The sequence below is a fragment of the Amblyomma americanum genome, chromosome 5, assembly GCF_052857255.1.
Source record: "Amblyomma americanum isolate KBUSLIRL-KWMA chromosome 5, ASM5285725v1, whole genome shotgun sequence".
NCBI lineage: Eukaryota > Metazoa > Arthropoda > Arachnida > Ixodida > Ixodidae > Amblyomma > Amblyomma americanum.
The window spans coordinates 133,551,730-133,695,908 of NC_135501.1; the positions used below are offsets into that span (position 1 = coordinate 133,551,730).

Here is a 144,179-nt window from a genome sequence, read left to right on the forward strand (position 1 = left end):
TCTGGCTATGGTCTCAAAATTTTGATGTTAATGTTTCTATTGTGACAACAATGTTTCGCTCATCGCTGGTAGTACACACTACTGATGGACTCTCAGGTTAAAGGGAGGGCTGAAGGAGAATGCTTGTACACTGCCACAGACGAGACAATACTGCACTGTGAGCACAACTAAGGCGCCGTTCTCTATTCCAAACTGATGCTAGACTTGCAGAATGAACGCTTCTGGTATGAATCCTCAATCAACCTTACAGACACAGATCAGGAACAACCCCTTCAGCGTGCAAGCCACACTGAGATTGCCCCTGCGGAATTACGTCGTAAGCTGTAGCGCCAATAAAACTCCCAGGAATAGGCCCGCTAATTGCTTTCTGAGCTCGTTCAACTCCAACCTGCGCGACTGCGGGGTAAGGAAAGCGTTTAGGTCGAGCTCAAGTACCCTAAAAAGCAGGAGTTGAGCGAACTTGCAGCTAATATATGCTAATTTAAATCTCTTCGTGAAATGCCGGACTTCATCAGACAAAAACAATGTAACGAACAGAGGCAAAACGCGTAGTGTGCATGATACGCAGGCAAATCCTTGAGCGAGTGCAAAGCTGCCATGGAGCAGCAGCAAGCAGACGTAATGACTGGGCTCATCAGCACACTTGCAGAAGCATGGAAAGGAAGCGTCCGGGAGCACCCGAGCGCGCCAGCGAGGCGAGGACACTTTATCATGGCGTAAGCGCATTCTACCAAGGGCCAAATCACTGGGCCACATTAAGACCCAAACCGATCGATAGTGGTTCCAAAGCCCTAAGCAGGGCGCGATCTGTCGCATTCTTCGCCAAGCTCAAGCAGTATTCACTCCTCTGGAGAGCTAAGTCGGCGATCCTGTTTATAGGGAATCTGTAAGCCTGTGACCAAGGGGTTGGTTGGTTGGTTGGTTTTTGGGGAAAGGAAATGGCGCAGTATCTGTCTCAAATATCGTTGAACACATGAACCTCGCCGTAAGGGAAGGGATAAAGGAGAGAGTGAAAGAAGAAAGGAAGAAAGAGGTGCCGTAGAGGAGAGCTCCGGAATAATTTCGACCACCTGAGGATCTTTAACATGCAGTGACATCGCACAGCACACTGGCGCCTTAGCGTTTTGCTTCCATAAAAACGCAGCCCCCGCGGTCGGGTTCGAACCCGGGATGTGACCAAGGGGCGATCACAAATCGGACAGCCTGCACCATCTTGTTTTGAATTTAGTAATCAGAACGTAGCATGCAGCCAACGGAGGATAGATACCGAGCCATCGTTGGAACGTGGCTACCGTAGTCGATAGCTCGTCCGCTCTCTGTTGCTTTTTTAGCCTTTCCGTCTCATCGTAGCTGCTTCTAAGTGCAAGAGTTTTTTTTTTTTAGGTAAGTGTAAGCAACACGACATGTTCGCCGCACTTGTCGGCCGACGTCGGCACCAGCCTCGCTTTCCGAATACTGCCGGAACCATGCCAGCAATGATGGTCCACTACTGGTTTCGAAGTACAAGTCCCGTTTTTTTTTTTCCTCCGATTTGCCTGACAACAGTGCAAGCATTGCACAGGAGATTATGTGTGCACCAATAAAAAAAAGAATTCAAGGAAACATGGTTCATGCCAATGCTTAGTGCAAACATAGAACTTTATTTCTTCCACGGGCCCACACCACGCAAACCAAACGTGTTCATGATTTTTTTGTACTTTCGATGAGCAGCATTACTATCCTAACGAAGTTACCATCAGTAAACTTTGGCTGCAGTTCGGGCGTTGTAATTCGTCATGCATGCAGCATCTGGGTGAGTTAACAAATGGGAAAATATCTAAATCCGAAACAAATGCAAATTATTGCACCCAAATATATGCGTACACTTATTTATGCATAGATAATACATAGACAGATAATACACACATAATGCATTTGTACATAGATAAATTTAATGAAACGAAGGCAAAGAGGTCGGCCAGAAAGATTGATATCTGGAATGATACTCTGCACTGAGGAAATGAAAGAGGGGAAGAAAGGGTGTAGTGATGGGTGAAGATCTGGAGAAAAGAGACGTGACAGTATGTGCACGCACATTTCATGGCATCACAACCAGGAATCGATGTTCGTGTCACTCAAAAAACGTGAAAACTCCCGCGTTGTCTAGCCTACTTGCCAACTCTGCGGCCAAGCGCCTTGCATCGCTGGCTGCCACGGTTTGCGATCTGCCTGCACAGTGACTAAACATGTTATCTTACAGGCGCAACGAATGGTGAATCCGCATTGCGTTATGGAAATTTAAGCTCCGTTGCAAGGCAACGAACCATTGAGCCGCAAGCGGATTTTCGGTACTCGCCCAATCGCCTGAATGTATTCTTCTAGCCGTATTTTCTATACGGCCATTATGGAAACAAGTAGAAAACATTCTTGTTGTAGCCCTCCTCAGTGGGCCAGTCACGAACGCTGCAAATGTTGCTACTTGCAACTTGTAGACCAAGATTTTCGCCGTTTTTGTTTTTGTTTTTTGGTCGGCGCTCCGCAGTGCTAGTCATGGTAGCTGCGTAAGCCCTGCACAGTAAGTATGGTGTAGGCCGCTATGCGGCGCTAGGGGTCAGGCCGGGAAGCTCCAGTGCGGTATGCTAGCAATACTAAACTTGTTTGCTTTAACAAAGTGATTTTATAGTCATATGACGCATTCCGTTCATAAGGACCACGCACAAAGATTAAGCTCTGTTTGACTATCACTCCGTGCAATATCTGCGCATGAATAGTTTCTTTAACTACCAATAACGTCTACGTCATCTTTCGCGCGACCCTCTGGAACGTTCCTTTATATTCCAAAGTTACCACACAAGCAGACCACAAAGAACGGGGTTTTACAGCAACAGAGGGGTCACTGCCAACTCCTAATTTTAGTTATTGAGCATGCCGACGAAGATTTACACAACTGCTCATCACTATCGTGCAGTAAAAACAGTTAACGGCGCCATTTTTCCCAGAAACGCGGGTGATACCTAATATTGCTACGGGTACGTTGACCTGTGAACATTTGCTACGAATGATACATAAAATTTTTGCTCTAAGCATCAACGACAACTGAAACATAAATACAGAGCCTCGTCCTCTGAAGGCCGTTCTCAAGCTATGTAATACTGTTCCCAGTTTGTACGCATGAAGTCTGCGTAGAGTAATTCGCATCTGAAGTTACTACGCCCGTGAACTTTGCTCTTCCTGTGAGGCCCATTTCGCTCGATTCGCTTTGCTATCCTGCTCGGTAGTAATATATTATAGTTGTCGGCTATAAAATATTTAGACTGGAGCCCATCCACTCGTGATGTACGCGCACAAGATGCAAGAACACCAGGCCGTAAACCCCCAGAAGCACATCGACCTGGTATGGGCGCCGTAAAGTTTATTCTAAAGCACTAACTCCACCATTGCTGTCGGTAAGCCCATCATATTTTCATGACACCATCCGAAATGCCACGCCTTGTTTTCTTTACAATTCTTTTAGATGCGAAGTAAAACTCGCTCTCGTGGGCTTACTCACGTAATATTGTAATTGTTTTATACTATCGTAAAAACTATGCGATGACACAGCGTGGTTAAGTGACACGGTTTTATTAGGACATCTCAAAAGCGGGAATGCTCGGCTGAAAGGATTAAAACATAGGTGGCCTTCATCCTGTTACTATGCATACATATTCAATGCATTGGTAGTCGAAAGCCAGTCATTGGGAAGCTACTGCAATGCGACATACTCAGAGGTCAGTGAAATAAGGAATTTAAAGACCATCTGAAATGGCGCAATCAAAATAAACAGGTTGATATTCTTCTGCAGGCAATAAATCCACGACATATCCAGTAAATGGTCAAAATATAACTCATATTAGACAGACAGAATTGTTAGCGAAGCATGATTATGCTTACCCGCTTGTAGCTCAGCTGCTTGCAGGCTGCATCCGCTGCTTCGTTAGCCCTCGTTTGTTGTTTTCGAGCTCATGTATAGCAACCAAGGTAAACTAGAAAATCAGGCGTAAGTCTCCAACGTTACACAAAAATTGCCTGCGATTTGCGTCACATTTAAAAACCCAAGTGACTGGTATCGATACGTTCAATCAGAGATTTTCCCACTTTTGGAAAGGAAAGAATGAGAAGTAAACAAAAGCCGCTTGTGCGCTACATACCCGGCAAATTCTGGACAAAAGTATTTTTGAGCGGGAATCCATTTATAGACGCGATTTTTTGTGTAATGTAAGATTTCACTGCAAAAATTAATATATCCGCAGATCACCGGATGGCAGTCTTGTATTTTCCTGTTATTCACGTGTTTGCAATCGTCAAAAGCGTTCCCCATTGGTTTGCTATGGCAGTCCTAACGTTTATATGCGATCGATGCGAACACTCTAAAAAGCAAAATTTTGCTACATATCAAAATAATGGACCATTCATTACCGTCAATATTTTCATAAAAGTGTATGACAATTTTTCCTTCTTCAAAACTTTTTCCTGAGGAAGCTGGACGTGAATATCATGCGAACAGGCACAAATAAAGTGAGAAGATAATGTTCACCTTCATGTTTAAATTTCCTCAATTCAATTTTAAAATATTTTGTAATTTTACCTTGTAGACTTAGGCTCGTTGGTTCGTATTCACGAGTTGTAGCGTATTGAAGCAAAAAGGACGGTGAACGAGAATTGACGCCGACAGCGCTGTGCATGTCACTTTCTGTTGACCCTCCTTTGTTCTTTGATATCCTCTAACTCGAAAATCTGTCCAATTTAGGCAGAGTGGGCTCATATTTTGAACATAAAGGCAGACCTATGTTCAGACCAGTTCACTTTGGCGCAATGCACTTAGCATACAAATGTTGCTAACCTAACCTAATGACTATTAGCATGAAATTAGGCTATAGAGATTTTAACGACTTGCGCTGGAATGAAAAGATTGTCCTCAAAAATAAAATTAACTGTAGCGATAATATTTTGATACATTACGAGAAATTATTTGAATTAGCTTGTTCTACTTAACCGGTAAATTTACTTATACAACTTCTACAAGCGGGCTTGCAAATAAAACGATAGGATCAACAATTAACCGAGCAGAGGTATGTCTCGAAACGTTAATGATTCCAAATAGAGACGCCGAGTTACTGAACTGTCATTTGTCAGTCTGGAATTAGTATTGTAAGACGCTCTGCGTGTGCTTATCTGGAGTAAGACGTTAGCGAGGTTTATTTTTGTTTCCTTCCTTTAAGGAATGCTGAGCTCTATATATGATGATCACCTTGATCGATAACAGTGAACAAACTTTCGCTGGCAAAAAATACGCGACGACAGGCGCAGTAACGACTGGATACGATAAGCCAAATTGACAAAGCATACGAGTGACTCGAATGTAGTCTTATATTGCCTTTCGAGAGACCAAAACAATGCGCTTGGCATGCTTGGGTTTTCGTTAGGCAGTCCCTGTTTCAGCGAAGAGGAAAGGCTTTGTCTTTCCGAATGCGCCGAGTAATACGGTGGGAAAAGAGCGCGCAGCAACCCGTGACAGATATGAACGAGCAGATGTTTCCTGGTAGCACAAGCTTCCATTATAACGCCGCACCCCGAGGAAGCTTAGAGAGAGAACGCTTGCCAACGTAAAGACTACAATATAGCCCTACCTGGGAATAGCAAGATTGTTCCAAGAAGCGGTTGTTACCATATAAGAAGAGGATAGTAGCTCTCTGGTCGGTTACGTGAGAAGGCTGTACGCAAAAAAAAGTACGTGAAGAGCCCTCCAAGGCGTTGCTATGATGGGATTGCAAGATATCGCCCTATGTGCAGTCTGTCATAGGGAGCAATATACCGATCTGGGATTGCCTTTGGGAGAGCGTGTGCACAATGCAGCTACCAGTAAACAGAGGGGATCTTTTCTTCTCCCGCCAAGCTTGGAACGTTCGTGCAATACCCATTATCATCGTGATTGCGTGCTACGTACTTGCGCGACCATTTCCATTGTTGCGCTTCCTTAAACCCGTCTATTGATCAAGTTTTAATGGCGTGGTATGCCGCTTCATTCCTGATTCATGCTGTCTTATTGTGTGCGTTGATTAGAAAGAAAACAAAACCACTTCAAAGGGCCTGAATTTTGAGCGGGCCCTCTTTGTACCATCGAGGACAAATGAAATGTTTAGTGCGAACACGAAAAAAGGGGGAACAACGAAATTAGAATAATTTAGACACGGGAGAACCAGCGTTGACTTCGTTGATTTCCCCTTTGATCTGTGGCGACTTCTCGTCGTAACTGGTATTGAACCGAATTTCTGCTTCCTATAATCCATTTGTTATTATTTTTTTTGCGGCCGCGGTTAAATTACTGTGATCGCGTTTCGATTGATGCCCGTTCAAACTTAGCACGTGATACATAATTAGGCAGCTATGCGTGCAAGACAGGTTGTTCGTTTGTCAATAATCACAGCTGCAGCGTATTGCGGAACTAATGGCTCAGCAGCTGGTTTCATCGGCCGTGGTAAGAATTGTCTTATTCTGTGATCACTATTGGCCCAAGGTCCTCAACACCATAGTGCACCGCAGCTGGTCCTCTTAATTTATATTGCATCAAAATGTGCGCCAAGGAAAACATTTCAATTAAAGAAGCTGTTAAGCCACTTCCAGTTTCCATTTTATGTCATTTATTTTATATCTCATTCTCAATTTTCCGGATTCCAATAGACGGAAAAATTTTTCCGAGTGATAACATCCCTGATATTCAATTTTTAACTACAGCATTTCGCTTACTAGACATGTCAAGCAAGTTACCTCCCCTTATAATCGCTGACTTCGATTTATTCGCAAGTTAAAGCCAAGCGCCTCATAAATTTAATAAAAGGTAATGCATTTCTTTTTACAACGAAAACATTGAATATACCTGTCGTATGGGAATGCTGCTTGTTAAATAAAAAATTGAGATTACCTCTGTGTGCCTTCGCTATCTTGGCTGACTAACACAGAAGGCCTCTTTTTCATGTCTAACCCAGTTACGCACACATTCAGTACGCAGGTGGTTAAGCTTGTTCTCGCTTTCTAGAGGGCAGCGGACAGAATTCGGTACTTCAATACTGGGGTGGCTCAGACCACGGTCGTTACAAGCCAAATTAAATTATAGCTTTTTGTGTGTATCACTCATCACATACACAACTTCCATGCATACTCGATCGCTAAACATAGCTTTCCTGAGAGGCGAAATGAATTAAATTCATTCTGTCTCTGATTTCCTTAGACTCCTTTTGTGAAACTCCTCATCTAAAAACTTTACAATGTTCGAATAAATGAAATTTAAGTTCACAATGGTGCCGCCAATCACTGCTCTCGATTATAGACCCATGCACCGATTCTGCCAATGGACGTTAAGACGTTGCTCTTGCCATTTCAAGCGTGGCTTTCTTTTTTCTAAATTCGAGCTTGTTGCTACCAGGCAACGGATCCGCCTCACGCGCTGTGATGAACACTTTCCTCGTGTTCGACGCTCCAGGCGATGAAAGCCAAGTTTCGAGACGCATGAACTTTTCCGTTGAGAAGGATGGCAGAGCCGGTACAGAGCATCTATGCACTGACTTTCGCAACAAACCGTTTAGCTCCTTGTTTGCGACGCAGTCCCCCTGGGGCCTGCGTTAAAGTTCACGACTCTCGCCGAGTCTCGAGAGAAAGTCGAGGACAGATAGAGCGCTTTCGGAAGAACAATCGATATTCCCGTCTACCCTGACGGGATTGCGAGAGCGCAGCTTTTCGATGCGCAGCTTCTCGAAAACAAAAAAAGAAAACGCTTCATGTCCATTTCACGTCTAGTACTAACACTCTCGAAGACTTGAACTTGCAAGCGATCGAAAATTTATCGTATTCGAATTTGCCTTCATTCGAATTATGCAGAAGTAAATATAAGGGGTGGCTTTTAGATACAAAGGTACTTTGAGAAAGTAAATGCATCAACTCGAATGAAGAAAAAATTGTAGTCATTCGTCTTGATTAAACAAAAGATCACTTTAACAGTGGTAACAACAATTACTCCTCCCGTGCTCATACTTTTGAAGCGGTAAAGATTATAGTGAGTTATATAGCGTTTCTCATAAACGCATTAAGAATGACCAATGCCCGAACGGAAGTATTGGCAGTAGTACTGCGTTCCACACAACATTATACATCGTGCGAGCGGCGCCTTGTAGAATACGATGGCTTCACTTACGAGTCGCCTATAGCCTTAAAGGTCGTCATCCAAAACAAAATAAATACTCACATTCGCCTGCTTTCCCAATAATCATAGTCTCTATTTCATGCCTACAACAGCCGTATTGAGACGGGAGGCAGTGGTAAATGCATTCAACGCACATCAAATCGAAAAGCCTAGGCAAGTGTTTTGACAGCACCGCATATCTTTTTGAACGCAGTGAATCAATAAATGTAGTCGGCGTCAACCCCTTGGATACAAAATGCGCTCAGTCGGGCTGGTGCAATCGAAGTCCATTAGAGTGCTGCCATGCCGAAAGTAGGAGGTTCGCCAAAATAATGCATGTCTAACGTTCTATGACAAAATACATCTTTCTATGTCGAACGGGCAGAGCCTCCACTTGAAACTCCATGTGACTTCAAATATGTGATGGTGAGAGAACACTTCATTCGACATTATCTAGCCATTCCGTTTCACCGTGGGCGGCTTCTCCATTTGGGCCTGCCAGGGGGCATGATGGATAGGATGGCTTCGCGTTCCGGCTATCTTAAAGCATGAAGTATAGTGGAAAAAATGTTTTGCGGAGGAAGCGTTGTGAAACCAGAGGGAAGTTCCGGAGGCCGGCCAACCATCGAGGCCTGTTATTTGAAAGCTAGAGGGTGGCTTTGTGGCTGACAGGAGCGGTCGGCGTGTTCGGTCTAAGCTGAAGGATTGCCTCAAGAACAGTAGGCTCTGGCATTTTGCGGGACAACATGTCCGACGTTGGTTGCTAGCTTCTGTTATAGGCAGCTTCTCGAAGCAGATGAGAGAACTCCACGGCAAGCGCATTTGTCAGGAGCGACTACCCCTATATTTGACGACTGCTTACGGGTATTGTTATTTGTGTCGCGACGCGATTGTTCATGAAACCAGTGTATAATTGTTTACGTTACAAGCCCTAAACAGCCGCGTATGTTTCTGTTTCTTCACAGAGCTCATCACGCATAGATTTTTTTTTTAGCAGCAGCTTTTACCGCACTCTACGAGCTATTAATGATCGTAGCAGTTATTACAAGTTCTGAGACAGAATAAAGTCTTGTAAATTCTATAGAAAGAAGGTTCCACTTGCTGATTCTACTTTCGGAACATGCAATCAATATAACGCCTAAAGAACGGCATTATACAAAAGGAGCGGACAAGGCGATCTCTAAATTCATGCGATAAAAGATTAAAAAAAATTAGAGCAGGAAGAGAGGCCGCAAAGTACTAGCAAAGACTTCTAAAAATTATAGATGGGCATAGGAAGGCAACTAGGAGACAATTGCTGAACTCAAATAACAAAACATTTTGCGCATCAACATTGCTGGAACACAGGACCCAGTCGCTGAGACAACTAATAATAAGGATAAAGGGTTCTATTTGCCCTCAGGGATGAATGCGTTTACCATATTACGTTTCCTTTCCGAGCGCCCGACTACGGTATTGAAATTTTTTCCTCAGAGATAATGGGGCAGTCATTCGGATACGCTCCTTGTATGATAGAAAAACTACAGAGAATCGAAATATCGAGCGCACATCACAGGGAAGTGCCTGCTCTACATTGGACCTCGAAATGCCAAGAGCATTTCGACGTACTCATGCTCTGTTGCCTTTTCACTAAAAGGTTAAAAGCCGTCTTCAGAAAAATTGCGTTCAGTTTTTCGTCCGCCAGCGCTCGTATGCCATCTCTATGCGTGTTCAAGCCAACCAAACAATCGACCGGTATGCACAAAATGATCGTCCTGTCTCACAATGTTCAAGGGTAGTTTAGCATTATTTGTCGCATTTAGAACTAAACACCGCTGTCCTTTAAACAACTTCATCGATCAGTGCTGTCACGGCCCACTTTTTATAGTAGGTTTCCAGAACAATTTTTATGGTATATTTTCGTAATATCAACCACAATACCTAGAACAGCGCTTAATGTAACATGCGCAGAACGCTGGGGCGTGCACATAAAGGCTAGTGACTGTGTGGATAAAAGTGATTTTTGTATTCGCTTAAAAGATAAAAACATTGACAACAGGAAACGCATAACAGTCATGTGTCGCATTTTTCAAGCCCATGTAGTTTGTAGCACTTTAGATTTTCAGGATCGTGTCAGACAAAGTCGGCCAGACTCTCAGCCTGCTGTGGTTCGGCATTCATGAAACAAGATGCGCTAAAGTGCTAAAATTTGAATTTCTTCTTAAGAACTAAGATGAGAAATATGGACAATGAAAATTGGTGGAGTCATTGAAACACGTACTTTAATTAAAGCCGCCTTGAGCACATTGCTCGAGGCATCTGGGCGACCATGTGGCCCCACCGTTGTCACGGCGGCCGAGGTAGGTGTTGAATCGGTGTCCGCCGACTGCCGTAAAGCTTGGTTCTGGGGCCATCTGCCATGAATCCCCCGAGCTTTGCCCAGAGCAGACCGACGGCCGTGCTGTCATGGGTTACTGGAAGAACCCGGTCTCTGCGCGTAGCCGGGCGGATAGCAAGGGGATGTTCTGCCAGCTTCCTTCTACGAACCTCTGAATATTCATGGCATTCCTACTCGTCGTGGGGAGTGGTCGTCGGGCTTCGGCAGCGGCTGCAGATCCCTTCGTCGGGGTGTTTGTGGAAAAACTTGTCTGAATGTCGAAGCTAGCGCTTTGCTGGTGGCGGCAAAAGATGAAGGAAATGCTCTAGTAGCATCAAAAAAGTTCTTGAATATGTTACCGTTGAAAGGGCAGTAGATACAGAACGAGGGTCACAGATTCTTGTGATTTCAAGCAACAATGTGAAGCCTCGACAATATCTTGGAATTGTAAGCAGCGCCGAAAAATAGCTTTTTGTTTAAAAGGTGAGGTCAACAGCCCAAATCAATATAATATGAGCATGAGGGCCCCCGGACAACGGTGACGAAATGAGTGATGTCATTGAAATTTTCGAAGACGTTACTGTGAAGACAAGTATACCTCCAGAGCCACATGGTCGTCAAAGTTTGTTTTAACGTGTCCAGGATTCTTGGACATCAGTTTTTAGTGTGATGCTACTGTGGGATATTGTACGGTACTGCTATGAAAATATTGAAAGCATTAGTTCATTTTTCCGATGCGCTTCGAATCTTTCTTTTAAACTTTGAACTGTGTCTATTGCTCGCATCGTGTAGCTGAGACTGCCTTAGAAAAACAATGGAGAACGTTTTTGAAGGTAGCCAGAACGTTAATACACAAAATGCAGGCCTGCTGTGTGGAGATCTGCGGATAAATTGAATGGTATAGTGGAAGCTTACGGTATCTGAAAGAATTGCGTTAATAAACAATTTCTCGTCGAAAAATTCACTTGTCCACAATTGCTGGATATATGCTTGGTGACCTTCGCACAAAATTTTAAATGCTCGCGCTGGGAAGAGATTTAAGCGCGAACACTGTACACTGTAAGAAAACAATGCGTACGCTTCAACTGCACTATTCAATCCCGGCGTGTTTTTCCACTTAAAGACAATTCGTTCCTTTAAATAGGAGGTACTCACAAGGAGGAATTACACTCATTCTTTTAAGCAGAGCCCCCCATACGTTTTACATGGTAAAGTTGCGCAAAAAGGACGCACACACGAGACAGGGTACAGAACGAGCACTCGTCCTGTACCTTGTCTCGTGTGTGTGCTCTTTTCGCGCAACTTCACCATATCAGAAGTAACTCAGCAACTAGTCCGGCAACATGTTATACTTGACCACCCGTACTTGAATTGCTGCTCTGCTAGTATTCTACTAAAGCACTACGATACTAGGGCTGATATCTGCTCCCTGTTAGTCTGGGATGGAGTAAGGGGGTAATGGGTAATTTCTTTTTATGTTGTAAAGGCTGTTATGACGCCGATACTTGAAAGAATTTGCCTGAGTTGAGGTATAAGTCCTTTCTGGAAAATGCTGTAGTTGTTGTCTTAGACCCCTTAGACCGGTTCATTATTTCACAACATTACAAAGAGTAGGAACTAAAGACGGTGCAGTATTCTTTCTATATTTCTGTATCTTTGACGTGTAAAGGTTAACGTCCTAATATTTATTACGCGTTGCTTAAAGGTCCGTGTCAGTTCAGAGCACTTGCGTATAAAGGCATAAAATAAGGAACACCCGCCTCCAAAGGTGTCCTCGGAACGGGAAAAAATAAAACGGCGCCCGGGTTCAATCAATCCATGTGCTGGTAGCTCTACTTCCGCTCGACGCTGTGTGCACAAAAGGAACACTTCCTTTGTCAAAGGACAGAAAGCATCGCAAACTCGCGATAGAGCACGAAATAGCGCAGCAAGGAACTATCCGCGTGATATCGTCTGTAGCACATCCGGCCGCAAGAAATTGCTTCTGCCCCGAGCTTCGATCGGCCCCGCGTCTCCCCTTTTCCCCACTCTTCTCCTTTCTTTCCGGCCCTTTAGTACCCCTAGCGCCACCTGGAGTCTTCACGCCGTACTCCGCCTTTTGGGTCCACGGCTCCGACTCTGCGCAGGCAGTTCAGTTTTGCGGCAGCAAAGGAGAGCGACCGGGAATTTGCGCGGCCCAAGAGAGCGGCAGTACAGACTGGCACGGCACAGCGGAGCGGCGGCGATTGCGAAGGGGCGTGTCTTGAGTTTGAGAGGGAGTCCCCAGCGCTGGCTAGGCGCGCCGGGAAAGTTGTACCTTAGTTGTCTCTCCTTTCATCGGAAGTTATTGGGACGTTGCTGAAGCAAGTACGTTGCGCGTTTCGAGTGGAATTTCCGCGGGATTCCTTGTGCTTTGGAATGGAACAGTTTCCGTGGGATGCCGAAAATGCCGCATCAGTGAGATAAACAGCGAAAAGATTTATCTTCGTCTGGATTGAATTTTCTTTTGTGCCAGACTTGGTGTGAAACCGGTGTGTGTTACGCTCTGGGACTTGAAAACCTGGTCGCAGGAATTCATAGTTTCGCACTGTGTCTGCATTATTTCTCATCTCCACTGAGGAGGCGAGTCGCATTTGTTTGCTGTCGACGCTGGGCAGTGAAAAATGCGCGTAGCGGCCGTCCTCTGCTAGGCCGTGACTTGTCAAGCAGAAAGGGTAAGTACTGTCATATTCTCTTGGGCGACGAAAACACAATTTTCTTCTTTCTGACCTGAATCCATGTCACAATGCTCCTGTTTTATGAGGAAAAAACCACCAAGATCTCAGAGGTCATGAAATATTTATGCCCATAGGCCGTCCTTTCTTAATCAGCGACGCACTGGCTTACATGAGAGAGAGCTGTATACGCTCTGGTGTAAGTTCGCGCGCTCGGAAATAGAAAAAAGTAAAGATGTACGTACGGGCCAATAAAGACAATCATTCCTCGGCGCTCTCTCCAGGGTTAAGGCAAATGAATGCAGAGCTCAGCATTCATAAAAATTCTAGCATTGCGAACATCGAACCAGTCTCCCTCCATCGAAAGTAGCATACCGCGCTGTGAGCTTTCAGTGCTTTGGTATGTCCATTAAGTGTGTCTCTCCAAATTTCGTTTCGATGAAATCAGCAGAGAACTTGTCTAGCTTAAAAAATGTGTTTTGAGCCTTCTGTCGACCACCCAGCAACGCTTGTGCCTTGGCTCTCCTGTATTTTATTTATTCATTTATTTCTTCAAATACCTCACAGGCTCAACAATTCGAACGTTGCGGTAGGGAAGGAGTTACAGTAACTTGCAGACAAGAGGTGGTGCAAACTGTAAAAGTACAAAAGAAAACAATATTGCACACTTTGGACTGCAAGAAGTTATTAAAAGATGAAACAAAGACTTCACACATTGATGTAAAAAGAAACAGTAAACAATTGTTAGCCGCACTGCTCGGACTCAACTTGCGCATCGTGAAAGCATTACACATACTATATCATGACTGCACAAAGGTGGTCAATTTGTTTTGAACATTACTGTGTCACCTAATGTAGGAATATTCTCAGGAGGTCAATTGCAGCGATTAATAGCACATGGAAAAGCAGAACTAAACGCGTGTGTTCGGCCCAGTAGACACTGGAAGCTTAGATTATTCTGTAGGCGACGAGAAGGGCGCATTGGGCGTATAAGGGGCAGTGTTGACCACTGATGACTGTATATTTTGACTAGAGTAAGCATAGAAGCGTGATATCCCAATGTGTCTGTAACCTTGTTAGCGATAAATATATCCTGATGATCCTTACGATCGAACGACGGTTGTATTCTTGAGAAGTAACACGGGCTGCACGGTTATGAATTGGTTCGAGGAATATGATAAGTCTGATGTGGTGACCGGATAGTAGAAGCATATTCTAGTTGAGGACGGACAAAAGTTTACCAATGTCTCATGCAGTGTGGTAATGGAACTGAATTTTACTACTCCCGACGCTACCATAGCGACGAATAAGTCAAGGGCTGCAGTATGTCGAAGCAAGCACTAACTTTTATATAACTGATCTCCACGTTACGATCTGGATGGCTTGGATTGAGGTCCTGAATCCAGTGAACATCAGGTGCATTTCGATCCAAGCTAAATGCAAAGGAGCCGGTGTACAGTGCTATGTTATGCACGCTAAAGTATAATCGAAGCAGTTGAAATTAATCCGTAGGCCTTCACACTGGCGTACTGCATAGCCCACTCACTGACTGCTTCAGGAAGTTAAAGACCGCAGGCGTGGTAATTGACCAGTGATGTTCAAGTTGAACATTTTCGATGGCGAAAATACAGACAAGAGTACTCATACCTGTGAATAATTGTTTTTTTTTCGCACCGTATCAAGACGTGACTCAACATATTAGCAATGTACGCAACGGAGATGTTGACGGCGCCTGCTGCATTCAAAGCGGGAATTTCAAACTAACGGCCGCATTCAGTTACTTCGTGCCTTGCACATCAGGTAGATGAGCATTTGGCATAGCCTAATCCTAATGGCTACAAACAAGGGCTAATGTGTTCGTCACAAAAAATCCCCTGAACTATCAGCAGACACTGCTCATTGCTTGTCAACGGCCGCATCATTGGATTTGGTGCGCAGTTCCGCACACACTGAGGTGAATAGCACCAGATAATATGCTCACCTCGTTTTTACGATTCTTGAATACTTATTGAAGCCAGTTACGACGACGCCACTTTACCGTCCTCATTGAGTGCCCCTAGTTGCATTAGAAATTACCTATAAACATGATAAGGTGATTCACAGTCTGTCTATAAGACATACAGCTTTGAGCAAAGTATTCCAGTAAAATTATTTACTTTCGGCCGCGTCAGGAGACGTTTGAGGCAACCTTGAAGATCTAAATCGCTTCCTAGCTTAGAAAAACTGTCCGCAACTGTCGTAACCTGTTGGCGTTATGTGGTATTTCAATGGTTCCAATACAAGCCTGAAATGAAATCTATATGGCCCGAACACTTCTGACTAAAGCTGTACGTATTGCTTGCGGTATGCAAAGTACGCAGGCAGTGCTGGGCTTCTGACGCGACATTCGAGAAGCGTATGGTCAGAGTACGCATCACGAGGAGATGCTGCGTCCTAGCATGGAGCTGTTTCAGCACACTGTTGCGTTTAGAAGATGTAGACCCTCACCTAAAGGTGCCCGTGAGAAAAGAACAGACAGCTTTAGTGTGGTGGAAATTAAGAAGGGTAGGAACAAATTCATGCCTCTTGCCGCCACAGCAGTGGCGCAGCGATTACAATGCGCCGATGCTGACTATTACCAGCATGAGCTCTATCTCGGCCATGGCGGTTGCATTTCAATGGAGGCGAATTGCGTGCATGTGCGATGTTAGTTAACGTTATAGCACCTCAGGTGATAGAAATTTGTTCGTATCCCTCCAATACTACCTCCCTCATAACCTGAGTTGATTCGCGACGTTAAACCCCACAAAGCCATAAATCTTACCTCTTTCCTGGTATTTCATACCCTGGAAAGAAAAGGATGAATGTAATAAGATGTAAAGCGATAACTTCATGTACATCGAACTGCATTCGCGTTGCCCAAGGCATTATATAAGCTAGCGTCAGGATACTGCACACAAGAATTCACAGCTCATATGGCCTTCGTGAATGCTTGAAACGACGCAGCGGACGCCGTTCCCAAGCTGGTATTGTAGGCTTAACAGACACATCCATGCTGACGTACGAAACAGTCAGTATAGCGGAGGCCGTATTCAGCTTTAGGTCCTTCAACAGCGCATATGGCGATTATGTTTCTTTTTAGTGAAGTGTATTCGAAATGCCTAGCTTTTCTTCTATTTTTTAACACTGAAAGCATCATTCGTGTTGATCTCTTTCTTTTGGAATTGCTTTTCTGTTACTTCTATCAGAAATGACTCGCTAGTTCCACGCGCTCTGTATCCTTTACGTCGTCAAATTAAGGCCTTAAGCGAAGCCTGATCTCTTGAACAGTTAAAGGAAAATAAATATGCGAAATCAGCAAAAGCGCGAACAAAAAAGCTTCTTGTATAACGAATAAATACCAATGAATGCATTGGAAGTACGACAAACGTTAACCAAAACTCGTGCGTCATACAGGTGCTTGTGCACAAGGAGCAATTTTAAGAAATTTTGCTTCCGTTCGGTATAACAGCCTTCAGGAGCTGCATGCACATTTCTGAATGCAACCAGAACGCTATCGTAATGTACTGTCTATAATTTTGGCAGGCGACAAAAAATGCACAAAAATGTGGAACATTTCTTAATAGAGCCATCTCCAGCCATGATACAAAATATTGAATGTCGAAGATTGTTTTAACACTGGAGAGCTCAGCGTTAATCCGTTGCTCTGGAGCAGCTTCTACATATATCTTTTTATGCCAACAGTCCTTTAAGACGGTTATATTACACCGCTTTCATTACACGCAGCTTTTCGCGCAGCAAATAAAAAAAGGCAATCAAAGAAGAACACTGAAAGACTGTGAAAGCCCTGTCACTACCTGAACTTATAGAGGGCCATCAAAATTTGTATAGTGAGCTCAGTACGAAGCTGGGCAGTTTTTCTCTGGAACTTGGCATGCCCCTTCGAAATTATGAAAATTTATCACTTTATCTCCACTCCATAGCAGTAACTACTAGTGAGGGTTGAATTAGAAAAGCTTTTTTATTCTCAATAGCAGCCGTCACCTTCGAGCTTGATATAAGTCTTTTAAAAAACCGATCGGCGAATCACTTGATATTATCTTACGAAAAATAACTGTGTATGAAGAAATTTTTCACGGCATGCAATAAAGTGTAAGTTTTACTCGTTCGCAACCTTTTTTGGTTGATGTCCCGAGTCAGTGCTTCGATATTGACCCTGAAACAAAGGACGCCGCAACGGGTTTATTAACAACGTGCTTGTATTAGGATCTTCCGGCAGCGCTAAAAAAAGAAAATTTTGAGCCTCGCGAAATGCGGTACTTAAAAAATGAATGGTACAGTAAGAGCTAAACATTGAAGGTTTATGTTAATGGACCAAAGGAGAAGTTTGAGAGACCTTTAATAAAGACGACGGGGAAACCAATTTAGCGTTAGCCTCGCTCTAGCAGCGTGAAGGAGTATGCAGTGCAAACTTAGCAAGTTGGGCTTAACTTTCTGTATGGCGGGGCTTCCCAGCGTTGCCCAACGCCCTGAAAGTGTTTTTTTTTCTTTTCTTTTATGTCCGCGCTATTGAGAGAAAAAATCCTCTAAAGCGGTCAGCTTCGCTTTCCTTGTGTTTCCGCTACCGCCACTTTCGCAAGTAGCTCGTGTCGTGTAGACAAATGAAAATAAATGGCGAGCAATTCTGTTCTTTCGGAGAAAGGCTTCTTTGTTCGGTGCGGTTCACACGTGTCGCGAGTCGCGAAGTAGTTTGAAATATCGCTCCTCGCTTTTGTTGCCAGCTGTGGCGCAGAGTAAAATTGGATTTCCCACTGATACCTAGCGCTTCCATAACTCCGGACTACATTTTACTGTTCGCACGAAGATTCAGGCCCATGTGAGCTTGCTTCCATCTTTTACTGCTCCTTTATCTATCTGTTTTTATCCATATGTTACTATGACTGTTTTTTTTCAATGCCACCTGTCAGGGTTAACGCTTTATTTAATGAAAATGTAAATTATTCCCAGCCATTATTTTCCTTTATTCTAATCCGCCCCGTGCCTGACTGTATAATTTCTGTTTTCAGACCTTTTTTGGAGTAAAATGTGCTTTTTCTCATTACTTTCCTAAATATTTTCCGTGAATTATTACTTCCAGTCGCAGTGGTCCTCTTTAAGGGCTTTTTCTTTCCGCAAATATAGTATGCCTTTAGGACAAATGATATAAGAAATGCGATAATTATTTGAATATTTGCAAAGCGCGCCCTTAGAAGTGTCATGGTAGACAGTTATTGAGCAATTTCGAGATGATGGTGGTTGTTTTAGGTGCTCACCTTCCGCTATTCTTCCTTATTTGAAATTTGGCTACCACCGCCGGAATGCTGAAGACGCCACAACGAGCTGAAGAACATAATGTACAACGCTGCGGTCGCGGTCGCAACAGGGGCGCTGAAGTGTCTATCAGGGCACGCTGAACAACGGAGTGCTTTTATTCCTCATATTTAAGTTATACACCAATCATAAGGAATGTCTTGTTCCTAGTAAATGCCACCGTTATGTCTAACCTTGGAGAAAGCTGTCCACACCGAATTATTTTCTTTCAATCCGCGCAGAAAAGCGCTTAGAGCACCACTGAAGGTCAACAATATTGCAGAGCCAGGACAAGCGTTCTCAGCACTTTATACACATTTGGAATAAGAAGATGCCATAGGCACTCCGCTACACGGCTGTGAAGGAAACAGCGTGACCTGAAAAGTTCTCATAGATGTTGTGAATTCATTCACCCCGCCTTACTTATGTTTGAGTTAGGTCTGACAAGTACGGCGTCTTCACTTGCAGCTAGACGTGCCCGCAGGTTTCTCTACAAGTGTCGGACAAGGCTCTGAGTTGTTATCCCGCCACAGAAACCACCGTAATGTACAGAAATAAATTAGGAATGCACGAAAAACGCGATTTGTAACCGTCGCAACTTTTGTTACACGAATAGCGAATCAGAGTTGAACGGGTGATTTCATAATCTCGTTCAATTAGCTCCTCGAGTGAATAGGACTTACTGTTATCAAGAAGTATCAAGGCAGTATATACCGTCATGTATGGCGCATCCAAGTGCGCCGCCAGTCTATTCCATCATGTATGGCACATCCAACAAGTGCGCCCCGACTGCAATTTTAAAATAGCCCAGTTAATTTTTTTCAGTAAGATTAACACGAGATATTAAGACCGAGATACCCAAACTTGAACCATACGAAGCTGTGCGTTTTCCGTCTCTGTTGAGGAATGTTTGCAAGCGAGTGCTTTCTGTGAAAAATACAATGCATCTGCCGTAATTGCAAGTCTTTTAAAAAAGCACGCTAGAAGCACTCAGAAGAGCAGAAAGACAGCGAAAATGGCGCGTAAAAAAACCCTTTATTTGGGCTGACTTGCACCCTGTAGTAGACTGAATCACTCGGCGGCGGCGTCCCAACAAGCGGACTATACAGCCGTCGTCGAACAAAATGCTCGCCGCTCTCGGCCGTGCTCAGTTTAAAGCTGATAGCGAGCTTTATAGATAAAGCGTGCAAAGTTACTACAACATACTGGAACCACATAGAATCGGCTCCGCCCGGATGCGATCAAGCCAGATACATCTGGAGGCGCTGTACATCGCAAACAAAGCGATAAAGCGGCGTACCGGCAGCTCGGAGGCAATGAACAAAATACTGCCAGCAATATATATATATATATATATATATATATATATATATATATATATATATATATATATATATATATATATATATATATATATATATATATATATATATATATATATATATATATATATATATATATATATATATATATATATATAGCGGAGTATACCCTTTATTACAGGAAACAATTCTATCCGATTCGATGTTTCGATCGGGGAACCGATGTTTTTCAAGTTTTCAGCACAGTAACTCCACTCTTGCCAAGGATCGGTCCGCCGATCGGCAAGTGGATTCAAATAGAATACTTCCTTTAACGAAGCGTATACTTCGATATACACTTTTTTAGCATTCAAGTGCGTCATGCTCTCGCAATATTTATATATATATATATATATATGAAGGGAGCCAACAGTCACCGAAACCAAGGTGCATAGGGGAACGTTAATTTTTTTTTTTAATGTGTTATGCTTATCAGTAGGATAATAATTCTTAGATTAATAAATTGCTTAAAGTAAATTACTTATAAAGCTGCTTTATAAGTATTTTCTTTAAGCAATTTATTAATCTAAGAATTATTATCCTACTGATAAGCATAACACATTAAAAAAAAAAATTAACGTTCCCCTATGCACCTTGGTTTCGGTGACTGTTGGCTCCCTTCATCAATTTGTCAAACGGGCCCCTCATTTCCTTTAACTTGGCTGCTGATATATATATATATATATATATATATATATATATATATATATATATATATATATATATATATATATATATATATATATATATATATATATATATATACAACCACCTGTCATCCCCTCTATCTTCGCCAGTCTAAAAGATGCAGCGGCCATCATGCTTCAGCAAATTTTGTAGATCAGAACTGCGGCGACACTGAGAAATGCAAACTGAAACTCGTGAATGAGAGTATGTGTGATATCGTACGATTATTTCAAAACCCAAATGCGATGTGTAAAATGTGGCGGTAGTACATTCCGCTGCACAAGTCATGTTCTTTGTCTATCAAAAGTGTGAAGTTGATCTAGAATAATAGATAATGACGACAATGAAGTGTTAGGCGCAAGTACGCCTTTGGCCAAAGAGCACCTGGCCCAAGGTAGATTTCATTACTCAAAGTGGGAGTGAAAGACCCATTTCCCAAGATATTCACCCCCATATAAGCTGAAACAATTCGAAAGGAAAGCTTGTAGCCGTGTTATCAAAAATGGGTACCAGGCGGCACTGGGTTCGAACTCCGCACCTCCTGCATACATAGGGTTTCTAAATACTACACAGAAGAAAAGTTGGCGCCACTGTCTATGCGAGTTTCTTAAAGGGCCACATTGGGAATCCCGGGAAGACAGCTGTATCGTACTTGGCTTAGCTAGTGTTAGCCCTAAGACATAACTACGACTCCAGGAATATAAGCTTTCTCAAAATATACTATATTGGAAGGAAGCGTTCTTTTACAGTTAGTATGTTCGGTGATAAAATATGCTTTATATACATTGCAATAAATTAACAGTAAAGCAGATAGGCGTGAACGAGCACCGAATTTGCTGGTGTCAGAAAGGGCTTTCTCGTCATGCCGCCAAGTATAGCTAACCATGGTATAAATTTTTTTTGTGTTTAATAGACACACTTTTCAGAGAAAGTATTATTTCAAAAATTGTTAACACCTAAAATAGTACAATATAGAACGATCATTTTTGATATTGTGAAAAAGCAGAAACGTTTCATCGGTGTTATCTGCAATGGCGCGTTCTCGCCCCATGTTCGTGCACAGGCTATATCTCGTGCCGTGAGAAACTTCCCGTACCCTCTGTTTTCTATGAAAAACTAGGCTCTCATGATGTCCTGGTGCTGCGCTTAGAGAGTTTTCCAAGAAAAACATTAGGTAGTAAGTGCACACCTGTCGTGCCTGTAAGTTGCGGTAGTGTTAATCACGTTGATAAGTTAAGCATGCAGCTATTTGCGTGAAGAATTAAAAAAAATTGGAAGTTATTCCTGCATGCAATGCGCCGCCACCGCCATATTTTGAAATAAAGTAAAAATACAATCCTCGGCGAGTTCGGCAGACGTAAGTTGCACTTGTCGAAGTACTTTGCGCTTTTAAAAGAATAGTGTTTTCGAGACTCCTACAAGAAATATGCTGAGTGGCCACAGCAGCACAGTGTAGAGGTCTCAGTTCGAAAAAAAAATGCTTATTCAGCCTGTGAATGCAGAGTGCAGAGACAGCCTGTGAGTGCATAAATTCCCGCTGAGCAAACGCAGCTTGCTGCGTAAATGGCTCCAAGAGGTGTGTAAAATGGACTTCAGGGCTAGCAGAAACCAGGCACGGCGCTCTGCTCAATTCCAGCGCCTTCGGATGCTTCGGATCTTAAATTTATTGCGTGCGTAGCTGGATAACTGCCAAACCACAAAGAGCACAAAGCATCAGTGAAAATGAAACTGATCAATCAATCAAGAAAGCCAATCCGTAGTACAGTCAGCAAGGCGTCAATGTCAATCCGAAGCAGCTATCTTCTCGGCATGCTTCGGGCGTCCATGGTGGATGAAGTGCAGGGCCACAAGATTTTTCCTGTAGTTAATAGTAAGAAACCCAAGGCCAGCATGCGAGGCGGGTGCTCAAACTAATGAGACACCGCTGCGGCCCAAAGAATAACAAAGCACGCGATGTTTCTCTTTACAGCATCCACAAAAACCACATTTCGCACACTCATGGGTAGTTATTCTCGAAAGCAATAACGAAATGCGGTAGTGTCTCAGCTGGCGTCCGTGATGTTTCATTTTGGTAGGAATCAGCCGCGCCTGCCGGAGGATTTTTTATGTTTGCACGGAGTTTTATTTCACATATGTGCACCTTATTGCCTTAGAGACAAGAAGAAAGAGACCGTGTAGTTGATTGTATGGTAACTTGGGCATCATTTAACACCACTTTCCGAAAGGCGGATGCCTTGCAAAATAGCCAAGTCGTGGTGCTGGCATAGCCAGAAATTTGGGACAGCACCCAGCCAGTGCCAATCAGGATAGCGGCCTTTTACTTTTTGTTCTGCACCCGCTTGCTCATTCCCTTTCTTTTTTCACGGGTATCAGCACGCTATTCATTAAAGCCAATGGGACTAGAAATGCTTGCCTCGAATACTTGGCTGTCCCTGACGAAATGATACAGCGCTAGCTTAATTTGCGTTTTCTGACCTGTAAATTGTTCCTTTTCATGAATACGCACGTCTTGGCAATGTTGTGCGTGTGTATGCTTCTCAGCTTACCAATAATTCAGCGAATGCAATGTTTATAATAGTAAAGTGGCTTGTTGGGCAACTTGGTCAGTGTTTAATGAGAGCATGCCTTTTTGCACGTAAATGCTGACGAGATGTACGGCACCGGCATGTCTCGGCTTCTTGCCCGCACAAAAAAAAGAAAAACATCTGAGAGCCGTTATGTCTCGTCACAACGTATCTAGAAAAGCATAGCCTTAGAAAAGTGAGGTATAGTAGAGAACAAGCTAACAAAAACAAACGCAATCAGTACTTTCGACTGTAGCAGCTTCGCCAAACGTAACTAGGCAATTGGGTTTCGCCCTCAGCAATAAAATGGAGTCTTATTGGCACCTCTGAATGCCAAACGGTGTGGAAACATGGTAACACCATTCATTCCTACTTTACACAGGTTTAAAGCTTATTGGAGGCCATAAGTGCTCAGATAAATAGCTAAGAAACAAACCCTGTTGTTTGGTTACTTTTGGCAGAGACGGCACGTGATGCTGTTGTAGCTGGGGGAGCAGTTACGGCGCGCAATAGCCGCCCTATAAGACTGCTGGGAAGTGAAGCACTGCTCTCTTTCTTTTGTCGTTTTGCCGGAAGGAAGGTAGAAGTAAAATTTCAATGAACAGCCTGTTACCTTCGGAGCTGAGAAAGCCTATCAGATGGCGAAAACTTAGATGTTTTCGGTAAACCCTCGTGGTATTTGTAATAAACTATATTCAATTCGTACTGCACTTATGGCGCGCAAATGTCTGAATATGATTACGCATTCCAAAGCATTGCCTTGGCAAGAAATTGTATCAAACACGAATAAGTAATCGTTCATGCTTCCCTGCTGCTCCTAGGTGGCAAGTGGAGCAGGTAATACCCAAAGCCGTGAGATACGCGTTAGCCGGTTTAATTAGAATATAGAAGCCTAAAACCCTCATTTGCACGCCGCTATAATGTAAGTCGCAGGTCCGGGTATTCATCAACTCAGAGAGCGATAGCAAATGTTGCAAAGCAGCTTTCTGCAGTGCGTCACAGTGGACCATTCTTTAACGTCTCCAACACTGTATCTCCCTATATTAGGTGCGCAGCTTTGGTGTTTGCACAATAATCAAATAATAGATCACAAAATGCACAACGAGAGAAAGATTGCGAGTCAAGAAAATGATATCGACAGGTCACAGCTAGAATTACAGAGTTCCTTTTCTCATGTACCCCGAATTATTCATGTATTCATGTGATGAAAAGATCTTGGTGTCTGGGAGGTTATTTTTTGTACCGAGGTTGTCCAATACACTAAATCGCGAATTTAGGCTTCTGTTCCAAGTTTTTAGAACAAACATTTTTTTTAGCCCCATGCCTCGAAGGACTGCGATGAACAACGTCCAGAAAGCGAGGGAAGTTAGACGTCTTAACAGGAGCCGATAATGATGGCGAAACCTTTCACTCGATTCTATTGTTTACAGTCTCAATGTGTCCAGTAGATAGCAGCTTTTGTCATCCCGGCCTCCCTAGCAGAGTTCGAGCCAAAGCAGGCGCAAATGAAGTACTTTATCTGCCGACGCCTCGAACCCCTTCGCGCACGGCACTCCATATTGCGCTCTTGTGGCAAATCACCTGGTGCTCTGTGAGGCATTGTTTTTTTTGCACACTGCCCAGTTGTCCTAAACGCTTGGAGTCAGTTTTAATTTTTTCATTACATTTGGTGTCATGATCATAGCCAGAACTTCAACCGTAATCGATAACTTCATGTGCAAGTTCACTAAATGAGGCCAGCCTAAGTGGCATTTTTTGTTCGTCCATCGAACAGAATGCAATAACATACATACTTTGTGTATATCGTTTCAACCTTTAAAACGAGGTCATAAAAATCCCTGTTTAGAAACCAAATAACGCGTAAATAAGAGCTTAGTACTAGGCAGAAATTGTCAAGAAAACGAAACTAACGCGAAATGATTTTCGAAAATACAACAACCTTAGAGAATGATTGCAGTCAAATCGCGCACTTTGTACATGCGAAAAGGGTCTAACATACTTCCTTCAATTATTCCGCAATGCATGCGCAGATTCTTAAAAACGAACATGCGTAATCTCAGATGCATTCACCGATTTGCACCAGTTTTGTTTGGTATGTATCATCGTTACCGAAATGTAACCAACCAACAGAGTTTGTTTCTTAGCCCCGTAGTGCAGCACACATTTCCGCTGCCTGTTTAGAGGAGGTGTTTGGAGGCCTTGATTGGGAAGAGTCGGGAATAATAGTGAATTTCGACAACCTAGGTAATATGCGATTCGCTGATGACATTGCCTTACTACGTTATTCAGGAGATGAGCGGCAAAGCATGATCAATTAGTTAGACAGGCAGAGCAGAACGGTAGGTATTAAGATTAACATGCAGTGAACCAAAGCAATGTTCAACCGTCTCGCAAGGAAACAGCAGCTCACAAATGGCACCGAGGTGCTCGAAGTGGTAAGGGCACGTCGTGACCGCTGATCCGGAACATGAGAGGGAAATAACCAGGATAAGAATGGGGTGGAGCGCATATGGCAGGTTCTCTCAGATCAAGAATGGTAGTTTACCAATAGCCTTCAAGAGAAAAGTGCACAACAGCTGTATCTTACCAGTACTCAACTACGGGGCAGAAACGTGGAGGCTAACGAAAAGAGTTTAGCTTAAGTTAAGAACAACGCAGCGAGCCATGGAAAAAAAAATGATAGGTGTAACTTTAAGAGACCGGAAGCGTGAAGAGTCGGTGAGGGAACAAACGTGGGTTAATGACCTCCTAGTCGAAATAAAAAGGAAGAAATGGGCTTAGGCTGGGCATGTAATGCGAAGGCAAGATAACCGCTGGTTCTTAAGGGTAACGGAGTGGATTCCAAGAGAAATTAAGCGTAGTAGGAGGTGGCAGAAAGTTAGGTGGACGAATGAGATTGAGAAATTTTCGGAGATACGGTGGCCGCAGCTGGCAAGGGACGGAGTTAATTGGAGAGACACGGAAGAGGGCTTTGCCCTGCAGTGGGCGTAGTCAGGCTGATGATGATGATGATGACGATGATTCAGCACATATTCCACTCATCAAGCTATAAGTCAGTGAAAGACAAGGAGAACCCGAGAAGGCCAAGCGCCCAGATGACTCGCTTTTATCTTTTTTTACTAGCCGTGTGAATAAAACTGATTTCATTGATCGATTGAACCTATGTCCTCCCTTTTCGAGATCTTTTAGTCTTTAGGTATACTGCAAGTGGTCAGGTAATTCAATAAAACTTCTTTTGGGCTAGTTGGTGCACTTTAGACTTTAGAACCTCCTTTGAACCTAAGAATCTTGAACCTCTTTGATTCTGTGGTTGCATGCTTTGGCGCTGCTCCTTTTCTTGGGTTCAAGTGGTCAGAGTAGGGCTGAGAAGCAAACTTCGTTGTGTGGTTATTTTTGGCAAAGATGTGAAGCCGTTTACTTTGCATGGTAGAGATGCTTGAAGGATGCTGCCCCGAGCTTTTACAAAATAAAATAACTGCCAGAAGCGGTCATTCTGTGCTCATGGCTATTACAAGTCATCTGTGTTACGTTATGAGACACTACGCTGCTTAGTCCTTTGGAGAAAGGTATTGCAAATGGCAAATATCCTTTACATTCATTAGAATTTATTTAGCTGAAAATTAGTTACCTCTTGAAAACCCTAAAGTATTGCAACACCTAGCACTAGGCAGTGGTCATCCACTCTCAATTTTGAAGCGAAAAGCTTCACTAGGCCACCTTTTCGAGCAGTCAACGGGGCTGCAAGTTTAACCTTGAATATACCTAGACGTCAAACAAGGAAATGACGCCTCTCTCACATATCTCGGTGGACACCCGAGACGCGCCGGTAAAGGAAGGAAAGTGAAATGAAAGTCGGCTTTCAGGAAATGAAATGACGCCTGTCTCACATATCTCGTTGGACACCCGAATCCCGCCGTAAGGGAAGGAAAGTGAAATGAAAGTCGGCTTTAAGGAAATGAAATTCCGCCTGTGTCATATATCTCGGTAGACACCCGAACCGCGCCGTCAGCGAAGGAAAATGAAAGTTGGTTTTAAGAAAAGGAAATGACGCCTGTCTCGTATTGCGCCATTTCCTTCGTTTCGTATTGTGCAATACGAGACAGGCGTCAATTTCTTTCCCCAAAAAACCATATCTGCAGGGCTTGCGCGTCGTTTGGAACCTGATTTCGTTCCATATCTCTGCATACAACAAGCTATAATACAGTTGTAAATATCACCTAAGCTGCATTAAGTATTTACTCTCTTGTGATGATGCTGATGATTTTAGATTTTTATCGCGCAAGGGCATCCACGGCAAAAGAGCGCCATGGCACAAGGTATTTTCGATTACTCAAGGTGGGATCAAAGACCCGTTTTCCAAGCATTTAAGAAGAAGAAGAAAGGGAATTTTAAGGAAAGAAAGGCGGAGAGGTCGGCCGGTGGTAACAGGGCCCTGGCCTGCTACTCCACACAGGGGAAAGGGAAGAGCATTTCAACCCTACTAAGCCGAGCACCAGGCAAGGGAAAGCTTGCACCCATTGTATAACGGGTGGGTACACGGCGGCACTGGGGATCGAGCCCCGCGCCTCCCGCCTGCGAGGCGGATGCTCACCCACTTGGCCAGCGCTGCGGTATACTGCCTTGTTTGGGCATCTTTAATTTCGTTTCGAAGAAAGCAAGATGTTTACAAAAAAAATGTCTGCTACTGTGTGTGTGTCAGTATGGCTATCTATGGAAATCGCCAGTCGCTCGACCACGAACGTAGCCAGGGAGATGCAGCTTTTCGCTTTCGACGAGAGTTAACCATAGCTAGGAAAGCCATCACTATATTTTAAATGCATCCTCCATTTTGCGGGAACTGTTGAAGCTTACCTCCTGGAAAAGTAACCTTCGAATGGAAAAAGGCAAAAAATAACTCGAAGAAAATTTTATGAATTTTGGCAAGATAGTTTTTTTTGGGAAAAACCTTGCAGTTATTTTGACAGATATCATTCTATGTGCAATTCTTCTATCACTTCTCTATGCCAATCTCTTCATAGGTATTTTTGTCCACTTATTTCATCTCTTGTCCATATAAGAAAAGGTAATGAGAAATTAATGCTTATCCAGTCTATTGTTGGCGGTTATTTACGTGCGACATAAACAAATTGCGAGCTATAATTATCAGAAGGCTCTCCTCGACAGTCGTCGCCACTGGTATTTTAAGCACTTTTCTTTACATGTGTGAAATCATCCAACAAAACTGTGCTCGCTTTTAGTCACGCCAATAGACTTTAGATTGCTTTGGAACAAATGCGATTTATAAAACTAGTATTTGAACACGCTGTTACAAAGACCTGTGCCTTGCATAACGGTTGTAAACGATTTTGTATAGAAAACTTTTGAAGACGTGTTGCTAAATTGCTTAATACAAAAGTGTAACAGAGGAGTGAAGCCTTAGTTTGACGTGTTTTCTTTCCCCTTTAACAAGGTACTCTCGACAGCTGGTGACGAGGAGCTGGCAGTAAGCAATATTTGATAGCACTCCCCCCTTCCCCCCCCCCCCCAAAAAAAAAAACAGGATATAGCCACCAATTGCAAAAGAGTCGAAATAATGAATAAATGTGACAGTACCTGCAAATCACGATTCATGAAAAAGGACCAATATATTTTTTTATTTTTTTTTTCAAAAACCCTAAGGGCCCTCGTGCGAGGGTATTACACAGGGGAGGAGGGGGTGATACAAGCATGAAAATAAAAATACGGCAGAGGCATTCGAAATAAAACAATTATTGCATGTAACTACGAAGTATGAAATCAAGTTAGTGTTTTACACTAAAACAGTAAATAGCGCAAAATATAATACTCAATATTACTATAATGAACATTATATAACAACGTGCGAAATCTGTTAGTCCATTTTTGCCCTTAAAAAAATGCTGAAAGGATTTTAAGTTAATCTCAGTAGCTATGTGTTGCGGCAGGTTGTTGCAGTCTATTATGGTGTGAGGAATTAATGATTTCGCGTAAAGCGATGAACGGCACGTTATGAGTTTTATTTTGTTATCCTGGTCACGACGAGGAAAGACTGCTAGGTGTGGCAAAAAGATGCCATCTTGAAGGGTGGGATGATGGTACAATTTTTTAAGTAAGGTTAGGTGAGCGAAATGGCGCCGACATGATGGTGGCTCCAACTCGGCAGGTTATTTGAATGCTGTGACACTGGTGAAGTGCGAATAATCTGAAAAGATGAAGCGAATAGCACAGTTTTGCCGGGATTCAATGTTTTTTATGACGCATGCTTGTTGAGGATCCCATATGGCAGAAGCGTATTCAAATTTCGGGCGGATTAGCGTGATGTAAGCAAGTTTTTGGAAATGCAAAGGTGCGTGTTCGAGTTGGCGCCTAAGAAGTAGGAGTGCGCGGTTTGCTGATGCTAAGATTGTGTTAATATGATAATGCCAAGTTAGGTCAGACTGAAAGTGAACTCCTAGGTACTTGCAAGTTGTTGTAAGTCTTACGTAATCTTTCTTGAGGAAGTAGGCTGTAGGAATTCGAGTGGTGCGGATACTACACGAGATTAGCTTTGTTTTAGATGCATTTAGAGATATTAGCCAGGAGGAACACCAAGTCGTTAAAGCGTCAAGATCAGTTTGAAGGAAATGGCGCTCGGGTTCATTAGCAATATTACGATATAGAACAAAATCATCCGCGATTAACCTAATTTGAGACGATACACACTTGCGTAGATCCCTAATAAAAATTTAAAAAAGCAGAGGACCAAGTACACTGCCCTGGGGGACTCCAGATGTTACGGAGAAAGAAGATGAGTTATAGCGATTGACAGAGGTGTAATGTTTTTCTATTGCACAGGAACTGTTTTATTTATGAAATAGCTTTGAATGAAGATTTAAGTGCCTCAATTTGGTTAGGAGCCTGTGGTGCCGAACGCGATCAAAAGCTTTAGAAAAGTTTTTAAAAAATGCGTCAGGCTGCAATCCTACGTCTACTGCCGAAAATACCTCGTTAGCAAATACAACGAGTCGAATGTCGCATGAATAATCCCTGCGAAAACCGTGTTGGCATTGCAAAATTATATCGTGCTCCTCTAGATAATTATTGACTTGAGTGTGTATTACGTGCTCGAGGAGTTTACAGATATTTCTGGTTAATGAGGTGGGCGATAGCTAAATGGAATGGTGCGATCTTTGCATTCGAAATGGGTATTACTTTCGCAGTACGCCAGTCGCGAGGAATTCTACCAGATTATAATGATTGTTAAAAAAGCGATAACAATTATTGATAGAGGTTTAGACAGGCATTTTTTAGTATTGTTATCAAATCCAAGGTTATCAGAGCTAGTATTAATTTTGAGGTTATTCAAAAGGGCAACAATGCCTGATTAACTAATGATAATTTCTGGAATTGAAGTGGCGGAAGATGGCTGTAACGTGGGCGAGGAAGTGGTGTCTTCATGGGTGAACACGGATAAAAGGCGTCATTAAGAAGCTGTGCATACTTATTTTTAGTGACTGGTTCACTGCTAGTATTAATTAGTAATATTTGGGGGTGGAAACCCGCATTGATGACGAGCCTAAACGTATTAGAGTTATTGGTTAATACGGTGGTGGACAAGTCGTGAGTGAATAAATGATGACGAGTTGTTTTAAGCAGGGACTGATATTTGTGATCGCATTGCATGTACTTTGTCCATGACGATGAACGAACTGTTTTGACTGCTTGGCGGTAAACACGCTTTTTCTTATTATTAAGACCATGGAGGCGATTTGTGACCCACGACGCATTTTTATAATGTCTGATGGTGCTGAATGGCTCAAACTTGTCAACAGGATAAGTAAATGTGTCTTTAAGCGATTGCCAATTTATTGCGACTGAGAGATATGAATAGTGACGTAGGAAGTCCTCCGAAAATTATTTCAGTCCACAGTTCATTATCACAATCATCATCAGCCTTACTACGCTCACTGCAGGGCAAAGGCCTCTCCCATGTCTCTCGAACTAACCCTGTCCTTTTCCAGCTGCGCCCACCCTATGCCTGCAAACTTCCTAATTTCATCCGCCTGCCTAACCTTCTGCCGCCCCCTGCTACGCTTGCCTTCTCTTGGAATCCACTCCGTTACCCTTAAAGACCAGCGTTTATCTTCCCTTCGCAGTATATGCCCTGCCCAAGACCATTTCTTCCTCTTGATTTCGACTACGATGTCATTAACACGAGTTTTTTCCCTCACCCACTCTGCCCGCTTCCCGTCTCTTAACGTTACACCTAACATTCTTCTTTCCATGGCTCGCTGCGTTGTCCTTAACTTAAGCGGAACCCTTTTCGTTAGCCTCCACGTTTCTGCCCCGTAGGTGAGTACCAGCAAGATACGGCTATTGAACACAGCTGTTGTACACAGACCACAGTTAATGCTATTAAAGTTAGCGCGGTTGTAGCAACGAATTCATCTAATTGAAATTTTCTTTCAACTTAATAGCCGAATGACGTACGCGGTGATGATGTCGTGATCGAATAAACCTTGTAAATGCAAGATACCAAAACAAACCTAAGGGTTTTTTCATAGGATGAGATCAAGAATATTTGCCGTTCTTGTGGAGCGCCGGTTAGAATGAGGGATAGGTTAACAAGCGAAAAATCTAAGCAGGTATGAAGGAACGTCTGGGCTTCGACATCACTGGGGTTAACCGTAAGATTAGGCGAATCAATGTTTGGGATGTTAAGATCACCAAATACAAGGAAAATGGAGTTAGGAAGCCGCACATATAAGTTACTCAGTAATCTATGAAATTCCCCAGAAAATGGGCGGTCATATTAGCCTGTACGTACAAGAGAGGAAAAACGACCTCAGCAACACCGATTTTGCAACGTATCCGAACACATTCAAGAAAAGCACTGAAAATAATGGGAACTGCAGATGTTTGTTTCTTTATAGCAATAGGAAGACACTCCCTTTTTTTCATTTTTCCTATGACAACCAAAAAACTAAAATTCGGATTCACTGAAAAGAATGTGACCATCCGGAATACAATCATCCAATCAAGTTTCAGTTAATACCAGAAGTGAAGCGCGCGTTCAATCGACGAGTGAAGAAAGGCAAGAGATTTTGAAAGAACGCTTTGGGATATTTGTGAAAAGGAAATTATTATTTTTATCTGAAAGCTTTGGAAAGCTTTATATTGGAAAGCTGAAGCAGCTGGAGGCGTATATCACCGACAGCAAGCGAATAGTCACGTCCAATACTACAATACGTATCTTTATCCTGCGGCCATTACTTAAAAATGGTTTCGATTTCTTTATCAATGGAGCACTTCGTATAAGTGATAGTGTCTTCTCGGTCGAGGAACGGCCCACATGCTGTGTTCTAGCAACGGAAGTCAAATGACGCCAAGCTCATCGCGGCCAAAGTCGTTGACAAGTTGCTCTGAGGTCTCTCAACTTTCGTACCAGTCACTATCGGCTATACCAAAGAACAGAGCATTTGAACGTCGCGACCGGTTTTCTAGGCCATCAATTTTTTTAACGATTTTAGATAGCCCAGTTTCGCGCCGCCGCCGTGGCTCAGTGGTTATGGCGCTCGGCTGCTGGCCCGAAAGACGCGGTTTCAGTCCCGGCCGCGGAGGTTGAATTTCGATGGAGGTGAAATTCCAGAGGCCCGCGTACAGTGTGATGTCAGTGCACGTTAAAGAACCCCAGGTGGTCGTAATTTCTGGAGCCCTTCACTACGGCGTCCTTAACAGCCCGAGTCGTTTTGTGACGTTAAACCCCCATAAACCAAACCAAACCAACCAGATAATCCAGCTTCGGAATTCTCCAATCATCAACAGATAAGGCAAAATCAGTTTCAAGTTCTTGAACACGATTGGTTAGACTTTCAAGGTCTTTTTCGAGTGCGGAGTGAATATTTAGCACCTTAATTACTGATTCAATAAGAATGGCGTTTCTTGCTTCAAGTCGCCTTACGGTTTCTTCCACGGCGTCTAATTTCTGTTCCCGCGCCTTAGTCATGGGCCTTGGGTTTACTTATACGTCCCCACTGAGAAACAACGAGCGCAAAACATAAACAAGAGCAGCGCAAGCACGTTTGAAAGAGCTGGGCGGCCACGACACTGCCGAAAGGAAACATCGTTGATTCGGTAACACCTAGTTTGAAGATAACTAACCTGTAGAAATAGATATGATGAACGATGGGACATTGTAGCAGCGTCGTGGCCCAGAGCGTCGTCCAAACATGCGGGCTTTTGAAGCGTCGGAGTAGTTAGTAGCATCGTTCTAAGGGGCCCGACGAGCAAACTGAACGTGTCCAAAAACGGAGATGGATGAAGCAGCAGAGTTGAAGATAAGTCGCAGCAGACTGACGGTTCGTACACGCCAGGGAATTTGCTCAGTCACAGTTCATCGTCCAGGGTATCAGCTAGCTGTACAGCGGGCAGCGACGACAGATGTCCCAGGAGTGGCAACAGCAAAACCTGTAGAAATACACATGATGAGCGACGAGACTTTGTGGCAGTGTCGTGGCTCCTCGGCGTGAGTTGAGAAACGGGTAGCGAATATGACATGAACGCCCAGCTTTTCTGGGCATCACCAGCCTGGGCCATCTGTCAAGCGGCGGTGGTGAACACTGAGCCTCTGAACGTTGCAATGTTCACTCGTAATTGCGAGAAAGCAGATAGAGCGGTGAGAAGCATTGCAAACATGTTGATCCTCAAGGGCTTCTTTTCCTACTCGCGATGTATTCAGACTTAAAAAGGGCTTTTTTGCGCTAACACCATTACTCGCTACAGCCTTAGAAAATCAGTGCGGTTTACTGAATACTCGTAATTCCAGCTGTAAATTGTAATCTTCAGCGCCCCACTTCCCAATCTGGAAGCTGCGCAAAACAAACTAAAAGCATCTGTGCAGATTTTTTGGGCTTGGGTTATTTCGGCTTTCTACATGCACAAGATTTATTAACTGCTGTTTTCCATACAGGGAGTCATATCGTGACACTGAACCGCATCGTCACAGAGGGACCAGATTACGACCACCAAATGCTCTTGAAATATACTCACTGGGCCGTCGTGTTTCTTGGCATTTGTGGTTAACCTACATGGTAACAACCGTAGTTTAGGAAAACAGAACAACAACACATGTTTAGAAAAAGAGCACTAGGCTTCAACCCCCTATGTACGTCAGTGTGTAAAAATGAATGAATAATTGTAATCTTTCCCGAAAGTTCTCGTTTATTACTCTAAAAGAAGCAGCCTACATATTCGGGATGATTTCATTTCACTGTATAGAGTTCATTTAAACGAGCACTCCGAAAGAGAAAACTTCTAAAATAGCTTAAGCTTTGGTCCTCTTCAAACCTTGAAGGAATTGAAAGAGTTTCATAATAAAGCTATTGTAGAGTTTATTTCCTGCTAACCTCTAGCTTCAGCATAAAACGTGCACACAAATAACAACTCGAGCAGAAATAAAGAATAGCATAAACATTACCCAAGGAGCAATTTACCGAGCTTTCATAAGAGGCGCTACCTGAATGCGGTGTCTTCTCCGGTGTTGTTTGAAAGATTAATACGGAAAAATATTCCCCAATTCGCCTGTCTTACAAGCAGTTTCATGTGGAGAGCAACTTGAGACGTCAATTTTTTTCCTTTCCTTTTTTGTATTACATGATCAGGTCTGAAAACGTATATTAAGATGTATTCCTAGCAAGCGGAAATCGAAGGAATATGAAACAACGCATAACATCGTTTTTAATACTCAAGAATTCCCATCAACTTACGCAACAGGGACCCCAGCGAAATTTTGCTTCCTCGCAGAGGGTGATTCCATCTTAAAGACAAACAAGAAATGAACAGGAGCCAGCAGCAGAAATTCGGCCGCAGTGAAGCTATTCTTCTGCCTAATGCGCAACTTTCCAAAACACCCATTAAATGAAGAAAACTACTACCGAGTGTAAGCTTGACTTCAAGAGAAATTTGCTCCAGCTTTGCACCTTATGCGGATTGTGTGAAAAAAGCAAAACTTGTAAACGTGTTGGTTGTTTTCGCGGCTTTCTTAGACACGCACGAACGGAGCCGTTTACGATGCGCTTAGCACCTCACGCTTCTCTTCGCGTCGTTACCCTTTGACCTTCGCCTCCTGCAAAGTTTCACGCTCCAGAGAGCGCGGGCGTAAACAGATTGTTTCAGGAAGTGCTTCATTAGGCCCGTTAAATCTCAAGCTGGCTGCCGTTAACGCGGGCAAACCGTAGCGTCGGTTGCCCTCGCTTCATTTTTTTGTGCCTTTATTTCTCGCACGGCTGGGCGGCGCGCATCGCGCCTAGCGGTTAGCGCGGAAGGGAGTCTGCCGAAGACTGGGAACATAATCGGCTCGGGTGCCTTCACGAAAGAGGAAAAAAAAAGAACGATGCGGCAGCCATGCAATGATGTGAGAGAAGTAATGGGCGCGTAAATGGTTATTGCTCTCCGGGAAAATGAATTACTGCCGCCGAGGCAAGAACTAAATTAAAAAAGATCCCGCAAAGGAAGATGATCGTGCGTTTTTTTATTCGGCTTTTGTGATACGTGCGTCTCAAAAAAAAATAAAGAGATTGAGCTGCTCTGCAGCTATAGACGATGTGTTGCTGCACTGGCCACAGTAAGTACATCGTTGAGACGTTAGCGTTTAAGACTGAATAGCGGTATAGAAGGCTGGTTTTGGGTCAGTTTGTTAAGATTGACAACATGCCTATTGTTAGTAGTAAGTACAATGATAATCTGTATTTAATCAGCCGTCTTTTTCCGGTTCCAAACAAGCCTTTTTGTTCCCCAAATACATGGTGATCAAAAATTACGGTTTACATCTTTCTGAAATTGCGACGCTCAGAGGTGCATGATATCGACTTGTGCACATATCAAATGCCAACAGAAGGACGCAGTCAAGAAGGTTTGGTTTGGTTTATGGGCGTTTATGGTTCCAAAGCGACTCAGGCTATGAGGGACGCCGTAGTGAAGGGCGCCGGAAATTCCGACCACCTGGAGTTCTTTAACGTGCACTGACATCACACATTACACGGGCCTATAGAAGCCTATAGAAATTCGGCCGCCGCGGCAGGGATTTAAGCCGAGTCTTTTGAGACAGGAGCCGAGCGCCATGACCGCTGAGTGACCGCGGCGGCAAATCAGATGGTAATTGTCAATGCAGCTAATTAATTAACATACAATAATAATATTTTCAGCCACTGCGGCGGGAGTGAATGATATATTGAAATCAATGAAGCGGTCGCATTTTCAGACTGCACCGTTAGTTAAAATTTTTCCAGAGTGCCCTTCTTCCAAGACATAGGCCCCCAAAGCTTCCTGTTAGTTTGCTTAGTTACGCCTGAAAGGCGGTACAAGTCGACGAGAAACTTCTCAGTAGTGCGAGGCAGCGGTTGCTTAGGGAGTTTTTACCATTCTGATAGCCGAGAATGAAAGAAAAGCAGTTATCAGCTTCTGCGTTCGCTCTTATCAAACGCAATGTCACAATGGGAATAGATTCGCGCCGATCATCCCTGCCTTGCAGGCGAAATTACGTGGATCAAGTTGAAAATTTGGAAATGAACAGCTGGGAACAAACGAGTACTAGGAAAATTATATCAAACAGAATTGCACAGGAGTATACGAGTACTAGCCACGCGCGCTTACTGCAGTCACTGGAACTTCATTAAGAGATTTTAGTTAATCAGATGGCTGACCGTGGCAGTTGTTAGCCAACTTTATGTCACCCTATATGCACAACTAACGAGTCATAGGGGACTTGACGTAACTGTCAGCGCCAAAGTTTAAAAATTGCATAAAACTGAATCTTATAAGACCGTATATTTAGTTCACCAACGTGTCGTCCGTAAGTATTTTGTAAAAATGTATTACAAGCAGAAAAAGGACCAAGAAAAGTCTTCCATCGATCTCTGTTGACCAACCCATCGAGAACAGACAAAACTCAGCACGAAGAATAGGCAATAGAATAGGCGAATCATAGGCAATACCATCGTTATCTTTTGCTCGTGCTGTTTCTTAATGCTCTGCACCTCTCAAGACGTTTAAAAACCGCTCCTCTTTTATGTTCGGCTTATCACTATTCCCGTGGGAATGGCAGTCAACTTGTTGCACAGAGTTCACAGATACACGTATTAGAATTCCTAAACTGAGTTTTCCCTGGCTGTGCTGCCATTCAAGCGGCAGAGTACTAGGTGAGAGAGTATAGGCAGTGTATCAGAGGAATCGCATTCCATATATCACCCGATCTGATTACACTGCTTGCGCCCAAACACATCTGCGTTGCCTTGAGCTGCCTTATCCTCCACTCTCATATCGGGCGAACCTCTTTACCTCCTCACTACATCCAACTCTCTACTGATGTCCGTACTTGAACCCCATGCATGCTCTTCCACGGAGCTGAGCCGTAACCGCTGCCCCTGAACGAGGCGCGCGCTAGTAAGGCGGCACAGTACTTCTACGTTAGTCGAGATTACCACTTCTGCAGTACCTACTGCACTTTGCTTCAAGTTACAACGCTAAACTTCGTCACGTGAACATGAACTGTCTTACGTCTTACGTTATCTCCATTACGCAGTGCATGAAATCGAAGGCCACACTATGAATAATCTAGTATCTGCAATTGCGCGATTGTTGAAAATACCATTTCTCGCAGAGCTACACTTCGTCGCATTTCTGGCGCTGGGATTAGCCTCTAAGTGCTCAAGGACACAATGTTTGCTTCTATCAAGCATTATAAAGCGCTGTATAAAACTAGCTGTGAGTTGCAGCAGAAGGCACCGGTGTTAGAAACTAACTCCTCCAGATAAGGACTTGTCATGTGATGTAAAGCCCTACTATTTATTACAGACTCGTCGTGCACAGGGCGACCAGATGCCACTGAGCAACTTCCCCTTTCGTCACCATGGAATGCGGCGGCCACACCACGCCAGATTGGACCAGCCCATCGATGCCGTCGTCTACGTCAGCGTAAGCACCGAAGCGATTTGGATTCTTATGTGCGCGTGTGTTGCACGAATGTAGAAGTATACCAACTCAGGAGGCAAAGAACATGCAGCGTAAGGCCCGCACACCTTGATGCCGCATCAGGATAATGATGGGCGCAACAGTGCCCGGCAAGGCAGAAATAACCACTCAGTGCCTTACCCCGTTTTCCTTTGGGAACAGAGTTACGCTGGCTGCCCGATTTTACCAACGCGTTAACGCAAAATTGACTTATTTTGCAAATGCATGTGCCTTCCTGATAGTGATAGGAGATTTTAGATTGTAAAATCTTATTTGTTCAACCGATGTAGAGAAGGTTTTTAGGCTTTTCACCAAGACGACAGTCACGAGTGCATGGACCCGTCTTCGGCCAGTCGGATGGTCTTCAGCTGAATCTCCCGAGTCGGAGCTGGGGAGTAAGGTCTCCCATTGGTCAAAAGACTTTATACTTCTTCCCTAAGAGGGATCATGAGGGCGTTCTCTGAGAATGTGATTAAGATCAGCTGTGTCTTTACATAGTAAGAGAGTGAACATTTTGCCAATACAAGCACTGAACTGGTCACTCCCTGTTTAGGGAGCGTAGGGTTATGTTCTTGCAGTGAATTCATCAAAAAACAGCACCGCAATGTAATTATTTTCAGATGGCGAAAATAAATTTTTCCGTAAATTTGCAAGGTGTTACTACTGCGATAAACCTACATGTGTTTGTCAGGATTCCCATTTTCTTCACGTTTCTCCACTGAACATTTCGCCAACTAAAGCTGATTATTTCCTGCTTTTTTTTTGCTTTTGCCGGATTTTTTTTCACGTTGAGATGTTTTTCAAAGGTGATCGCAACCTACGCATATAAATTTCGGAGTGCGAATCGAAATCGGGCTAAGTTACAGGATTCGCGTGGCTTCAAATGAGGGTGTTGACTCTCCGCTGTGAAGAGACTCAGACATAAGGTGCCAAAAACATCGATAACAGATTCACACTGTGCGAATTCAAATATGAAGGGTCTTATTACGCTTCTTTCAAGCGCCGAATTCGATATTAACAATTGGCGTGTTTATTATCAGCCATTCATACTTAAATCAAATTATGTATGCCCGGAAGCAAATATTGCTGCCATTGGTAAAAAAAACAACAAATATTACGAGCCGATATTCTGCAAATTAGGCAGTCTCAGAATACAGAATGCCCGCACAGCAGTAGTTTCGATTGAATAGCCGGAGCACCGAGGCCTAAACGCAGCAAAGTTCTTTCAATACGGTATGAAATATGTTTTTTTTTTACGAATCTCTGACCTCTATTTGTAATCCGTGAGGCCTGACATTTGTTAGCAGTCTGATTAAAATCGGCGCTTCTACATATAACAAAAATGTAGGATCTGTTTTTTTTGTTTTTTTATTGATAATGCAAAGGGTCACCTAAATTTTTAAAGCAACAATTACGATGTGCTTTCGTCGGGCTACGCAGCAAGAAAAATTCACTAACTTTATTTTCTGCTCATGCTAAAAATGATGTATTCAAGTATTCTATTTCATCACGTACGATTCTTGCTTGAAATGAAGACATTGCGGAATTAAAACTAACGCCAAACAAGTTGATCAAGTTTCTTTCACTGTGTGCACTTGATTAGTTTTAATCCGCTCCTTTTTCTCCCAGTATCGCTCTCTTTCCTTTTCTTTCCTCTTTTCATAGTTTTATAATGTGTACCGTGTTTCTCACCGTAGTGTCCTGTATCGTGGCAACTTTCTTTGTCTTGAAAAGTGTGCTTATTTCTACAATGATGGCTTGCTTTTTTGTGTAATTCAAGTTCAATTTTATTTTTCTTGGTTTATTCCTGCGTTTTAATGTAAAGGGATTTTCTAAAGTAAGGTATCGGATGGGTCTGCCACGGAGCCTCCTGCGGGCGCTTCTTTTAAGCATCCGAGGAAGGGCTCATTTTCTGAGGGGTGACGCCGGCAGTTCCACCCTCCTTAAAGAGACGTGAAATCCCTTGGGCTCTGTACTTAGTACCAAGGCCGTACTTCAGCTCACCCTGTGATATAACTCCAAGTTATAAGTTGTAATAAGTAAAAAATAATATTGTCCGCCAACACTTCCTCAGTGTTTGACATAAAAGCGTTAGCTACGGGAGCTTCAAGTGCTTACGTCGCTGTGATCAGGTGTCGTGGAGAAGATCAAATCCAAACATTCCAAGGCACAATCAGCGTCATCTGCCTCATAGATTTTGCAATACTATTGCGATTTACAGCTGTCATTGCTATATCTGGTATATTTTATCAATGTGTCAGTTAATAAATTTCATAAACGTGTGCATCACTACACGACGAATCATTTCACAACATCCGGAACCCCGTTTGACAAACGGTTTGGCCGTAACATATTGAGCTTCATAAATTCGTATATGTTGGGGCTTCATCTAAATTAGTAATTTTATACTGAAGAACATGCGAAATCATTTGACGCCACTTCGAACATTTTGCGTCAAACAGGTGGCCCTCAAATTTTGCGCACATGGTGGCCCCGGGGGGCTCCACTTTGATGGCCGCTATACTGGCACATGTAACGGATCAAAAGTTTCGCTATGTCATATAGTGTGCTCATGTGGTAACTGTTTTGGTGAATTTGATCTTCATTGCAGACAGACGCGTCCTTGACAGACGCAAGTAGTAAGCGCTAACGCTATAAAATATGAACATCTAGCACCGCGCGTTTGTTCACAGGTGGTGTTCGTGCTGTTTGCGGCCATCATCCTTCTGCTGGTGGCCACCAGTTGCCGTCGGTTTCAGCCCGGCGGCTCCTCCCAGCCAGAAGAGCCGGTCCAGAACCCCAACGAGCCCAGGACAACGATAGTGCGCCTCAAGGACCGCGGTGCCCGGGTGTGCACCGAGACGCTGCCCGAACGCAACTCGGTGTGAAGCTAGGACTGCAGCGCAGGGGAGCTTCGGGAATAGCAACAAGTCATGAATTGAACGTCGAATGTGCCAGAGTAAGCTCCTATATTTGTTGCGAAATGTTCCTTACTGCGACATCTCTTTTGTCCTGAACCAGAGGAAAGAGTTGGCATGGGACGCAACAGTTGACTCAAGAGGGTTCAGGCTTGCTGAACTGCAACATTCGGTTTACACAAACTGATGATCTGGCTCAGTTAATATCAAACGAATTAAAAAGCGTAATCTTGGCGGAACTCCACATAACGCGAAGAATGTTCAGTCCCGTTCAATTTTTTTTTAATTGTAGAGTAAAATGTATAATAATCCTGAATAAATTGTAATCCCGGCCCTTAGTTACTGGCTAAAGCTACCTGGCGACCTCTTTATAGCTCGGTGTCATCCAGCGATGAACAACTAACGCATGACACGATGAGGTTTCGCCAGGTGACATAAATGAAAAAGAATCGCTATATAATCACTGCATTACCCTGGCCAAGTCTTTCTGTTCCTACACGATTCTTGTTTCCGCTCAGCTTCTTTGTTTTTCTCATCATCGTGGTCAGTCCCGCTTTTCATGAGAGATAAGCCGACGCGTAACGTTGCTTCTTTCCTACCGTTCTTGACACAACTGCTCGCAACGATCGGCGTACGAGGCAGAAGGATGGATCTTAAAAAAAAAAAGTCGCACAATGTGTCGCAAGCATAAGCAGCGATTAAGATGAAAAGTTGGGCTAGTTGGAGGTTGTTCACGGTGAAAATATATGGGCGCGAACTAAACGAGGCAAAAAGAAAAAGAAGACACAGGACACGCGGATCTATACTATTATAGAATAGTACATTCTTCTCGTCGCAAGTGTGGCCTGAGAAATTTAGGCAATAGCGATGACATGATACTACTTTATCTGTATATGCTTAGGTATGAAGCTACTAGAAATCATGCATAACTAACTGCCATGGAGTCTTCTAAACATCGTTGCCGAGCCCCGAGATTGTAGGGGTTTCTAATTGTAAATTATATGAGGACTAGGCGGACCCACCGAAACGTTTGTATACTTGCGACAACTGGTTTCTTTAATTTTTTGTGGTTCCCTTCGATATAGTTAGCGGCTCGATACTGATTTAAAGCAAACTCTTAAAACACGTCGAAAGTACAACATGTAAAAATTTCGAAGTCCACTTTTAAAAGAAAGAGCGGTATGATCGCCATGAACTCCACAGCTTGCTTGCTACTGAGTACGAGTCGCACCGACTCAAATAAGAAAGAACAAAGTTCGCAAGCCAGGGGTGCACAGTAGAACAGTGTTGCCGTTTGCTCAGTTGCACAATTTCAGGCATTGCTCCGCTACCTTACAAGCCTCCGCGTGCCGGAAGTCTCCACTCCTCGTAATTAACAACCATCTAGAGTAGTGCTCTTCAATGCCACCACCACCTTAGGGCGGTTATATTCATGTCATAGAAAGCGCCTTGCTTAAGCGTCGAGAAAGCGCCGCATTCAGTACTCCCCAACGCTTCAGTACCGTCCTATCTGTGCAGTCAGCACGCAGAGCACATGATTCTCCGCACTCTTATTCAGCAGGACTTGTCGGGCTAGTTGGTTGATCATAATGCAAAAAAGACGAACTGCGCAACAAGAACACGGACGAAAGGGAGGCAGACACACACTAACGCAGACTTACAACTTTACTAAAGGAAGGAATACAAGGCAAATATATATAGCGATCCCAACGCACTTCAAATCTGATCAATATGGCACGTGACAATCTGCCCAGGCGATAAACAGACCACACAAGAACCAACGCTTACAAGATAATCTTATACCGGGCCGGCCCTTTCTATGAAAACAAAAAGCAAAGGAACGCTTAGCGACAGTGCACTCTTGAGAATTACGCGTTCTCCAAAGTAAGAAAATTCAAAACAAAACCACACCACTGTAGCCATCTGATACCACTGAAGCTCGAACCGCTTACAAGCGCAGGTGCTGACACCAAAACCAAGAGACGAAGCACACCCCCTTTTGAAAGCAAACAAAACGGGAAACAAGAACAACCACATCGGTTATCGTCAAAATCAAAAAAACAGTGAAAAAAGGCACCAGGTCAAAAGGGTAAAAACACCATGAATCAGCTCAAGAAGCTACGCCACAAAAAGAGTGAAAATAGGCACCGAGTCATTTAAAAAAACAAAAAGATGAAAGACGGGACAACAGTTTAAGACAACAACGGTTTTTAAAAAAGGGGGAGGGGTGAATGAAATCCGAAGCGTAGGAAAACATCTCAAACCATGACAGAACCGAAACAAAACTGAGATCGCTAATCAAATGAACAACGAAAGCATCAAACGCAATCAGGAGGCACTGCTCAATCACCAGGGCACAAACAGGCCACTAGGCTACACATGCCCCCGCAAAAACGAAAATTCTTTGGATGATAAGGAAATGGAAGCCTTGCTAACACAGTTGTCCGTGGTGCCGATGTAAAAAGTTTCGACGACGAGACGCTCCCATTTGTCATTCAATCTGGCCAGAAATTCCGTCTTTTCGAACCATGGTACACAGTCCCGTTGCTTCATTTTTGTGCAGTCCGCACAATGCTTAGCCAAAAACCCTCCATCGTTGTTTGCCACGCTCAACCGGTGCTCCCTTGCTCTTTCATTAAAGCATCTGCCGGTTTGGCCTATGTAGACTTTTCCGCAACTAAGGGGAATGCGGTAAACAACGCCGGAAACGCAATCTTTGAACTTCCTTAGATGTTTGATTTTGCAAGGGGTCTTCTTAGTGTTCTTCATCATAACGCACACCTTGGACAGTCTGCATGGAGCCGAGAAGACAACGTTGACGCCTCCTTTTCTCGCCACTTTCTTGATGTTGTGCGAGAATTTGTGGATGTATGGAATGACATGGGCCTTCTTTTGCTCGGCGTCTACTTTGTCTTTGCGTTCTCTCTTAATTTTTTGAAGCACATTTTCACACACACTCGAAATGACGTGCGGAGGGTATCCAGCTGCTTGCAAACGCTGAAGCTGGTACTGGAAGCTCTCTTGGACTTTGTGGTCACAGGACTTTTTCAGGGCCGACTCAACACATAGGGAAATGATGCCTCGCTTGACCAACTTCGAATGGGCACTAGTGTAGGGAAGCAAAGCCTTTTTTGACCTGGGTTTGAAGGACCAGCACAAACGCTGTTTGTCAAAGTGCAGATCTGAATCCAGGAACTGAAGATGACCATCAAGCGGTAGCTCACTGGTAAACCGGAGCCCGAAAGATTCAGATGAAAATGCCGAGAGGATCTTTGAGGCCAAATCCTGAAGATTGCCGTCCCCCGGTGGGGTCAGGAAGATTAGGTAGTCATCGACGTACCTGCACACGCGGGTGACAGCCATCCCTCGCAGCTTTTCTTGAAGACGTCGGTCAAAGGATGACAGAAAAATGTCGCTTAAGGCTGGAGCTATGCTCGAACCTATACAAATGCCTGCTTTTTGAATATGATAACTCTCATTGAAGTGGATGACGGAAGACTTTAGATAGAAATCTATAAGTTCCAAGAAGTTGCCAGTGTTGAGGCCAACTGAGTTCCGGAACTTCGTCTCTCCGTGAAGCTCCACGCATTCTCTGATGGCAGCGAACAGTCCTTCGTGCGGAATGGAATAATACATGTCCTCGATGTCGACGGAAAAAGCCGTCGTGGAAGTTGGTAGCCCTTTTCCCATCAGCTCAACGACTTCTTTGGAGCTTCTAACGAGGAACGGGTCATTGCCTAATAACACATTCAAATGTATCTGCAGGAAGTTCCCAAGCTTCCTCTGCCAGCAGTTCCTGTCCGACACGATTAGTCGAAAGGGGCAATCAATTTTATGCGTTTTTCCAGTGAAAAACACTTCAAGGGTTCCGGCATCCTCGTTTTTCACGGCCTTCATCAAATGCTCTAACTTCAAATCCTTTAAAAGTCTCACGGCTTCTCGCTTTCTTTTCTTCGGATCGTGCTTGACTGGCGTGAAGTTCTTTGTAACGGCATCCATCGCCTTGCTCTGGAACAAGCCTTGCGGTAAGACTACAAAACCCCCTTCCTTGTCCGACTGGATGACCGTTAAGCCATTTTCTTTAAGAAAATGCGAGTAACAGGACATCTTCTAAGCCACCTGTCAAGAAGGTCGTCAATTTTCTTAAAGAAAATGGCTTAACGGTCATCCAGTCGGACAAGGAAGGGGGTTTTGTAGTCTTACCGCAAGGCTTGTTCCAGAGCAAGGCGATGGATGCCGTTACAAAGAACTTCACGCCAGTCAAGCACGATCCGAAGAAAAGAAAGCGAGAAGCCGTGAGACTTTTAAAGGATTTGAAGTTAGAGCATTTGATGAAGGCCGTGAAAAACGAGGATGCCGGAACCCTTGAAGTGTTTTTCACTGGAAAAACGCATAAAATTGATTGCCCCTTTCGACTAATCGTGTCGGACAGGAACTGCTGGCAGAGGAAGCTTGGGAACTTCCTGCAGATACATTTGAATGTGTTATTAGGCAATGACCCGTTCCTCGTTAGAAGCTCCAAAGAAGTCGTTGAGCTGATGGGAAAAGGGCTACCAACTTCCACGACGGCTTTTTCCGTCGACATCGAGGACATGTATTATTCCATTCCGCACGAAGGACTGTTCGCTGCCATCAGAGAATGCGTGGAGCTTCACGGAGAGACGAAGTTCCGGAACTCAGTTGGCCTCAACACTGGCAACTTCTTGGAACGTATAGATTTCTATCTAAAGTCTTCCGTCATCCACTTCAATGAGAGTTATCATATTCAAAAAGCAGGCATTTGTATAGGTTCGAGCATAGCTCCAGCCTTAAGCGACATTTTTCTGTCATCCTTTGACCGACGTCTTCAAGAAAAGCTGCGAGGGATGGCTGTCACCCGCGTGTGCAGGTACGTCGATGACTACCTAATCTTCCTGACCCCACCGGGGGACGGCAATCTTCAGGATTTGGCCTCAAAGATCCTCTCGGCATTTTCATCTGAATCTTTCGGGCTCCGGTTTACCAGTGAGCTACCGCTTGATGGTCATCTTCAGTTCCTGGATTTAGATCTGCACTTTGACAAACAGCGTTTGTGCTGGTCCTTCAAACCCAGGTCAAAAAAGGCTTTGCTTCCCTACACTAGTGCCCATTCGAAGTTGGTCAAGCGAGGCATCATTTCCCTATGTGTTGAGACGGCCCTGAAAAAGTCCTGTGACCACAAAGTCCAAGAGAGCTTACAGTACCAGCTTCAGCGTTTGCAAGCAGCTGGATACCCTCCGCACGTCATTTCGAGTGTGTGTGAAAATGTGCTTCAAAAAATTAGAGAGAACGCAAAGACAAAGTAGACGCCGAGCAAAAGAAGGCCCATGTCATTCCATACATCCACAAATTCTCGCACAACATCAAGAAAGTGGCGAGAAAAGGAGGCGTCAACGTTGTCTTCTCGGCTCCATGCAGACTGTCCAAGGTGTGCGTTATGATGAAGAACACTAAGAAGACCCCTTGCAAAATCAAACATCTAAGGAAGTTCAAAGATTGCGTTTCCGGCGTTGTTTACCGCATTCCCCTTAGTTGCGGAAAAGTCTACATAGGCCAAACCGGCAGATGCTTTAATGAAAGAGCAAGGGAGCACCGGTTGAGCGTGGCAAACAACGATGGAGGGTTTTTGGCTAAGCATTGTGCGGACTGCACAAAAATGAAGCAACGGGACTGTGTACCATGGTTCGAAAAGACGGAATTTCTGGCCAGATTGAATGACAAATGGGAGCGTCTCGTCGTCGAAACTTTTTACATCGGCACCACGGACAACTGTGTTAGCAAGGCTTCCATTTCCTTATCATCCAAAGAATTTTTGTTTTTGCGGGGGCATGTGTAGCCTAGTGGCCTGTTTGTGCCCTGGTGATTGAGCAGTGCCTCCTGATTGCGTTTGATGCTTTCGTTGTTCATTTGATTAGCGATCTCAGTTTTGTTTCGGTTCTGTCATGGTTTGAGATGTTTTCCTACGCTTCGGATTTCATTCACCCCTCCCCCTTTTTTAAAAACCGTTGTTGTCTTAAACTGTTGTCCCGTCTTTCATCTTTTTGTTTTTTAAATGACTCGGTGCCTATTTTCACTCTTTTTGTGACGTAGCTTCTTGAGCTGATTCATGGTGTTTTTACCATTTTGACCTGGTGCCTTTTTTCACTGTTTTTTTGATTTTGACGATAACCGATGTGGTTGTTCTTGTTTCCCGTTTTGTTTGCTTTCAAAAGGGGGTGTGCTTCGTCTCTTGGTTTTGGTGTCAGCACCTGCGCTTGTAAGCGGTTCGAGCTTCAGTGGTATCAGATGGCTACAGTGGTGTGGTTTTGTTTTGAATTTTCTTACTTTGGAGAACGCGTAATTCTCAAGAGTGCACTGTCGCTAAGCGTTCCTTTGCTTTTTGTTTTCATAGAAAGGGCCGGCCCGGTATAAGATTATCTTGTAAGCGTTGGTTCTTGTGTGGTCTGTTTATCGCCTGGGCAGATTGTCACGTGCCATATTGATCAGATTTGAAGTGCGTTGGGATCGCTATATATATTTGCCTTGTATTCCTTCCTTTAGTAAAGTTGTAAGTCTGCGTTAGTGTGTGTCTGCCTCCCTTTCGTCCGTGTTCTTGTTGCGCAGTTCGTCTTTTTTGTCTTATTCAGCTTTGCCTTCAACCCACCAAAACAACTCAACTATAACCTGACTAACCAGATTACAGAAATAAACTTCAATTTACGTTTTTCTTCGATGCTTCCATCATTTACCTCCGCTGTCTTTTTTATAAAAATATTTCTTTTTACAACCATAGCTGTCCGTACGCGGCCTTTTGTGCAGTAATTACCTGCCGCGGTGGCTCAGTGATTTTGACGTTCGGCTGGGTGCTGGTCCCTAGATTGCGGGTTCAGTCATGGGAGCGGTGGCCGTATTCTGAAGGCAAAACACACAAACGCCAGTGCGCTGAGCGATCGTGTTAAAAACCTCCAGGTGACCTATATTGATCCTGAGCCCTCTCCTCTGTCGCCCCTCATTGCATTAGTCACTTCGGGATATTGAAACCCCTCTATCCTCATATGTCTTTAATTAGTGGTAAATCGACTGCCCTTGCTGACAAAATGCACAAAATATATTTTGTATTTTCATATTAGTGTATAGAACATTAAATCTCCGAAAAGAAGAGGTAATTCCTACGTAATAAATATTATTCGCAGAAAAAACCGAACGTTTCGTTCAAATAAAAGCAGCGAAATAAAACTCGCCGATTTTTCAAAACAAAAAAAGCCATAATTCTAGCCCGTCTGCATAATATTTAACGAGGGCTCCTGCGCTTGCAAGGCAATCGAGAAGCGTCGTTGGTCAGGAGAAATTCCTTCGTCTTTAACCCGTTATTCACTCCTAAGCATCATGCAAGGGTCCTTCGCACTTCAGGAAGCGGCATGCGCTGTTCTCCGGTTAACACTTATGAGTTGCGCATCCTCCATTTCCTAAATTGCTAGACTTTATTTGGACTAGGCGGGCTGCCACTGTGCCGTGGTTGAAAGAGAGCAGGTATTCACGAGAAATTTTGGGAGCTTTCTTATGAATTTCGTATCAGTGGCGCTTAATGAGTTAGTTTTTCCTAATCCCTTGCCATTTCTTTCTGCCCTCTATACCACTAGGTTCTGGAGCCGAGGAGACTAAGCCGTGACGGTGGAGACTACCGGTGGATCTACCAGATCTTCTCGAACTAGTGCCTTGTGGACAGAAACACAAGTCAGCGATGACGCTGTGCTTTAAGACCTATACTGACGGCGTTCCGTGAATCTTATCTACAAGCATCTGCGCAGCTTAGGCACTGTCACCGCATTGCAACTAAGTTCGAGTGGAAATATTGATCACTTCGAAGCATGTGCTAGAAACTTCGGCTGTATCAAATATTGCTGTCTGTGTCGTATTCGACGTGTGTGCTTGAAGTGTGCGTGCAAGCGTGTCAGTGTGGTGAGCATACCTGGCCCTGAACAGTTGGCGACGTTTCCTAAAAATCGAATCATTGCCGATCATTGCCGAAAGTGACCATGTACTCAACAAGCGCACAAGCTACTACATATCATTTACTGGGCAAAGAAAGACAGAAGGTGATATTATTGCAGGTAAAAGCAAAAACCTAGACGTCAGATTGAAAGGTGGTAACGAAAAAAGAATTGTGAGGTTGATGGTGCCAAATGCTTTTTTTTCATTAGTACGCGTTGATACATAAAAATAAGGGGAAAACGAATAAGGTATAGGGCTGCAACGTTTGCCTTTTTTTAGCGAAAGAGGACGCTATCACACTTCTGATCAAGACTTTTAATGTTGCTTGTGGCTTCTTCGTACGAGAGACCCTGTTTATTTTGAACTTAGCGAAAACAAAAAAACTCAGGTTCACTTTCTTGCTCAGACGTTGCTAGCGCTGCCTGCGGTTGTCAGCCGTTTGAGAGACATCGCTCTACAAATAGTGCACTGAGGCGATGCCTAACAATCACAGCCGTGCGTAAAGTTAAGCAAAAGTAAAGTGACAGTTGTGCAAGAGTTTCGGTGCATCAAGAGGATGTTGATTCAACGATATGAAACTCCGGCTTGTGTACATAGCCAGATATATAGCCCTCTTCCACTCCTTTCACCCCCCGCATGACGTCTCAACAAGGCGCATCCCACCCTGCTTATCGCATTTCGTTCTTCCTTATCGCATGGTCTGAAAGCTCACTGGAATGGGGACCAGATGGAGGATGGTAGCCTTAGTGTTTTGCCATACCTATAAGCGCCATGGTGTTTTTGATGTGTCAGCATGTACAAAAGTCTTAAGGCCAAAGGCTTTTCCCTTCGGCCGCATAACAGAGCCGTTACGGCACTATTAAACACCGAATGAGCTTGAAATGCTAGCAGGTGGTTTCTTCTTGCGGTAGAGAGCTTCTCGCTTGACTTGTGTTTTGAATGATACGCTACACTGAGCATTCTCGGAACTTTATTTCGCTGCAGCTGAACGCTGTGGCCTTAAGACTTTTCATCAAGACTGTACTTAAAGCTGATACGACAGCATTTACAATTTTGCCTGCTCCTGTTTGTCTGCAAGAGTTAATTTGCCTGTTGCTCAGTGCCGCTTCTTTGACCTGGATAGCTACACTTGTTGACTGTGAATAAAAGGCTCGGCTTCGTCCATGTGTCATTGCCAAGCTTCAATGCAAAGCTTGTTCTTTTCTTGTCCTCACACGAAATTTTTTCTTCGCACTTGTTGGTTGGATTTCTTGGGTTTATCACACTAAATTACGAGCAACGCAAAGCGGAGCAGCAACTAAAGCGGAAGCACGTCCGCATTTGTTACTTTATTAAAGACGGTATTTCACATAAGATTTTACAAAATTTTTGAAAGTGCACATTTTGAGTTAGAAGAGCGCTTTTTCCGGCATAGCATTGTCAGTGGTGTATTACCTCAGTACAAAGCTGAGACATACCAACTAGCGGACTGGTCAACTAATATTGATTAGTTAACTTTTCAACTATTACTGTTAGGATCCTTAACAAATGAGAGGAGTGTAGCCAGCCCACCGTAAGTATTTCCACATCAGTTTGTAGAATTTCAAAAACGAGGTTACCCTCGGCGTTGTGTCCGAACAAATATGGGCTATTTCGAAAAGTTACTTGCACGGGAGAGATTCCTTTGCCTGCAAGCTTCTCTGAAGCGCATATATTTTGGCGCGATGCGCCAGAAGTTTTTTAGGCTACAGCGGCGAGGGTAATGCGGTTTTCGAAATTCTAAAAACTGATGTGGATATTACTTACGTTGAGCTACCCGCCACCTGAGAATTAAGCAGCCTAACGGCAATAGTTAATAGTATTAACTATCCTGCTAGCTAGCACGTCTTAGCTGTATTCTTATGTTCTACCGGGCTGACTATGCTATGCGGAAAAAAAGTGCTATCCTATAACAAAAAGCCTATTTTAAAAATTGCGTGAAGTGATAGCTCCGAGACCTTGTATCTGCACCGTAAGCACCCTCCTTAAGGATCCAGTTAAAATCAAGTCATGGGGCTTTCAGCCAGAAACAAAAATATTCTATAGAACACATACTTATTATAAAAGACATAGTATAGCCACAGGGGGATGGTATGCGTGCACCATTCATAACGCCGGTGTGTTTCTGGTAGTGAATGTGTTAACGAGTACCGTTTCAGAACCTCACCTTTATGTGCCTTCGGTCAGCACTACACAACGTCCAGATAAGTCAAAACTACAAGGCTTCGAATCTTTGGCTTGAGTGCGAAAACAACTCTGGGACTGTTTTCTTATTGGGCCCTACCATGATTTTCCACGTTAGCTGATCATGGAGCAGAAACGACCAAATTTAATAAATGCCTAGGTATGAGATCGTGTTTTCCGTCCATCAGGCAATTCTATAGGGATAAATATTTCGCTTGTAGCTCGTCGTATATGCTCCATTTCATCCTGGAAAGAGTAAAAACGTAAACATCAAAACGAACGATAACGTAAAAAAAAACAAATCGATGCTTCTTTTGGACATCTTTTACAAGGCTTAGCGGCCCTAGCAAAGTTCGGTCAAAAACTTACACGAAAACACTGGCTGCTAGCACGCAGCAATAAAAACATAAAGCACAGCCACCAACTATCAGGTGACGACTTTTCAGAGCTAGCTGATTCCCGATATGATTATGAAAATGATGACGTCATGCTCTACCACCACTGCCCAAAACGATGAATGCATTAGCAACTTCCAGCGAAGAAACGGAAACAGCTGTAGTAGCCTATGAACAATTAGGTGGATTAGCGAAAGAGGGAAAGCGTACTCTTCATCACAGTCTGAATTAGAGCGTCCAGCTCGAATTCAGTTGAAAATTGTAACATCGGTGGAAGCAGATGCGATTTTCCACTCAAATAACTTCTTGCTATTCAGTGATTTGTTCAAATTCAGTGAGAAATTCAGGGAATTGTAGACTCTTCCTTAAACCTTTACAATCCAATATGCCGCCGGACTAGAGTTCTTGGCAAGCACTGGAGTACATAATCACTGTTTGCATTCAGTGACTACAAAGCCATTCGTGTTTAATGACTTACAATTCACTGCGTTAGTGTGACAGAGGGTAACAATGTAAGCGCAGCCACAACACATTGGGGGATACGCAAGCAGCTGTAGACTATGATAAACGGGAGAGGCTCCGCGGTAAGATTTTATTTGTTGTAACTGAGATGACAACCGCGTGTGCTTCTTTATCACCATGTTTATACGGAACGCTTAGCTCTTGCACCAAATAAGAAAATTTTTTTTGCTTTTCGGAAGCCTGACATATTACAGGTTACATCCAGGCCATTGCCGGAACACCCTACTACTAAAAGCTACTAAAGCGCTAGAAAACTGTAGCGCTTGGTTCTGAAAAACATTCCCAACAATTCTCGTCACAAGCCTTTTTGTACGGAAAAGAGGTCGCGAACACAAATTTTCATACTACACACACTATAACACTTTGCTATAACAAACACTATATCTGCAGGTATATTTTCCGCAGGCTTGTATTATTTTTGCTGGTAACATTTTTTCTGCAATAAAAAGCATTTATCAAAGGTACGACTGTCCTGACTGCTCGGTGCGAGCGATGGAAGAACCTTAAAAAAAATTCGTAGAATGGACCATAACGTTCACATAACATAACAGTACCTTACAATTTTCCAATATTCAAAATTTTCTTGCAAGTATGTTGGACATGGGTACTATTGAGGAATAAAAATCTGATAAATAAATTTGCAAATTTCTGCGGATTCAGAAAAAATCCAATAAAGAGTTCAGCTCATCCTTCCGTGCTATGAGCGTAAATTGGGGACAACGTAAGTTGTTGCTAACATTCCTTTATTTTCTGCTGTAACTTTTCTCACTTGCGTTCAAAAAATCACCGCATTAGATTACACAAAAGCTTGTACCCCTCGTTGATTTTATTCACACTGATTCCATCCTTCTGGTTAGGTCAGCATTTACATCTTAAAAGTATAGAAAGCAAACATTCATCTTATCATTAATTCCCACATATGCAAAGCATCGGAGCCTATCTTCCGCAGGACGCTCTGCAATCACCAGCAGCTAACATTCACATTGTGGCTTAGGAACGCGCTGTATAATCGGCAGTCAGGCTAGCCTTAACAAAACCGCCCTTTGTAGTTGTTCGTAAACACTCGGACCATTTGAATGCCTGTTACCTTCGCGTCACAAAAAAATACCGAGAGCAACTTCACACAACAAATTAATGTCATTCTTAATCTTACAAAATTGTAATGTGTGCAGTCACTGCCTGCCCTGTGATAAAAAAAATTACTTAGCCGAGTATTACAGTTTATCTACATTAATTTTACACCCCTGTTTCTTTCTTATTATTCTTAGCGGCCCACTCACCTCCGTGCTGCTAGTAGTGGTGCTGTGAAGGAGCTGATACTTTGGCGGCGTCTGTCTCACGACGCGTTGACGGCACAACAGGACGGGCCAGATTATGAAGAACATTGTGTTCAGCAGGAACTCAGCTCTGTAGCTCATCGCCCTCGTCTGGCACTTCCTGTAGTCATTGACATGTCATATCATTATCATTACTGATGGCATGCCAGTATCTGAAGCGCAAGCACTATTCGACACCACACCGACAGAATAACGTACAGCGGTGAGCAGCCCTGTCTAGAGCGGGCCGACGGTGCTCTGCGGAGCAAGTCAGCGCCATCTAACGTTAGGCTCTGGCTTTGAGTTATGCGTGCCGTGTGCATGCGCGGCAAAACAGAGGGATGCCTGCTCATTGCTGCCTTGTTCAGCACCCTCCCCCCTTGCCAGTTTGTTCTGTGCCGCCAGGGACGCACTGCCTGCATTTGTGACGCTGTGACAGTGGCCGGGGCGTGCCATGCCGCCGTGTTTCACGAGTGTAACGAGTGTAACGGCTAGGAAACTAATCCCGAGTGATAGCGGAAGATAGCGCGTTTCTGCATCCAAATTCCTAGAAAGGTGCGGATGCCAAATGCGGTGTCCCTTGTAGCTGATAACAAAGCGCAAAGACACGCCATCAAACAATACGCCTAAAACTCATGGTGCGTGGTGGTAGCACGCTAACTTCTATGGACACAAATAAAAACGACAACAAACCACGAACTCAGCCCCCTTCTCGCACTCTTAGCCTGGTGCGTGTTTGAAACGCGCTGCCATCCGCTCTCACTTGCTTTGGAAACGCGCGATCACCCGATATCAGTTGCACTTGCTTGCCTAGGCGCCTCGCGATTCACACGAAGCGCGTTGGGTTTTCCGGCCGCTGTTGCATAATATTCAGCGCGGCCCTGGCGGCGTGAAGCGCAAGCACTGAGACGAAATGAAGCCGAGAACCCACGAGAAAGCACGGCTTTATTTTGGTCGCGCATGCGCACGGGGACGCATAACTGAAACCCAGAGCCTAACGTTGGATGGCTCTGACTTACTCCGCAAAGCATCTTCGGCGCGATCTAAGACAAGGCTTCTCACCACTATGCTATTAAGCACACCTCTTGGTGCCAACTGTGAACTGAGCAGTTTGAGCAAGAGAACCGTACGTTTTAGGGTGCACGGGGTAGCCTTCGTGGTCGTGCTGCACGGTGTATCTTGAGATTTCAGGCTCATGGTACCGCTTCAGGCGTGCCTTGCGTAGATACAGGACTCAATGCCGTACTGGCCGATGCGCTCGAAGCCCAGGCCCCCAAGGCAAGCCTTCACGAATCCTGGTGGTTATGGTGGAAGGCAAAATGTATTCATATTGTTGTAATAAATTACAGAAAACAAAAATATCCTTTAGTTTTGTAGACAGGCTCAAGGTGCTAACTGTGAATTCGAGATATAATATTGCGATCGATCTCATTAGCTGGAAGTTGTTCAGAATTGCTAGGTACTTTAAAACTTTATGCTGAATATAAGTTAAAAAACGTAGGACATAGTCTTCTCTTCACTGGTACGCTTTTTGCATCATTGCCATACAGTGTTACCTGGAGAATTGTGAGTGCAAAAAATGTTGGTTCTACCCCTAGGCTGTGTTTCTGTACTGCAAGCTCATTGATCCGATTCTTGCAGCGACGCCGCCTAGCTCACTGAGCAAAAAAGCAATCTGCGCATTCAAGTAGCTTTCATAAAAAATGCAGTCATGAAGACCAAGAAAACGAGTAACACGAGCCACGAGATATCCAGCAGCGTACCAGCGGCAAGAAGAACGAAGATGACGGTGCTGATGGCCCTAGAGGCGCGAGAAGGCCCGTCGCCATCGCCGTGGGAGCGCGCCGAGCGCCTCTTGTGGAGGCCGGCCTTGGCTGCGTCTAGCTCGGTGATCAGATGGCACGACAGGCTCTCGTTACCGCACTGCGGCAGCGTGGAATAGGAGGAAGAGCACCCGAGGAAAGATGGACAAAAGGTCAAGAAATAGGAGGGAGGCCGTGATGTAAAGAGAGCCATGAAAGAATGAGAAGGGGACCACGTTAGAGGACATTGGTGAAAAAAAAAAAGCATTGGATGTGTGGCGCAAAAGAGAAAGGCTCCAGAGGACGACAAAAGTTTGAGTTTCAGTTTGATTTGTTTCTTCCGCACATCTACAGTCACACAATTTTATGAGGTGCGAGAAACATATCCGAGGAAACTTTGTGCACAAAACTGTGGTAAGCAAGGGGAGGTAAAAGCCACCTATTTGTGATTTGACAGGCCCCACCTATCAAAATCATAAATGCAAGCCGATATATATATATATATATATATATATATATATATATATATATATTATATATATATATAAGTAAAGGGCAATGTAAAATGATACGAACATGGGTGTGAACACTATATTTCAAAAAGAACTAAACGACGGCGAAACTAGGAAGCTTTGTAATGCCAACTGCAGCACCTGAAGGTGTAAGCATAAAGAAGAAAAACAGACATTGAAGTGAGAGAAATCACAGGTATACGCTAATTTCAAAGAAAAAAATGTGAACGAAATTAAGATATTTCTTCAAATATGCCGCAGAATAAATGGTTAAAAGAAGACAAAATAGAGGAAGTGGAAGAATTCTTTACGAATGCCGCAGAATAAATGAAAGAATTGTGCAGCACAGTATACATTTCAAAGATTCCAAGGATACAACTTAATAAAGAGTTACAATGCTGGGAAATGAAGGGGAAGAAATATGGGAAGCAAGAACTCTTCTGAGGTACTGAAGGTCTTTTTCTGTTCAGCGGCTATGTCAAGGGCCTCAAAGATAATTTACAACGAGAATTGGGCAGCAGTGGGCGCCCACGCAGATGAGAGAAATAAAAACGTGAAACAGAAGACGCTTGTGAAATTTCGTAGGCGAAAAAAAAATATTAAGAGCATCTGCATGGTAGAAAAAGCAGCTCTATGAACTCTGAGAGGAACTGCCAAAGTAGCACCGAACGTTAAAATATTGTTATAAAAATATTACGTTAGTTGCAGTAATGTTACTTTTAGGTTGTAACGTTCCATTAACGTTCTAATTTACATATACCGTTAATGGTTTTCTTAATAATATTAATTAGTTTTTGGGGAAAGGAAGTGGCGCAGTGTCTGTCTCATATATCCTTGGACACCTGAACCGCGCCGTAAGGGAAGGGATAAAGGAGGGAGTGAAAGAAAAAAGGAAGAAGGAGGTGCCGCAGTGGAGGGCTCCGGAACAATTTCGACCACCTGGGGATCTTTAATGTGCACTGACATCGCACAGTACACGGGCGCCTTAGCGTTTTGCCGCCATAAAAACGCAGCCGCCGCGGTCGGGTTCAAACCCGGGAACTCCGGATCAGTAGCCGAGCGCCCTAACCACTGAGCCACCGCGGTGGGAATAATAGTTTTCTTGAAAACGTTATTTTAATGCCCTCAACAAACATTGTTATGTTATATTCTTTGAAACCATATTGTAAAGAGTCATAACAACAAAATAACATTCCAAACATGTTTTGAGGACTGATTGGCAGAATTTTTGCTTCTGTTCTTACAGCAAAGATGTTTTTCGACCACCAGTACACTGCAACTACATCTCTTATGTAGTACTCGCCATAAATTGCATGCACAGCCCCATTATTTTGTCAGAAAACTTTCGTTATTACTATTAGCCACTATCACTCATAGGACACCTCTCATTAACGGATATACAAGCTTGACTCGATGATATCCGTACGGAGGTGAGGGAATACGAGTTGCATGCTGTGATGTATAGTGAAGCTGAAGTGTCGCCCTCGTGGCCGGTCCTTGCAAATCGTTGTAAGTTGTGTGCCATCACAACTAGCAGGGCTACATGCTTCTGCCGGGTTTCTTCACAGTTTTCGAGATTGATACATTTATGTTGTATACATGTTTCATTAATCTTGGGATGTCTAATACTAATGTGTACCAGTACATGAACGCCAGAGAAAAAAGGACATCAAGCGCGTTGTGTTAACATTTGACCTAAAGAAAAAATTATATTAATGTTTTTGTTTAAATGTAACATTGTCACTAAGTAACATTAAATGAAAATGTAAAATGTAACATTATATAAAACATTAATGTTAAATGTAACATTATCTTAATGTTTCGGTGCAACCTGCGTAGATGTAAGGTACAGGAACAAGAAAGAACAATGCTGGATTACACCGTCTTGAATAAAGCACAAGGCCGCTTACTTTTCTATGGACCAACTCATTTGCAGTTTACGTAGTTAGATTGAGATTTCCCGACCTCACGAATTTCTTGATTTGCCGAAGGGGTAAAAACGCTCTTAGCCCACTAATAATGGACTTGGCGCCAGCCTTCCAACCCGAGCAATTCAAGTAGCCTCATCCACTGCAGATGAAGTTTACTGCTGGACTCACGCGACCGAGCAAATAATCTGAGGTTTTTAGATGCCATCAAATTATTTTGCGCGCCATGCGCGATTCTTAGCATATCCGTTGTTTACTCATTCAACGAGTACGATATCGTCAGCCATTCCTTCAAGCGTGCAATAGGCTCCCTACAACCGAACAATGATGTTTTATTTTACAGTAAGAGAAGGGTGCGAGAACCTCTGGTGAATGTTGTAACGGGGTGGCAAGCAAAGGAGCACGACTACATGATAACATGATTACATATGATCTAGTTACTGCGGACGTAACGCTAGCGCTTCCTCCAGGACCACTGCCCCTCGTCTTCAATTTCTTCGTGGTAGCAGACAATAAAACAAATTTTGAAGCAAGCGGCTGAGCGAGTGAGTGAATTAGATTGAGTGAACTTGCTTGAGTCCTATTTGGTCATGAAGAGATTAGCATATGGTGTGGGATTCACTACGCGGATAGCTAACATCTTAGTGAGGTGGCTAACCGAGGGCCAACATTTTTTTTGAGATGTGAGTAAATTTTATTAAAAGTGTGCAAATGGAAATCACCCCCCTACCAATTCTGGTCGGCCACCCTACCATTTCAAGCAACACTCAACTGCGGTTACAGCGCAGAAAGGGCACAATTACTGAAATCACTGTTCAGATCCATTACCCAGAACTATTCCGTATTCGTTGGAAAATCCACAAGCTATCTTACCTCTTCTGAAAGCAAGCAGAAGTAAGGAATTTATTCCATAATGTGTAAGAGAAGGGCCGGCAGCCATTATTGTATATATCATGAAGTAATACTACTCGGTCTGTTTTTCTACTGGACTGTGAAAGAAGTTTGGTAGGCAGATAATTACTGGGAAAAAAGGCGCCTAATTGCTTCGCAGTGACGTTTACGATCAATATCGGAAGAAAGACTGCCCACTATCCTCACCTAGTGGCGAACTTTCTTCCCGTTTATAATAGTTCAGTTGACTCCGTCCAGGAGCCGCCACTGTCCAATAAAGATGTAGTGCCTTCTGCCGGAGAAGAATAAAACGATGGAGCAAGCGCAGGATATGTCACCTCTTCTTGAAAACGCAAGAAAGCGGTGATGCAATGCTGATGACGGTGCCATGTTTTTATATGTATGGATTCTGTCACGCCCTTTGGAAAGCTGTAACAAAACGAAAACTTCTTTCTCCTGCGAAAGACACGCACATATTCTAAATAGATATTCTCAGAAATATTTCCTGGTAAGGTCGGATGAAAGCGTACGTCTGTAGTCGAGCTACGCCCGCATTCAGAACCGCGACACAATTCCTCGGCAACAAAATTAGAAGACTATTACTGAAACGCTGCCGAGTTATTTCATTGCGCGAAACATGTGCTTAAAAATTAATGGCATGTATGATATCACATGTGCGGCTGCAGATTCACACTAAGTGCGAAATGCACGATCTCGAGCAGCAGACTTTTAAAATATATCGTTCCTCTCAGGGCATATAGGAGCAGCGCTGACAGGCATTACTTTAATTGGTCCTTAGTAATATTACCTCCTTTGTTGTCGTAACTAGATGGCGAAAATCTGGGAAGGGGCTTAATGATTGGGAAAAAAACGTCACATCATGACGCACCAATTACATCCGCGAAGGTCTTAGGGAAGACCCTCCACTATCTTCACCTAGCGACAATTTTGTCCCCGTACGTTCAGTTCAGTCACGTGGCTCCAGGTGTCGCCACTATTCAAAAAGGGCCTATTGGCAACTGCCCGAAAAAGCTGGAACGATTAAGCAAGCACGGGAAATTTAACTGATTCCAGACACTCATTGATGAAAACGATGGCGTTCGCACTGACACCATGGGTTTATTCGTTTGCATTCTATCAAGTTCTGTCGATGGTTGAAACAAAATGAAACAATCTGGTTCTTTGTCTAAAACATCCCACACGAATTCTAAAACGAACTCACTGCGCCGGAATAATTTCGACCACCTGGGGATCTTTAACGTGCACTGACATCGCACAGCACACGGGCGCCTTAGCGTTTTTCCTCCATAAAAACGCAGCCGCCGCAGCCCTCCACTACGGACCTATTTGTTCCTCTCTTTTTTCACTCCCTCCTTTATCCCTTCCCTTACGGCGCGGTTCAGGTGTCCAACGATATATGAGACAGATACTGCGCCATTTCCTTTCCACCAAAACCCAATTATTATTATTATTACTCACTGCGCTTTTCCTTTCCACCAAAAAACCAATTATTATTATTCCTCATGAAAAGGATGTCTAGTGGACGTTTTGTCTACTTAGGCGGCAAGCTTTTGTCGATGCCTTAGATTCTCATGCAGTATAAACAAATGTAGAATAAGATATTATGAGGACTAACGCCGTAATCTGCACATGAGCTGCGAGCGACGTCATATTGGAAGACTTCGGAATACTTTCGACCAACAATGGCGATTTTTAAACCGGCGCGACGATAGGGACTTACGCTGCACTTGCAGGAAAGATAGCAGAAGCACTGCTTGCTGGGTCTCAGCGTGACAAGCCTTGTGGCAAACATGCCAAACTCCGAGTCATGGAGCTCCACTGCGAACCGAACACGAAAAGGCAATGAGAAGAATGAAATATAATACACTGTCCGTGCACCTCCAGTCAAAAGACGCGTACGTGCACGTATTTAGTATAGGCGTACCTTCAAATCGTGCATTGCAGCCTACCAGTGTCCCCTCAAAGAAAAATGCATATAACAATTATACCTTACCAGTCCTCATCTTTGGGCACGAATTGCAATGTTAACAAAGAGCTCGAGCCTAAATTGAGGGCAGGGCTGCGAAGTATGAAAAGGAAAATCGCAGGCGCAATAAGCGACAGGAGGACAGAAAGGCTGATCAGGGAGAAAAAGTGAGTTAATGGAATCTTATCAGGATCCAAGAAGAGAAAATTAACATGGAAAGGTATGTAATACGGAGAGAATACAACCAATGGTCCGCGAGGATTATGGCGTGCATTCCAGGAAAAGGGAAATGTAGCAGTCCCGGCCGAGAGCCTAGTTAGCCGAATTAGGTTAGTAAGTTTGCGTGGGAGGAAGCATCAGGTTGAACAACAAAATGCAAGTTGTAGGGAGATGGGAGAGCCCTTGCTCATAATAATTGGTTTTTTTTTTTGGGGGGGGGGGGGGAAGGAAATGGCGCAGTATCTGTCTCATATATCGTTGGACACCTGAACCGCGCCGTAAGGGAAGGGATAAAGGAGGGACTGAAAGAAGAAAGGAATAGGTACCGTATTGGGGGGCTCCAAAATAATTTCGACCACCTGGGGATCTTTAACTTGCACTGACATCGCACAGCACACGGGCGCGTTAGCGTTTTTCCTCCATAAAAACGCAGCCGCCGCGGTCGGGTTCGAACCCGGGAACTCCGGATCAGTAGTCGAGCGCCCTAACCACTGAGCCACCGCGGCGGGTTTGAGTGGGTTTCTGGTGGTTAATGCAAAATACCTAAATAAATTGCGATTCGTTGATGACATTACATCGCTGAGCCACTCATGAGATGAACTGCAAAATATGATGAATGAATTAGACAAGCAGAGGACAATGGTGGGTGTAAAAATTTACATGAAGAAAAATCCTTTTTGAGGCAAGGAAATGGGGCAACAACTGTCTCATTTATCTCGGTGAACACCCGAAGCGCGCCGTAAGGAAGGGAAAAAGGAGGGAGCGAAAAAATAGGAAGAAAGAGGTGCTGTAGTTGAGGGCTCCTGAATAATTTCCACCACCTGGGGATCTTCAACGTGCACTTACATCGCACGTACTGCACACGGGGACCTTTTGCGTTTCACCATCATCGAAACGCGGCCGCCATTGTCGGGTTCGAACACGGGTACATGCAGAAAACCAAAGTAATGCTCAACAGTCTAGCAAGGGAACAGCAGTTCACAATTGTTAGCGAGGTGCTGGAAGGGGTACGAGAATTCGCCTACTTAGGGCAGATAGTGACAGTTGATCTGGATCATGAGGGGGAAATGATGATGATGACAATGAATGTTTTAAAACATACCTGAGCGGGGGTCAGGTAATAGGTGGAGTTTTGCTCCTTTGGTCAACTTCCTAACATCGGAAAAACTTCGTGTGGTTGTATCGGATAAAGAAGGGCATTTTGTTACATCGTCGTAAAAATTTTATCAGGAAAAGGCTAGACATGCCGTTACAAAAAACTTTAAACCTATGCACACCAGTGCCTCGAAGCAGAAACGAGAAGCGTTACGGTTGTTGGGTGAAATGAATTTGGAAAGCTTGCGTCAGTCTGTTTTAAAAGTGGAGGGAAATGTTTTGGAAGTATTTTTACAGCAAAAACCCATAAAACCGGTATTCCTTTTCGATGTACTGTTACTGAATGTGCCACTTGGCAATATGCTGTTTCAAACTTTTTGAAGAGTAGCTTATGTTCCCTTTCAATTGAAGACCCATTTCTTGTGTCTAATTCTTTGGCTGTTGTCGAATATTTGAAGCACAATAACACAGGCTTGGGCGGTATGTTTAGCATTGATGTACAGGACCTATTTTACTCATTACCTCATGACAAGCTCCTCCAGTGTGTTAATAGATGTATATTAGAAGATAATGATGAACAAGCATTCATTGCGAAGTGTGGGGTATCTGTTGGGTCTTTTTTGGACCTTCTGTTTATTTACTTAGAATCCACCTTTATTGCTTGGGAACGAAAACTGTTCATCCAAAGAACTGGGGTGTGCATTGGCTCAAAGGTGGCTCCTGTGCTAAGTAGTGTCTTTTTATCCTACGTTGACAGAGCTATAAAGGTTAGTTTAGGTGACACTGTAAACGCGTCTTCCGGTATGTCGATGATTATTTGGTTGTTGTTGAAAGCGTTGACTTTAAGAGACAAGTAGAAGAAATCTTAAAAACTTTTGTCGGCAGTAGTTATGGTTTAAAATTTACCTTTGAAACCCCGGACAACAATAAACTACAGTTCTTGGATATCAGACTGGAACTAAAACTGAATCACGTTTGTTGGTCCTTTCTGCAGCGTTCGGAGAAGCCTTTGCTCAGTTTCCACTCAGGGCATTTCAAGCTGGTAAATTGCGGCATAGCAGTGTCGTGCTTAGGATCAGCAATTGCAAAGTCGTGTGTTCACGCTATGGATAACAGTTTCAAGCAACAGGTCCAGAGGCTGAAGTTAGCAGGTTTCTCTTATGACGTGATCACACTAGCCTGCAATAAACTCCTGAAAAAGCTTAAGTCATTCAGTAAACCCGATTCACCAGAGCCCCCCAGTAACGAGTAAAGAAAGTGTGCAGTAATTTCGTATATTCACAGATTATACCTCCGATTAAAGCTCATAGGCACTAGATATGGGGTAAGGGTACTGTTGTCAGCTCCCAAAAAACTTGAAAAAATTTGCGCTATGGTCGATAGGAGAGCCAGATTAGAAAAAGAAAAGTCAAAAGAAAGTAAAAAAAACAGTGCAATATAAAACATGAGTTGCTGTTTGCACCTTGTGCGAGAGAGTGGTATATGAAGTACCCTTCACATGCGGAAAGAGTTATATAGGCCAAAGTGGTAAATGTATAAACACACGGCTACGACAACATAATTCGTCTTTAAAGGTGGCTCCTTCCTCTAATTTGGCCCTTCATTACAGAGACTGCGAACTTAACCATTCTAACCCGTTGGAAAAAAATGCATGTGTACCTCTGTTCAACAGTAAAAAAATTCTGTACAGGCATTCTAATCAGCTAACAAGAGAATTATCTGAGGCATTTCATATTCACAAAAACTCCGACATGTGCGTCAGCACACCATCTGTTGTCATCCACGATTGCGAAATTCGGTATCTTAATTCAACACAGTGATTCGTTTTGTCATTCTGAGGGTAGGCGCATGCGCTGCTGGCTGCCTTGTGTGAGCTACTTAACCTTATGTGTTTTTTCCAATAAACTTGAGTTGTTAGTAGCGCTTGTCCTTCGTTTTCTTTCTCTTGGTGTCCCCCGTAGCAACGCTTTCGAAAGTTTTAAAATGATGTACCAACTCTCTCAACTGTCCGTGTTACTCCAATGAATGTCTATGGCACAAGGGCAGCTTTGGCCAAAGAGCACCATGGCACAAGATAGTTTTAGTTACACAAGGTGGGGTCAAAGAGTCATTTCGTAAACCCTAAACAAGCCGAGCGCCAGGCAGGGGAAAGCTTGTACCCTTGTATCACCGGTGGGTACCCGCCCGCACTGCGGATCGAACCCCGCATCTCCCGCATACGAGGCGGATGATCAATCGACTACGCCACCGCCGCAGTATGACGGTGAAATAACTAGAAGAATAAGAATGGGTGGAGCTCCTATGAGAGGTTATCTCTGATCACGAATTGCAATTTACCAGCATTAATCAAGAGAAGAGTATACAACAGTTGCATCTTACCGGTACTCACCTATAGGGCAGAAAAGTGGAGGCTAACTTAAAGGGTTCGGTTTAGGTTAAGTACAGCGTAGCGAGGTATGAAAAGAAAAATTATAGGTGTAACGTTAACAGAGAGGAAGCGGGCAGACCGGGTGAGGGAACAAGCGCGAGTTAATAACATTTTAGTCGAAATAAAGATGAAGAAATTGGCTTGGACAGGGCATGTAATGCGAAGACAAAGAAATCGATTGTCGTTAAAAGTAACGGAGTGGATTCCAAGAGAAGGCAAGCGTAGCACGGGGCGGCAGGAAGTTAGGTGGGCGGATGAGATTAAGAATTTTGTGAGGATACGGTGGGGGCAGCTGGCAAAGGACAGGATAAATTGGAAAGAAATAGGAGAGGTCTTTTCCCTGCAGTGGGCGTAGTCACGCTAATGATGATGATGGGATTATGATGATGATCACAATCCCTAATTGTCCCTGATGGGTAAAAAGAGAGAGACTATAATGCAATGGAGCGAAAGACAGGGTGTTTTGGCGATTACAGTGTGTGACTCTAAATCTTTCAGAAAAAGGGGGGAAAGAGGAAAGGGGGCATATGAATACTTTCTACTGGCAATCATATTTCTATATAAGGTATTATATGAAATGGCATGTATGGTATAGCATGCTATATATGGCAGTCAAATGGCATGGTATATATGGTAGGATATATCTGATGTGGTATGGCATATGGTATTCATATGCTGTGTCTATCTAACTATGAAATGAAAGAAGGACATAGTAATCTACCTGTGCACTTGATGTCGTCGCGGATGTCCAATGCACCGAAGTGCACCGACGCAAGGAGGAGCTTAGAGCGCCAAGGCTTCACCAGAGCGGAGTCGGGGTCACTGTTGGCAACCCCGTGGCTGCACTGGGTCACCTGCATCGTGAAGATGGTGGCCATCTCACCCAGGTTGGTAACGTCGACCCGCACCACCGAGCTGGAATCGCTGCTCTGAGCGGACACGACGTTGATTCGGCCCTTCTTCCTGACGCGAAGAGAGAAACCAACATGTCAGAAGAGTCGTGTACCAGTTCTTCATGCATGAAGAAATACTCAACGGCTATAGCTTATAGAAGAGAGCCCAAAGCTCTGCATGCCATTCGACATGAATGGAAGATAATTTCTGGCGGCTTATCATTGCTAAGCACGAAATATTGTTAGAAAGCGAGGCTTTTTGCAGGTACCCACTACCGCCACGTACTATCTGGGATAAAAGTGGTACATTCCACGCAGCGGGAGCCGGACGACCGGAAAACTGCATCGTAACGCCATCTAAAGCAAGAAACATTGAAATGAGTCAAGCGACATGCCTACAGATAATAATGGCCTCCCATTAGCTGTGTCGATCCCAGATGCTGCCTGTAGATGACGTTACGATGCAGTTTTCAGTTTCTCCGAATCCCGCTGCGTGGAGTATACCACTTTTGTCCCCGATAGTACTTATAAGCACTATGGAGGTGTGCACTAGCCGAGGGAGCCAGTTATACGCGTTTACTTTCCTCAAAATCAATGGACTGTAAACCTTAAGTTGTTTTTTTGAGAAAAGCAAAGGCGCATAACTGACTGAATTTGTAGGCGCACGTCACCGACTAGTCGCAGCGCGATTGAGGTGCCCCTTGACCCAGTGCACGCATTCAGAGGCTTCACACAGACACCGCTGAAACTCGGGGAGTGCGACTGCAAGTGCTTTCGCACTGGAAACAGTGCGCCGAATTGTCGGTTGAAGTTACGCACAACACGTATAGGGGTGAAGCAGACGCTAAAAAAATTGTTCTGGAAACTGGTATAACTTGCTACGTTCAGAAGGGAAAACATGCGATCAGTAATTGCTAGTAATCACTAAAAGCCGGCTGTTTTTTGTAGACTCAGGGTAGACAATACCACAAATTTTTCAACTCATAAATCAGCCCTCCTTGCTCGTCTTTGATGAACGAGTACCGCCAGCACTGCGACGCATTCATCTCAAGTTAGGCGGGGCTCAAGAAATGACGAAACGACTCTCTCGCCCTCTCATTCACCAGCGCCGTATAGGTATTGTTTAGGCCTTGGACGGCCCAGAGCGCCTTTGGAACCACAAGTACATGCGACAAAGGAATCATAAATGTAAAACACAGCTGCAGCAGACACGAAGCAGCTTCGCGGCAAATAATGGCAATCTTGAAATGTCGTGGCACCAAGTCGTAAGAAGCTATCGCGCTGTATATAACGAGCAAAGCCTCTTTAACGCCGTCGTGGTATACATATTCTGAAATCAACTGCATCCTATCAATCACATCGCCCATTTTATTTTCTTGACATCACGCTAGAGAAACATTAAGCGATTATTGCATGAGCTTCATTTTTGCTGATAAGCAATTATTCAGCCCATAAAGCACTATTTAAGACCTTATTGAGCGGCGATATCAAAGTCTACCACGTGGTAGACTGATATCGCCGCTCAATCGGGACATTAAGGTCTTAAATTGTGCCTTAGGCCTGAGTTCGCATTTCATGGCGTTGAAACTTGGCCAAATGCTTCGATTTTGATGGTAATTCAACGACCATTTTTGTGCGTTGCTGGCGATCATAAGAAAGCCAGTAGCGATAGGTAAAAATACTGCAAGTAAAGCAGCACTCCTGGAAGCCTGTGCACCTGGCACGAGTGTTTTCTTGCGTAGTTGAAGTAGACTCTTAGATGAACAGCCGGGGAGCGTCTCCAGTGCCTTCCCGTTTGCCTCTTCATTGGCCCTTATTGCAACTACGGTTTATTAGGTAAATAAAGTTGCTGTAAATCTGCCTCTCAGTTGTCCATCGAGGAGTGCGACAGTTACAGCGCCATTTACCTTCCTCAGGAAGCCACTAGTTCCCTTTTTATATTTAAAGTTTGCTATGGACAGCTCTATCGCAGTAGTGTTGTGTAAATTGAGTAGTAGTGTAGTAGTAGTTTCGCAGCAGTGTAATGGAATATGCCGCAGTAAAAATTAGGTTGTATTCCAAAAGAGGCTTACTGTACGCAGCAGGTGGTTATTGACCTAGCGGTCACATGACCATGATTCGCGCTTACTGATCCTCAGCGTGAGCACTTTCAGGGCGGAGAGAGCCGTCGAGCCATCTTCGCCTCCTCACCCCCTAGCACTGCAGCAAGTGCGAATTACTAGTTTGTCAATGCGAGCAGCGAAAAGTCATATAAGCAAAAATATTTTTACTACAAAGGCACTGTTACCGGAATTCCCGTGAAGATCTCTATCTGCACTTGTTTTTAAATTTGTTCCAGTTTAAACAACTTGCTTCGAATCAATTCTTTGCGCCTCTTGTTGAGTAAAAAGAAAAAAATGGAAAGCAAGCCGGTTAACTATTTCGGAGAAATCATAGTTCCTGAAAAAGTTTTAGCCGAAACAAACACAGACCACGACAAAGACTGCACACACGCACAGACAAGCGCTACTCACACGAAGCGCTCCTCGGTTGTCAGTAGCGCTCGTTTGTGTGTGTCGTTTTAAAGCGAAAGCTTTACTCGCCGCGAACTTGCGATTTCGCATTGGCGGTGCTCTAAGGAGGCACATGACGTCACAACGTGCGCCTCGACGGTGATATTTATCTCTCTCTCTCTTTCTCGCTCCCTAGTCTCTACTGCGTATGCGCCACTAGTAGCACCGAGCCACGGGTGTTCCGCCGCTGCGCAGCGCCGCGCCTTTCATCAAAATCCAACTTACAATTTTAAGTTTTCTCTTTCTTCATTCCATCCCTCCTTTATCCCTTTTTTTACGGCGCTGTTCGGGTGCCCACCAAGATATGTGAGATGGTTCCTGTGCCATTTCCTTTCTTTAAAAACCAAACAAAACAAGTGAGCCGACGGCGTTCATAGAGTTCATTGGCACTGACAACTTTGCAAAGGCCGTTCATTTTCCCGAAAGGAAAGGCGCACAACCGGCTCCGTGGGTCAGTGGAAACCTCAACCTCGCTTTCAAGTACGTGGCATTGGTGTCGAACTGCAAAAGCCTGCTTTGATTGCGTTCCGCAAACTGGATAGGCAGCGCGCCCTCCCTGCCACCCTGGGAGGTGGCATGCAGTTAATGGTTGATCGCGAGAGATTGATCACCAAATGAACGCTGCGGCCTAGCTATTGCTGCAGTGCCGCATGTCAGCCACACCGCTGTCAGCGCTAATGCATTCAGGCCACATTTCTCTCTCACCCCTGCCACGTGTAATATCGAAGCACGAGTGAGGCATCCGCATATCCAGGGAGCCAGTTATGCCCCCTTCCTTTGTACAAAGCCACCACAGTCTAGAACATTGTCAACGGCAACACCAATGAACAAAGTGAACGCCGGCATCTTTCGCTTTGTATATCCTGGATTAGCTGAGCTAATCCACATTAATATTTTTATCCTCGTCTGTGTCTGTCTACGCTGAAACTTTTTACAACATCGGTACGAACCAACTCGCCCAAAAAAATATTTATTACCTAATCATAGTTCTTTGTAGTAAGTTGTGCGCCATTAATAATAAATCGTGTTTAAAAATAGCCGTTTTGTTGATGCTTCCTCTAACCACCTGAGAGCAATTTGTGGATGAAAACCTTGTGATTATTTTACTGATTTGAATAGCTGCTACAAACGAAGGCACAATACCCTTGTCTAAGCAGTGCAATGTCGTCGGCGTTTATCTCGAGCAGAATCAGGCTCAGGTGCGGATGATCATAGACAAAACTCAGGAACCGCTCGCCGCTTGTTTCGTTGAACAGGATGGGCGACTCAGGAAGGTTGTCCTTGTAGTAGCTCAGTAGCATTGGAGACGGCGGTTCTCCAGATGCAACCTTTTCCTGCACGAAATATCATTACAAGAAGCCGTGAGGTTGTCGGCACCGTGGCGTTTGTGCATTAAAGGAAGTTATAAATATAGACGCACGCAGCGTGTTAAGGCTCAGAGAACAGCTTTCACGGCAGACCAACCTCAAGAATGTTGTGCATATAGAAAACGCTGATACTACAAAGACATCCTTAAGCGTAGAGAGCTTGTAACAGTTTATGAGCATTCAAACGCTTTCTTGCCAATACTGCGAGATGTTTTTTTTTTTCATTGGGATGCACAACATTCTTTTATCATATAATCGCTTTCCCGGTTTGCTTTGTTTTATTACACTGACACGTCCGCGAGAATTTCCTGTTTTCTCTAGTTGATCACGGTTACGAAAGTATTGTCGGTCTAGTATTACTGACGTTGCTTGCGACAGGAAGTGACGCGCATTTTTCTGTATAAATTGACAGAACAAAACATCTTATTGATGTGATTTGGCACCCAGGAAACACAGCGCGTTGCCTTGGACATATCGGAAATATGTGCACAATCACATGCCACTCATATGCCAGGATTAAGGGGGTGGATTGCAACCGCAAGCACAGGGGAACAAATTTCGTTTTTAGCGCACGTCTCCAGAAAAAAAAATATGTTACACTTTATTATCAACCCCACTTATAACGAATCATTTAATATATTTGTCACATACGGATTCATTGGACGCGACAATGGCAGTCACTCAGGAATGTAATATAGGGTCAGATAAATTCGTCCACGATGAATGTCACTTCGAACGGCGCTCAACATGGAAGGATACACTGAAACATACCTCAAGAAATGAGGGTGTAAAAAAGCAGGAAACTTCAAGAATTATGTCTTATGGGCTGCACAAGGACAGGTGAGCAGTTTACTTCCTTCTTCTATAAAAAAAAAGCGTGTACAGACGAGCGTCCAGTAAATTTAGGATGGTTCGTTGAAGTTCTTCGCACTGCCTCAGATCACTCGAAAGATAGTGATTTGGTTGTAAAGAAGTCGGAAGCGATGATACACATGGTGAATAAATATACTTGGAAAGTTTACAATGACAAAGTCCAAGTTATACAAGGGAAGTAACACAGACAAATGCAAACTCACTTAAACTAAATGATTTCACAGAAACAATATACTACTTACGACAAAATACTAGAAGACCTTGCGTATCGACTGAAGATTTCTGTCAAAACCTCGGCAGTTTAAAGTGCAGTTTTTGTCAAAAGTGTACAGGCCAAGGGTTTTGCTTCTTAGCACTGCAGCGTGGCGCCTCTTGCTTACTCAGGGACCCTAATCTCACAAAGGCGGCAGGAAATGAAGTCCTCAACCATCCCAAGCTCAGGACTGTGAAATGTGTTGAAGAGCCCCGCTACAAGTCTTGGCAGCAAACCCCTTGGGCTGTATATTTTTGACAAAGACTGTACATGCTTGCACTGAGGCTATACTATAAGATTCCAGTAGTCTTGTAGGGGCTGCTGTATCCGGTTTGTTTTTGCGCTTTTGACCATGATTTCGCGAATCAAGAAGCAGAGCGGTCATTCTGTGAGACCCACCTCGCGCTGCGACAAACAAATAAAATTTCAATACAAATTAGCCACTGCCCCTGAAAGTTGGGCCCGCCCCCGGCGTAGTGGCTCAGTGGTTAGGGCGCTCCGCTACTGAGCCGGAGTACCCGGGTTCGAACCGGACCGCGGCGTCCGCGTTTTGAAGAAGTCGAAACGCAAAAAGAATGTCACTGAACGTTAGAGTTCCCCAGGTGGTCGAAATTATTCCGAAGCCCTCCACTACGGCACCTCTTTGTTCCTTTTTTTTCACCCCCACCTTCCTTTCTTCCCTTCTGTAGCGATTCGGGTGTCCACCGAGATATGTGAGACAATTACTGCGCCACTTCTCAAAAATCAATTTTCATTTCAATTTAATATCCCTTGAGCCCAGGCTTTAGCTAAAAAGAATACAATACATTAAAAAAGCATTGAGAACGCCCTTTACGCGTTATGTTCTCTGCCTTTCCATTATATCTGCACGTGCGTCCTTGTATCTGGTGTGCGCGCCCGCAGCTGTGTTCCTCTTCTTGGTGCATGACGTGCCCTTTTTGCTAACTGCTGCAAGCTGACAGGGGCTGCTGCGCTGGAATTACTGCCCACAAACGTATAGGAGGAATTTTGTCTTCCTCTTCGGAAGGCGCTAAAGAGTTGCGTCAAGCTGTTCCGTTATGTTGATGGCGCAGGGTCTACGCTACTGCGATTCAGCTTTCCTTTGGTAGGGTGGCGAACCTATGGTCCAATCAGGAGACGCCATTTTGAATCATGTGCATCGCGCCTACCGCCACAATAGAGAAAAGGTGCTATAAATTTAATTTGAATTAAGACATCAATATTTGGAAGGATCATAGGACGCTCTCATGTACAAAGACACGAAAACATTATTTTTAGCAAAAACACTCTAATGCGGTTTGAATGAGCCTGTGCTTAAAAATGGCAGAGATGTCATCACCCTGCAAAAGAAGCTGCATCGAGCCACCTCAGCAGGGTCTAACTAAGTGGGGACGCCTGCCGACGAGGGACCTTTTTTACGGGCTAAGCTTCTTCCTAGGTCCCGGCAGAGGACCCGCTGTCAGGGTGCTAGGAGGGCTTCTCCCGTCTTACCGAGGACATTAAGTCGATAAGAACCTCGATATGCGCAACTTTTTTGCATATGCTTGAGGGGGTCATGGGTTCAGGGAATTTCAGGAAATCTCAGCTCAGTACGGAGGGGTACAGCGAGCTCAACTGAATGTAATCAGTAAAAAAAGCAAACGAGGCCGTATATAGGCGCCACCTCACACATCCGTTCTTAATAGAGTTCAGTGCACCGCGTTCTAACGACCACAAGCTATTTACTGCGAGCAGCCCCACTGTCTTCGCGTTGTTTAAGAGCTAATGGCTCCCAGTTCTGCAGCCCAAAAGCTATTATTTCTATCAAGTGCAGAATAAAATGCGCAGAATTAAAACAAAACACACAATAGCGACTCTCAGGTATATCACATAATGTGAAATAGTACCCTTCTCATTTCGCAAACAACAAAACTTTGCTACGCAGTAAATTCTCTGCCTGGCTTAACTTAGGAACACTAGTGTTCCCGGCGCCCTCCTTTTCAAGCCTTTTAGTGTCTTGTCAGTAAAGACCCGTAATACACCAAAATTACTACTATTCACACGCTAGAGCTTGCGCTTCTTTAGCATGACACGCTTCGAGAAAGACGAAATGAAAAAAGCAGCACTCACAAGACCTAATTAGCTTTATTATTCCGGAAATTTGGCAGTCATTTATAATTAACAAGAAACCTATTTTGAAATGTATGCGACTCCAACGCTGCCACGAAAACGCCCATACTGTATAGAATAAGGCTTTCAGTTGCCACAAATCCTAAAGCCCATCAAATTCACCCAAATCAAACGGGGAACAGCATGCGTCCCTCACCTCTTCGTCGAGGTAGAGGTCGTATGGCTCTCCTTCTAAACACCTGTAATAGCAAAAATTACAATAAAATAGCCTGTTTGCAATTTATTATAACAGGATGCAGGAATGTTTAATGAATCCTATATGTAACCAGTAGCGAAGGTTTCCATTCCGATCGGAACACCATAGCTCCCAGCCACGTAAGCATAGGAAGAAGGTTGGATCCGGCACTGACGTTTACGAAATTTGCTCTATCAAAGGCGAGGTCAAAAGGTTAGCTTGCGCAGAACGAGCGTTTTAATGTCATATATATCGTTGCTCAGCATAAATACCTTTATTGAAGGCACCACATTTTATTTATTTAAATAATAATAATAATAATATTAATAATAACAATAATAATTAGTTTTTAGGGAAAGGAAATGGCGCAGTATCTGTCTCACATCTCGGCGGACACCCGAATCGCGCCGTAAGGGAAGGTATAAAGGAGGAAGTGAAAGAAGGAAGGAAGAAAGAGGTGCCGTAGTGGAGGGCTCCGGAATAATTTCGACCACCAGGGGATCTTTAACGTGCACTGACATCGCACAGCACACGGGCGCCTTAGCGTTTTTCCTCCATAAAAACGCAGCCGCCGCGGTCGGGTTCGAACCCGGGAACCCCGGATCAGTAGTCGAGCGCCGTAACCACTGAGCCACCGCGGCGGGTTATTTAAATGCCGGTGGTTTTCCTTTTTGGCTGAATGCTGTATCTCTTCCTGTGGTGTTTTAATCACACGAAGCTAAAATCTAGCTCAAGCGCACGCGCGATTCATTTGTTGCTGCCCATCATTTCAGCAACCTTTACTACAAGGACCGCTTATGAGTTGTTCCAATACATTTTATCGTCATACCTGCACAATGACTAAAAATGGGTCCCCAAAGACAACAGACCAGCAGGGTCTCAGATGACTCCAGCTACCCAAAGATTTTATTCCTTTGCAAACTACCTTCTTTGTCGCACATTTACAGGCGTTGCGAGGCTTTTACGTGCTATAATTTAGAGAAATACAATTTAGAAAGTGCGGAGTAATGTAGATTGTCTTAGGATCGTTGAAAACACTGAGCATGTCTAGCCGTCAAAAGTTCTTCGGCCACAGCGCGTGGCAGCGCTTGCACCAGCCGGGCGCTGCAGAGTATTTCACTAGTGCTTGGGCGTTTTCTTTCCAAACCATTCCTAACAGGTTACTCCTGCATAAAGCAACCCACTACAGAACTCTCGGTGACAGGGTAGCCTGTAAGCAGTTTACGGGCTACCCTGTCACCGAGAGTTCTGTAGTGGGTTGCTTTATGCAAGAGTAACCCACTACATAACTCTCGGTGACAGGGTAGCCTGTAAGCAGTTTACGATGCTTATGCATCGATACGCCACGTCCGAAAGCGCACCTTTCTTGTCGCAAGCGCAATACTTGGAATTAACAAAATCGCATTGGGGCATTGCTCTCAGCTCACTGCCTATACCTCTTGTTTGTCGAATGGCAGTGCTCGGACGTGTTGGCCACAGACTTGTTGATGCACTCCATGACGTCTGCGGGTTTTGTCAGGTTGCTGGGAACGAGCATAATATTGTCGGATCCTTTCTGCGAAGAGCCCAAAGGATAGAGCACTACGTTTGCAACATAGCTGCTAGAAAAACAATAATCCCAACATCGGCGGACACAAGCAAGGAAAAGGGAAAAAGCTTTTACCAGCGTTTGCTTTGGGGCTAGTGGGGTCATGATCATAGACGGAGTAATAGAAACGGAAGGGGCAGCGCTCGTCTCGTCTATCTTTATTGTTTGTTTGAGCTAATAAGTAATCGGTCTCAAATAAGTTTTTAAGGGGCAAAATGCTTTATACTTCAATAACGTTGCAGCTAGGCCGTGTTGGTATGACATGGCATGAAAGTTTCAGCGCACAACCTGACGAGGACGATGAAGAAAGACAGGATCACACGAGCGCTAACGAGCAAGTTTATTATGAACCGCAGAGCGAAACATAGAGGCAAGTCGTGGCCTCACATCAAACATTGGAAGCCAGCAAAATAAGCAGTCATAACTAGGGGTGTGCGAATTTTCGAAATTTTCGAATATCAACCGAATATTATATTTTTAGTATTCGTATTCGATTCGAAAACCAAGTATTCGAGTTGTTTCGAATAATCGATCCGACGCGAATATTCGTATTTAGCCGAATATTTTACTGCGAGCACCGTCGTTCGTTTCTGTCTGCAAGTCCTATCGACATCGACATAGCAATATGGCGGCGCTCAGAGTCATGCGTAACGTCGGGCCATGCCGTAGCTGATTGTGCTGGTGAGCTTCTTTGTGGCTATACCTGCGACGGCGCATCAGACTCTGATTCGTGCCACGGCGAACCAAGGTTGTGGAAACCGAAAAGGAAAGAGCGCCGTATGGAAATACTTTGTGAAGACATCGCCATCGACGGCGGAGTGCACCATGTGCAGCAAAGTGCTTCGAACGCCTTCAGGTACGACAATGCCGCTTGTCAACCATTTGAAGCTGCATGCGGACCAGATGAGAGTCTCGAAAGATGGCTGCAGGTGCGCCGGAGAACGATCAGCCGACCATGACCTACTTTGTGCGCCCGACGGAGCCGCTTTCTGAAAAGATGACGCAAGCACTAAACAGCAAGGTCGCTGCCATGGTGGCGCTTGATTTGCAGCCCTACAGCGTCGTTGAAGGCCGCGGGTTTAAAGAGCTGTTGGCAACTGCTGTTCCAAACTATCGCCTACCGTCGCGCTCTACACTTTCGCGGGTGCTTGTTCCGCGCATGTATGACGATACGCGGAAGGTGAAAATGGAGCTCAGCAACGCTTTTGAAGGCGGAACTGCAGCTGTCGCCTTTACCAGCGACATGTGGAGATCGCGAGCGAACGAAAGCTACGTAAGCGTCTCTTGCTATCTCCTAGCTCCTAATTTTCAAATCCAGCGGTTCACGCTTAACACGCGTCATATGGCTGACAGTCACCGTGCTGAAAACATCGCAGCTATGCTGGACGAGATGTGCAGCGAGTGGGGGATGCCCGACAACTGTGAAAAATACATCGTGACAGATAATGGGCGCCACATCCGTGCCGCTGTCAGGAGGCTCCCGTGGACTGAGCGATCGTGTTTCGCCCACACCCTGCAGCTAGCCCTTAACGACGCAAGATCTCGTACGCCGCCCATTGATCGCCTGTGCAAGAAGGCCAAACACATTGTTTGTCACTATAAGCACAGCTTATCGGCACAAAAAAGGCTAGAAGAATACAAAAAAAAACAAGCAAAGATCATCTCCGTCTGGTGCAAGACATAGAAACCAGATGGAACAGCCAGTACCTAATGCTGTCTCGTCTCTTGGAACTAAAGGAGGCAGTCACTGTGGACCTTGCCACTTCAGACAACAGCACTGATGGGCTCAGTTTACAGGAATGGAAAGAGGCTTCTGAATATGTAGAAACGCTCAAGCCATTCTTTGAAGCCACTGTTATCGCCAGTACAGAAACGTGTCCATTACTTTCAGCTCAAATACCACTCATTTTTGGAATGCTGCATTATCTTGCAAACTTCGCTGGTACTACTGGATTTCATACAGCCCTGGCAAGCTCGGTCAGATCAAGGTTCCGCCTGTATGCAGAGGACAAGGAGGCATGCCTGGCCATGTTTTTGGACCCACGCTCCAAATCCACCATATTCAGAGCCGACAAAGAAAAGATATGGCTAAAAGATTTGGTGCTACGAAATCTCTCCCTGTGTGCTCCTGACCCAGAAGCTAAGAAACAGAGGCCAGAACTCTGTGCACAGCAGTCTTCTAATGTCTGGAATGCATTTGACAATTTAGTGAGGAATGCTGTGGAAACTGAAGCAGTGTCTGCTGTAGGATGGGAGTTTGCTGCTTACTCAGAGGAGGCATTGTTGAAACGAGACAGTGACCCATGCGACTGGTGGCGGACCGCGGGTTCTTTCAGATACCCTAGTCTGTCAAAGCTGTGCACGAAGTACCTCGCAATACCCGCCACTTCAGTGCCAAGTGAGAGGGCATTTTCTGTGGCTGGAGAAGTCGTTTCAGCTAGAAGGGACCATGTGGAGCAGCTGGTTTTCCTTCACGACAACCTTTAATGTTCATCCCAGCAATGCGCTTTTGTGCTTATGGCAAGATATCCTTAATCAGTGCTGTGTACTAGCCATTTTCTGTGATATTTCCACTCTTCTAAGAATAAAGTTCTAGACTTTGATGCTTTTTGTGCAGCCGCACACACCTTTTGTGTTCATTTACTCATTGATAGTTGAACTGTGATGCTCTTGAATGCTGAAATAAATGTTTTGTAGTGGTTAAATGCGTGTGTCCTAGATTATCCGATATTCGATTCGATATTCGGAACTAATTATTCGTATTCGATTTCTATTCGAAAAATTTTATATTCGCACACCCCTAGTCATAACGCAAATATTGCAGTTATAACGCAAATATTAAAGACAACGCTACAGAGGGCTTGGACACACAGATACACCCTAAACGGTCAGACAACTCCACCTCGATGCATTCGCGCGTCATTTGTCAGCTGATTTTGGGGATGATGTTTAATCCTGACAGATTAGTGAACAGTTCGATGTCGTACTAGATTCTTCCCTTGGGCCAAAACAGGGTACTGCTCTAGGAACTGCACCTGATTCACATTTCCTACAGTGCACATCGAGGAAACCCCTCCGCACCTGCCCCTCACATTTTCGCGGAGTTCCCGGAGGCGATCAGTCACACACACCCCACTCTGGCCTACGTACATCCTTCCACAAGAAATCAGTGCGCTGTAAACGACTGATTCCGCACATATGACGAACTTGTCCTGCTTGTCGTTTTGCACCCAAGCTTGTGAGAGGCGCCAAAATTCGTCAATCTGCACGGTTTTTGGAGCTTCTGTTGGGCGGAAACCACTTCCACATCAGCCTTTCGCCCAATCTTTTTTAGTCGATGTGGCAAACCGTGAATGTGCGGAATGTCCGCGATTTTTTTGCTTCCTAGCACAAGCGTGGAAGGCGCGTTCAGCTGTTTCGATGACTTTCGCCTTAGGCTTGGCTTAAGCTTAAGGGGTTTCACGTCTCAAAGCAACTCAGGCTATGAGGGACGCCGTAGTGGAGGGCTCCGGAAATTTCGACCACCCGGGGTTCTTTAACGTGCACTGCCATTGCACAGTACACGGGCCCCTAGAATTCCGCCTGCATCGAAATTTGACCGCCGCGGCCGGGATTCAACCCGCGTCTTTTGGGTCAGCAGCCGAGCACCATAACCCCTGAGCAAACCGCGGCGGCCCCTTTCGTCTGAGGATGCTTTCGGCGACACTAACCAAGACATGAATAAGGTACCCAGAAGTAGTCAGTCGGAAGATTTGTTCACTAAAGCTACCAGCCATTAGTTCTGAGCACGGCTTGTGTATAGCTTTAGAAGGACGTACGTTTACGAAGCTCGCCTTTAAAAGTTTAGAATGAGCAGATTCATACGGCCACGACTTGTTTTCATATTCCGTTCTGCGGGTCATAATAAATTGTGTCGAGTAAGCACTCGTGTGTGCCTGCCTTTCTACACCGTCCGCGCCTGTTTGTGCGCTGGATCTTTCACGTCAAGCTTGTTAGTGTATTCCCCTTGTTTTCACATCATCTCGTGACTCAGTAAAAACGCTATAGTTCAAAACATCAGCGTTATCTGCTGCCAAACTAAAGAAACTGTAAAATGACGTGAGAGAAACCAAGACTTCCATGCGCTAAAATCAGGTGTGAAGCTCGATTAAAACCTCCGATTTCTTGTAGAAGATAAATGAGCACCGGAAGAAATAAAAAGCGCCATAGTCATCAAAAACAGTGAATATTACTTAGTGGCACCAGGTTCAGAAATCTTGCCCTGGCTGCAGGTCTGCAGGAAGTAGCCTAAATGTACGGACTAGCCAAATGCAACATTAACAGAACAGACAGAAGAGGTTGCAAAATGACGAGAAAAGTATTTTGCGTTTCCATGACCGGTCGAGAACTTTTGATTACAATTATTGCGTGGTAAAAACTCTTGTGAAAACTACATCGGCACTAAATAAGTGTGTAAATAATTCAAGCGACACAAAATAGAGCTCACTGAGTAGACAGAAGGAAGGTTCACGGCGGGAATTCCCATCGGCGGGAATGGAACGAGCACTCGCAGCTTCTTGTAGTTCTTTAGTACAAATGCAGCCGGTGCTGCTTTCTCGGACAAGAATGTGGCCGTCACCTGCGAGACAAAAGCGTGAGCATAACGTAGCAATCGAATGGAGGAAAGAGCATAGAGAGGACTAAGCCTGCAAGGCTTCTCTATATGTAAGCTACCACAATTTTACCCTTTTCCTGCATGTCAAGCCTTTTTCTGCGGCACCCATGGCGCTACATTTGGAGGAGTATAAATTCTTAGCTCCACCAAATGTCAAGCATGCCTCGCTCAGCTACCACCAAAAAAAAAAAAAAGAGTTGGTTACAGGAGCGTTAAGATATACATATAAAAGAGGGCCAAAATCACTGAAACCATAAAAAGAAAAGCCGAATGTTTTTTTTTTAAATAGCAGTGCTTGCTATAGTAAGAAATTAAGGGTGGAATCAATGTTAGAAATAACTGCACAGAAATTAGAAGAAAAGACAAGCCTAACGCCGCGGGCCGGGTAAACCCTATTCTTCCGCACGTCGCGTGCTTTCTTCAACCAACTGGGCTATGGTTTCGACACTATAACGTTCTAGTTTGAGATGTATACATGTTACGTCAATGGTTGGGATTCATATAAGAGAAACATTGCTCTGCACACATAATGAGGCACAGATAGTATGTATTGTAAAGCTTTCATGCTGCCACAGTGTTCGACCTGCTCTGAATCGGTGGGAGTGCGTACCGTGTTCTCGCTGTTGACGTCTTCGGGGTGTTCGACGCTGAGAACCAGTTCTTCAGGGTGTTTGGTGAAGCTCCGCCAGCGCTCAGGAAGGGAGGCGTGCTCTGTTTGCATGAACAGTTGCACGTACGTCTCCTGCTTGATGAAAGGAGGGCCCAGAAGCGACATGGTGTACCTTCGTGCAAGCAGGAAGGCGTAAGAAAAGCCACCTTCAGACAATCAGCTGACGCAACAGAACTGTCGAACATCATCTGTAGTGCGCCGATAAGTATGTAGCGGAGTTTTTTTTTTTATATAGGAAACAGAGTAGTTTTCGGTGTGGCAGAATCATAATAGTGGTCGGCTACATATCGGCGGGCCATCAGTTATTCACTTTTATTGTCACAAGATTAGGGCAATCACCCAAGGAGCAGTAGATTTGTGAGTGAAAAGGGTGAAAAATTCGTCCTGGCCTGAGCTTCAAGCTCAGGACCACCGCTCCACAGGAGCAGTCGCTCTATCAACTGAGCTAACCGAGACGGCAAGCTTACGATAGGGCGAGAGCGATTTAATATTTAACGGGAGGTGAGAACAGTACTGTTCAAAATGCCAATGAGTAATTATATCCTTATTCAGTTTTGTCAGGTATTTTGTCTGTCATTGAATTGATTATTATGTTAGGAGTAATTAAAAATTGCAGCATTTGCTTTTCCATCAGTTAAAAGAAATATGACTTACATTCTTTATGACAAGCTCATCGTATAAATCTTCTGATTTCAAGACACAAGGCATTCTCGCTTATATCACAAACAGCAACGTGACTCAAAGCCACTGCTTTCTTCTTGAGAAAGAACCAAACGTTTACGCATACTCATTTGCTTAGTCGCTCGTAGAGCTCATGTTCCCTCAAAACCCCACTGGTCCTAACAGATGCGACCACCGAACCTATAGCAGCACGTACCACAGGGGGCTGTACTTTAAGCAGTGAACGGTGCAGTTCTGGCCAGGTTTGCAGTTGCAGCAGTATCCCTGAAAAATAATGCGCGCTATTGGCACTTGTTCAAGAGCTTCGCGACAGCAAAATTTCTCGAGAGAGTGACCTTGCCTTCGGCTCCTTTTTCCTTCCGCTCTCTGCGCACACGGTCAACTCGCACGAATTTTGAGGAACCACTGTTTCAGTTACTTTTCCGTTGACTATCTGTAAGAAATTAATCATTTATTTTTTGGAGAACGCATGAGCGTAAGTAATTTTAATGTGCGCCCTTAGGTTTAAGATCCCCTAATTTTTTTTTCTCTATAGAAGAAAATTGAACGATTTATATTTTTATTTTCTTCCTGAAACCTTCATAGTATGCAGTGCACTATTGGCAGCAGGCATATAGGCAATTCGTGGACTCCTTTTTTACAGGCGGGAAAGGGAAGTGCTACATACCCTAAATTTGGCGCAATAGTGCTATGCAAGGAAGGGATCGAGCAATCGAAAAAAAAAACCAGATTGCTAATTTATTCAACAATATTTTCAAAGACTCCTCACTTGCAGTATACTGCGGGTTGGAACGGCCAAATTCATTTTTTTTTCAAATTTGGATTGTATGAATAGGTGATTCAAGAACGCGCCATTGTAAAATCAAAATAATTGAAACGCAAAAAATTAAACTGAAGAAAAAGTGAAAGAAAACGACATAGAAACAATTGAAAAAAAGAAACACTGCCGAAACACTGCTGAGAAGACAGTTTTTGCGTACTGAACTGACCTGCGCTGGCAACAAACTACAACCGTGTTTTTGCGATCTTCAGAGATCGTGTGTTAGCATTTATTTGGCAATCCAACCGCCTGCAGTTGACAGAAATTAAAAAATTACCGATTGCCATAACACTAATCACGTGCTCTGAATGCGAAAGCTTTATCCCCTCCTGAGCACCGTTCCAAGGTCATTATAGATTACTTTTTAATGAGACACCTACACATTAGCATACAGATGTAATGAAACGCGTACACTAGGTTTGCCTTCATGCGCCAGGAAGCAACAGGGTTTGTGGTCCACATAAAACCCAATCTCCGCTGCTGATGCAGTGTCTGTCTTTGTCGCCCATTTATCTGTGTTCCTTTTTGTCAAGCTATTTTGTCAAGCGTGCTTTGTAAATAGCCTGTATATAGGTCCTTTCAGTACATACTTAATCTCGTGTAGGGAATGCCACAATGCCACGTTGGAAAAAAGAAAGCGGTTTTCTGGCCGAAGATTTGGCATGCTTGCTTCGCAATCTCAAGATCCTGGGTTCAATTTGCTGCCCATTACGAAGACCATCATTTTTCTTTGCTGCAGATGTCACTCTTTTATATTCTACTGCCGACGTCATACGAGACAATGTTGACATCACTGGGGGTCTTTCCGACCGCTACTGTTCAATTTCCTTAGAAAAACTTCTTTAGGCAGTGTACAGACTGTCCATAAACTTCTCTTTATAAAGTCTACAGACTCTCTATAGACAATGACTGCAGAACAGTCTATAGGCAATAGAAAACCTATGAACAGACTGTAGACAATCTATAGATTTATGGCTATACACTTTTTGTAGAATTCTTTCTATACTATGAACATGAACAGACAAAAAATATTTATATGAGCTATACTTTTCCAATGGTAACGCCACCGGTTTTCGTCGCCGATCAGTCATATAATGCCGTCACATTAAGAAAAATATGTATGGTATCAGTACCTTAATAAAAAAAAATATCCTAAGGTAGTAATGTACCTTTCTCGTGACCAAAGTTCTGGAGTGCATGCAAAAGAGATGGCACACAACAGGGCTGGCATACAGGCATAAAACACAGAAACGTTCTGGAGTTCTCCACTCACCCCGACGAATCTCATGGGGTAGGCCAAGAGGAGCTCTTCCTGTCTGAGCCGAATGACGATGGTGTTGAAAAGGCGTGACGTGGTCTTCATTTCTGGCTCAAACACTTCCGTCAGGTGAACGTAGCCATTTCCTTTGTTGCCCTAGATACGAAAACTACGTGGGAATTTGCATCACTTGAAGTAAGCGCGTCATGATTAGTATTGACAGGTGTTCTAGTGAGTGTACTGCAGTAGGGCCCCAAGTTCACTCTACAGCTAAATTGTTCTTCCCAAAGGTTGAAAGAAACACTGCACTCCGGCAGCTCGATTGCTTTTGGCATACCTGAAGTGCTTAGATTGATCTCCTCGAGTTTATCACTATAGTGCTGAGCAGCAAGTGCTGCATACGGACACTATTTTCGTATAGGCGATTTCCTCTCGGTTAGTTTTCCACTCACGACTGCAAATCAGCTGTCAAGTTTTTCAAGGTATGCTGTTAATTGCAGCGGCTATTTTAATTCCAATTTTGCCCTCCCTGTGTATTCAAGTAAATGAGCATCTCGAGGTATTGCTGCATGTTTCAAAAAGCATAAAGGCTTGTAGCACAGAATGCCAAAAATAGGCCACATTGCATGTAAACATAGTTGCGAAAAAGTTAATTTGATTATGCCTAAAGTGCATGTGAACGCATACGAAAGCTCCAGTGAAACACAGCTTCATAGATGTAGTGTTACGATTGGATACCCCAAATACCGCCGTTACCTACCGCTAAGACATGGCTACATTGGTAGCGAATGCGTTTTCTGCGGCATAGAGGTTGTACTGGGGCAGTGCTGCTCTGCGAGGAAATTTGTGCTAATAAAAACAGTTTTCCGTGTCCCGTGAACTCAGGAAGTAAATCATACGTGTGCCATATTATCGAACGCAGTGACGTTCCTTTTGCTTAAAAATTCAGTGCTGCCATCTAGTCGCTAACGTGGAAGTCACCGCCGGAAGAAGTTCAAATTACAGGTAGGTGTGGGCAGCGGCAGGAAAAATGCCGTTGCAGTGTATCTTCTGCCAGTATATCAAAAGCAATCATCATCGCTTCGGTGCAGACGGTAGCAGCGCACGCCTTCAACTTCATCTCTGACCACCTGATTCTCTCAACTGTCCTCTGTCAGAACGAGACGGTGGTAGTAGCCGTTTGACGCAAGTGGATAGCCCCGTGCACACTCTTCTTTCTCCTCACCCCCCCCCCCATAAGCACAATGAACAGCGCCGATTGCTAACCGCCTCCTCCCACTGTCCCTCACGTTCTACTGCTCCCATCAGCCACTGCACTGCAAGGTATAAGGCATAAAAGCATGAGGTTCTGCGTGTGGCCTATTCGGTAACTCGATCATTCCGAAACAAAATACACGCCGTTATCCTGCCTTACATTTTCTCATCATTATCATCACTTCGATAAACACACCGGCACCTAAAGCCAGGCGCAGTACCAACGTCTCTTTCAATACCTTTTTGTGGGCTTGCCGCGCACCACACGTTGCCACCATACCCGAGGAAGGTCCATGACCTAATCACTCCATTTAATTTTGGGCCGCCCAGGGCTGTGCTTTGGTTTTCATGATATCATTCTGTGTGCGGAAGAAACCCCTGAATGCCCTCTCCCTGCAGCAACGCACTGCTTTCATGCAAAACGGAGATTCCTCCTCTTGTTTTAGCCAAATTAATCGCTTATGCTTGTTTCCTGATCAATGCTTCTCTCCTGTTTTCCACGATACTCCTATCCTTTTCTTTTTAGTTCTTCACCGCATTAATCTTAGAGTCACATCACACTTTTCGGGTCTCCACATTAGTCATGTCATGGTTACTGTGGAGCTCAGAGCTATGTCTGTGTGCCTGCACGTTAAGGGTGTGAACACGAGCCTGATACGGGGGTAAAGCTACTGGCTCAAATGGCGCTCAGTTCCGACAAATGAAACAAAATGGTCCACTTACTCCCGGCGTATTGTTCACCAGGAGCGTGACCTGCATCTTCTTCTTGCACCCTGTAATGCCATTTCGAACCTCCGCCGACTCGTACGCTTCGTTGTCGCAGGGAACGAGCAGGGCTTTCATGCGGACATCAGCGAAAGCCAGGACTCCTGAGGACATCACTGCCAAGGCAACGGTTGCTGCTAAAAGCACCTTCATGGCTAGTTACGAGAATCGCCTACGTTCTAAATCCATTATCACCGCGCCGACCCGCCACTCTTCCGGGTCTTCGAGCCCACCGTTCGGCGCCGGCGCTCCACGGCATCAACGCAATATGGCACCGCTTGTTGTTGTTTACCTGATCAGTAAACATGGCGCATACCCACGCGGGAGGATTTACGAAGGTATAGCGGTGAATGCGAATGAAAATCATGTAGTTATTGAGCGGGAAAATAAGGCATGAAGCGGAGAAGTAGAATGCAGGAATTACTGCAACAAGAAAAAATAATAATTGTTGTAAATTTAAAAAACAACAAATGTGAACTACCAGCAATAGCTTGCACCAGATTGCTCTAGAGCCTAGTGCTGGTTTTGCCTTCGGATTAGTCTGCAACTTATTTTCTTACTGGCTCATGAATTCCGACTCCTCCAGGAGTTTTCAAACGATTATGTTCATGATAACCGTGTTCACTTCTGATATTGGTAAGAATACCTTGTTATAAATCTAAAACAGTGCCTAAGACAGAGCCGAAATCTTGATGATGACATCACTCTAAGAAAAGTAAAAAAGCGGAAGAGTTATTTGGGTCGATTTTGAAGAGCCGGGGATGGAGGGAACACTCTAAACAGCCATTCCATTTACAGTAGCAGAACAGGTATTGTGTTTACTTCCAGAAAAGTGGGGAAGACGCCATCCTAGGACAGTGTTGGACGCTGTTTGCGTTTTTCTGACACCCGTCATTATTATCATTCTTGCGATGGTAGGAGGACCACCTACCGTTTATCTAGTTGAAAACGAAGAAGAAGAAGAATGTGAGCCGCCAGATAAGGCTGGTGAGCGCGCCATTCGTATAGTCATTTCAAAATTGGCCCTACCGGGCTCCTCTGATGGGCTTCACAGCGTCGTGAGGCTCCAGAGGAATTTGCAGAGCTACGAACGCCGTAGCAGCAGCAACCATGAGCCAAGCGATGCTAACGCCTTCAGGCCGGCGAGGTTCCGACATGGTGGTGGTAGTGACGACGTCCCACATGAAGATGTGCGGCCCTGAGGCGGCGGCTGAGCATGAGCGGCAAGCAATCGCTGGCGGCCTCGTAAATGCAACAGGATCACTCCGGAGGTCGTCGTACGCGGCAGAGCACGAGCGGCAAGCAGCCGGGTTCGCGAGTGCATCAGGATCACTCCGGAGGTCATCATACGTCCGAGGCCAGCAGCCACAGGTGAGCTGAGCCGAGTCTCAAATTCTCCCGGCTGGAGATCGCATGGCTTCTTGGGGGATATCTTTGATTAGTAGTAGCTGGCAGGCCTTTTTGTTTTCTTAAAAAGTCACCAAAGTTTTCCTACATAATAGAGGGCAAATTCGAAAATCTCGATGAGCGATTGCATGTTGGATCATGCGAATGCACAGGGCATAATTATCCACCGCGTCCGCTCCATCACCGATGATAGCAGTTTATTGTCCAGAAAAAATGCGCAGGAGTCTACTGTGACCGAACACTACGACGATGAAACTTTTGCCGACGGCCACGTAGTTTACCTAACCGGTACTTCCACGTCTATGTTGTTCTGAAATAAAAAGTATCTTGGGGGTCACCCTGCCCTACGGCGGAAAAGTCACATATATGCGTATACATCAGCGCAAGCTGTGCCCCGATGCCTTTCACCATTTCCGCGGTGCTTTCGCTCCAGACCAGCAGTAGATTATTGCACATCTCCGATTCCCAGGTTAACATCTCGCCTAATGCTGAGGCGCACTTGCTCTACGCTGTCTTGGGGCATCGATATCAAACCTCTTAACCTCTTGGTTTCTAATGCACACAGACTAGAGTATGTAACTTAACTGTGGGGAATAAAAAAGTATAGCTTAAACGGGAATCGTAGCGTAATCCGCATTTTCCTGCTCTTACGCCATTCAGTATTCTCTTCTGTGGGCGGACACTTGAAAAGGACTAAGAAACAAGACACGGGACACGCGCTTTTCTTGCAACTGGTATATTGGGAAAGAAACAGACACTTAAGTGCGATTTAAAAACGACAGCAATAAAAACTAACAGTTATCAATCCAAGCCCACCAAGAAAACAATATTGGAAAGGTCCGATACCAGCCTATTTGTGTTTCGACAGCAATTGCAATGGCTTCCTAACATATTTTCCACACCAGGCGATGTGGGATGCATGCATTATCCCTCTGGTGTGCCGTGACGGGTGCCGAAAGAAGACCTGAGTTTTCTCGAAGACAGTCCGTCAATTTCCGCATTCACGGCAGTGTTCACCTGCCCAGAAAGAGGTGTCACTGCTATGCTCTCTCAGTCAAATGTTCAAGCACTACTCAGTCTGGCCTACGTGCGCGAGTCCGCAATGGTAGGGAATCCTGTAAACAACACCAGATTGACAGCGTACAAACTTCATCTTGTGTTTCATTTCCGAGGAGTGGGAAACGCGCCCTTCTACTTCCGCATTCCATTGAACCAAAGTGCAAGATCTTGCTAACACTGTAGGGGTGGACGGAGCTCCTCAGATTTCGTTTCTTTTGGCCACGCGCCACAATCTGCGCGACGATCAGTTCAATTATGGGATAACAGCAATGTTATGTCGTGTTGGCTTGGTAAAGTCATGTGTAAATTTCATGGCATTTTTTTTCAAGATAATAAAAATGTATCTCTAACCCAAGCCAACTCGAGCAAATACGCTGTCATCTCAAAAATACACGACTGTCGTAGGGTATAAGAGACACTGCAAAAAAATGCGAGGTCAGAGTAGTCCCCTCGGCCCCACAATTACATGAATATCATGCCCTGTGGTACGGATGAAGGCGGAAAATGAAGACCGCGTCTCCCGCTCCGTTTGGATAAAATGCGAGGCGGAGTTCATGTGCTGTGAGTCTGGTGTCGGTTACAAGATTCCGTACTTGGGCGGACACACCTACATAGGTCAAACTGGACGTTTTTTAAACGTTCCTCCAGAAGAGCACAATAACGACACCTTTTTCGAGATGTTTGAAAATTGCCGGGAATGTATAAAATATTAGCCTATCTTCGAGCAAGAACATGCCGTGTTTCGGTATCCGCAACAGCACACCAGTGAGATGATGGAAGCATACTACGTCACCTCCAGTGGAAAATGTGTCAGCAAGCCATCGCTCTCTCTGTAAAAGAAAGAATTAGGCTATCTTCGAAGATTCCAAGTTTGTTTTCTTCGTGAGCTTGAATTGATAACTCCTAGTTTGTGTTCTTGTCGTTATATCGTATTAAAGTATCAGTTTGCATTACAATAAGCGAGTTGTGAGAACAGCGCGCGTCGTTTGTTTTCTTTGCTCGTCGTTTAAATGTTTTCGCCTTCAAAACATCATGAACAGCTTACAACTCGCCCAGCTTTTTATGCAGTGTACTCTCAATTTCCGATAGTAGGTGTGGTTTGGTTTATGGGAATTTAACGTCCCAAAGTGACTCAGGCTGTGAGAGACGCCGTAGTGAAGGGCTCCAGCAATTTCGACCACCTGGAGTTCTTTAACGTGCTCTAACATCGCACAGTACACGAGCCTCTAGAATTTCGCCTCCATCGAAATTCGACCGCCGCGGCCGGGATCGAACCCGCGACTTTCGGGCCAGCAGCCGAGGGCCATAACCACTCAGCCACCGCGGCGGCTCCGATAGTAGGATTCCATCGTCCTCAGTACATTCACCTCGTAGCACAAGTACTCACGCGTCTTGGAAATGCTGTGTGTCGTTGGTCTCCCGCAAAATGTGTAGGAGTGAATTCACTCTGCTAACTTTAAATTTTTATTGATTGCCACAGGATTGTAAACGTGCTAATGAACCGACTCAATCACCGAGGCGAAAACTTGGGCAAGGTCTCTTGAGGGTTACTCACAATAGTCCTATTAGGTTCTCGTTATTGTTTAAATCTGACTGCTGGGTTTCCGGGCTACACCTTTTTGACTAATGCTTTAGCGGATGCCGCCTGCGGTTATATTTGTGTTCACATTCGGTATCCATTTCAAGCTTTTAGAATTTCGTTTTCTTTTAGAGTAGCCCTTTGGAAGTTAGAACGTGTTATACCTAAATCTAAAGGAACCAGAATTTATCCAGTCCGTCTCTTTATTATATTTTGCTGCAGATTTCCAGACTTGAGGAACCGACAGACGGCCAGGACATTACGTGCGACGTCAGCCTTTCCTACGATGAAGAAAGCCGTTCGCCCATTGTTCGCGTCATCCACCACGGGAACAAAACTTACCTGGAACAAATTGTTCTAGATGCGCCACCTAGCTCTGGAGGTGGCACTCGTCCATTGTCCTACCAGACTTCACGCGCTCTGAGCCGCTCGCCATCGCCGGGGAGTCGACCCTCGTCACCACTTTCCCGACCGCCAACTCCCATCGCACGGCCTTCGTCGCCAAAGTTTCGGGCCATGTCGCCTCTCCAGGCAGCTCGGTTATCTTCATACAGGAGGACCTCACCAAGGTACGAGGTGACTGCAAAGTTTTTATGCGAAGCATATTATCAGCGTTTCACTTCGGCGCTCGCTACTGTTACACGCCGGCTTCGACCTTGAGCTATACCACGTGACACCATGACGTCACGACCGAGGAGAGGCAGGCTGCATCTTGCGCCGTCGCGACGGTTGCGCGCCGGGCGACCACGTGACACCATGACGTCACGACCGAGGAGAGGCAGAGCCGCATCTTGCGCCGTCGCGACGGTTGCGTGCCGGGCGACCACGTGACACCATGCCGTCACGACCGAGGAGAGGCAGAGCCGCATCTTGCGCCGTCGCGACGGTTGCGCGCCGGGTGACCACATGGTACCACGTGACGCTACGGCGACGGTATATAAGGGAGGCTGCGCTTGCCTTCGATAGACACTCGTTGCGATGGCTCCTGGAGGCGCGGCTCCGCTCCTCCCGCTAGGGCCGCTGCAGCCGATCACGTGGTCTAACGTCACGCCAGCTGAGGAGAGACGGGGCTCAACTCGCGCGGTCACCGCGCGGCCGCGACCACCAAGGCTAACTCCCGCTCCTCCAGGAGATTGCTAAACAACGAAGAGATTAGCCTGACTTACGGGCAGGCGATACCGAATCCCTTTCACAAATCTATTATGCTTCGCATCCTAGGCTTAACCTTAGCTAAGCCAGGCCATTTTTGCGTTTTTACTACCCTTATCCCTACCGTGGTGCAGCTGTGGCTATGACACTCTAGTTCAGAGCTCCAGGGCCAATGCCTGGAACGACTGATTTAGTTTTCATGTCATTAGGTCGTGACGTCCACCTTGGCGTAAGCGATAGCCAGTGGGCATACAATCCAGCAATTACAGATGGAGCCGGTCCATTCGCAGCACCTCTGCTAGCCGCTCTACTACCGCCGCATCAAGTCAGCCTTGTTACAGAGACCATGTTACCTCAATTGCGCCGACACCCACCAAACACTTCCCGATATGTTATAAGCGCCTATAAAATTCGTGAGGCGTGCTAAACACGTCGCAATGTTTCGTAATTGGCCGGCAACGGTGTCCTTCTGCCAATGCAGCATGGCCGTCAGACTCGTTTCTGCCAGTACGTGGCAACAAGGCGGTGTTTCTGTCACAACGAGCATGGCGTCATCCGATTGTCCTGCGTGAGGGGGAGCTGTGACTTCAGGCAAGACAAAATAAAACGAAAACTAAAAGAATAATTGGAAAATACGAGTCCCGCCTATGCTGTCGTATCCACGTTGTGGCATTCGCATTTCCATTAGGGTTAAAATGGAAGAGCGTTCCCTGTGCTCGTAAATGTCAGTGCGTGCTAAAAAGCCATATTTGGTCGAATTCAATGACAGGCGCTTGATAATGTCGTTTAAGTATGCGGCGTGCTGCTTGGGGACGTTCAACACCATACCACCGACCACAAAAACAAAGTGAACAAGGAAGGGGAGGGGGGACCTCGGGGTGCTTTGCCACTAGAAGCGAGACCAACCAAATTTTAGATGCCCGTACAAATGTACACCGCACACACAAATACACGCACACGCACACACACGCTCAGACCATGGTTCCTGCGCCGAAGGGGGTGGACATTCAATTGCCATCTAAGACGACGTTTATGCTAGGAGGCAATGCGTCAATACTGGTGTAGCAAGCGTCACCGCTAAGCAGCCCCCGGCTACGAGTAAAATTCGCTAGCAATGAGAGCTTTCACCGAATCATTTAACTAAGCTATAGCATACTTTCTGCGATAATTTTTCTGCTCTTCTGTTTCTTTTCTTTTTTTAGGCAAGGCGAATTTGTTCCTAAACGACGAAGTTCCACAATGATCCCGAAGGTTTGTGTGCTTTTTAAGAGCGCAACTCTTAAGCACCCGTTCCTGCGTTCCGCGTCGTCGTTAACGTAGTCGTTGTCGATGTAGCCGGTTGTCGAATTAGCAGAGCGAAGCGCCACATGGAAGGTGGCTGCCACGGCAAGATTGCGGAGGCTGGCAAACAGCATAACAAGCCACCTGCCGCTACGCATCGCCGTAGTCGACGTACTCGGCGTAACACGCCCTGTAGCAGGTCAGAGGTCGCCCTGTCACCTGACAGGTGGCAGGTAGTAGCGCAGCGAAGCACCACTAGCAACATTCGAAAAGTAGGAATGGACGGCTTGAAGATTGCTGACATGGGAATTTGCGGATGAGTGCCTAGTAGAGTCCGTGGCTCTAGTGGCTAGCAGCGTTACACGCCATCTGCTAGTGGTGTCAGGTGACGTGTGAAGAGTTGCGCTCAAACTTTGCATCACCGAATATCGTAATCGTCTGCAAAATTGTGTACCGATAGCTACATTACGCTAGCATTTCGAGCCTTCAGCGTGGCGACGCTGCCACGTGGTCACGTGGTTGGTCACGTGGTGCGTGGTCGGTCACGCGGTTGGTCACGTGGTGCAGAGCAGCTACCGGTGGCGCGGAGTGTAGAGAAAGAGAGGGGGGAGGGTGAACCACGTCCAGGGACGAAGACGAAGGAGCAACCCCTAGCGAAACGGAGAGGCGAAAGACTGACTTTGCAATTCGGCTGAGCGAGTTCCACTGTGCCAGCTGTTGCTATCGCGGCACTCCAGGTTAACAAGAGCTAAACTACAGCCAATTTTTTTTCCAATCCTTTCACCAGCATTTTTCGCATGTTCCATTCCATTTGACTACAATTATGACACCTCAAGTTCCAGTGGCTTTCACATTTCTGAAATGTAGGTTTGTTTAATTGCACACTGAAGACAGATTTTAATTGACGTCTTCAATTGACTACAGCGTTCTCTCAACGCTATAAACGAAGAATTTATCACCAACGAAAGGGGAGATTATAAGATCCAGGTCCCGGAAGCCCTAGCAGCCACTTTCAGCAAAATGCAGTCCGTCAAGAGAGCATTTTTCTTCCGGAAGAAAAAAAAAACCCAAGCTAAACTGTCGTTCATTTAGGTCTAGACGTCACGAATTTGAATCCAGTGGGGGAAAGCTCTTAAATCAAGTTACCCTCGCGACAAATCTAAGTCCACGAAAAGGACAAAGAAGCCAACAAAAATACGCCAAATTGATTTGTAGTTTTTTTTTCGTAACGGCAGACTTCTCTCTTTTTTTTGCATTATTGTACTCCGCTACTTTTCTGTAGTCCGTAATTCTGTAGTGCTTCTCAGTGGCAACTACGCAGAAATATGATGTATGACAAGATATTTCTTTGTTACTACAAGCTTTTCGTTCAAAATTTTACAGAAAATTTGTTCTGACCACAGAAACATTTCTTGTGTGTTTTTGGATTGGGTTGTTTTATAGTTGTCGAGTAAAGCCAAATGTGCTAGAAATGACCATAAGTTTTCTTGCAAGCAGCGAAAGTTAAGTGGTTTTGACATAAGCGAGTTTGTTCTTTGCGGTCATTCAAAATCTTAACGTAAGTGAAGCTGCCATTCTGCGTTAAAGCTCAGCTCACACAGTTGTGCCCTTTTCAGTTGCGCGAGTGGCGCCATTAGTCCAAGGCTGTCGGCGGAATGTCGCTACTCGAAGAGGCGCAGCCGAACAGGCACGTGGCCGTCGGCCCGGTTCCCGCCTTCGTCCCGTCGCGGTTCTACAAGCACGATGCTCAAGATTGTGGAGACGTGCGATCGGTGCACGGATATTGCCGAAGCACTCAGGAATGAAGCGGACGACTGCGTCGCAGTACAGGTAGATTTATTTTTCCATTTTAGCCCTCCCTGGTGGTCCTGTGGCTTTGACGCTCCACTATACGGACTTTAATACACCACGATGGAATCCTGGCCCCGAAGGCCGCGATTTTTGGTTAAATGTGACAACGCCCGTTCACTCTGCCCGGTCAGTACATGTGAAACATTTGCAGGCGCTCAAAATTTATGCGGAGCCGTCGACTGCAGCACCTTTTTCTTTGCCTGTTTTCACTTCCTCCTTAGCCCATCTCTAACAGTCTGGTCGAAGCGTCCACCGAAAGTCATGCAGTATTCGGTTTCTCGGTAATTAAATTGCTTGCTTGAGGCAGGTCACCTTGCGACGTCATCACAGCCTTCCCTGATGGGCCACCCTGACAGGTCCAGAGAGGTCACGTGACTTCGTAATGTGATCCCAACTTGCTCACCATGACAGGTGCAGCCCCACAATTTTTAATTTGGCCAACTCCTCAAATGTCGCAAGGGACCTCAAAATTTTCGAAGCGCAGTCCAGAAGAAGAATTAAGTTGGATTAGTGGGTGCATTAAGGTTGATTTATGGTGGCATTAGTATAAATTCATAAGATAATCTTATGTAACGTACTCGAACATCTCAGAAGGCGATGACTCATGCATATCACTTGAGGTCAATGGAACCGGTTCCAAGTGTACTTCTGGCATGAAAATCGTAAGAAGGACGTTAGACATTCGTTGTAGACACCATAGTAGGAAACCTTAACGGCTATTGATCTTTCTTTTCAAAGGCATAAGCTTTTCTTTGGTCATGAGTGGCCTGGACGGAAGTTGTCCGCACGAACTGTCCATCATAACTTGTACGGTAATAAAACAAAAATGTTAAAGTTGATTAGGCAACATTTCATAAGCAACATATACGTAATGAAATAAAGAACCAGGAATGAAAAATAAAATCGAAAAAGTAAAAAATAAGTATAAATAAAAATATCTTCTTTAATTGAAAAATAAAGTAAATGGCATGATTGAAAATAAAAAGAAAACAAAGGAGAAAATAAAAATTGGAGAAAATAAAAGAAAATGATAAATTAACTGAAAAAAGAGGACAGAGAAAGACTTTCACATCTGTGCGCATAAGCAGATTGAAGTGCAATGATGTAATGTTTTAAGAATGTGGTTAAGAAGGCCCTTCAAGTTTCCTCGCCTTCCTTTCCATTTAAAATGCTTGAACATTGCTCACTTTCCTAAAAAACATGCCGTTCGCAAAATGGTCATTTCAGCACGTTCCAGGCATGGATTAAGAAAAATGAATCGCGCATTTAAAATGGAAGGTGATAAAATAAGCACGATATGAGTACAATATTATTCAACGCAAAAGGTGAAATCATGAATCGCAGAAAACATGACTGAGTGCAAAAAAAATCGTTCAGGCAGTGGTAGTTCTTATCTGAAACTTGCATAAAATTGTGCAGCAGTACGACAAATTATTTGTCGTTTCCGGCTTTAAAGAGATGAGAGAATCAATAATGCGCTCCCTTTGACCACTGCCCTGAAAGGAGTAACCACAACCGCGTCACTGAGTTAGCTGAAATAATCCGTTTTTTCTATTTATTTCTGCAGCCCAATTGCCCTCAGCGGGCATTTTTATTTGGTCGGGGGGGGGGGGGGGGGAAGATGGGGTATGGGAGGGCGGAGCAAGCAATAGTGAAACATGCAAATCTTTATGCAAGATCTGTACGCACACACATCACCGGTATCAACAAACAACGCACATATAAAAACTTTGAGATTGACCTAGCTGTCCTTAAGAGAAACCAGTTGTTAATATGGTAACATTTCGTGGGGGGGCATGAACAACCCTTCATCGCAGCGAACACAACGCTCCAAGAGTGTTAAAAAGACGAGCGGTCTAAGATCGTCCAGAAGCGTGAATTGCTGGGCGAGTTGGTACATGTTCGAGAGAAAAACACACAGCGAGAAAAAGACGCAGGACCAAAAGAAGACACACACAGACTTTCACCGGACTTTCAACTGATTTATTATTGGTTCCATCGCACATTTAAAGCCACTACTTGCGCAAGCGCATATACATGCCACTTTCAACAAAGTCCGGATGAATGTGGCACTGACTCACTGACAAAGAGTGGCATTTTTTATCTGGTTTGTAATGACGTCCAGACATCGATTAATGTGGCATCTATGTGCGCTTGCGCAAGTAGTGACTTTAAATACGGGATGGAACCGATAATACATCCGTTGAAAGTCCTCCGATCTGTGTGTGCCTTCTCCTGAACCTGCCTCTTTTTTTCGCTGTTTTTTTTTTGTCTTGTCTAAGATCGTATGTGCCTTTTTAGTCAAGCCGTTTCAATGAGAAATAGCAGGGAGGTGTTGCGAATAATTAAAATTGTTTGTGTGTGGAGCGATAGTGTGTAATCTTGTAAACATGAACCAGCTTTGATTATACCCGATATCCTGGGCCGAAAAGCCTTTATCTGAAGGAAAAGTAACCATCATAAGGTTTATGCATTAAAGACTGGCGCACATTCCGCCTCCTGGTACAAAGGGGTACTAAATTTAGTCTATGTTTCAAGCTTGCCTTGGGGAGTGAATGTAACTGCTTCGTTTTGATGTGATTCATTGAGATCGTTTAAAAAAGCTTGATGAGAATGTAAAATGAAGGATGCATGCTCCAGTTGAAATGTTAGAAACGTGGCGTAAGCAGGAAATTTATTTGGGGTGTTGGCTTGGTGGAGGGTATTTGTGCAGGTTACGTGAGAACAATTCAGTGCGACGGTTTAGACAAGGCATAGCGGCTGCATCACTGGATTGCGGTAGTGCCTCTTTTTGTCGCGCACATAGTCGCCCGCATACTTATATATCGTGTGTATACGCAGCTATTACCTCAACTTATCGGAGCGAAAGCGAGGGACAAACCTCTATTCCAAGACTAGTACTCAAGACGCACAGTCTACGATGTTATCCTGCTTAATTCACTCGCCGGCGTAACCGTCTCGTCGTTTCAGAGTAACGGTAGCCTTCCGCTCATTTCAGCATTTGTGGTTTCCTTGCCGCGCCATTGCAAGATCACGACTTTCCAGCAAGCTCCTTTTCACTTTATCTCTCGCTGTAACTCCAGCCGAAAGATACAAACGTCTTTACATGCCAAGGTCGCTTCTTTTTGGTGGGGTATGGCCAGAAACGGGGCATTGTCTTATCCCGTGCGAAATCGACCGCTAGATGGCTCCATGCTGAATTGAAACTCAGAGCTTCTCAATAGCGCAAGGACCTCTAACTTTTGCTTTCAAGTGGAGGCAACACGAATGATCTCATTGCTTCTGAGCAGGGGCGGACAGAGATCATAGACCAAGTGCCTTCCCGTTGCGGCTCATCGGCGACAGCGGCCATCGTGGCGGCAGCCGCTTCGGCAGCCGGATTCCAGCTGAAAGCGAACGGCACCGAGCTTAAGCCGTGCCTCGACTGCCTCGAGGAGTTCGTTCGCCGCAAGCGAGTCGAAAAGCGCGAATCTCACGAAGCGTATGTGGGTGAAGTGGAAAACGAAGAGACCGAGGTAAAGATACAATTTACATTAGGCAGTTTTAGCGCAGCGTTATTTGATAAGCCTACCGCGAGCTACAAAGAACGCATGAGCTCTTGGTGTTTGGCAGTAGAGATGTATGGGAACGCTAGGCATAACTGAAGTGTTTTATTATTGCATTGCCGCGTGCTCACCATTCGTAGAGCGCATGCGCAGAGGAAACAAAAGGATTTGGGGGTGAGGCGCATGTGCACAAGACATCCTGAAGACAATCTGCGCATGTGCTGTTGTCGCCTCTCGGAGGCCGTCTATGCTGGCGGGACAGGGTAATGCCAACTAAACCACTCTAGGGCTTATGTTCGCATTTCCCCAATTCAACCTGACGTTGGTAAGGTGGCCTAAGCAGAGCTTTAAAGTATCCCATGACGCCTACGGTGCACCCGAGGTTCGTGTGATCATCAAGTTGTGAAATATATAGCTGGAGAGAAAGGAAACATAGATGTACAGTGGTGAGCAGCATTGTCTAGATCGCGCCGACGGTGCTCGGCGGAGTAAGTCAGAGCCATCCAACGTTAGGCTCTGGTTTTGAGTTGTGTGTCCCGTGCGCATGCGCGGCCAAAATAAAGCGGTGCTTGTTCGTGGATTCTCGGCCTCATTCCCTCTCAGTGCTTGCGCTTCACGCCGCCAGGGCCGCGCTGAATATTATGTAACAGCGGCCGGAAAACCAACGCGTTTCGCGTGAATTGCATGGCGCCTACGCAAGCAAGTGCAAATGATATCCGGTAATTTCGCGTTTCAAACACGCACCAGTATAAGAGTGCAAGAAAGGGGCTTCGTTGGTTGTTTGTTGTCCGTTTTCGTTTTGTCCGTATAAGGTTAGCGTGCTACAACCACGCACCATGCTTTGCAGGCGTATTGTTTAATGGCCTGCCTTTGCGCTGTGCTATCAGCTATAGGGACACCGCATTTGTCATCCGCACAGATCTAGGAACTTGAATGCAGAAACGCACGATCAACCGCTATCACTCGCGCTTGCTTTCCTGGCTGTCTGGTTACACTCGTGAAACACGGGGGCACGGCGACGCCCTGGCCACCGTCACAGCGTTATAAAAGCAGGCAGCACGTCCTTGGCGGCACAGAACGAACTCGTAAGGTGGGGTTGGACAAGGAAGCGATGAGCAGGCACCCCTCTGTTTTTTGCCGCGCATGCGCACGGGACGCATAACTCAAACCCAGAGCTTAACATTAGATGGCGCTGACTTGCTCCGCAGAGCAACGTCGGCGAGCTCTAGACAAAGTTGCTCACCACTGTACATTCGTGCAAGCAATTAATTCCATCGGGTGCGCCATCGTGTCTTCTCATAAGTGGAAAGCTTGGTTCGATGCATCCATTAGAAACGCATTACGAGCTTTCATGCCACATCATTCGATGCTTGTTGCAAAACCAGCGCCTTAAATTAGCACGGAAAGAGCAACGTTACTAGAACAAACTTTAGGCCAGAGTGGAAATGATGAGAAGCTCAACTTTAGAAACCAAACCAATTCGTTTCTTAATTGCACCATGTGACCGTTCATAAGTTACCGGGGCTCGACTAGGCACCGAAGCGCCGAAGAATAAGGAGCCAAGACGACTACCCGAAAAGGTATTAAAACAGTTTGTGATGAACACTGCTATTTGAGAAGATAATAATAAACACTGTCGTCAATTATTCATTGTCGCTCATATCTTACCAAACTGTGCGCTTATTTTAGGCGACACTGACGAATACATTGTCAATTCAGGGTTGGAGTTGGCATAAAGCAGCCATACACTTAAATATCGTTTGCGGCCTCCGAGGAGTTATGAACGAGACTACATTTGTGTTTTGCAGGTGATAACAGCGGCCACTACCACTACGCGCTTGTCCACCACGGAGATAACAGTGCCTAAGCGGCGCAGCTACATATATGGCGCTGCTGGTGGCAGCAAAGCCACGAGCGCGGCCTCTGATTTTGCCAAATCTTCAACACGCCGTGACTCTTTCTCGATATCGCCGCAGTCACCTTCGCCCTATCGATGTCCGATGTGCAACGCCTGCAAGTCGTGCGGTCACACCCCGCCGCCTGGAAGGAAGTGAACAAAAAAAGAAGTTCAAAGCTCCGCTTTGGGCCAGGGGAACTTCTGTAAGCGTGTTCTCTTCTACAGAACAACTTCCTGCAGCCTTCGTAATAGCTCCGCGCTTCCTGGTAAGCCTGTCGATCCGGACACGAAATTAAAGGCAACAATCCCGTGGTGGAAACCGCGGATAAACGAGATCACGCATTGCGAAATTATTTCCTGTCTTTGCCACCCATGTCTCGTGATATCGACTCAAGGTACAATGGAGCCCGAATCATCAGCTGTTCGAGGCTTGTTAAGCAGGTATCGCATCGTTCACAGGAAATGGGGGCGTTTTCTCGTCGCCATTAAAAGTGGCGTCATCATGAGTCCTACACCCAGTGGGTAACTTGACCGTGGGGTAGTGTGCCTCACAGTCTCGGTCAAATGACAGATGCTCGTTAATGAATGATTCACGGGTTCATTTAAATCCCGTATATATGAAAACCACTCCCATTACAAATATATCCCTCCCCTGACGATTATGCACAACATGACGCCATTAACGGCTCACGTTCAAGTCATGTCACATTATTTGACCACGCCTGCAATTTTTTTATTGCGAGCGGGAATTCTTCAAAATTACGGGTCTGCGAGTCGACATCGCTTTCATTTCTTTGCATCCTATTGAAAAACATGTTAGCTGTTCCTGCATAGTTTACGCGCTTGTTCTCGTATTCATTACAGCCTGAACTTCAGCACCGCAGTCATCTAACGCGCTATTAGAGTTCTCACCACGCGCGTTCTTTTAACTGGTTTCGCTTCCTGAACTCCGAAACTATGAATTTAAACAACACTGCTATTCGCGAGTGCTATTCCTGCTCATTTCCGTACGTCACGGAGTGACTAATTTGATTTCCGTCGCTTTGCACCCTCCCCCCAGCCCGCGGTTTTCGAATGATGTGAAAAAGGGCACAAATTAGTTGAGCCACAGCGGCGAGGGCAGTCACGTTTTCGAAATTCTAAAAACTGATATAACTGTTACTAATGGCCGGCTACAAAACAATAATTGCGAGCTGGCGCCTCTCGGTAAAAGTTACCGATTAGAATTTAGTTAACTTTTCTAGTTAACATGATTCGCCTGTTTTTGACGTCAGCCAACACTGGTAATAATCTTGCTCAAAGAGCTTACCTTTGCCTCAGAGACCGTATTTAAAAAAAATTCCAAGGACGATTAGTATACTCATTAACGCGAAATATCAGCGCAGCCCTATAGGTGTCCAGATTTTGCGGTGTATTGAGGTAAAGAATTTGAGAGATGCATCTACATGCAGCTAGAAGACACCTTTTAATTTTCCACAAACACTCACTCTTCAATTACGGCTCCTGTCCTAGTCTTTGCTTGTCATGAAGGTGGGGTTTGTGGGGGGGGGGGGGGGGGGGGGGCTGGATGGTGACATCGTCCACCTGCTGCACAAATGCCTGGTTCTCTAAGACGAGGTCGACACAAGTATTTCGTGAGGTCGTTGCAGTACTGAGAGGAGCATCGAGGGAGACGAACAGGGTAGGGTCGCATAGATAAGCAGCCTGTTTGCACAAGGAAAACAACGCTGTGAGTTGCGTTGCCGACGCTGACAAAGAAGCGGAGCGTGGCGCCATTGCTAGGAGGCAGCGCGTGCCGCTGCAGACGGACCTCCCTTCACCTATCCACCCTACCACCGTTCATCTAACAGCGATGAATGACGGTATGCATCACTATGGCGCCATCTACGAGCGAGCGGAGGTACTCACGTTTGCTCAGTTACACCGACGGCCGCGGTGGCGACGCGGCTCAACTCACGAACGGTCGCTTAGAGCTGAGCTCTAAAAATGAGTGGCAGGCTTCCGCGAAACGTCTGGCAGACAGAAATTTTTAATTCATTCAGTAGACACGGCAGGACGCCAACAAATCAACAACACGGCTACCTACTCCATAATGCATTGTACCCAGCACAAGAAACGCAGTTTTTCCTTCACTTCCAAAGCAATACAATTTAGCACAAATCAATCTAAACGAGTAGGAAAGCGGTGATCGCAACTTGGTGAAAAAGCCAACTGCCACTGAGATCCAGAGAGCTGTATGAGTACTCTTAAAGACAGGTAGTGTAGTGTGTGGAAGTGTATTATGAGGTGGGTACTTTGCTTGACTGGAAAGGGTCATATAGAAATCAGCCTCTTGAATGCAACCGAACTGGTGGTCGGTGACTGGGTGAGGTTTTGTGGGCAAACATCGTCAATATTATCTTGATAAATCTGCTTTACTTATTAATTCTGCTATCCTTGAGTACTGTTTTTTAAGCCCACTATACCAGACATGTTGCGTAAACCGTTTGGCACGCAGTACAAATTTTTTTACCATAAACCAAACTATCTGTGGGAAATATGAGGTTCTTCACTTTAGTGAATTATAGTGAAGAATCGCCCTGGTTTTAGTGAAATTTGCCAAATTTTGCCAAATCGCCCAAAGTTTTAGTGAAAATGTTTTGCATGCAAATAAAACACAATGCGACATCTCCAATAAAGAAATGAAGAAATATTGAATGCTGATAACATTTATCACATATTTTAAATGTCTCCTCATTTAAATGAATTGTTAAAACTTGTTCCACTTCGATAGAGAAACCGGCCATCTGAAAAGGACTAGATATGAACAAGTGAAGCCCGTGACAGATGTTTCTGCACAGAAACACATTTGCGAATCTGCCCGTATAAAGCACTATCCACTCACAGTTGTCTCTCGGGCGGCAAATCGATCGTCCAGCGCTGTTCCCAATTTCACTGAGTTGCACGGGAAAGCCACCACACACCACGACACCACATGCATCATACGAGCAGTGGGAGGCAGCCGTGTCAAGCCACCACTTCAACGATCGGTGCAAGCTAATCAGAGGGGTACGCGAAGCAGCGCAAGCCACCGGCGTCCGTAAATTAGGACGCCACCCATTTGACTCGAGACTTCCTTTGTTGTTTAATAAAAATTTATTTCTCTCTCTCTTGCACATGAGCATGAGCAGTCGTTATGTCTTCTTCGTTCAGGCTCACTACTCAGGGCAACCTAACGAGGCGGGCACTAACTTTCCACTCCAGGTCAGCAGTTGTTTGCACATACGGCGCGGCCGCCGTAAATACCAAACCCTGTAGGGGATATTGCGTTTGAGATATTGTGATTTATTTCTTTGAGAGCGCTTGAAGAGCGCCCCCGACTTATGGCAGTTATTTTATTTCGCGATATATTGGCTAAATCCTGTAAAAGAGATTAAAGACATACGTATATCGTAACTTCTAAAAACACATCAGATGGCAGTTTTTTTCCAGGAGATCTGCAACTATCCCTTGGACATTGGGTTCGTGAAGCCTGAAGTTGTGAAAACTTCAAGTGGGTGGCATGAAAAAAAAAACATATCGGACTATGTCTGGTGAGTTCCGACGACAATCAGTTTGATTCGTGCAGGAGAGTTCCTTATTAAAACCTTAATTTTATTTAAAGGTGGCCCCCCGGAGTTTGCAGTGGCGCATTTCTTCCTAAACAATATTGCCGTCATGCTTGACACCTTTGCTGCCATCCGCATAAGGGGGGATGTAACGCTGGCAAAATCGACAGTTTATTGCATAAGAATGAGATCAGCAGTGTACAGAAATTTTCTACCGTTCACATCCCTCCAATTGGTTCTCCCTTTTTAAGCCCATTCTTCATGTCTTCAAAATATTGTTTGTAACGAAGGAATAAATGTGTCACCCAACCGCAATTCTTGAAGCCGGTTTTAGAAATTTCTAGCAGAACATAAAAATCATGGCTCAGTTATCTGCTACCGTATATACAAGTTGAAAGAATTGCCTAGAACTAGTGCATGGATTGGCTCGTTTGTCAGAATGCTTAGACAAATCTTGAATACTTTAATTCAAATTTTGATGCTCAGGCTGTACACAGCACACATCAGCAGTTCAGCATTACCTATTGTGCGGTGATATATATTTCATTCCTCCGGGCTCGTACAGATGCGAGGGAAAAGCTAATGTTTTATAGCTGGTATGCGGCCGGCACGTGTCACTGGAATTAGTTCCTGTAGTAACAACTCACTGGCCGTTCTGATGCATTTCTGTCTTCGCAATGTCATAGTAATAGTCTGAACTTCTGTTAGATAAACAATAAAAAATTACAACGTTATAAAGTTCTAAATTATCCAGATACATTTTAAGCGAAGGCCCTGTAAAGGCCTTGCAAAACATTTATAAAAATTCTGTTCGGCAATAAATCCAGCTAGTTTATCGTGACAAACTACGGAACCAGTATATCTCACATTTAATAGGGGGAGAAGTGTATACAATATTTACAATCTCGAGCGAGTATACTGCATACACAAGTTTTAAGGGTCCAAAATCAAGCCGCATCCTTGACAAGAAAGCCACATATGCACCGCTGTTTCTACACGCATCGCAACTAATCCCTTGCCCTTCAGCCGTACCATGCATACAACGCAGAGTGGGTACCCTCCCTCACCGATAAGTGAACAAAACAGAACGCATTAAATAAGCTTTGCACTTTTTTGTCTGCGTTCAATATAATGTTGGGCCGATCAGCTTGTGGTCATATCTGAAAAGCAACCACATCAAAACTTCCGTCGCACCCCCCCCCCCCCCCCCCACACACACACACACACACACAGCAACTCAGTGTCTGAAAACCATTTCAGCGGTCGGGTGAAATACCCCGTGTGGACGTTTTACCTTTCCAGAGTGCCTGCAGACAAAATAAAAGAAATAACCTGCGAGGCGACAAACCTGTTTCCTGAGGGCTCCGAGCATCAGAGTTAACCTCGGCTACCACGAGACATTGACATACGGTGAGCTCTCTCTCTACGTTAAAGAACAAATTGGCGAGCCAACAGTCCCAGGTAAGTTTTAAATTCATGCATAGAAGTTTGTAGGATGCGGGTCGACGGAAAAACGTTTAATCTTGTGAAGTTGAGCAAAAGGAAGTAAATGAAAAAGATTACAGCAGTAACAGCGCGAAGGCACAGGCGCCCTTTGTCTTTAGAAAAAAAAAAAGACAGGTGACTGAGCGGGGCAAAGCAGAAACAAGTTTTTTCCACGAATCTCCATCCTGCAAACTTCCGTCCATTACTAGACGCTTGCATTAGGGGCTCCGTACAGGGTGCCTGTTTGTCACCAACCTCGTCCTAAGCTGGCGTTAGGCTCCCTTCGGTGTATTATCATGTCCAGCGTTTTATGACAGCGCCTACATATTACAGTAGGCTCATTTCATTTTTTTTTTTCATTCTAAAACTGAAGGGAAACTCCATAGAATGCTACTTAAAGGAACACTACGGAAAAGCCAATCCAAATTTTTCTTAGTACCAACTGATTCTAATGTTCACTTTGGCTAAGCAGATGTTTGTATGGCTGCAATGCTCAATTACTGTGCAAAAAAATGTTTTAAATATTTCCTCGCCACTCAATGAAACCTCTTGACATCAGGACCCTAAAAGACCCCCTGATGACCGTTTAGAAATGAACAGTGGTGTAGCCAATCGTGGGCGATCCGCGCGGTGTGAACTTTCTAGGCACCGCCATAGGTTGCTTGAGAAATCAGCAGGTGGTGGTGCTGCCTGTATTTAGTTTTTTAATCTTTTATAGCCTATGAATTTTAAAGGCTGTTTTCAGTGAGGTGGCCTCTTTGTCTCTTGAACGCGGTAATCTATCGATACAGGGAAACTTCACTTTGTCCTCACGGTTTTTTCAAAAGCTGCTTTTGAAAGCAGCAACTTTGGAGAATGAGTCCTGAAGGGCAAGGCGGTGGTAAATAAAACAAACTTGATGACAAATTCTCAGCTCTTTCATGCCCAGCGTCTAAAGATTTCTTGGCAAGCATTGTGTTCTTTTTTGTTGAGCCACAGCACAAAACAATGATCTTAAACTGATAAACTGACGCCTTCACATTTGTGTTCGATCATGCGATAGGGTGCACTGTGGAACTGCCTACCCATAGAGATGAGCGAACATTGCACAGAGCTCCGGCATTTAGAGTTTCGCTCTTCACCTCATCTGTCTCTGTGGAAGCTTGCGCCATACCACCCTGAAGCTGATTGCCACATTGCCATAATTACAAGTTATGTTCATCTAATCTGCATTTTTGCTCATAATGCAATTTATGAACACTAAAATAAAATCAACGTCATGTTAGCACATCGCTTGCTTACGCGAGTGAGGCATAAATTAACGTTTTAATTGATTTGTCGCTTTTAAAAAGAAGCCACTCGCTCTCGTGTCGTCCCCACCTATAGCTTTAAATATTGCTGAAGACTGCAGGAAACACACAAAACAATTGCCCTGAGTGGAATTGAATACAGTTACAGATCTTTTGCTTCATTTAAAGCAAGAAGAATACACAAATGTGTATAGCGCTTGAAAGAGTTGCCGGGGTTCACCTTCAAGCGCGAGAAATTGGAGCTGAGATGAGTTGCCAGTTTTGCAAGGGTATCAGACAGCTTAATTTTAGAAGGACTAAAACAAAAAAAAGACAGAAAAGCAAGAAATTGGTTTTTCTCACAGGTGAAAAATACCAGTAGTCGTTAAATGAGTTGGTAAGTCATGTTTCCACTGGAAGTGTGCTCATATATGAATGAGGAGATGATAAAACATATGATGTCTCTTTTCGAAGGAGGACCGCTTGCGGTTAATCACGCGGAGGCTGGGAGTTGTTTGGGCGCGAATAGTTTCGCGTTTCTTCAAGTTGTGGTTCGCTGTATGTCCCACCTGGGGTCAATGTATGGAATTAGGATCTTGCATCTTTCCGACATCATAGGCCCTGCACTTCTGCTTTTTTTTCGTTTCAGCCAAGATGAATACAAAGTACATAGCGCTGACTCTTCTGGTTGCCTTCTTAGCTCCTGCGTTTACAGGCAAGTGTTCATTTGTTGCAACGGTCTTCTCCTGGGCGCTTAATCCATCAAGTAATTTCGCATATCACATTAAAATTTTATTCCATTCACGAACGATATACGCAAAAAATTGCGTTCATTATTTGCTTCCTTTCAAAAAAGGCTCTTGTTCAGAGTAAGTAAGAAAATAAAGATTTATCAGGATTTAGCATCCGAAAGCGACTCAGTATGAAGGACGGCGTAGTCAGCTGTTCAAAAAATTTTGACCACCTGGGGCTCTTTAACGTGCGCTGACATCGCACAGTACAGGGGCCTCTAGAATATCGCCTCTATCGAAATTAGACTGCCACGGCCGGGATCAAGCCCGCGCCTTTCAGGTCAGCAGCCGAGCGCTTAACCAGTGAGGCACTGTGACAGTGGACTGAGAAAATAAACTTATAAACTGATAATCGCGGTAGCTCAGTCATTAAGGCGCTCGTCCACTGATCCGGAATACACGAGTTCGAAACTGACCGTGGCCACTACATAAATTCGGCTGTAGACAATTGCTGCATCGGCACTCTTAGCGGCTATATATGAGAACGACTGGTTTCCATTATTCTTCCTTACTCCGGCATCCCTGTCTAAATCCACGCATCTAGGCTAACTTAAAGGACAAAAATGCTGGCCACAAGTAATGTTGTACGACATTCGAAATCCGCTCCAATGTCGTTGCACGTGTAACGACATTGGAGCGGATTTCAATTTTTCTCTCTCAGAATGCGTCCAGTTCTAAGTTTGTGGCTAAAAATATATCTTTTTAACGTTTTGTTTTGTTTCTTTTCAGCGGAGCCTGCTTGCCCTCAGCTGGAATGCCCTCCACCTAATTCTAATGTCGCGTGCTTCATTGGAAACCAGAACTGTCAATGCAGATGCGGTGAGCATAGCGGTGCTCTTGAGCTTCATGAGCCCAAACGCAAACCTTGCGTGGGGCAAGATGCCTCATTTGAGACACGCACTTCATTCTCCAAGGCCTTGATATGGCGTCTTGTAAGGTAGCGACCTACTTTCGCAAACAATGAGGTTGTTGAAACATTGAATTCCTATGAAGGAGTAAGAGAGGCCGTCAATATATGATCAGGGAATAGAAATTGCACTAACTTGCAGCGTATAATCGCTCGTCTTGCGCGCTACTATACCTTAGGAGTGGAAAGCAAGAAGCTTTCTCTGGATTCAGGCAATGAAAATTTATTCGTCCTTGTTCTTTCATGAAGCCCTAAACTGTTGCATCACTAAGAGACCAATTGGCAGTTGGAGTAGAGATATTGTATCAAGAAATAGACCACTACTTAGAAATAATGCTTCAAATCTCTATTAGAGAATTAAGAACAGAATTTTTTGTCTTTGAATCGTTTGTACCTTCCAGTCGGCGACCGAGACCCTTGTGCATCTCTCTTGCACCGCCACTGCCGCCGGGGGCATGGCCTCAGCTGCAAGAGGAATGGCTATGAATGCACCTGCCGATGCGGTGCGTACAGTCCATTCACATACAGCAGAAGCCGTTGAGTGTCGCATTAGTTTTCTTTTTTGATGTGCCACTTGGCAATTATTTTACTTTACAGTTCCGAAGTGAGCGACACCGGTTTTATGAAGATTTTCCAAGGCTTTCTCTTCATCTTGAAAGCTTACCGCTAGCAGCCTTCTTTTGAACAAGTGTCGGAGTGCCAAAACTAGCAATAAACTTTCATCCTTGAAAAATTAGTATTCATTATTCTTGGTTCTCTTTTTTGTCTAAATTACAAGAGAGAGAGAAAACTTTTCGAGCCCGGCTCAGATCCCAATCGTTGCCTGGGGAAAGCTCACGAGGTATGCATCTCAACTTCCCTCTCTACCATCTGTCCGCTCTTCATCGCTTCCTCACAGTGCGACGAAATGTTTACCATGTGTGCGACAGTTATTACATCTTTACTTTCCAGCACCAGCACTGCAATGAATACTGGTTATTGATGTTGTGCAAGCGCTAAGGTCGCAATATACAAGCAATCGTTATTTATTGACTGATGGAATATATTTGCTTTTGCAACTTATATTCGTTGCAACTTATATATATTAAACTTCAAACTTCGTTTAAAATCGTCCTGCGCTACTTCTTGATTGTCTTTTTGTCTTTTAGTGGAATAAATAAGGACTTGAGGCAACCGCAACAAGTATACTTCTAGTAAATAAACGCGTGCAAAAAAAGTTTTCCTCCAGAGCAGGAAGTAGTTGTACAGGCTTTAAATTGCAAATGAATGAAAAGCATGCGCACATATGCACGCATATGCGCGCATGTCCGACGTAGATCGCCCCCCTGTACTGAATCTTACGTTCGTGGAAAATGAATGACTGGTGAAGCTTTCGCTTTTTTACACTAATCTGCCCCCACAAAAGGTCAGCAATTAAACACCACATACTATTATATTTGTGGTGCATTTAAAGACTGGCAATATCATCGGTGGCGCGTTATTCAGATGCTTCAAATTTACACGAGAAAACGTGAGTTGTTCCAAAACAGTAATCCACTGAGATTTAAACACATCATATCGTTTTCCTTTACAGCTAGAGCGCATGAAAGTCTCCTAATTTTCAGCCCTAATTAGAGACTTCTTGACGAAGATTGCTATAATTGGCATGTTGATATTATTAACATGACGCGACTGCAGTCTGTGTCCACGAATATATTTCCGTGCAGTTATTTCTGTCTTCTCTTCGGAGGCCCACAATGTGGGCTACTGACACGTTTTTCGTTGAGCTTCGGCTTTGGCGGTGTGTTTGGACGCAGTTTCGAGAACTGAAGGGCCGCGGTCATCCATTTCACACAGCCAGAGTAGAACAGACCAACCATGCAGTGTCAGCTCCTTTTATACTTTTTTTTTCTCTCTTCTATATTCCATACTCTGTGATTTAGTCCAGAGAAAGCTATGCGAACAGCCCCACGGTGAATGGCACGAGTATACGTTCGCCCTTCCACGCACAGATGAAATCAGGAATCCGGGAACCGCCTCTTGTTTTTCCTGTTCTTATTCTTTGCACAAATTCTCGTCACGCCGCCAATGACGGCGCACACAACGCAGAATTAGAAAATGTGCCCTGAGATACCCTCACTGTAAAACTGACTTCTGTCACTGGCTGTACTTTGGAATAATAAAAAAGGACCAAAGGGACTCCTATTAAGGGATGATCCGTGCTTCGTAATGAACAAAATTTGAGCAGCGTTTTCATGGGCTCATGCCGAACGAGAATTCGCAGCAGCTGTCTGCCTCAGAGGAAAAGATTTGTTCTCCAGTAGTGATTCTTTTGTGGCTCGTTGAACGACAAGTGGCCGCAAATGAGAATGCCGTGGTACTGGAGGGTTTTTTTCTTGTGGTGAACATACCCTGATTTGCACAGAGGCAGCGTTTTCTCATCTCCAAAAGACACCGAACGCCAAGGCAAGTGGGGATGTTGGCACGTGTATACGGACTGTTCTTCGCAGTGAACTGGCGCCAAGAAAGTAATAGTATGTAAACAGCACAGCTGTCGAGTATATACTTCGGCGCTTCATGAGGCAAAAAGATATTGGAAACTGGTTTATAGGTTTATTAGGATTAACGTACAAAAGCGACTCAGGCTATGAGGGACGCAAATATTGGAAACTGAAGGAGAGATTGCGGTTGCAATTCCGAACTAGATATGAAACCCACATACCAAAGCGTGTGCTGAGCTGAGAATCTGAACGAATGAAGGTTTTTTTCTGTGCTGTTAATGAATGAGGTGAATATTTATTCAACGTGGTGGTCTATATGGCGTATCACTTATTTAAAAATTCTCCGAGAGAACGTTTTCAACAGCAAACTTCTGAATTTCATGAAAATCAGGCTTAAATTCCTATCTATGTCGACATTTATATTTGTTTACTTGTCCAGTGCTAGTTTCCCACCCACTAAACAGACATAGTAGAACACTGATAGGCGACGTGCTGCGGCACATAGTGGCATAATGCTTGAGGTCTTAGTGCATGAAACTCGAACCATACTAGGGATTCACATAATGCAAACAATGAGTTCCATAAGGCCATGCCGCACTTAAAGAGAACCAATGCGCGTATGCTTCATTTCATGATTTTCTTGAAATTCACACACAAACACACACACACACAGAAAGAAAAAGTAACGCAAGATAATACAACAGCTAATATGATAACAGCTCAGAAACAGTAATCTGAATTAAATTAAGGTCATGATGGCAACAATAGCGCAAATCTCTTCGCCGAATGTACGCACTATCGTATTGTGGTCTTGCAAAATGTGGCCAACATCAGCTCTTGCATAAAGGATCATTATCCTATCTTTGGTTGTTTTCAAAACAGCCGTTTTCGATAATACAGGATTGGGCAAAACGCCTGAAGCGGATGGCAGTTCCGTTGCGACTTTGAGCGGCGGAGGAGCCCCTTCATTGCATTTTCCGCGGCGAAACACCTGGAGACATTTTTGCTCTTTCCTAATGAACGGAACATGATCAAACTATATATCAGCCAAATTTTAAGTTGCGTATCCGATTCCACAACAAAAAAGTAATGAAAAGCTGCTCCACCTAGCCAGTGAACTGCAATAAACAAAAATTATATTTCAGATGCTCTTTTCCGGTCTTGTGAAGACTGGAAGTTTACTCAGGGAAGAAAATTAAGGCACGCAACTATACGCACGGGAAGGAAGGCTTCCTGTTTAGATCAAAAGCATAGACTGTTCGATTGAGAGCTGAATTTTATTAAGATAAATTATGAGCACGCTCAAACCAGGACTGTTTTCGTTTTCTTCGTGACTATGCGCTTGTACGTGGTCAGAAGAAAACGTCTACTTTTTTTTGTACGCCTTGTTAGGCTGCGTTGCAGCGACTTGCCCACAAGAAATAGTGGGCAAAAAACCGCTCGCGAAACATTGAAAGCACATTTTTTCAGAAAAGCAGGATAAGACTGTATCCGTGATGCTTTCCTTCCTGTCTACTATAGAAAGATAAATTTTCTTTCACAGCTCACCTGTTAAATTCCAGTGTGCTCGTTTCCAAGATCCCTTGTAGGTTGGCGTCGGCGCCGGTCAGCGATCATATCTATGATCTGATCTCTCCTTGACTAAATCAGTTGTGACTAGCGCCCATGTAATGTCCTGTTTGTTCTTTCCTTTTATTTTGTACGTGCATTGCGCGAAAAGAGAGGCTTACAAGGGCTGGAAACAAACTAGCCCATCAGTTAATTCTGATATTTCTTTAACGTCTGTGGCCCTGGTGACGTTTGTACGGTGGCAAAAGACGTGTTTGTCTATGTAAAATTGTATTTAAAAACCTTCCCCACATATGAAATGAAACTATTCGATATACTTTCCGAATAGTTAATTGATTTAAATGCACACATTTAAGGATACCGCAGAAGTTACGCGTAGGGTATTTAAACAGCAGCCGATGCTCTGAGTGGCCGAGACAACACGCCAGAGGCGATAAGTATGCAAGCACCATTTTTCATTCTGCGATCTCAAAATGAAATTTTATGTGAAAAAAAATATGAGGGCAATGTTAATTAATATAATTTTTACAATTGTATGCCGACATCTTGGTTGCTAATTGGAAAAAGGGAAACTATGAATGAAGAGTGAAAAAGACGAATTGACCTGATACAAAATTATCTGGACGAAGCGAAAATAATGCCCGTTTGTTACATTTTGTTGGATCCCTAGTTTATTTTAGTTTATGCCGTATTCAGGAACATCACTTTTATTTAAATGTACGCTCCAGGATGTCCCAGTCATGAGGCCATACTTGTAGTGTTCTACTTGGAATGTAAAAATGCGCGCTACTTCAACAAGCCGCGAATAGATCAGACCAAGTGGAGGCCTAGAATAGGCCGGAGCAAGTACAGCCTCCGTCCTTTTATGCAGAATAAGTCGTTATCATCTTTTATCGCTCATCAACGGTCAGAAAAAAATGTAGCAGTGCATTATTACGTACAGTTTTTGTTGAGCATTCTACAATGAGCCTCTCGATAACACGACTAATTTATTGAAAATGCGGGCGGGCATTTCAGTTCTCTTCCAATATTGTAATGGACCAGGCACTGAACAACCGTCCCTTAATGAGCGAGGCTCGGAGTTTCCTCATCACTTAAGCAGTTGAGCGCCGGCCATCTCCAGCACCGAAAAAACGCTGAGATGACCGCTATTCAGTTTATTTCTGTAATTGTTTGTGTGGTAAGTATTGGCTGCACGCATGCGACTTCGAATGCCGATGTCATACGCCCCGTGACAACAAAATGAGCGAGGTATACCGAGGTCGCAAATTTTTGGTAATAATATTGCGCGCAGACCTAAGCACGTCCTCATACTACTTTCTTGCATTTTCCCTCTTTAATTTATATTATTTCCTTTAAAGTGTTAAAGTGTTTCATTAAAGTGGAGTGCTTTATTAAGCATTCATCAACTCCAGTTCGTCGGTGATTTATTCACACAGCAGCAGAAGCGCTAACGTGACTTTTAACTGGAAGCACAGCGAACAGTCTCTAACAAGCTGTATAAAAAACACATTACACTGTGCTTTTCATGTGGTCGCCAAACCTTGAAAACGCACTTCTATAGATCTCAAAAGAGATGTGGACGGACGTAAACAGGCGCACTTCTTCCTTGAGAAGAAGAGCGCACGCGCGCTCTTTCTCAGGATAGTGCAATTTGTGGTGTTTATGCCGCTACTAATATACCGCGGAGGTCTCCCAGCCTGAAGAATATTTGAAAAAGAAATGAGAAAAACAAAGGCTTTACGAACCTTTCCCAATTTCAGTTAGAGAATGCGCATATCGCATGAACCTCCGAAGGTTAGATCGAGAGTAAAAAAAAAGAATAACGTGATATTAACCTCGCTGGTTGCAGTAAGCTGGCCGCTAATATGCCTCCAGGGATCCGGTTATATACCCCGGAAACCATTGCAGCAGTCGAAAGAAACGCCACGTGCAGATTGTTTCTTCTTTTTTTTTCACTGCCAAGTGCAGACAAACCGCATATGGCAAACCTGTTTGCTTAGGAGAGCGGGAATAACAAGTTGCTTAAAGAGGCGAGGGGTGTTGACATCGAGAGAGCTCTCTTAGTACCCCTTCCAGAGCAGTACTTTACTTGGCGCAAGATTTGCAGGTAAGTGCTCGACTTGAGCGACAAAGGCTTGTTCAGAAGCCAGCGCTTCGCAGGCAACCTGGGTGCTAGTTCTCGCTTGATACAAATTACTCTGGTTATGTTAAACCAATGGTATATTGTAAAGGAATGCAAAAAAACAGCTCTCGCGTTTGTTGGTTTACTCTAAACTCCAGCGGCGCCAAAAAGATTTTGGGAATGAAGTGAAATTTCCGCACGATTGTTATTGCTCCAAATTTAGCTAATGTCGCTAAGGTATAAAGACAAGGTATTGGAAATCTCATCTTAGGATTTTTATAATTACGACTGCCTGAAAATTATTCTTCATGTAAGCTCAGAAAATTAAAATATCTGAAATGCAATTAGAAGCAAGAAGGAGGCCTTTAAACTTTTATACTGAAATCACAGAAAGAAATTTTTGCTTTAAAAGAGGAAGTGTTATATGAGCCCCAAAGAAAAAGCTAAAATATATGAGCATCAGTGCAGTATCAAAACTTTTTCAGAGGAAACAACTACGAATACAAAAACCAATAAGATCAAGACACCATGATTAAGAAACAGTTAGGTTTATGGCAAATTTGTTCAATATTTTTTGTGTAAGAAGCAGAAATGAAGGTTTAAACTGTTAGCATGGGAAAGAAAACATGTATAAGTTAGATTTTAGTGTTTTATTACAATTAAGCAAAGAGAAGGCCATTAATTCGTTACAATTTACAGAAAGTTAAGTTTCATTGTATATAATAATAGTTCATTCGATAAAATGGGATTTCGTTTGGTCAGGTATTTCAATCCTCTCTTTTAAAACATTCCACTTAAAAACTTTCCTCCAAAGCACTTGAACGCAAAGTTTGCTCCTATTTTTCTAGCATTTGCTATATTAATGTCAGCATTTATGGAAGGAATCACTAAGAATTTCCCCATAATCCGACACCATAAGAACAATATAGCTAAAATAAAAACAATCGAGAAAAGCTTTCAGTCTACCACTAGCTATGCGAACATTATGCTTTAATTATTCAAAAGCTTCAGAGCCACATTCATTGATTCCTGTAGTGAATAATTTCAGAGGCAAAAGCAATTTTCATTGGTACAGTAACGTTACAAATATTTCCTTGCACTTATTCCTAGCGCATATTTTTCCGAATCACCAGCCAAATGCCAGGCACCGCAATTTGAGTCAACCTCGCGACGAACATGTAATTAGTAAGAGATATATTGAGTTCTGATTTTCTTTATAAAGGACGCTACGCAAAAGCAGCAACCTACAATGAACTTTGAAAAAAAACGGTGGAAGAAGTTGTTGCGCGTGTCATATCCAACATGAGCAACTAAAGCTATAATGCGCGGAGATGGTGTATAGGGTTTAGCGCCAGATAGCGGCTTCGGCTATAAGGATGCCTTAGGGGCGGGCTACGTATTACATAGACCACCTCGAGTTTTTTACTGTGCACTGATATCGCGCAGTGCACGGACCTCAAGCATTTCGCCTCAATCGAAATGCGGCCACCATGTTCGGGATCGAACCTGCGTCATTCGGGTCAGCACCCGAGCACCGTAACTGTTGAGCCACCGCGGCGGTTCGAAGAAAGGGGGGAAGAGTTATTTTTGTGAGGTAATGCAGTGATGTTGGTTTGTAGCAGGCTACTGTAGGTAATAAATTCCTCTTTTTAAAGCTCTTCCCCCATTTCGCGTCAAATGCTTTTTTCGGACAAGACCTTAATACCGGATCGTAATACCTGTAAAGGTTTTTCAGTCCTTTTCATCCTCCTGGCCTGCTGAACTGATGTTAGTGGGTGAAGTTCGTTTTTAATACGCATTGGTGATAGTATGACGAGAAAGGGTTAGAGCAAAGTGAGCGTAACTGCGAATATGTAATATACATAAAGAGGCGGTTCCAAGGGGCCCGACCTGCGGCGCTGTTATCACATGGGCTATAATAAAGTAGTGAGCGGAGCTTGTTATAATTGTTGGCGGGGAGAACTGAAGTCTCTCGAATGCCGGCTGCTTACCAGCACTCTAGAAACTGCGGAGACTGGACATCAAGGGATAAGACTGTTTATGAGAAGCTACTTATTTGCTAAGAGCTCGGAAGGCGCTTTAAATTGTCGAAATTCTGGACCGTATCTAGAAAGCAGTTTTAGTGCTCTTTATGAACCCCAACCAGAATTTATACGTTCGAAACCCCAGAGTTCATTTATGGTAACTGACCTACTAGGTCATTTGTGCGAAATGAAAGAATCGATCAGTGCAATGTGAAGACCAAAAGCAAGCGCTCGCAAATGAAAGAAAAAAATTGACGTAGCGAAAGCAACCGACTGTGCTGTCAACAACGAGGAATTGCGATTGTTTGCAGAGCTATCGATATGCCGAGAACAGGAAGAGGAAGGCACAATCGAAGTGTCGTACGCATGCAGGCACACCATCATCATCATCAGCCTGACTACGGTCACGGCAGGGTAGACCAACTGAAAGCAATAGCATATTGTTGACCGAGTGACATGATCGCGAATGGCGTATTGCAGGGTGCACGATAGTTTTATCGCGGTTCGTGCATATGTGCAGGCCTGCGTAGATATTTTTAAATATTTTATTTTTGTTTAATTAAAGTTGTGTTAAAGAAAAACTGGATAAGTGCATAATTTTCATTCCAGACAATTATGAAGGGAGTGCACATCCTCGCCGCTTTCCTCCTGGTCGTCTTCTTGACCACAACGATTTCAGGCAAGGAGGTCCCTCTCTCTACACTTACTGCTGCCCTTCTGAAAGAAGCCAGCAGAAATGACGAGGCTTTCAATTTGTTACGAATGTGGCGACTGGCATTGCTTAGTACAAGCAGGAACATAAAACATAAACGCTCAAGATCTGGTAGGAAATAAGTTTTCAGAGCAGGTGCGAACGCAGTAGTGCTGCAAATTGTTGGAGTGAAGTGCCGATACACACAACACAGTACAGTGAATCTTAGTGCTGGTCTGGTGCTCCTGACATGGGGCACTGATATGGCATCAAGCGGAAACCTCAAATACTTCCCATCAAATCTGTTGCAAGCTATATTAGAGAGGTATAGTACGTGTCACCTATTTTTATGTCACTAATGTGCACTGTGGCTCGCTGCCAATAGAATATGCGCAGTACCATCTTATGCGTGGCAGTTCTTATTGAGCCAAATTCACTGCAGAAGTCGCAGTTCGGCAGTATTTATAGAACAGGCTTGTTGAAAATTAAAAAAAAATATATATATTTTTCACCTATCAAACTTTACTCCAATTAACATCTCTAATTTATTAGCAACGAAGTTGTCTGTTATGAGCCATCTCACGTATTTTCAAACTCAGGGCGTCGATGCATAATTAGGTGGCAATAAAAAAAAGGCACTTTTTGGGAAATTTAGAAGTCATTTTCCTAAAAAAGCGCTCTGCTCAACAAATTTCATTAAATTTTAGCATTGGCTGCAGCAACAGGACGAAGCAAAAAAAAATTATTGCCATTTAAACGTTAGCGACGTTTGTGTAAAGAATTTTTCAAAACGACACATTTTTTGTTTTACCGAACCAAGAAAGCACAAAAATTCTTGCGTGGCTTCATTTATGCTCCTTTATCATAAACTAATCACGCACGCAACTTGTACATATTTATTATTGTGTAAATAGTTTTTTTGTACATTGCCTCCCCCCTATCCTCTATCACCTCTTTCCCTCTACATTTTGCCTGCTATCTCTTTATTTCCGCTGCCCCAGCTCAGGCGCTTCTCGCAGCGATGGCAGATGCAGGGGCTAGCAAAAATATTTTCCTTCCTTTTTATTATTAGTTTAATAAACCACTTACTACTACTAGTGCTTCATTTATGAAGTCCAATGGAAGAACAACGGATTAGAGATGTTCTAAAATAAAATTTGTCGTGGTACTTTTTTTACATATTATTTAAAAAAATTTAATTTCTACCTTCTGCTTCTTTACGAAGCTTCAATACGCACAAACGCGAGGAAAATTTTTTTCTGAACATATTGGATAAACTCCATTCACATAATCACAAACTAATCCAAAGTTATATTTCAATAGAACTGGCAGTGGTCACTTTTGCGGTTTTGCGTGGAATGATCCTGCATTGAAGGCCCCATATAAGACACATAAGGCTATATAAAGTATTTGAGTGCTAGAATATCCACGTTGTTCTGAATCACACGCCTTCGACTACTTTCTGCAACGAGCACATTGATATAGAGCATCTTACGCCCCTAGAGTTCACCATTTTGCCAGATGTGGAGTTCTACGTGATAAAAAATTTAAAATAAATAGCTCGAAAGTGTGATGTTCGACTACAAAAACTTTGCCACGATACTCTTCATATCGTACTGTATGAATTCTGGTGTAAGCATAAACGTATGAATTCGTAACGACAAAACTGTAGCGGCACAGCAGAGATTTATTCTTCCTTGCTCATTATTATGTTTTAAAGAAAAGAGCTGCAGTATGTCAACTCTTTCCAGAAAGAAACTTTCCATTTCTACGATTTGATAAAATAAAGGCTATCCTCGGCACTATATGTTACGCCAGATCTGAAGAGACGTGCATAGAAATGCAGAGAAAAATATCCCTAAATGACCGAAGCGAGGCAAGGAAACTGATAATTTAGCACCTCATTACTTATCATCCGATATACTAGGAACGCTGCTGTTCCCGCAGGGCAAGGTTTCTCTCAGCCGTAGCTCTCTTAGTCAGTAGCCGTAGCTCTCTTAGTCAGCCGTTTCTCTTAGTCAGTAGCCCAAGTGGCAAGGCTCCGTTCTCCTGTAAATGTGCAAGTGGCAAACAATACATCAACACTTCGCTCTCCGATCATGCAAAGATACTCTGTCAATGTCTAGAGAGCGCCTTATAACGTTGTGTCTTCCAATGCGCAGCCGAACCCCAATGTCCCTTGATCAACTGAGCTGGGCCGCTTACGCGCGGGGTTGCTTGCCTGATTGGGGACAAGAGGTGCCAGTGTAGATGTGGTAAGTATTGTCATAATTTCGGTCATAAGGTACTCGTAAGAGAATCTTACAGCGGCAGTGGCTTCAATTTAGTAGCAGACTTCTGACGTGCCGGATACAGAGGTTGTTGGAGTTGCCAAAAGCCTCGTATTCACTGCTAACAAGCATACCACTCGAATACGGCTGTGTAAAAAAGCATGTTTAAGACAGTAGGCTTGTTTGGGCGCAAACGTGACGCTGATGAGAAAACCTAAAGAAGTTTAAAAGCTTAATACACACTTCACCTGTAAATTGGGAGTCATTCGTTTCGCACCGGTATCTCTGCAACTTAGTTTCGCAAATATAGGAGGGCACAACGGTAATGATACTACACAGAACAGTTTCAATTTGAATAGCTTAAGTGTCTTATGTCAGTATTGAAATGATGACGCAAAAAACAATTGCAACACTTAACTTACCACCATTCATTTATCGGTCAATACTTGAGCATATTTGACCCGAAAATTAAACTTCCACGTAATGAAGAATTAGGCCTCACTGAAGGTTTTCATGCTGTTTTGCTTTTTTCGATAACGGTTGCTGATGACGGGTTCTGACCATTAAAATGAGTGAGGTTCAGGAACGCGGTATTTTTGTTCTGGAAACTTTTTACGCGCTCTCGTGTCGGTGTTTCTTTGTCTATAATTTTTTTTATTTTCCAAAACGACAGAAATAGTCTCCCATAATAGCTTGAGAAGCTCTCTTGAGCGCACAAAATTAACGCGAGTCTCGAAAGACCTCCCGCACCGTTTTTCAACCTCTACCGTTATAAATAATACCCAAAAAAAAACACCTTCCTCTTAGCCTTGTGGCTGCAACTATTTCTCTTGTTCCTCCTACCTCTTAGTGAATGACAAGAACCCCTGCGCGTCTTTGCTCAACCACCGCTGCCCCCAGGGCCGCTCTCTGAGTTGTACCAGAAATGTCAACGAATGCAAGTGCCGTTGCGGTGAGTACAACAATAACATTGACGTGAGACTAATCCTTCTCACTGGTATCCCCGTCGCTTTAAAGGTAGGCACTGTGCAAAATTTTGTTACTAACGTGGGCATGGTACAAGAATGTCTGACACGAATAAAATGCGCCACCCTGTCATTCTTGAAGAAACATTTAGCTGCGCTTCATGTATATGTAGATAAAAGATGTGCAGCTGGTACAATGCCAAGGCGCTCATACTGATACTGCATACTGCTTTTACTGATACATTTGCAAAAAGCTTTTCTTTTTCAGATCCATAAAAGCGACGGTTGATGTAAGCTCATCTCACAGTAGTTCATGTAACTCCACTGTATTCTCACCATACTCCTTCGTTTGATTTGCCAAAGCAGAGTTATAAAATGCTGCGCACAATATGGAGCAAAGCGCAGCAATTTATCTGACACCTTTCTATTACACCTATATATCAAGCTTTTCTGATGTAAGGTCATGGGCAAAGGTAAAAGACCCCTCCCCTTTGAGTTCCGAACACTTCCATCTTGGCATGTACAGGCCTGTGCGCCGGTCTCAAAACCAGGGATATTTAACCAGGTGGCGCCTTATGCAGAGCGACAAGGGGGGGGGGGGGGGGGGGGTTCCACATTTGCTCACAATAGAACGCTCCTTTAGCTAAACGGAATTTGAGAGGTGCAGGTGCCGACAAAGATATAAAAAGAACAGTTATTCTGCGGTCATAAACAAGGGTGATTTCCGTTTCGTGAAAAAGGAAAAAAGTTAGCTGCATGGGCCGTTCGTTCAATGGACAAATTCGTGAGAAATGAAAACTGGTTTGTGCTCCTAGGTGATAACAATCATCAAGTGAAAATTGCATCTTCTTTTCTTACTGCGTTATTTTGTGTAATTTATCTTTTCAATTTTTCATTGCCTTTTGCAGTTCGTAAGTGACCGGAGCTGGTGCTGCAACAATCTGAAGAGGTATAAAGGTTATTGTTGCTTCCTCCACTGAGACAGTGACAGCGCACAGGAGGAAAACTTATTGGTTAACAAATAAAATGCTATCTGGAGAAGCGTACAATCTCTTCGCCTGATTGACTGGGGAAATCCCTCTGTTGGTTGGCGTTTTAGACTTCTAGATTACAAGCCCTGGACATTATGACTAGCGCAGAAGATTATCGTTTCACGGTCACAACAAATTCACTCTTTTTACGAAACAGCTTCAAGAACTTCGCAAAATAAATCCTGTATACACTAGACTAAGGGCCGCCATTTCTTCCTGAGATTTTGCTGCGCTGCAGCGTTTAGAAAAAGAGGCAATTTTCAGTTCGATTTTCCGTCTATATTATGGGAAAACTGCATTAGTGTAGCAAGCAGTGTGACACAGCATAAGGGGCTCCTCGTTGTTTAAAGAGTTTTAAAACTCTTCACCGGTATCTCTGTCTCCGCCGCACAAGTCCAGCCCCTCCCTTACCTCGGAAAGACAGCTATAATAACTTCCATTTTTTCATTCGAAATTTCGACTTGAAAACTTCTACAATGACCGGAGATACCATGCGAGAATAGGGTGGCAGCAGCAGGCACAGACCGCGTTAATGAGAGAGATACGTGAGAAGCCTTTGTACTGCAGTCGGTGTAGTCAAGCTGATTATGATGATGATGGCCGTGCGTTAAAAATCCACAATCTGAGAAAGGGTACAAGAATGCTCTTCTTGGACTTTCAAGCTGTGTCACTTCGTGGTCGGCCGTTGCCGTGAATTCGAAGTATAAGAGGCCGTAATTGTGTTTTCAATGACACACAGCGATACATGCTAAGAGATAATGATACCAATTAGCAGCTGTCGTTATCTTGAAGCTGTTGCGCAAGGAAATTTATGCGGACGTAAACACGGCTCTCATTTTTATAGTTAGCTGCCGCGGTAGCTCAATAGTTATGGTGCTCGCCTGCTATCCCGGCCGCGGCGGTGGCATATCGGTTATGTCAGTGCTCGTTAAAGAAACGCGGGTGGTCAAAATTATCCGGAGCCCTTAACTACAGCGTCGCTGGTACCCTTAGTCGCTTTGGGACGTTAAACTCCGTAAACCACAAAAGCTGTGAGCATTTATTCTTTTTTCCAAATGTTGGCATTCAAATTTCGAGGCGGTTGGCAGGGTATGGGTAGCCCATGTACGAGCGCATCCTCTAGTATGATGCATACGCATCTTGTACCATCTCACCGGAGGACGGAAATCCAGCGCAACAAAGAAATCTCTTTGCAATATAGTACATGGTTTCTGCTTACAGACATTTTCTTCAGTACAATGAGGTCCCTAAAGATAGTTTGAAATGCGCATTTAACCAAAAAAAATTATGAAAAGGGGCATTTATACTGCACGCCTGAGGAGCTGACGCTCTAAAGAAAAAAAAAAGAGTAATGTGGACGAAAATTTCGTGCAATCAAGACAGCTGCAATTTCCGTTTACTAGTTAGAGATTGAGTGCAGGTCTTCACACATGCTATAATAAAGGCAGAGATTTTGCGGTGTGTAGAGCTATATTTAGCGAAAGAAAAGAGAGAAATAACAGTAAACCAACCGTAGGTTTCAAGATTTTTCGCGATGGGTTTAATGCAAGTTAGCGGGGATAAGAAGGAGAGCTTCAGCGCCTACAATGCGCTGATAGTCGTCTTAAAATGAATGACACTGCAAAATGTAAACATGTATAGATAAAAATGAGAACTGATGCCGTCCAGTAAAAGGAGGTGACCCAGCACTAAGCAAAGAGCATAAAAATAATCGAAGAAACTTCTTCCTGACCGCGCGCTTGGCGTCTCTGGAGTTTTGCAAAGCACAGTGTCCCACGACGCATGTTTGTCAAAGCAGACCTTGCGCCTTTCAAGTTTATCTCCATCCAGTCACCTTTCTTATATGCCTCTAAATGTAAGATACAAACATTGCATTTGTATCGAATGCAGTTCAGCCCGTTTACAACAGCCGCAGTTATATTGAATGGTCGCTTATTACGAAGCAGGCCGGTGCTACTATCAAAATATGCATTACAGCAAAAGCATACACAACCACCTCGTTGTGCTGATGGGACTGTTTAGTCTGTGGAAGAACCGTGTGAGTCACCATGATCATCAAAGTATGCGTTTCGAAAACAGAGCGCTTTGGTGCTAAATGCGCATGCTGGCTGGAAGAACTTCGATGCTGGCTACACTGTCTTGATGCACATGTGTGCTTTCGAGAATTTTTCTTTTCGGTATGGCGGTAAAGAGGCCCGGCACAGCAAGCTCATAGTATTCAACGCGGTGATTTACGCACCAGCATGTTTGGGATTTTCCTTTATCAGCAGTTTCCCATCACAATGAAGAAAACTTTTCGCCGTGGCTCGCTGGCTAACACGTGTTCAGCTGAGAGTCAGAAGGTGAGTGGTTTGAGGTGTAAAGCTAAACATACGAGCGCGTTGTCGAGCTCTTCGAAGGCCCACTGCGTCCCGCATGGTTGCGCATCGAAGCGAAGTAGCAGATGACGCGAAGCACAACATCCAGGTCCACCTTGTCCTCGCCACTTGCTGCGACGAGCGCATGTGTCGCACTCAGTGACCTCTTAAATATAACGGACACGCACTGACGTGTTTGCATTAAGTGTGAACGACTCTGTATATTGGTTGTTACATACTTGTGAAGTGTTATTCTAGCGCTCTTTTTGTCTTTCAGTAATAGAGGGTCATCATCTATAAAGCAAAGCCATACTGTTTATAAAGGTACTCATGCTCCGTTATTCGGTTCACCCATTCCTCATTAAATTTCATGTTGGAATTTTCATTAAGAAAGAACTAGGCATCTGGTGTTGATCTCAGAGCCCATTCAATATGCGCCCCAGACTACTCGCCATAAGCAACATGTAAGGTGGCATGCTTTTACTGCCGCCATCAGAAAGTTGAAAAGCGTGTCAGAAGAGCAAGTATGAAGTGTTAATAGAACGGTTTTCCAATATTGTAAGTAGCCTGCTGCATCGCACGTGGTCAGAACGGAATAATATTTCAAAAAAAGAGTGATGAAATAACTATACAAATATTTTTCAATCCATATACGATAATGTGCTGTTAGACAGTATTGAATATTGTACTTCAGTTTCTTCCATCGTTCTAGAATATCACTTTTCTTTAAGAATACCTTGCCATCCTAGGAATGAAAAAATGCTACTTGAAAAAACCACGACGCCATCACGTCAGCTGCAGGGCCCCCAGCGGACCGGAGCACGCGCATTCTCTGCATATTTCTTGAAAACTGTTCCCCGGCAGCTTTTACGGCTGATGTGAGATCATGAGCAAACTGTACCAATGCATAAATGCGTGGATATGTAATTGTAAGCGTTTAAGAGGCGCTCTCTGCAGAAGACGTATGCTGCAAACGAAACCCGGATTTTAAATGGGCGGCCACTACAATCAACAACTCGCCATTCAATAAGTTGAGCGGAGATGAGCTGTTGTATGCTACAGGTGGAATTAGCCTCACTTAGTCGGCCGGCAGTTGCTGCACCGTAGCGCCACGTGTATGTTAATAACGACCTAACACCTGTCGGATCATGAAGCGCTGGTGGTCACTGGCATAATGCATCAATTACCTTTAATTTTCCCCTCGCCATCACAGCATGAACGTCTCGAAGTATTCCATAAAAAGGGCCTAAGAAGAGCCGTTGGAGTTCCTCAGGCGGCTGCGAACAAGGCAGTACTTCATGAGTCTCTATCGAAACCTCTTAGCCTTGTCGCTTCTCAGAGACTACTAATGCATATTTGCCGCCTAGAAGCGACGGTAGCTGGGAGGAAGAGGAAGACGAAGACGTTGTTCTATCTACTGTCGCCTCAGCTCTGGTTCTTCACCTAATTTTGCCTAATTTCCTTGGCTTTATTTGAATATTCAAGGACGGTAGCATCTTCAAGGCGGTACTGTCCCTATGGGAAGAGTACGGCTGCTCCGGCGCCGGCAAGCCTAAAGGGACCACGCCAATCAAAGGAGGCTGGCTCGGAAGAGGCAGCCATGGCTTCCCAAGATGTGGTGCGACCAGAAAATGGAGACGACCACCCAGCCAGCGAGACCTCATCGCTTAGTGGGGATGAGTCAACGATCGTGGACACTAACGAATCAGTGGCCGAAATGGCTGACGTGGACAACAAGGGAGTCAAGTTGATGAGTCATCGCAAGCAACGAACGGTCAGGATCCCGGTAGTGGTTGAGCCCACAGAGAAAGGGGTTGATTTAAGAGAGAAGAATCCCATCTTACTTTTCGCGGCCATTCAATCACTGCTGGGATCAGCTCCGATTCGTAGTCGGTTCACCATGCACGAGGCTCTTCAGCTGGATGTCTCGACGGAAGAGCAGGTTGACAAGCTCCTGCAGAGCTCTCAGAATTTTGGCATCAAAGTTAACGTGCGGTTGCCCCATTCCTACATGAAGAGCACATGTGTTATTAAGGCTGTACTAAAGTGGTATTCAGAACGCGACCTACTTGATTATGTGAAACCACAGGGTGTACTGCATGTGAAACGACTTGTGCGTCGTGTGAAGTCTCCAGGAAAAGAATGGGCTGCGAAACCTACCAACTGTATCGTGTTGGCATTCGCTCGCAACTCAGAGCATCCCGAAAAAATTGATCTTGTATTCACAAAACACGCAGTTGCAGATTTCACTGAAGCTCCCCCAGGGTGTTTTAGATGTCAACGGTTTGGGCACATGACCAAAGTTTCCAGAAAGGATCGACGCTGTAAGTGGTGCGGAGGCGAGCACGACTTTAAAACCTGTAAGGCCGATTTGGCTTGCGGCAATTGCAGTGGTGATCATCCAGCGAGTTTCGGAGGCTGCCCCTTCCGTGTGAGCGCTCTGCACCGACGAATATACTTTACTGCTGGTCCCAAAAACCCAACCGACTGAGACGCCTGTCCCAGGATTAGACGAGCTTCCAGTGTTGGAGTCTAATGTTGTGGCGTTACACAACCATGTCCCTAAGAGACCTGAGTCCAGCAAGACGCCAAGGTCAAGTGCGCGCGAGTCGGTTGTTCGACCTCCAGCAAAAAGTGTCTATGTTCCTGAGCAGCCGGATCACAGCCATAATCGACGGCAAGGGGGACCCTCATATGCACAAGTGGCTAAAAAACCAGATATTGGGGCGAAGAGTGTGTCCCCGTCGGCATCTTTTGTCGATGTAAGTGAGTGCGTTGCGCAAAATAAGGAGCTCGAAAATCAAAGTATGTCTGACCTTCTTTATGTTTTGTTTGGGGGCCTGCGTTCACATGTTCCAGCAATGGCGCCTGGTAACCTGAAGAACTTCCTACAGCTGGTGCTTTCTTTTGAGTCCCTAATTACCACCTTCACAGCGAACTTCCTTGCGATCTAATATGGATGGGGTTAAACCTCGTGGATCTCATACGCACCGAAAAGTGCCGTTTATATTGCAGTGGAACTGCGGTGGGATTTTAAGGCGGTTAGCTGAACTAAAACTATTCTTGAAAGAGACCTGTGTTCCAGTATTGACCTTGTCAGAAGTTGGCCTGCCAAGCAGGAGATGTTTCACTGGATATGTCGCCGATAAAAACTGCAACATAAAGACATTTCCTGCAGGAAGTGCCGCCCTTTAAATAAGAAGAGAAATTCCACATGTTTCCCTAAGCGTTGCCGAATTTTGCACGGGTGACATTGAGGTAGCGGCTGTGAGAATACAGCTCGGCTCTCGAACGCTTTCTATTGGATCCGTGTACATGTCCCCGCGAAAGAAGGTAGCATTGGATTTGTTTCTACAGCAACTCTGCGACCACTGCCCAGCTCCTCGAATCATCTGCGGTGATTTTAACGACCATCATGCCGTCTGGGGTAACAGGAACACGGATTCTCGTGGACGCAAACTCGTAGACGTTATTGACAGTTCGGACCTGTGTGTTGCCAATGTCGGGTGCCCCACTTTGTTCCGGCCTCCAGCCTCAGCGACAGCTATAGACCTGACACTGCATTCACCTCACGTCCGCGTGAGGTGGTCAACAGCACCTGACCGCATGGGAAGTGACCACTACCCGATGTTTGTGTTTGCTGCCGACTTTCGTATGCATGGTCCTAAAATTAGCAATGTGGTCAACTGGTACAAGTACAGAGAGCACCTAGAACGTGTTTCTGGTGATGTTGTTGACGAAATGATTTCTAGTAAGCTAGCAGCAACTACGGCGGTCAAGTTACCTGATCATTTTCCGGCCCCGGATTTAAAACTCAGGAACCTTTTTGCAGCGAGGAGAAGGGCAGAGCGCCAACTTGTGCGGAAGAAGGACGACAGGCAACTGAAGACGACCTACAATTGTCAGAATTATGCTATTAGACGGCACACGAACAAGCTGTGCGGATCGCAATGGGCCTCGTTCTGCGCTAGTTTGAGTTCTCACCGATGACGAGAATATGGCGAGTTATTGGCATCCTTGCTGGAGAATCTCGCCCTTCGAAGCCTTTTGAAGCTCCTGCAATACGCAAGGAAAAACCTATTGCGTGCTTGGCAGAGGAATTTGCAGACGCACTCGTACGTGCTAATTCTGGAATAGATATATATATACACCACCTGCTTCCTCCAGGTCTATCATGGACGTCCCGTTCACGCTTCGTGAGCTTCAGACTGTGCTCAGTGGCCTGCGGCGCCGGCGTGCACCTGGTCCCGACTGCATCGCCAATCAAATGCTGTATAATCTGCCCTTGCAACTCAGGAAGGAGCTCCTCAACTTCATCAATCGAATTTTGGAGACTGGCGGTGTTCCTCCGTCATGACAGGTCTGTCATGGCAACGACATGACAGACCTTGCCTCGTATCGCCCTCTTCAATTGACCTCCTGTGTAGCTAAGTTGATGGAGAAGCTGGTAAATGAACGCTTATCATGGTGGCTTGAGGACAGCAAGGCACTGCCAACATGTATGATAGGATTCCGCCGGGGTCTAAGTGCCCAAGATAGCGTCTCAGACTCTGTGAGTCACACTGAACACCAGCCTTTCGGCCTTTCCACCTTAGCCATTTTTCTTGACGTTGCGAAAGCTTACGACAACGTGATTCAGAGCTCAATTCTAAGCAGTTTTCAAGGCATGGGCATACTCTATATTTCCAATGGGTGCCCTCTCACATAGGCGTCAACGGTAATGAGGTGGCAGACAATCTCGCCCATAAAGCTCTCTCAAGGATTCCATCAAAAAAAAGTACCTCAAGATGGAAAAATTCTCTACAGGAAAATGGTGCTCGATCATTTCAGTACCGTGTGGAGCGCGCACCACAACCCATGTGTGACCAAAAAACTAAGATCCCAGGCAACTCTAATACACCGAATTCGCACGGCCTCTGCTCGCACTCCTGCCTGGATGCATAAGACAGGCATAGCATCGTCTCCTCTCTGTTATTTATGTGGTGTTGGTGGTGATATCAAACATTATATTATGTACTGCCCAGAGTACAACGCGGAAAGGTATGCGATGTTCGCTTCCTTCAAGAAGACAGGAACCCGTTAATGTACAATTCAGGACATTGTCTACCCGAGTGGAAACCAGAAATGCAGAAGGGAGGCTGCACACCTTCTTTTAACATTTCTGCAGGACACGGATCTTGTGACAGCAGGAACGGTGACAGCAAGATGGGACTATGGCCTTCTGTGATTGAATGTGTGCGTAGATGGTGTCTTCCGGAGTAGTGGGCATGGAACAGCAGCAGCAATGCAGCAACGACCGATGTTCTTCTGTTTCTTGGTGCAGATGCTATCTTGGAGCGGCCTTAGTCGTGACTCGAGCGACCGGCAGCACGTTCCCTGCCTGACATCGACTGAGCGCCCCGTATCGCCTCTTCGGCTGCCTGTACAGTTCAAGCCCGACTCGCTACGAATGAGCGAATGTTGCCCGACGCCACGGGAAGAAGCCATCGCCTTCAAGGTGTCTGCACCTTTGGCCGCGCAAGCCCCATCGTCACAGTCATCAAGTGTATCGCGCCCATTTAAGCACTGGCAATCACCGAGCGCCTTCAGTGGGCATGGAACAGCAGCAGCAATGCAGCAACGACCAATGTTCTTCTGTTTCTTGGTGCAGGTCAGTTCATGTCCTTCTTTGTACTGTAAACGCACAAGTAATGTCAACCTGCTGCTTGTGCCATGCCCAAGCGTATTCATGTGCATTGTCTGCGAATGTGTATATGTGCTGAAATTATTGCTCTTCGGTGGCGACATTGAACAGAGCCCAGGGCCCCCTAAAAAAGGTTCTAGCCAGTCCAATGATGACGTAGTCACTCTGTTAAAATCTTTAAACGAAAAAATTGACAACCATAGCGAAATACTCACCCAGCTCAATGAAGTTCGGCAAACACAAACAAAGCTTGAGCGTCAGATGGCCAGTATGAACGATAGGCTTGTTGCCGTCGAAGAAAAAGTAGCTGCCTCGCAAGCCTCCAGCGCCTTTGACATTACCCAGGAAGTGTCTGAGGCTGTACAGAATGAAGCAGAGGCGTTTCATAAACGACTCGACGACCTCGAAGACAGGTCACGACGCGATAATTTACTTTTTCACGGCCTCCCTGACACGCAAAACGAAACATGGGATGAATCTGAAAAGCTCGTGCGTGAAAAGCTTCTTTCTGAAATGGACCTTGAGCTACCCAGCGAGGCCATCGCACGCGTGCATCGGCTGGGTAAATTTTGGAATGACAAATGCCGTCCTCTCATAGTCAAGTTTACGAATTTTAAGATCCGAGAAGCCGTGTTTACTGACCGAAGCAAAATGAAAAATGCTGGGATAAAGGTTACGGAAGATTTCTGCTTGTCAACTCGCAACGCACGTAAAAAACTTTTTGACTTTGGACAAGCAAGTGGAGAGAAGTACGTTATTCGTCAGAACAAATTGTTCATAAAGAATAAGTGTTACATCTACATTTCGGCATCAGGTAGCATCTGTGAATATCATATCAATAACCAAGCATCCCCACGCAGCCCTGATAGTAGAGCCTTGCCTGCCGATCTTTCTACCGCGTAGCTACCTGGTCGTGGTCATGAGCTTCCAAATGACATATGTGTTTTGTTCTCTAATATTCGTAGTGTTGTTAACAAGCGTGGTGATCTGTGTATTATCATCGACACGTGCGATGCAGACATTCTGGTCCTCACCGAAACCTGGCTGAATTCAAATATTTCTAATGATGAAATACTAAACTGCGAAAAGGATTTTATTACTTATCGATGTGACCGTGGAGACAGAATAGGAGGCGGTGTTCTGATAGCGGTCGCTGATCTGCATTCTTCACACGTGTCGCTTGTTTCTTCACTAGAAATTGTATGCGCCTCTATACGCATTAATCATCGAGACGTAATCTTCTGCGCATGCTATCGCCCTCCAAATGCTCCATCGTCTTTCTGTAGTGAACTTCATGATGTGCTCAATCACATTTTAGTTAGGTTTCCTTCTTCGCCAATCTTTTTACTTGGCGATTCCAACATGCCAAAAATCATTTGGTCTGGCGCGTTCTCTTCCACTCTGGATTCGTCACCTGACACGATTGGATTCATAAATCTGTGCACTGACTTCAATTTTTCTCAGCTCATTACCCAGCCAACCCGTATGACCACTACTAGAGCTAACATTCTTGATCTTGTTCTAACTACGCTTCCTGAGCTAGTTCATTCATTGGCATTTCTACCAGGCCTCAGTGACCACTCCTTCATCCAGTTTGACCTTAAAGATACTAGCACACATGTGCGACCCAATCCCAAATATATCAGAGTTTATTCAAAGGCAAATTTTCCGTCGATTAACGCTGAACTCGAAATCTTCTTAGGAGAGTGCGTGCCAAACTTTTATAACCGTACTGCGGAAACGAACTGGCTCCTTTTTAAAGAAAAAGTTCATTTTCTCGTCCAAAAACACATACCTTTACGCGTCATATCAGGCAAGCAACGTTCCCCGTGGTTCACTGCCGCATTAAAACGTCTTTTAAGTAAAAGAAAAACGAGTTTATCGTAGAGCGAAAACCACCGGTTGCCCGTATCACTGGGATGTGTATCGTGCCAAAACATCTGAGTATCGAAAAGCCTTAAGAAACGCCAAGCAGGTTTTCTTCCAGAGTACGCTTCCGTTTTTGTTGATTGATAATGCCAAAAAATTTTGGAACATCATTTCTGGTCCCAAGCGTAAAACAATAGCTCTGAACGATAGAAGCGGCGCAGCCATTCCTTCATCAGAATGCCCTCAAGTGCTAAACGACGCCTTCCCAAATACTTTTTTACAACAATCATCTGTTTCTCTGCCCTCTTTTCAGCCTGTGCAGAATCCATTAATGGACCCAATTGTGTTTGACAGTCTTGGTATAGAAAGTCTAAATAATAATCTCAAAATTTTTTCGTCTTCGGGAATCGACGACATAAATTCTAAATTTTTAAAGAATACAAGTGTTTATTCTTCCATTTACTTGTGTGCACTGTTCTCGCAATCTTTGAATTCAGGAAAGCTACCCGGGGACTGGAAGGAAGGTAAGGTGGTACCAATATTCAAGTCTGGTGATGCTCATTGTGCTCTTAATTACAGACCCATATCATTAATGAATGTCCCGTGTAAACTGTTTGAACATGTCATTTATTCTAATCTGGTTAAATTTCTAGCAAATCATTCGTTTTTTTCCCTCATCAATCATTATCTTGTGAAACGCAACTCATTTCCTTTACCCATGATTTATTTGATGCATTAGACAAGGGATTTTTCATTGACTGTGTATTGTTAGATTTTCAGAAAGCATTCGATGTTGTTAATCACCAACTACTTTGTTTTAAGCTCGGCAAACTAAACATCGACCCAAACATTCTTTCATGGATCGAGAGTTTTTTGCGTAACAGAACTCAATTCGTCACTGCAAATAACGCTGATTCCTCACCATGCTCTGTTACCTCCGGCGTGCCTCAAGGTTCCGTGCTCGGGCCGCTATTGTTTCTAATATACATTAACGATCTACCAATTTCTATTAACTCCACAATTAGGCTTTTCGCAGATGATTGCGTTATTTATCGAGTAATCAAATCCGCTTCAGACTTATCCTTAATTCAAAGTGACCTAAATAAGGTATCTAGTTGGTGTAATATTTGGCTCATGAGACTGAATACTAACAAGTGTAAGGTCATGCGTATTTCACACCGGTCTGCTAACGAAAATCTTATTCCCTACAATATTTCAGGTTCTCTCCTTGAGCAAGTTACCACATATAAATATTTAGGGGTTCATATAACTGCTAACCTTTCATGGCAGGCACATGTTGATTATATTGTTAACAATGCTAACCGCATGCTTGGCTACTTGCGTCGTAATTTTTCCATGGCTCCATCTTCTTTAAAACTGCTACTCTATAAAACCTTAGATCGAAATTAGAATATGCGTGCTCTGTGTGGGACCCGAAACTTGAAACTCTTACTAATCAGTTAGAATCAGTACAGAATCGTAGCGCCCGATTTATTTTGTCTAACTTTTCCCGCACTGCTAGTGTAACTACAATAAAAAATACTTTGAACCTTCCTAGCCTTTCCCTTCGTAGAAAACTCGCGCGAATACTAACTTTTCAAAAGATTTACTACCACAATCATCAGCTAAAACGGGATCTTCTATTTGAACCATCGTTCATATCACCTCGCACGGATCATCGCCACAAGGTACGCATTCCATAGTGCCGAAGCAATGCATATTTTAACTCGTTTATACCCAAGACGGCGAGCGATTGGAACCACCTGCCCACCTTGGTTGCCGACATTTCTGACACCTGTTTATTCAAAAATGCCGCGGAAAACTGTGTTTTACTAGGCTGTTTCCTTACGTAATCTGATTTGTATTTGTTCAAGCTTACGTTTTTTCATTCCTTGCTGTATTAAATTACATTTTCCATTTACTTTTTGTTTACATTTCTGCATTGTTTTTACTTTTTTATCCACTCCCTTCTGTAACGCCCCACTGGCGCCCTGAAGGTATTGTAATAAATAAATAAATAAATAAATAAATAAATAAATAAATAAATAAATAAATAAATAAATAAATAAATAAATAAATACTGTGAGTGAATGTGGGTATAGATTTTAGCTCTACAATGGCCTATGTTCTACTGTGGCTGAATATGTGCATAGATGGTGACATCTGGAGTGGACTGTGATGTGAACTGTGTGGATTGATTGTGTGCATAGATGCTGACTGCGGGAGAGAATGTGTGCTATTTATTACAAGAGACTGTGCGCATAGCGGGGTAGATGCGACAGGCTTTAGGACATTGTTAATATAGAAGGGACGCTACGGTGGAGCAATTGCCTGCAGATAAGGCTAGGCTAACCCCACCTGTAGCATTCAACACATCAATTCAACTCAGACGGTAGCTGGGCGATCCCTTCACTAGCGGCTCTGCAACAGATATTAGTTGAAGGCCTACTTGGCACCTAATACTCTTAGTTCTTTACGCTTTAATGTCCGAACGGAAAAAAATGGTTGAAATCCCTCTGGTCTTTTCTGACCTTCGACTTTAAGGTCGCAATTCCCCATGTGAGCGCAAAGCGCAGCTCTCTTTTGCCAGCAGCGCGTTCGCTCGTACTTCAACCTTTGGATACGATGTCCGTCATCTTCAAATTTTCACGGATGGTTCTGCGGACAAAATCAAACAAGCTAGCGCAGCGGCTTCTTACATTCCTTCCTTGGACTGTAAGCGGTCTGTACGCTTTACTGCTCTCGTATCCTCCACAAAGTAGGAAAGTGTTGCTAATGAGGCGGCTTTACGGAAGTCAGGGCCTTGTCCCACTCAACCTGTTGTCATCCTAACTGATTCAAAATCTGCCCTTCAGAGGTTCAAGCGCGGTTTTCCTACTGATGCCTTGCCTATAAGTTCTCTGCGCTTAGTGCAGAATCTGCACAGTAGAGGATTTACTCTATACTTGCAATGTGTGCTCTCTCACATAGGAGTCATAGGCAGTGAGGTGGCAGACAGTCTCGCCCATAAACCTCTGTCAAGAAATTGATCAATAAGAGTACCTCAAGATAGAAAAATTCTCTACAGCAAAAGGGTTCTGCACCATTCCAGTGCCCCGTGGAGTGCGCCCCACAAGCCACGTGTGACCACGGGACTGAGAAGATCCCAGGCGACTCTACTACATCGAATTCGCAGAGCTTCTGCTTGCACTCCTGCCTGGATGCATAAGACGGGCATGGCATTGTCTCCGCTATGTTCTTTATGTGGTGTAAGCGCGGATATAGAACATTATATTATGTACTGTACAGAGTACAACACGGAAAGGTATCTGATGTTCACTTCCTTCGATAAGGCAGGAGCGCTTCACAGTACAGTTCAGGAAGTTGTCTACCCGAGTGGAAATCAGACATGCAGAAGGGAGGCTGCACGCCTTTTTAACATTTCTGCAGGACACTGATCTTGTCTTTAAATGGTGATAGCAGGAATGAACTATGTTATACTGAGAATGGATGAGTGCGTAGAGGTGTCTTCTGGAGTGGACCATGTTATACTGCGAGTGAATGTGTGCATGGTTAGTGGCACTGCAATGAACTATGTTCTAATGTGACTGAATATGTGCATAGATGGTGACTTCTGGAGTGGACTTTGTTCTGCTGTGAGTGAATGTGTGCATAGGTGGTGACTGTGAGAGTAGGATATGTATTGTTAGAAGTGACTGTGCGCATAGCCCGCGTGGCATGCAATCCGCAAGGGTTACCGTGATCGATAAAAAAGGAAACGGAGATGAATTATCAAATTATCGTCCTATTTCTATTCTTCCTGTCATTTCCAAAGGATTCGAAAAATTAATTCTACAACGCTTGATGGCGTTTTCTGACAAACATAACATTTTAACACCGGCTCAGTACGGCTTCCGAAAAAAATAAATCAACCGAGTTAGCTTCGCTTGCTCAAAAGGAGCTGATATTACAGAATTTTGAAAAAAAAATATCGTGCTAGGCCTCTTTTAAGATTTCACGAAAGCCTTTGATCTCATCAATCATCGTATCCTGCTTAAGAAAATGGAATACGGCGGTTTTCGCGGCAAAGTTCTCTCTTTAATATCTTCTTACCTACAGCATCGCACACAACTTGTCAGTACTCAAAGACAACGCTTATCTATTAAACCAGTAGTTTCGGGTGTCCCTCAGGGGCGTATTTTAGGGCCCTTCCTGTTTTTAATTTATGTCAATGATATTATTAATATCGACAAATCTGCTGACTATATTATAGACGCCGATGACACAAGTGTGTTTTTTTCTGGACAATCGAGCATCAATTTAGCCGATCGAGCAAACAGGACACTGGAACATATAAATACTTGGGCTACGGAGAATGACTTAAAGATCAACGTTGCAAAGACAAAAGCAGTGATCTTTCATCCCCGTCAAAAAGATATTTGTATTCCATCCCTTGCATTAATCAACACTACTGAAGTGGTTCGCCATTTTAAAACACTAGGGGTCCTTTTTTCAGAAAATATCTCGTGGGACGACCACATTACCTACCTCTCCGGGAAGCTCTCGCGTACGACTGGCTATTTTCGTCGCTACGGTTCATCTTTTTTTATATCAGTTAACGTATTATTATACAATTCCCTTTTTTCCTCGGTAATGAAATATGGCGCGCTTGTATGGGGAACCACAACGCTTAATAATACTAATAAACTGCTGCGTTAACAGAAACGTGCTATCCGCATTATTGCAAAAGTCCCTCGTTATTCACACACAGCCGAATTATTTAAGATATTTAACATAATCGGTATAGAATCTATATATTCCTACAGACTAATCCGTCACTACAAGTCAGAAATAATTAAACACGACAATTCTTCAGCAGTGCTAGCCGCACTTGCTACGAATTATCCTGTGTATTATACACTAAATCCGGAAAAATGGAAAGTTTATGTATGCCGCACAAATTACGGGAAACAAATGTTGAAATATGTCCGGTGAAGATAACCGAGATGTCTTCAACAAGTCGTTCAGGGATCTGCGCAGCATGTTTCTCCAACCAAAGAAATGTACGTGGCAATATTATGAGTTTCTTTGTTTTGTTTGTGAAATAAGCCCAGTTACAGAGATGTGTGTTATTTTGTTCTCGTTTTTTTCTTCACTTTCGTGCCATGCATTTTTTTATTCTTAGCCACTTTTGTGCAATACATTTTTCATGATCCGTACACCTCAAGTTTCAGTTTGCCTTTCGTTATCTGCATTTCTCGTTTTTTTTTTATTTTGTACGCCTTTCTGCCTTGTGGGCAGCTGCGTTTTCTGCGTTTTCTCCGTTTTCTGCTGATTTCACTGCCTGTATTTTAAACATTCCGCGTATTGCACTGTATGCCATGTAAGGGGCGCGGACCTCGTCAAGCCGCCTTTGGCTTTTTGTCTGTGCCCCTAAGCATCTCGGGATGTTTGAATAAATTGATTTAATTTGATAAGCGTCCCGGTGCAAGCGCACCCAGTCTGGTTGCTCCCAGCTTTAAAAATAGCCGGCGTCATGATAGCATGATGTCTCCTGCCTGGAACAAAATCTGAGATTGCAGGTACTTGCTAGTATTTTAGTACTCATTCTCTACATACGAGAGGATTGAGAATGCTCAAGTTCAAGAGCCAAGTGATGCCAAATTATTGATCTAGACTGCTGTTTCAAATACCTGGTAAACGTGTTTTAATTACATCAATAAATGTTTCTAGTCTCCGCCAGGTATTTTTTTAGATCAATTAATCATTTATTATTTCACGCTTAACATCTTGTTAAAATTTATGGGCCTTAATAAGCCGTCACGAAGTCCAGTTTTCAATGTGATTCATTCATATTCCAAACGCCAATGCCACTTAGACAGTCATGAATTCTCTTTAAAGAAGTGCTGAAGGAACGCATTACGCTGTGATTTCACACCCACTCAGCCAAAAGACCTCGGAAAAGCCACCTTAAGGATTTCATAGGAGAGAAACCGAGGAGCGTCAACAGGCTCACTCTTTCCTTGTAGCAAAAGCGCATGCGCGCGTTCTTTCTTGGGGAGGTGCAAATGTGACGCCTTATGCCGCGCTTAAGATACCGCATGCAGCTCGTACCCTAAGGGCTATTTGTATAGGAAATGATAAGAAAAAATTGGTTTCAAGGAACCTGGCTATTTTCAGTTAGTAAACGCGGACGCCGCATTCGACTTGAGTGCGTAGATTGCAACAAAAAAAGAGAATTATAATTACAATAAATAACATTGTGACAAGCCGACCACTAACATTGCAAGACTAATCTTGTTATGCGCCCTGTAAAACATTGCCGCAGACGGAAGCAACGACACGTGGGGACGCGTTTTTCCTTCCTCTAAACGAACATGAACAAAACAGCATAAATTGATCCGAGACAAACCTGCTGGCTTCGGACGGCGAGGGTAAAAAGTTCTTTAAAAGGTTAGAGGCTCCGACCTCGACAGTGCACTCCCAGGGCAGTGTCAACGGCAAAACAGCACTGCGCGCAAGATTTACAGGTAAGCGTTTTACTTGCAGAAAAAAAACTCAGTGTATAAATCAGCGCTTTGTAGGCATCTTACAGCGATAGTGTCATGTAGAGAAACATATATATTGCATAGTTCGTTTTCTTTTTGCGGTTTTTCCACAAACTGAAGCAGCGCCATAGGGGCACTTGGTAATATACATATATATCCATTTTTAGCAGAGTATCAAATTCACTCCAACGCACATGACTTTTGAAGCACATGAATGCGGTTTCACGCGATTTAACTTATCTTGTTTCAGTGATGAAGCTATTCAGAAAAGAATTGGTAGCAGAAATTTTTCATAAATTTTAGTACGACTTTCAGAAAACTGCTTCGCATATAAGGTCAGTACACACAAGAATTTGCAAGAAAAATATCTGCGTGGCAAAACGTACGTGTATTTTTGTACGCAGCAATCACAGAAATTTTCACAAGGACAGTAAAATATAAACATGAACGCACCCCGCACACCCCAAGAACGGACACGAGACATCACCCCCTAAATAAGAGAGATGAAAAGATTAGAAAGATATCAGTACAACAAAGCCAATCATTTAAAGAAATTAAGAAGGAAGTCAAAAGATAATCTGAATAAAACAGTGAAAAATACGTGACATAGAAGTGCGGTCATTTAAATTAATAGTTCTTGTAACAAAAACACTCTTATTCAGTCGATTTTGTTCAGGCAAAGTCTTACGAAGAACTGAATGTTTTAAGTAGTTACTAAGAGAAAGCAAAAAGGTACGTGCCGAAATGAAGAGTTCCAAGAGCTTTAATGACGACGAGGCCAGTAACTCTTCAAATAAATTGAAAATTCCGAAAACTACAATTACCTCGCATAAGTGATGTTAAACGTCCTAATTTTAGCATATCAGCTACGACTGCACGTCCAAAGCAGTCGAAAATAAAGATGATGTTTCTTTTAGTGTAATATTATCAACCTTTGCGAAAGGGACCCAAATTAGCGACCGTATGATCACCTAAAGCAGTGAGAGAAATATGCCGATAAGAAAAAATTATTAAAGTTTTGCAGTCCAACTCTGCTTACCGCTGCAAACCAGGTTACTTTCAGATGGGGCGCGTAACGAGTTTTTTCAGTCAAAAATTTAAATATTTTTTATTGCACCACAACGCGGTGCAGCTAACCGAGCTCTTCTTTACTTCTATTAAGATATTTACTGCTTACAAACAAAAAATCCTTGATTGGCAAAATGAAAACTAGCTTACGTGATGGGCTTTGTGCTATTTCGGAGTCCAGTACCAAGGTCGGCCCCGGGCTGTCTTGAAGATACCTCGATCCGGTGCACTGCTCGTAGCACGGAATCGTCCAAAACATACCCAGTATGTTTAAGGAATGCTGTGAAAGCCAGAATGTTCTCGGCCGGCAACGGCACAGTGAAAAGAAACTGAAGCACTGAGGAGCACAGTGCTTCAGTGAGGAGGGCAGGGAGGAGCACGTTGAGGAGAAACTGAAAAATGAATTGTTGACAAAGCTGCCTGCAATATTATGAACATCAATAAATAGCCATTGTATAGATTACTGCCGCCATACTGATATTAGGATTAGGTTTCATCTAGGCCTGTCTCATGCGGAATCGCGCAAAAACACTTCAAGGAAAACAGGTTGACTACAATGACTTGAGTGTGAAGGCCATATTTTGTGCTGCGCTGGAGCCTTGCCTCCGTCTTCCTAAAATGCGGAGTGGTGCATAAACCTGTTCTTTTATTTTATTGCCGAAAGTAGAGCGTATGCAGTCAAAACTAAGATATCTAATTGTTTTTAATTCTAGCCGATCATGAAGAGAACGTACATCGCCCTCAGTTTCCTCCTAGTCGCATTCTTGGACACAGCATTTTCAGGCAAGCATTTTTCTTTCTGTAGACTTAATTTTGCATTTCTTAAAACGCCTTAGCTCAATGATAAGACTTCAAATCGACTACGAATTTGACAGTTGACATTGAGCAGCATTTTCAGTATTGTAAAAGAGTGAAATAAAGGCTCCATATCTGCCAAGAAAACCTGGAGTTGTTCAGTTCAGGAACATTCATGTCCTCTTGAGTAAAGCGTCCTGAACTACCATCTGTAGAGCGCGCAGTCAAAAATTCGTTTGCCTTGTTCAGGACACCGGTAATTATTCAGTTTGGTGGCATAACAGGCAAAAATAATCTCCGGAAAATCCATCACCTTGAGCCTAAAAAAAGCTATACCACAGTATACTAGACATGATCTTTTATAAACCTGGATATCAACGCAATACTTGACTTAATAAGGACGAAACCTCAACAGTACTACAGATAGTTCCTAGTGCAACTCGGAACTGAATGAGAGGAACATCACTACGGCACTAACTATTTGCAGGCAGGAAATTTGCAGTTATGGTATTCGCTGACCGCTGAGCTGTCCGTGCATAGCTGTGGTTCAACAGCGCAAACACTCACAGTTCAAGTAAAAGACGAGACACTTACAACTCACTTTTTATTAGGAAGAAGCATGTCATATATATACACACGAAAAAAACAGCGCACATGCGCAATGTTAGCAAGACTCCTAGTGCTAGTACAAGGTAAAAACCGCTTTCAAAGCACGTGTGCATCTGCAGAACCGCTACCTACTATGTAGCATATTGTTTTCTCGAAGCGATAATGTAACAGGTGGCGTACTGCTGTCTTATTCGCTCATTCTGACCAGCGCACAAGAGTGGTAGCTGAAGCGTTTTATATATTATCAGAAAAAGTAAAGGGTGCGTGAGTAAGCCATCTGTAACATTATCGCTTCGATAAATCAATATGCTACATAATGGGTAGTGGTTCAGCAGATGCACACCTGCTTTTAAAGCGGTTTTTGCCATGTACTAGCAGTACGAGTCTTGTTGACATTGCGCAAGTGCGCTGTTTTTTGTGTGTGTATATATGACCTGCTTCGTCCTAATAAAAAATCAGTTGTAAGTTCAGCGCTGGTTTGTGTGCCTCATCTCTTACTTTGCCTGTGTGTGTTTGCGCTGTTGAACCACCACTATTCATCAACACCAACTAGCCCAACGTGCACTTCTTCTAGAGTTGTCCGTCGCACTACATGTTACGCCATATCTAAAGCTAGTCCACAACTACGCAAGAAAATACTTGTAAGAGAAAAATGAATCGATAGCACATATAGCCAGGATGCTAATATTACCGCACCTAGGGGCTTATCATGCGAGACCAGCTAGCATGACTGCTGTCTGCATGCAGCACGGTTTAATGCAAGCAGGAAAGGAGGACTTTGTACGTGAAGAGATCAGGCTGATTTCGCCTGAAAATGCGTAAGGGGCAAAAAGGTAAACATTTCATTATCGAACCACGCCTGCATTCTTTTTGTGTACGTTTATAGAGGTTCTGTTTTCTTACGTTCTTTCTTCCAATGAACAGCGGGACATAAATGTTCCACGATCAACTGCCCTCGACCATTCAAACTCGCCTGCCTGGTCGAGGTCAATAGATGCGAGTGTAAATGCGGTAAGAATTTCCATTATCTTAGCTATCCGGTACACGGCCGTCATGAAATCTTACGGAAACAATGACTTCTACTTTGTTGGTGTCTCCTGAATTGCCTGGAGAGGCTGGTCCTGTTAAGACCTAAAGCCCCACATATTCACGGACAACAGTTGCACTGCTCTGAAGACAGCTGTTCTCAACAGAACATATTTAAAGGCCCTTTAAGGCTTAAATATGAAACTAACGTGGAAACTGATACTGCCTATCAAAAGGAGACCGTACAATTTGCCCTTTTCGCATGATCCTTTTGATTAGAAGCTGCATCGTCGGCAGATGGATTTCGCCTGCGCATGCGTGTCGCGCGACAAAATCGATTCAAATCTGCGCAGTGTTTCTGGATGACATGACGGCATTGCGTTGGCATTTACATTGTCACTACAAATAAAGAATAATGGCAATATAATTTCGCCTCTGAAATCTACACCTTCCATAAGACTGTGGCAGTGCGTTAGCAGCTCCTGCAGAGAATTTAGCTCACATCAGAGCGCATTGTTAGGGCTAGCCTATTGCCTTCCCGTTATTAGGTTTTCATAATATCTTTCGCTGACGATCGGTCTGAGCACCAGAATTAGCCAGACTGAGATAATGAAGAAAGATGTCAAATGGTATTTTTCTCTGTTAAACTTAATAGGCGGTGTATTAAACTCTAAATATTTGCGCTGCACTGCAGTTCTCGCACAAGACTACAGGAAATGCTCATTATAGTGGCCTAGCGTTAGTCTCTGACGACCCCTTATCCCGCTCATTGGTCCCTACCATAGAAATAGCGGTCAATAGATCTCTTGAATCATAGCCTGTACATTGAAGTTGCTTTCATTGGTTGTTTATCCCATCTACCAGTGAGATCCGAGAACGCCTGCGAGTACTTGCAGTCACACCCATGTCCCCAGGGCCTTTCTCTCATCTGCTCAGGAAATGCCCAGCACTGCACGTGCCAATGCGGTAGGTACAGAAATCAGCTGGGTGAAGCCACTTCGGGACACTCGCCCTTCCTTCTGCTATTATCGCTTAGACAAAGCTAGGCACTGTCAAGTATTTTAGTGACATGCGCATGTAACAATAATCGCTGACGCCAGAAAAACGTCCCAATATCTGAACTCTGACTAAAACTTGTGATGCTCTCGTACTGATAAATGCATATGCAGCCGGAAGGACCCGACGCTGCTTTTGCAATGCGCGCAAGGGGCTGCACCCGACTGAATTCGAATCGAGTGCTTTGAGGGGGACTCCGCAAAAGCGCTCCTAGAATGGGGGTCCTAGAACACATGTCAAAGAGCTCGGTTTCAAGGCCATATGCAAATTTGGCCGCCCACAACAAAATGTCGTCTTGTGAAAATGAACTCGATAATAATTCATACCCACCAACTGCAAAATCATGGTTTTTTTTTTAGATCCTTCAAATTTCACAAATACGCATGTACTTTTAGCGCATTTTCCCAGTGATACCTCAAAGCAGCGCGTTTAGAAAGTATTGCACTTAACTAAAGGTATTACGGGTAAATTAGCTTACTACCTCTGTATTACAGCAACACATGTATGACCATCCCTGGTGCACCTGCCTTTCGCGAAGCGAAATTGCGCACATGTTAGGTAGTGGCGAAGCGAAAAAGAACCTTTTGTTACCACTAAGCAAAAATGGGCATTTTTGCCCTTCTACTGAAGAACTGATTGAATAAATAAAGCGTTAATAGCAGAGGAGGGCTGGCTCTCGGCCGCTGTTGGGGAATTAGGAAAAGACACCTTATGTGGGCCATTCTGACATTCATTGTGTAATCCTAAAACTTTGTTTTGCACTCATATTAGTACAGCTGTAATAAACTGAAATTCAGAGCTCCACGTTTACTGCCATTATTATGTGACAATTTTTGTTTTCTATTACGCATGTGTCGCCTACGCTCAACGTTTCATCTGACAGCTCGTAATTGACCCGAATCGATGCTGCAACAATTTGAAGTGGGATCAGTGTCCTTGTTTCATTTTCCGTTCACGCTCTGGCCGCCTTCCGAAGACAAGACTGCTTGTTGAAATAAAAAACTTCATCCTTGTAGACCTCATGATCTGTCTGCTTGTTAACTGATGCAGTTTAATTTTTTGACATGTTTCCTTTTTTCTAAAATTAAGGCTTTAAACCATTCTTTTTTCAAGAAGAACAATAAAACGATTTTAGAAAAATTCTTGACTTTTTACATGAAAAGTTTCATTACCAGCAAAAATAAGTACCTTTGATTATTTTCCATGCTGAACGTAAAACCGAAAAAAAACAAGGACACAGAATAAGACAGACAACACGAGCGCATACTTAAGAACTCAAAAAATCCCCTAACACCCATCCTGACTGAATTCTGGAAATCAATAGAGCTTGCGTTCTCAATACACCTTTCAACGCACTGCAACAACTCGTTTTTCGGCAAAGAGTAGTAAAGATATTTTACATCAGCTGAGAAGGCAACCATATTCTTTCCTTCACTTTGATGTAGAAAATCAATTACACTTCCGGAAATTTTTATTATTAAAGGATCATCAACAACTAGCTGTTTTAGACTTTTCTTTAGGAAATCAGGGACTGATTTTTGCCAGGTGCATACTTCCGAAACGATAATTCTTAAGGGACATTCTATTTTGTGTGTTTTAGCGGAAAAGAACATGTTAAGACTTAGACCACTGGCCTTTCCTACAGACTGAGCTAAGCGGGTGAGATTCAAAGAGATACACAACTTTTTTGCTTTCAATCTTACTTTTGACATATTTACACTTTATTGCCTATCAAAGAGCAGTCTAGGTCGCACAACCACGTCCGAACGTTTAAGGAGGTAGCACTTCCTGAAGAGGTGCGCCGTACACATCAGCTGGGTCCCATGGTCGCTGTGGAACAAAAGAAATTAAAACCGGAACTCTTGGCCATGGTCCAAACAGCCTCGAAACTTGCACCTAAGAGTGATCAAGGGAGCTGCGTGTCGCAGGGCGTCAACGTTTTAAAGAAGTGTTCGACGACAAAGCCTCAAGTTTCCCTTTTAAGTGTTTTGAGAGTCCTGAAGCAAGACGATTTATGTGTTCTTCCTTGTGATAAAGAAGGTGGTTTCGCCGTGATGCCTAGGGGGTTTTTTGATGAAAAAGTCTGTCATGCTGTTCAGAAAGTGTTTGATAGGCAACAAGGCAAACATCTGTCAAAAGTAAGATTTAAAGCAAGAAAGTTGTATATCTCCTTGAATCTCACTCGCTTAGCTCAATCTCTAGGAAAGGCCAGTGATCTAAGTCTTAACATGTTCTCTTCCGCTAAAACACACAAGCTGCAATGTCCCTTAAGAATTAACATTCCGGAAGCACGCACCTGGCAAAAATCAGTCTCTGACTTCCTACAGAAAAGTCTAAAACAGCAAGTTGTTGATGGCCCTTTCATGATAAAATATTCCGGAAGTGTAATTGATTTTCTAAAGCAAAGTGAAGGAAAGAACACGGTTGCCTTTTCAGTCGATGTAAAAGACCTTTACTACTTGTTGCCGAAAAACGAACTGTTGCAGTGCGTTGAAAGATGTATTGAGAACGCTGGCCCCACTGCTTTCCAGAATTCAGTCGGAATGAGTGTTGAGGGATTTTTAGAGCTCTTAAGTAAGTGCTCGTGTTGATTGTCTTATTCTGCGTCCTTGTTTTTTGCGCTTTTACGTTCAGCATGGAAAACCAACTCGCCGAAACGTGGCCATTATTGAATTGTTTTCCAAGTGACCTGCAACCCTCTGTCAGAAAGAAACGATCTCTGAATTGCTTTTCGTTTTACTACCTTTGCTAATGGCTGCTAAAAAATAGTAAGCAATGCGAATTTGAGGCTAAAACCAATTTACGAGGAAAAGTGCTATTCTAAGCTTATGATGGCGTTCATTAAAAGGCGCCGAAGACCAGGAGGACGGAGTATAAAACCATCCGGTTTGCGGAAATTTTTAATAAACATGGGCTAGTCTCAGCCTTACTGCTGGTCATGAGCAATGCCGTAGGGAAAGGAAAAAATTTTACGGAGCAAAAAATGACTTTTTTATTGAATAAAAAGCGAAAAAAAGCCAAAAACAATCTACAACCACTTTCCACCTTCCCGGGACGACACTGGCCACTTCAAAAGGTCTATGCAAATGAGAATGACACCTTTATTTATTCTGCATGCCTTAGAATGTATGTTCACTAAAGCAAGAAAACTGAAAATAAAAGCACGGGTAAACGTTTTCACTGGATGGATTTGCCAGCATTTCGTAATGAGCTACAAAATAATTTAAATCAACTTCCTCCTGGCCTAGTGCTCACTTTTTCTTGGATGAAAAGCCTAAAAATCGGTCTTTGGCAATATCCGTGTAGAAAACAACGACTCTCCGATAGCACTTTTTGGACAAATGCCACTTGGGCCTTTAAATTCATCATCCTGTGAGGTCATCTTTCTTTTAAACAAAGGCAGTTTACGCCTTAGAAGAGAATGTGAAAATATTTAATGTCAACTTTAAAACGATGCATTTTGAGAACTAAAAACACCACAACATGGATATGCCTTGGTTACGTGCACCTTACAGGTGGTATGGTGCCGGAGGGCCGCACATACAAGCACTTGTACACACAGCTTTCCAAAATTGTCTCCTATTTTTACAGTGTACGCGCGAAGTCTGCCATTCGTTACCAGCGGGTGAGATATTTAAGGAAGTGAGTTAAAAGGAAGCACCATTCTTTTCGACATAGCTCTAAATCGCCATGGCAACTATGTGTTTAGATGACAGCCATCCCTTTCAAAACTTCAAAGCGCCCAATCAACTAATTATTGAGAATATTTCACAATTTATCGGCACGAAAATAGGATCGTTCATACATGGCAAACAAGAGAATTCTGTCTAGAAGGTAGTCCTTTAGCGACATGTTATTAGCGAACAGCGCATAGCGTCAAGCAACTAGGC

At 44.1% G+C, this 144,179-nt stretch overlaps 4 protein-coding genes and 2 long non-coding RNA genes across 7 annotated transcripts; 5 read left to right on the forward strand and 1 right to left on the reverse strand.

The window, feature by feature from the left end:
- Positions 1 to 10,499: 10,499 nt before the first annotated feature.
- LOC144134214 (uncharacterized) lies at positions 10,500 to 48,934 on the forward strand. The gene is made up of 5 exons (XM_077667173.1): positions 10,500 to 10,530; positions 12,989 to 13,240; positions 38,007 to 38,126; positions 40,856 to 41,121; positions 48,718 to 48,934. Exons 1-5 carry the CDS (start codon positions 10,500 to 10,502, stop codon positions 48,787 to 48,789), a joined length of 741 nt encoding a protein of 246 aa, XP_077523299.1. The 3' UTR covers positions 48,790 to 48,934.
- Positions 48,935 to 51,107: 2,173 nt separating this feature from the next.
- On the reverse strand, positions 51,108 to 84,605 carry LOC144135036 (hapless 2-like). The gene is given in 15 exon segments (XM_077667806.1): positions 51,108 to 51,517; positions 53,469 to 53,625; positions 54,635 to 54,725; positions 54,728 to 54,799; positions 55,268 to 55,427; positions 60,379 to 60,476; positions 65,088 to 65,329; positions 68,955 to 69,145; positions 72,610 to 72,652; positions 74,085 to 74,203; positions 78,723 to 78,854; positions 79,501 to 79,672; positions 80,438 to 80,505; positions 82,335 to 82,475; positions 84,297 to 84,605. Coding segments are annotated over 15 exon segments (1,971 nt in total). The 5' UTR covers positions 84,492 to 84,605; the 3' UTR covers positions 51,108 to 51,427.
- A 689-nt stretch (positions 84,606 to 85,294) lies between these two features.
- LOC144135037 (uncharacterized) lies at positions 85,295 to 98,456 on the forward strand. The gene is made up of 5 exons (XM_077667807.1): positions 85,295 to 85,709; positions 88,606 to 88,952; positions 92,430 to 92,643; positions 95,955 to 96,179; positions 98,018 to 98,456. Exons 1-5 carry the CDS (start codon positions 85,449 to 85,451, stop codon positions 98,261 to 98,263), a joined length of 1,293 nt encoding a protein of 430 aa, XP_077523933.1. The 5' UTR covers positions 85,295 to 85,448; the 3' UTR covers positions 98,264 to 98,456.
- A 4,545-nt stretch (positions 98,457 to 103,001) lies between these two features.
- Positions 103,002 to 106,876, forward strand: LOC144135038 (uncharacterized). Of its 2 annotated transcripts, none has more exons than XR_013315346.1 (5): positions 103,002 to 103,154; positions 105,096 to 105,161; positions 105,967 to 106,056; positions 106,546 to 106,647; positions 106,742 to 106,876. It is a non-coding gene; the product is annotated as an uncharacterized LOC144135038 (long non-coding RNA). The 2 variants fall into 2 exon arrangements; XR_013315347.1 differs by having other exon boundaries at positions 103,019 to 103,103.
- Positions 106,877 to 112,166: 5,290 nt separating this feature from the next.
- LOC144132687 (uncharacterized) lies at positions 112,167 to 119,317 on the forward strand. The gene is made up of 5 exons (XR_013314894.1): positions 112,167 to 112,303; positions 114,952 to 115,021; positions 117,196 to 117,288; positions 118,154 to 118,255; positions 119,177 to 119,317. It is a non-coding gene; the product is annotated as an uncharacterized LOC144132687 (long non-coding RNA).
- Positions 119,318 to 135,634: 16,317 nt separating this feature from the next.
- LOC144132689 (uncharacterized) lies at positions 135,635 to 141,365 on the forward strand. The gene is made up of 4 exons (XM_077665283.1): positions 135,635 to 135,717; positions 137,517 to 137,586; positions 139,132 to 139,218; positions 140,098 to 141,365. The coding sequence occupies exons 2-4, from the start codon at positions 137,523 to 137,525 to the stop codon at positions 140,277 to 140,279; spliced, it is 333 nt and encodes a 110-aa protein (XP_077521409.1). The 5' UTR covers positions 135,635 to 135,717; positions 137,517 to 137,522; the 3' UTR covers positions 140,280 to 141,365.
- The last annotated feature ends 2,814 nt before the right edge of the window (positions 141,366 to 144,179 follow it).

Excerpts from the sequence above, each read along its gene's own strand:
- LOC144132689 (XM_077665283.1), top strand. The coding sequence starts at position 137,523 with ATGAAGAGAACGTACATCGCCCTCAGTTTCCTCCTAGTCGCATTCTTG. Across the intron at positions 137,587-139,131 it reads CTTGGACACAGCATTTTCAG|CGGGACATAAATGTTCCACG; the intron begins GCAAGCATTTTT and ends TCCAATGAACAG. Across the intron at positions 139,219-140,097 it reads TAGATGCGAGTGTAAATGCG|TGAGATCCGAGAACGCCTGC; the intron begins GTAAGAATTTCC and ends CCCATCTACCAG.
- LOC144135037 (XM_077667807.1), top strand. The coding sequence starts at position 85,449 with ATGAGCCAAGCGATGCTAACGCCTTCAGGCCGGCGAGGTTCCGACATG. Across the intron at positions 85,710-88,605 it reads TCCGAGGCCAGCAGCCACAG|ATTTCCAGACTTGAGGAACC; the intron begins GTGAGCTGAGCC and ends ATTTTGCTGCAG. Across the intron at positions 96,180-98,017 it reads TGGAAAACGAAGAGACCGAG|GTGATAACAGCGGCCACTAC; the intron begins GTAAAGATACAA and ends TGTGTTTTGCAG.
- LOC144134214 (XM_077667173.1), top strand. The coding sequence starts at position 10,500 with ATGTGGCCCCACCGTTGTCACGGCGGCCGAG. Across the intron at positions 13,241-38,006 it reads TGACTTGTCAAGCAGAAAGG|ACTCGTCGTGCACAGGGCGA; the intron begins GTAAGTACTGTC and ends TATTTATTACAG. Across the intron at positions 41,122-48,717 it reads TGAACGTCGAATGTGCCAGA|GTTCTGGAGCCGAGGAGACT; the intron begins GTAAGCTCCTAT and ends CTATACCACTAG.